The sequence below is a fragment of the Quercus robur genome, chromosome 1 (genome assembly GCF_932294415.1).
Source record: "Quercus robur chromosome 1, dhQueRobu3.1, whole genome shotgun sequence".
NCBI lineage: Eukaryota > Viridiplantae > Streptophyta > Magnoliopsida > Fagales > Fagaceae > Quercus > Quercus robur.
In genome coordinates this window covers 11759239-11903417 of record NC_065534.1, presented here as the reverse complement: position 1 = coordinate 11903417, position 144179 = coordinate 11759239, and the positions used below count along the sequence as shown (strand labels likewise).

The 144179-nt window shown below is 35.0% G+C and overlaps 15 protein-coding genes across 20 annotated transcripts; 6 read left to right on the top strand and 9 right to left on the bottom strand.

Moving 5' to 3' along the window:
* The first annotated feature begins 5372 nt into the window (after window positions 1-5372).
* LOC126717949 (uncharacterized) lies at window positions 5373-5828 on the top strand. The gene has a single exon (XM_050419989.1). It carries the CDS (start codon window positions 5373-5375, stop codon window positions 5826-5828), a length of 456 nt encoding a protein of 151 aa, XP_050275946.1.
* Window positions 5829-9897: 4069 nt separating this feature from the next.
* On the bottom strand, window positions 9898-14666 carry LOC126721013 (putative 1-phosphatidylinositol-3-phosphate 5-kinase FAB1C). Of its 3 annotated transcripts, none has more exons than XM_050423965.1 (7): window positions 14185-14666; window positions 13743-14074; window positions 13532-13658; window positions 13233-13397; window positions 11565-13100; window positions 11161-11427; window positions 9898-10359 (listed from the first exon to the last, which is right to left on the bottom strand). In XM_050423965.1, exons 1-7 carry the CDS (start codon window positions 14569-14571, stop codon window positions 10105-10107), a joined length of 3069 nt encoding a protein of 1022 aa, XP_050279922.1. In that variant the 5' UTR covers window positions 14572-14666; the 3' UTR covers window positions 9898-10104. The 3 variants fall into 3 exon arrangements, with proteins under 3 accessions (XP_050279922.1, XP_050279927.1, XP_050279934.1); XM_050423970.1 differs by having other exon boundaries at window positions 13743-14090; window positions 14185-14341; XM_050423977.1 differs by having other exon boundaries at window positions 13743-14049; window positions 14185-14328.
* A 12450-nt stretch (window positions 14667-27116) lies between these two features.
* On the top strand, window positions 27117-28226 carry LOC126721006 (probable CCR4-associated factor 1 homolog 11). Its single transcript, XM_050423961.1, has one exon. It carries the CDS (start codon window positions 27335-27337, stop codon window positions 28166-28168), a length of 834 nt encoding a protein of 277 aa, XP_050279918.1. The 5' UTR covers window positions 27117-27334; the 3' UTR covers window positions 28169-28226.
* Window positions 28227-38814: 10588 nt separating this feature from the next.
* Window positions 38815-42053, bottom strand: LOC126721002 (uncharacterized; the record flags this gene model as incomplete). Its single annotated transcript, XM_050423946.1, has 4 exons — window positions 38815-39133; window positions 39906-39975; window positions 40184-40222; window positions 41827-42053. Coding segments are annotated over 4 exons (387 nt in total), but the record flags the coding sequence as incomplete, so codon positions are not given.
* A 2918-nt stretch (window positions 42054-44971) lies between these two features.
* On the top strand, window positions 44972-46400 carry LOC126713651 (transcription repressor OFP13-like). Its single transcript, XM_050413475.1, has one exon. The coding sequence runs from the start codon at window positions 45058-45060 to the stop codon at window positions 45715-45717; it is 660 nt and encodes a 219-aa protein (XP_050269432.1). The 5' UTR covers window positions 44972-45057; the 3' UTR covers window positions 45718-46400.
* Window positions 46401-56671: 10271 nt separating this feature from the next.
* Window positions 56672-57974, bottom strand: LOC126720992 (uncharacterized). The gene is made up of 3 exons (XM_050423938.1): window positions 57875-57974; window positions 57397-57797; window positions 56672-57314 (listed from the first exon to the last, which is right to left on the bottom strand). Exons 2-3 carry the CDS (start codon window positions 57793-57795, stop codon window positions 56745-56747), a joined length of 969 nt encoding a protein of 322 aa, XP_050279895.1. The 5' UTR covers window positions 57796-57797; window positions 57875-57974; the 3' UTR covers window positions 56672-56744.
* Window positions 57975-61835: 3861 nt separating this feature from the next.
* LOC126720981 (transcription repressor OFP6-like) lies at window positions 61836-62891 on the bottom strand. The gene has a single exon (XM_050423929.1). It carries the CDS (start codon window positions 62683-62685, stop codon window positions 62164-62166), a length of 522 nt encoding a protein of 173 aa, XP_050279886.1. The 5' UTR covers window positions 62686-62891; the 3' UTR covers window positions 61836-62163.
* Window positions 62892-67852: 4961 nt separating this feature from the next.
* On the top strand, window positions 67853-69356 carry LOC126720973 (uncharacterized). The gene is made up of 3 exons (XM_050423918.1): window positions 67853-68219; window positions 68829-69020; window positions 69103-69356. The coding sequence occupies exons 1-3, from the start codon at window positions 67986-67988 to the stop codon at window positions 69259-69261; spliced, it is 585 nt and encodes a 194-aa protein (XP_050279875.1). The 5' UTR covers window positions 67853-67985; the 3' UTR covers window positions 69262-69356.
* Window positions 69357-70142: 786 nt separating this feature from the next.
* LOC126720964 (transcription factor E2FB) lies at window positions 70143-77803 on the bottom strand. The gene is made up of 14 exons (XM_050423905.1): window positions 77316-77803; window positions 73784-73976; window positions 73533-73592; window positions 73290-73375; window positions 73129-73217; window positions 72964-73018; window positions 72313-72365; window positions 72153-72203; window positions 71978-72026; window positions 71808-71873; window positions 71638-71714; window positions 71260-71476; window positions 70837-70903; window positions 70143-70711 (listed from the first exon to the last, which is right to left on the bottom strand). The coding sequence occupies exons 1-14, from the start codon at window positions 77517-77519 to the stop codon at window positions 70581-70583; spliced, it is 1398 nt and encodes a 465-aa protein (XP_050279862.1). The 5' UTR covers window positions 77520-77803; the 3' UTR covers window positions 70143-70580.
* Window positions 77804-84371: 6568 nt separating this feature from the next.
* LOC126720955 (probable aspartyl protease At4g16563) lies at window positions 84372-86163 on the top strand. The gene is made up of 2 exons (XM_050423900.1): window positions 84372-85440; window positions 85542-86163. Exons 1-2 carry the CDS (start codon window positions 84500-84502, stop codon window positions 86008-86010), a joined length of 1410 nt encoding a protein of 469 aa, XP_050279857.1. The 5' UTR covers window positions 84372-84499; the 3' UTR covers window positions 86011-86163.
* Window positions 86164-88594: 2431 nt separating this feature from the next.
* LOC126720943 (uncharacterized) lies at window positions 88595-92473 on the bottom strand. Of its 2 annotated transcripts, none has more exons than XM_050423891.1 (2): window positions 92232-92473; window positions 88595-89079 (listed from the first exon to the last, which is right to left on the bottom strand). In XM_050423891.1, exon 2 carries the CDS (start codon window positions 89069-89071, stop codon window positions 88835-88837), a length of 237 nt encoding a protein of 78 aa, XP_050279848.1. In that variant the 5' UTR covers window positions 89072-89079; window positions 92232-92473; the 3' UTR covers window positions 88595-88834. The 2 variants fall into 2 exon arrangements, with proteins under 2 accessions (XP_050279848.1, XP_050279838.1); XM_050423881.1 differs by having other exon boundaries at window positions 88595-89084; window positions 92232-92456.
* Window positions 92474-93254: 781 nt separating this feature from the next.
* On the top strand, window positions 93255-98149 carry LOC126720929 (pentatricopeptide repeat-containing protein At2g13600-like). 3 transcript variants are annotated; one of them, XM_050423859.1, is made up of 3 exons: window positions 93255-96451; window positions 96548-96644; window positions 97813-98149. In XM_050423859.1, exon 1 carries the CDS (start codon window positions 93370-93372, stop codon window positions 96100-96102), a length of 2733 nt encoding a protein of 910 aa, XP_050279816.1. In that variant the 5' UTR covers window positions 93255-93369; the 3' UTR covers window positions 96103-96451; window positions 96548-96644; window positions 97813-98149. The 3 variants fall into 3 exon arrangements, with proteins under 3 accessions (XP_050279816.1, XP_050279825.1, XP_050279814.1); XM_050423868.1 differs by adding an exon at window positions 97259-97351 and having other exon boundaries at window positions 93255-96644; XM_050423857.1 differs by having other exon boundaries at window positions 93255-96644.
* A 633-nt stretch (window positions 98150-98782) lies between these two features.
* On the bottom strand, window positions 98783-106715 carry LOC126720927 (5'-3' exoribonuclease 3-like). Its single transcript, XM_050423843.1, has 23 exons — window positions 106295-106715; window positions 106082-106187; window positions 105830-105906; window positions 105540-105731; window positions 105274-105393; window positions 104652-104714; window positions 103913-104062; window positions 103654-103824; window positions 103006-103083; window positions 102769-102918; window positions 102563-102679; window positions 102142-102237; window positions 101927-102022; window positions 101582-101652; window positions 101355-101483; window positions 101184-101260; window positions 101066-101106; window positions 100812-100886; window positions 100588-100718; window positions 100279-100371; window positions 100113-100188; window positions 99737-99807; window positions 98783-99651 (listed from the first exon to the last, which is right to left on the bottom strand). Exons 1-23 carry the CDS (start codon window positions 106487-106489, stop codon window positions 98976-98978), a joined length of 3051 nt encoding a protein of 1016 aa, XP_050279800.1. The 5' UTR covers window positions 106490-106715; the 3' UTR covers window positions 98783-98975.
* Window positions 106716-112652: 5937 nt separating this feature from the next.
* On the bottom strand, window positions 112653-113635 carry LOC126720926 (NDR1/HIN1-like protein 1). Its single transcript, XM_050423827.1, has one exon. The coding sequence runs from the start codon at window positions 113489-113491 to the stop codon at window positions 112853-112855; it is 639 nt and encodes a 212-aa protein (XP_050279784.1). The 5' UTR covers window positions 113492-113635; the 3' UTR covers window positions 112653-112852.
* Window positions 113636-125850: 12215 nt separating this feature from the next.
* On the bottom strand, window positions 125851-126866 carry LOC126720925 (uncharacterized protein At1g08160-like). Its single transcript, XM_050423811.1, has one exon. It carries the CDS (start codon window positions 126761-126763, stop codon window positions 126023-126025), a length of 741 nt encoding a protein of 246 aa, XP_050279768.1. The 5' UTR covers window positions 126764-126866; the 3' UTR covers window positions 125851-126022.
* Window positions 126867-144179: the final 17313 nt, after the last annotated feature.

Here is a 144179-nt window from a genome sequence, read left to right as displayed (position 1 = left end):
AGGGAAAATGATTTGAATGTCCACACGTCCACTTTGATTTGAAACAGACTTCTAAAGTCAGCCAGTGGCCAGTGGCGTAGCAATGAAGATGAAGATGAAGGTTGAATTTGATTGACAAGTGATGAACGGGGCTGTTTGGGTCATGGGTGAAGTGGGATCTTTCTGGGGTTGAAAACTCAGATTAGTTGAGTTGCAGCTTTCTACGTTTTTTTTAATTGATGTGGCAATTTTTAATTGGTCCAAATCTTCTATATTACATTAATTACATATTTAAGTGCGCTAACACTGTACACTATTTGTCATATAAGCATTTTCCGTTAGTAAGTTAACGGTAAGGACCAAATTGAGTGTAAATTGAAAATAATAGGGACCAACCAAATTGAGTGTAAATTGAAAATAATAGGGACCAAATTGACTGGCACCAAATGTAGGGACCAACTTGATTGTGACCCCAAAATGTAGGAACCAAAATGGTGTTTTTGCCTTTTAAATATTAATTAAATAAATTTACTTAATACTAATCAAACTAAGGTTAATTTGGTGAATTACTACTAACCAAACGAAAGTTAATTTCATACAGAGAATTAAATATCGTCTTCAAGTATAAAATTTAACAAAATAAATGAAAATTTATTATTTTTTTAAAGATTTCTGATGGTATACTCTATCTTGGATATAAGATAATGCATGGTTAATTCAAGTTGAAATCAAATTTCAATTTTATATTTGGTGTTAAGAGAGATATAGAGATTGTTTGATGTGTGACTATGTAGGAGATTAGGTGATTGATGTTGACAATCTACTGTGTAAAATATTAGTTTACAAAAATTAAAACCTCAAGTTATTAGGGGAGACATATCATCATTGACAAAAAGTTTAGGGTTTCAATTGGATTAGCTTTCTATTGGTTTAGCATTTTGGAGGGTTTGTGAGAGAAGACAGAAGGAAAATACTAAAACTATTACAAATTTTACTCCAAAATGTTTACAAACTGATGTTGTAAGGACCGAGTTTGGATCCTTGACCCAAAGGATGAACAGGCTCAGGCCCAAAAAACTCAAAACAATAAATTTGTAGAGAGTGGGTTGGAAAATTGGGCTAGAATAAGTTGGATGACAAACAAAGAGGATTCAAGTGACAAGAACAGAAAGATGAATGGATTTCAACTAAAGAAAGTTGTAAGGTTGAATTTATTCAACCATCTAATTGGTTTTATTCCGTGCCAAATTTGCTTGTATTTCAGCATTTAGTAACCCTGTATTTAGGTGGGTTTGTTGTAAGGGTAGTGAGTGACATAGAGTGAAGTTTGCTCAAGAGTGTGCAAGAAAACAGAGACTCGCGGCTTGGCCTCGCGGGTGACTCGCGGCTGCAAGCCGCCAAACGCAGCACACATGCCAAGCATGCCGGAAGGTGAACAGTCATGCTAGCTGGAGCACTACAGGACAAAACAGGACAACTGGCCATACGGTTATCTCGCGACTGGATCTCGCGACTTAGTCAAGTCGCGAGCCACCCCTGTTTTGTAAAACCTGACGTTTCACATTTCTCTCCCACTCCAGTATAAATACCCATTTTACCCACAAATGTAAGAGAGCTTCCAGAGAGAATTTTGATAAAGAAACCCTAAAGAAAAACAAGATTGATTCACCCACAATCTATACATTAGAGTCTCTTCAAATCCCTCAACTCTCTTCCTCTCCATTGTCAAATCCTTGAGAGGCATTTTACCAAACCTTGGTCTCACCATATTCATCACTGTGAGAGGGCTGTTTGGATTTCTGGGAAGCAGTTAGGAAGGAACCAATCTTCATTGGTTGATGCTACGGTCTAGTAGCAGAATCCGGGAAGTTAGAAAAGAAAAAGGTTCGGCGCAACCTCGTTGGAGCAAGAAGCTTGGAGGGCTTAGGTGCACTGGGTAAATTAGGCTTGAAGGGTCTATTGCTGTCCATGTATCCCAACTATATTTTCTAGTGGATTGTTTACCGCTTGGAGGGCGGCAGAGAGGTTTTACGTCGAGGGTTTCGGTTTCCTCTTCGATAACACATCGCGTGTTGTCTTTGTGTTTGCATCTTCCTTTCCTTTTATCTTTACCTTTTATTATCTGCTGTGGGTTGTGATTTTAATTTGGCTTAGATAGTTTAACCAATTCTATATTGTAGTTTATGTTCATTTTCCGCACACTAGTTGTTTGACATAATGCTTGAATTGGTTAAGTTGTAATTTGGGGGTCTAAACGTTCAAGGGTGTTTATACACATATTTGAATTTTCAAAAGTCGTCCTCGATGAGGTCCGAGGAGATCAGTTCTTATATCTTTATCTTAAGTATGATTACAAATTTATTTCCTAATTGTTGCAGTGTTTCTCTTTTGATTTTTCCTCCCCCTTTCCATGGAGGGTCTCTTACATTATATAGTCCCCTTTGAACAATCTTGGTCCTCCACTTATTGATCATCTAAGCCACTACTTGAGTGCTTGTCCCATCGGACACCCCTTTAGACCCTTTGTGAGTGGGGGTAGCCAAGGTAGCATTGTTAGTGGTCTTCTTCACATTAATGCAACCAGGAAGTTAGCTGCAAAACATTTAATGCGGTGGCAGCAGCCTTTCCCTAGACATTTCTGGGCTTCCATCCCTCTTGTATGTTTATATTGCACGTCCCTATTAGTGAAATTTCTTGGAATGTCACCTTGAATGATAGGATGTACATTTGACCTGTGCTTGACTTATCCAAGAGACAAACCTCGAACTACCTTTCCCAACCTTTTCACTTGCACGTTACTTATGGGACTCTGAACTTAACGCCCTCACTATTGCTTATTCGTCCTCGGACCTATCAACGTCCTCGGCCAAAGGCCAAGGCCCAATATACAATCCTGGGCCCTTATCCCTACAGATGTGTTAATAAATATGATTTGTGAACTTTATCAATTTAAGTAGTAAATGTTTAAATTACTTTTTTTTTAAGGAAATTTTAAATTACTTTTTTTTAATAATTGGTGACACATTAATTTGTAAATCTTATATAGTAAAATTTGTAAAAATCCTAGTATCACTCATGAGAAAAAATAGTGTATATCCAATTGAAAAAAAGAAAAGGAATTATTATCATAAAATTTTGGACATTTTTATAATGGAGGGTGAGGCCTTTTTATGAAGGGGTGAGACTTTCAAATGGAATAATACAACATATTCATTCTTTACAATTTACATGCACATTTAGTTTTTTTGTGGTAATATAATGTACCTAAAAAATGCGCCAAGAGAGGAGTGTTGCAATACTTTGGGATACATGGCAAAGTTTTAATAATATACATTAAACCAATGGTCATACGATCCAAAGGTTAGATTCAGAGTCAGATCCCCATATTTAAACTAAACCCCCCATTAAAAAAAACTGCACTCCGTACTATTATTATGCATCAAGGAAGGGAAGTTCAAAAATGTATGTTTCACTTTCAGATGCAAAAGGAAAATAACGTTATCTTTTCTTGCAAAATGGATTATTATCATTTTAAAGGCCATACCATGCATTTGAAGTTAACTTCCATCATGGTTCATGTTACCACGATGTGATGGCAACATGAGTCTCACGTGAGACCTAATCAATGTACATGTGCAGAGTATATATGAAGTTACAGTTGCAACACAATAGTCTCATCATGCCGACCGGGACCGACTTGACCAGATCGGATGGCCAAAATTTCAACCCGCCGCCGACTGAAGTGGCTGATCGGATTGGGCGGATCTCACCTTCAACGGATGGCAGTCGGTTCGGTTGGAGTTGTAGATCTCAAAATCGGCCAAAATCCGGCCAGTTAACGGTGATATGGGCAAAAAATCGGTGATATTTTCGCCGGATTTTCGTTGGGTTATCGCCGGACTTGGCGAAATCTCACCAGATTTGGCGAGATCTCACTAGATCTAGTGAGATCTCACCAAATCCGGTGGAGATTCCATGGATCTAGCTAAGATCTCACCGGATTTAAAAAATTTTTCCGGAAATTGTTCTTTTGATCGTTCGGTCGGGTTTCTTCGAGTTTTAGGGAGAAAACCTGCCAATCAACCTGCTGTTTTCGTATTCTGAAGGCGGAGACCCGCTGCCGACCGTCACCGGCAACGGGTCGGCCAGTTCTCGGGCCGGATCGAACGGGTTGGCCGGGTGGGTCGGGTATCGGTTGCTGTTGGACACCCCTCATGTGAGTACCACATTGTTTGGAACTGATCTACTTATTTATATAAAGTTATAAACCAAACCCGTGAGTTTAAATAATTTAACGTTGTACCTACCTTGGTTGCTAGATCAATTCAAGGATTATTAAAGCATTTAGATTAACTTTCTCATTGACTATTTGATAATAAACAGCAATTGGGACATCCACATTAATTTCAACACACTATCAACAACTCGATGCGAGGATGGAAAGCGAACATTTGGTTAGTTGCAGGAAATGGCATAGATAGTATGCATCAAACAGATAAGAGCAACCGCATCAGCATGTCTAAAAGATTTCGGCTATTTTACACAAAAAACCTACTTTTTCTATTTTACACCATCACTTTTACAAAACATCCACATCAGTTTATCTATTTTACAAGATATTTCAATAAAATATTCGTTCTTCATCAATTTTTTATTATTTTCCCTAATGGTCATTCTTTTTTAATTTAAACTTATATTTTAAGTAAACTACCAACACCGGTGGCTCGGCCAATGGAGCTACTTATGGTGGAGGTTTGATGGCCGAACTGCCAAAATAGTGGCTCCGACGAACGCCGCCGGATTCATCTCGCTGCCCACCATACCGCCGAATAGTGACCCACCGGTGGGTGGATTGTTAAAATAGTGGCTTCGACGAACGCTGTTGGAGCCCAAACTACCAAAATAGTGGCTTTGGTGACCGCCGGCAGATTGGTGTCTCCGACCATCGTACTGCCATCATCGGTGGGCCGACTGTTGTAATAGTAGCTCCGATGACCGCCGTTGAATTGATGTCTTCGACCACCATACTGCTAGAATCGGTGACCGAACCGCCGGAATAGTGGCTCCGACGACCGCCGTCTAATTGGTGTCAAGTAACCCAACGATCATATTTTTGTTTTTGACCCAACGGTTATAATTTTTAAATTTATATCCACCAGTCATAATTTTGAAATTCAAATGGTAAATTCAAACCTAACTGTCATTTTTTATTTTAATTTTGACCCAACGATTATAATTTTGAAATTTATATTCACCAGTCATAATTGAGAAATTCAAACCTAAAGGTCATATTTTTTAACTTTAAACCCAATGTTAAGTTCAAACCTAAAGGTCATATTGCCAAAGGGCGTGCTTCTCCGGTTAATTATTTGATAAATAGTAATGACTATTCGATGGGGTATTATCTTGTAGATGATATATATCCATCATGGGCAACATTTGTCAAAACAATTCCAACACCACAAGACCGTAAAAAACAACATTTTTCTTCCACACAAGAGGCGTCCAGGAAGGATGTCGAACATGCATTTGGAGTGGTTCAAGCGCAATTTGCAATTGTGCTCGGGCCTGCACGTTTTTTCCACCTTGAAAAGCTTAAGGACATTATGATGGCATGTATAATATGGCATAATATGATTGCTGAAGATGAGCGACATACTTACCTTGGAGCAAATGACTTTGATTATGATCAAATCGATGATAGTGGACCTGAACCGATGTCACATAATCCCACTTGTAACCTTATGCAATTCATTGAACGTCATAATTCTATTAGAGATAGAGTAATTCATTCTCAACTTCAAGTGGATCTCGTTGAGCATCTATGGCAACTACAAGGCCAGTCGTAGGAATTTGGAATTCTAAATTTCTAAGTATTACTACTTTTATTTAATGTGAACCTTCATTGGAATTTGAAATTTACTAAGTTTAATATTAGAATAAAAATTTCAAATTGCAGTCCTTTGATGTGCTATGAGATTATTAATCTGAATTAGCGAAATGAAGGAACGCTTCACAGCTTCAAAAGGCCTGTAATGTGTGTATTTGCTTTCTTGTAATGCCAAGAAAGATTGGAAGTTCATGAATTCTAAATAAGATTTTAATGATTTTCAAAGACATGAAAATGTTTGGGGGTCCATTATAGGATTTTCCAACACTAACCTTCAAGAGAAGGAGCATTATCAGCCTCAAGAACAATCTTGGTATTTCAAGAACGCAATTCTTACAGCAATGCAATTCTTACAACATAATCTACTCCAAATCCAATAGAATTAAGCTATATTTTTTTTACAAAAGCTCTCAGTAATTTCCACATTACTGACAAAGCATATTAGTTTATGAAAACAATCTAATATTTATATGAGCTAAAAAATGATTATGTAAAAATAAAATAAAACTACACCAAAGGCAACCTGATAAAACTACACAATTTTAAACAATTTATGCCAACAAATAAAACTACAATTAAAACTACCCAACAAAGAACTATTTATGCCAAGCTGATCATTGCAACAATCACCAAAGGCAATGCTCCTATCTTCAGCAGCATTGGTGGAGGCAGAAGTCAAGACCAGAGCTACTCTGGCCTTTGCCTAAGTTGCTGAGTGCAAAAGGGAACAACCTTTTCATCCCTTCCAATCAAAAAATCATTCACCAAGGCAAACCAGTACATCCCAAGCACCAAACTATCACATACCATTAAATTTACATTCAAATAGCATATAGAACCAATAAAATCAGCACATATTATTTCATAAGTAATCAAGTAAGAGACTAAAGGAGCTACAATAGTAAATCTAGTCTTCATCAATGGTTTCAATTGCCAGAATCCAACCAACATACAAGTACAGCCAGACATACACAAATCATAAACCATGGTAGCAAGTACAAACCACCTTCAACAGACAAAACAAGCAAAAAGAATGACAAATTATCCAAGTGCTATTATCCTTGCACAAATTATCTTGTATAGAATGACAAAAACAGAGACATTGCTTCACCCAAAACAGAACGACAAGAACATAATTACAAATTAAATTGAATAATCAAGTGCTATTGTCCGTGCACAATACAAAATTTACAACATTAATATTACTTTTATACATAGTTTTTGTATCATTAATCTACAAAAGTAAAAAATTGAAACTAATGAGAATCATAAAACTAAAGGTGCATTGATGTACAATACATATTAGATGTTGAGTCGAAATACCTTGTCATGCTCAGTTTTACCTAGGAGTGGCAAAATTGGACATAACTCGCGAACCTGACACAACACGACACAAAATTAGTAGGTTATGGGTTAAGGCTTAATGAGTTCGTGTCATATTTAGGTTGACATGATTGACCCGTTTAATAAACGGGTTGGGTTAGTGTTCAACACATAGAACCCGTTTGACTCATCTGACCCGTTTAATTAAATGATATTTTACCAATATACCCTTCAAAGTCTAGGTATATAAACTTATCTAGTTATTGTGGTTTATTTTCTTTAACATATTGTGATTGATTATTTATGATATTGGGATATGCTTTAATTTTGAATGATTATTTGTGATATAGTTACTCGTTAATTCTAAATTATATATTAAAAATATTTATTTGTTTGTTTTTTCATAATTTTTTTTTTCATTTTGATAAAATCTGAAAAACAGGTCGACATGATTGACCCATTTAATAAATGGGTCGTGTTAGGGTTGAAGAATCTTAACCCGTTTAATAAACAAGTTGGTTTAGTGTTGACTTATATAGTCAGATACTCATGAGTTGACACGACACGAACCCGACACGCGAACACGAATTGCCACCCCTAGTTTTACCACTTTCATTCCGGTTCTCAATTTGGGCCAAGTATCCACAAAACTTGTTGGTCTTCCTTTGAATTGTTGACCACCGACTATTTAAAGAATCTTTGGAGCGGTTGGAAGGTGGACCAAATTCTATCCCAAAATGTTGTGTGTTTTTGGTCCGTTGATGTCACAACATCTAAGCTAACATTGAGCCACACCGACATTAGTTTAATATCTTCACCTATGGTGAAGTTGTTTCCCCGTTGACTTCTCTTAATAGTTGATTTTTTTGCAATAGAGTGTGTAGATTGTCCCATTTCAACTTGGGGTGGAGATTGCTGGACATTCACATCTGAATACGAAATGGACATCAAAATAGTATTGTCAAAAGACTCAAAACCTTGTTTCTTATCTTGTAAAATGTCAAGGAAGAATGGATTTTGCAAGTCCATCACCAAACACCAAAGTAATTCAGAAGTAGCACTAATAAGCAACAAAATTGAAGTTGAAATTTATCTACTAGATAATGCAGGGGGAAAGAATTGACAGAGGTAGGTAAGTTACCAGTACTTCTAAACCAATCAGAACACACTCATCCGTGTGTGAACCATTGCTCCACAGGTAGAGACATACTAGGTAGTTCTTTCATGGCCAACAAACAGTATATGTTTCTCAAGTATATCCCAAAGAAACATCCAAAATCAATGTAAAACCTTTAACATCAGGTTGAAGTAGTTTATAACTAAGTAATATGAGACTCCACCAAATGTCAATGCTAGCCATACATTCAAGAACCATTCCTTCCTACGCTAATAGGACATGAAGAAGGAAAATGATTTTTTTTTAAATAAAATAAAAGAAAGCAATATGATAAGATTATCCACCTATTTCCATATTGGAAGAAACACCAATATTAGTGTATAAATAGCACTTGGATTAGCTTATTTCTGTTGGCTTATTTGCCTATGTACAGATTTTTAAAGCCTTTTTTTTTTTTTTTTTTTTTCAGGTACAATTGTACTTTTATGAACTTTCAAAAAATTAGCAAATAATCTTTTAACGCACTAATGTGCCTAAGATCTAGTATCATAGAATTGGAGACTTACAGTAGAAATTTATGCAAAAAGCTAGGTGCAGATAAATTTCCAACCTAAATAGTAAGACTCTCAAGCAGTCTCTAAAGAATCTGAACTGAGTTAAATTCTGAAACACAAGGTCCAAATGTGAATTGCCCACATCCCAATCTTCAACAAAGACTGGCCTAAGTGACAGGTAGTGTAAAGAGTACTCCATACACTACAGACCCAATAATTTATTTTGAATAAGAAGTTACCTTCAAATTTTTAACTACATTCTATTCAAGCTTTTTTAGACAAGCAAGATCAATATCCAACACAAGAATAGATTTTATATCACTCAATCTATTATAGCATAAGCAAACATGCCCCAATCCCCCGAGAGGCCCAATGAAAGAAACCTTGTTTCATGCCCTCACTTGAAACAAGAAACTCCCAAGAAACCCTAAAAAAAATTAGTTTAGAGAAACTCCCAAGAATCTTTCTTGAAACCATAAAACAAAAAAACCCTAAAATCTCAATGAGAAAAGCCCATACCCTTTTAGAGAAATTTGCCCAAAAGTCTGTCAATAGAGATACCTCCAAGTTGATCCATCCTCCTCACGGAGTTGCAAAACCCCCAAACCAATTGCATCATTTCTCGTGGTGATGAGAATGAGCAAGAGCTGCCGAGAAGCAAATGAAGAGAGAAGATGAGAGGAAGTGCTTAGGAATGAAACAGGGAGAGACTATTGAGAGGTGTTGGTGTTGCTCAGGTGAGAGGAGAGAGAAAAAAAGAGTGAAATAGGTCTTTTATAGTATATGAAAATAATATTAAAATAATAGATGGAAGAGCTACAGTAACCGTGCATACAATTGTGCATAAATGAACAATTTTACACCCATTGATATGAGTTTTTTTGGGGTCAAAATGTGTAAAATGAATAACTTTTTCTATTTTGCAAGACTTTACACATGCTGATGTGGTTGCTCTTAGGGGACAATTCACAATTATGTGTTAGTTTTCATAGGATATACAATTAATGGGAGAGCAATTTTGAGACACAAAAGCAGACCAACAATATAACCATCTCTTCTTGATCTCAGTGTAAAGCCTTTCATTTGGGCTAGTTCTGCCCGTATACAGTGTACAAAACAAGAAAAAAAAATCATAGAAGGAATCTTACTTTCCATTTATCTGCAATTACAATCCCCCCCTATTCTTTATTGACAAACAGATGCATTTTGAAGTGTAAACAAAAAAATTGCGACGAAGCAGTTCATGAAGACCATTGATCAGGTACAGTGAGAAAATAGGTAGTCATCGCCTTACGGAATCTTTTCTTGTATTGTTTGGGAGAAATAATGGTGGGGGAAGCATTTTTTGGACCACCAAGTATCCCAGATGCCTTCACCCATGTCTCCAAATGTTTGTCCCAGGTATACTGTCTCATGAAATCAATGATCCCTAAAACCAGCTCTTTGCGTACGTCGTCCACCCCAACCAGCAGGGAATAGTCCATAACATCCACAGACTAAAGAAACATGAGATGGGAAAAAAAATCATTATATATTAAATAATGCTTTAATGACAACAAAATCTAAAAGCCATTTTATGATTTTTTTTTGGGAATCCTATCCAATTCCAACCTTACACTTTATATTTAGGTAAAATATTGACAATAACCAGACACCATGGATTTCATATTGGCATTACCTCCCATGGACTTTACAAATGGGCAAAAGATCCTGTTGGCAGATTTAACTGTGTTGAACAATATTTTGGCATAGTTATCCATTTCAAGTTATTAAGCTCAAAACCAAATAAAATGTTCTACATATAACTAGCTACTTGATTCGAATTTAAATTGAACAGATGCATCATTAGAAATATGAAACCAAGGGGATGTTAATGATTTCTAAAACCTCAAAAGAGTGAGGCTCTATTTGGTACATGATCTTAAACACATGTTTTCAGTTTTTAAACAATATTACTCGTATTTTCACATAACTTTTTAACCCATACATATTTTCAAAAAAACTAAAAACTGTTATTTAAATATATGTACCAAATGGATCCTAAGTTTCAAAAACTTGGGGAATGGACTTAAAAAATAAAATAAAAAAACAAAAAAAAAACCTAGGGAATGTCAATGTGGACCATAGAGTAAGTTTCAAAATCCTAAGGAATGTCAATGTGGAGCATATCCACAATTATAAGACAAATTAAGCCATTAACTTTTGTTCTGATTTCAGTTGGGATCAAATTTGATGTTATTATAACAATTAGAAGATTAAAAATTAAATTAAAAAAAAATAAAAAATAAAAAGATTACCGCCAAAAACGATGTATCATTCCAGACAGCTCTTTCTAGAATTCTCTTTGCCTGGCTTCCAACAAATATAGGTTTTGTTCGTAATGTTTCCAACAAATTCATATCTAGCAGTACTTTGTTTGTCCCTGTTGTGTCTGAATTATAACGAGCTCGTGTAGAGCCCTTGAGATCATAAACCCTTGAGATATCTCTCTTGAAAAAAAGGTTCTCCATCACCATCAAATCCATTTTTGTTTTCTTACCACCTTTTAGATGTTTTACAGAGACCTGCTATCACATCACTAAGATGAGAATCACAAGAAGATAGATACTACTGTTGGTCTTTGCATCATATACCCCGATTAACCCACGCAAGTGCAGGCACACACACACACACGCCAAACAAGCAAAGAGTTAGGCCTAACCTGATAAATGCCAAGAATTTTTGCAAGGCAAGTTTGGCTTTTCGAGCTAATAGACTCTGTCAAATATTTAAAATATTGAGGTGCAAAATCCGCAAAGGAATCCAACTCTGTTTTTGTAACCTGTTTTATAATGAATCTTTCATCCAATGACTTGGCAAAATATACATTGCTTTTCCCCCCTTGTGCACTCCATGTCCTGCAGCGGCTCAAGGATCGCACAAAATCCACTTCACTAGGGCAGCATTTTTTTCTTAGAGAGTTAAATTGCTTGGCAAAATAACAAGTGACTGAAAACTTTACTTTGCCTCCGGCAGTTGAAAACTCATCCTCAAAAAATATTTTTAAATGTGGAGGTCTTTTGGGATCTTTAAAAAACGTACCCATTGATGATGAAGCAACTTCAGATCCATAACTACCATAATGAATATAATCAAACTCCAAAGACCTAAAAGATTGCCAGGCAGAAAAGGTGGAAACTGCAGAATCTTCTTTACTGCTCTCATGGGGACTCCAGCTTCCCTCATGCTCATTCAACTTATCAGCAACCCAATCATTATACTCCTTGGAACTAAGGGCATACGAGATTATACTAGTGGGTTCATTTTCATAAACGGCAATAACTAAATCACTGTGGCCAGTTTGCGTAAGCAGCAGCCGAGCTCCTTCAGCCATATGAGATGCGGAGGAGATAAGTGATGGTGTGGAACTGACATTTAAGTTTAACTTCCGTGTCTTCCATGGCAGCATTTGGGAGTAAGTCCTCATTATATTGGAAACAGGATCTCTCACCATACTCCTGTAATATCCAGAGGCATGGGAAGATCTAAGTATCGACAAACGCAAGGTAGAGGGAGGCAATCCCTTCCGGATTCTTTCTTGGACTCGTAATGCAGAATCAAAAGCACGAACTCTCATTCGCGACATTAACCTTCTAAAAGGGGGTTTACCATTTTGACTAATCTGCCTGACAGATCCAGCTTGGAGTTCATCTGCATGTGATGAATGAAGTTGAGCTTTCATTGCAGGTTGATTAGTACCAGTCCAAGCAGAATCTATTCTCTCAGATATAGTAGACTCATTGGGCGATAAGCTTTCACTTAGTGTCTTATTTACACTAACTTCCACATCTGAATGTTTTTCCTCCTCTCTGACATGATGATGACATGTGGTTAACATCGAGTCTACAGCAACAGAAGGTTCAAAGGCTGGTACATTAGGCTGCTCCTGCTCTGACTGCAAATTGTTGCCAAGAGACTCATGTAATTTTGAAGAGTCAGAATCTTCATGCCCAGTGCCAAGCATGCCATCCTTGTGTGATAACTCACTCTTCAGCTCTTTCAGCTGGGCATAAGATGCATCCCCTTGTGCAGCCTTTGAAATAGAACTCTTTTTAAGTAGAGAGTCCAATGAACAAAGCCGCTGATCCCAAACATGTGAACCAACTAAAAGAGAGCGTCTCAAGCGATTCAATTCCAGAATGTCTCCAGCCAGCCAGTCTGGCTGTGAAGTCTCCATAATAGCCGGTCGAAGCAAACCCTATTAAAGAGGAGACAATTATAAGCTGAGAATAATATTACTTGAAAATCAAAATAAGAAAACACAGGCACTCTACAAGGTTTTAGAACCAGGAATCCTGTAATGAGAATATCAAATATTGTCAGTACATACATTGTAATCATTTCTTTCCTTTTTAAGCAAGTCTTTCAGCTCCATGATGTGGCCCTGTAATTCCTTCGTGTCCGAACATTCATTTCCAAAAGCCTTACATTTTTCTTCCAAGCTATCAAGTACATCAGATATCTCGGCATACAAGGTCTCCATTTTACGGACAAGCTGTAGCAAAAGGTAGTAGGTTACTAAAATAGTGATCCCAAATACTCGCAAAAGCTACTATATTAGCTTTATGTTTACTTATTTAGCATCAGTTCAAAATAATTGGGTAAATAAAATTTCAGGTTCATAAACACCTCTGCAGCCTCTTTTCTTGTCCACTCATATTGAACATGGCCATTGAATTCAAGCACTGACGGTGGCAAATGAACAGAAAGAATATCGATAGGGGAATACCGGAAAAATGCAACCATGCTCCCAAACCTGTTGAATTTGATTGTCAACAACCACTAATGTGGCATTCAACAATTGAAATTCAAAAAGAGTTCCAAATCTGATAGAAGTTACCCATAGTAACGGAGACAGTCCCTTCGCAATGAATGACCACAGGGTGCAACAAGATTAGCAGTTGCATGGTTTGAAAAGCTAAGTTCCAAGAACTTTCCAAAAGAAAGTCCCCAGGCAGCATCTGACATAACCACTCTACGAGTAGCTGGTGGAACTCTATTCACATGGGCACACCTTAGGCATCGGTGCCACATCCAGATCTTACCATCCCGTTCCCCAGGTAGTCTTATATCCGGAAGGCATCTAACATTGATTGTTAACTTTCCCTGTCGATGGGTGTAACATAGGACATGGGCCTCAACCGGCACTTTACATGATCGACAGCAACATGCCTGGCAATTACAAGCTCTGTTAACCAACATAATTCCACTTTATAACTGAAATTTAGTAAAAGAGAATAAATAAAAGAAGTTTAAAGGAAAGGAAACCCAAAAATATTTACCTGGTCAAACAAGTCATCACGCAGATATCTTCCTAGAGGCTTATCAAAATAACCATAAAACTTTATGCGCAGGGGCCGAGAGCGTTCACATACAATTCCTTTCAGCACACAATGGCTTGAAAATGATACCAATATACTCTGGTGAGTTTCAGTGGCTGAAAAGTATTCACTAGAGACTTCATTTTCATCAGCCCTTTCAGATCTTATAGATCCATTCATCTCCCCAGCAAGCGTCTCATCTTGGGCTATTGATTCTTGTGGTTCTTTTTGGGAAAGATTTCTCATAACAGAAGGAAGCACTCTGGGCCCTTTAAAGTCCTCACACTGATTTAAAGTGCTCGACTCCAAACCCACACTAGATGCTGCATTTGCAACCCTACAGTTCATGGACCCAGTTGGATGAACAGGGTCAAGATGCCTACCCAATAATTCCAATCATTCAGGTGTGTTTGGTATTTATGTTTAAATCATTGTTTTTCGTTGAACATCACAACATATATTTATGTTTTTAACCCATGTATTTTCACAACAAACAAATATACTAGAAATTTCTTGGGAAAGAGGCCCTCAGTTTCCGTACTGAGACCCACAATTTCTTCATCTTGAAGTCATCGGTCACTTATGGGCAACTGGTTGAAGCAAAAGAATTAGGGACTACAGAAATAACTAGATCAGGCGTCGTTGTCCTTGTTGGGTGCAGCACCGTGTGGGTCCAACCCAAATGCATTGGTCAAAGCTCAATTAGTGACCTTGCTTCCCTCCCTCAAAGCTTCCCAAATCAGTTTTTGGTTTAATGAAAAGCTGGTCAGGGCGTGTTTGGATCAGTTTTATGCATATGTTTTGGCGTCCGTTCCGATTTGTTTATTAGAATAGAATATTTCGACACCGACTTATTTTAAATACCGTTTTGGGATTTACCGTTTTATAAATAAATATATATATAGTAATTAATAAAAAACAGATTTATTATTCATTTCTATTATTAAGCCAAATGTTATAAATTAATGAATTTAATATAGTTTTTTAAAAGAAAATCATAATATTAAAGTGATTTTTTTTTTTTGAGAAGATAAAAAGTAATTGGGTTAATTATTAAAAAAATCAAGTTTTTGGTTTTTTTGGTAAATAAACAAACATAGTGGGATACTTAAAAACCATGAAGCTTCCTAGAATCTTCCTTTCAACTTAAACTCCACCCACTATCTGCCAGGTGCATCATTGAGTTCTCTACTCCTATTCCTCATTTCAAAATCTTATCACTTATATTTCATTTCTCACTTTATGTCTTAGAAAGTTTAGAGACGCAACAGTAGTGCAGATTGCAAAACTGAGGAAGACCAATTTCAAAGTAGTGCAAACTGGTAGCAGATCTGAACTGGAGTTCACGTTTATGGTGAAGGAATTATAAAAAAAAAAAAAAAAGGCTATAACTTCATTCCGGCCGAAACTTCAATTTCGGCCGGAATTCACAAAAATATCCCGAAATGGCCGAAATTGACCAGAACGGCCCGAAATTTAATCCAAGATGGAACAGGGTGGTTTCTAATTCTAGTTTGCATACCAGAATGGTATTTTCTGGCCATTCTGGCCGGAATGGAACAGAATTAATAACAATGATTTGGACACACTGAGGAGAAAAGAAGGAAAAGAAAAGAAAGGTCTTTTGGCCATTGTGTGATGCAGCGTGAGATACATACACTCAGAGAGAGAGAGTTGAAGTATTGGAGAGAGCCATTCGACCCTTGTGAGAAAAATACAAGTGAGAGCTTTAGGAGGTGCAATCTGAAGAGATAGAGAGAAACATAGTGAGAGTGTGAGGGTGAAAAAGAAAAAAATAGAAATTTTTCTTTGCTAAGCTAGTTAGAGTGTTATTGTCTCTCAAAATGGAGGTTCGACTGATTATATTTTCCCCTTTAGACTAAGGGTTTTATAATGGAGTCGCCACTTATTTAATTATTGGAATAAATAAGAAAACCAAAATTGAAAAATTCCTCATTTTATTAATTTGAAATTGAATTTACATTGATCATAGGAAATTACATGACTTTGGTCCTAGATACAATCTAAGATAAAGTACATGACTTTGTTTCCTAGTTACAATCTATAAATCGAAAATTACATGGATAAGCATTTGCTTTACTAACCCTTGATCTAAGTTCGGAGGGTATGTTACAAGGTGGGAAGGTGTTAGGCACCCACCTTGCCTAGTGAAACTGGTCTTCTAGACTATGGTGGCCAACATTCATATCATATCATCCAACATGTTATCAATCAATTTGCATGTTGAATTTAAAATGTGTGCATGTGATAAACCCTAATTCAATTTATTAAGCATTTCATTTGAATTGAGAAATAAATTCTAGTGAATGTGTATAGATGGTAATATCCTAGATTCAAGAATTTAAAAGAATTATTAAACAAACATCTTTTTCATGTTTTTTATGTGGATTTAAGATCGAAACTAGTGTTATGCATGAACATGAGATGAATAACCAAGAACATGTGAAGAACACATAAGAACATTTAAGAACATTCAAACATATTCAAGAGAATTTAAATAGTTATTATCATGCTTTAATTCTAAATTCTTATCATGGCAACACAAAAACAAGTTAAAGAAAGGGATTATACTTTCATGCAAGATTCATATGGTGGAGGAGGAGACTCTTGGTAAAGGTCCTAAGGGTGGAGGAAAAGAAGAGTTAGAAGAAGAAGAGTGAATCTCACTCAATACCTTGAGTTTCAGGAAGATCAAGATATGACAAGACTACTTAATTTCACTAGAACTCAAGAGAAGAGAAGGGAGAGGGTTTTTTGTGTGCCTTGAAATGAAGGAGAGGGGAGTTTATATAGTAGTGGTGGAGGAAATATGAATGGAAGGTCATTTAATGAGGGTTGACAAAGAATCATGAACCTAGACCTCATTTTAGCCTTGGGGGAAATCTGGTGCATTAAATAGAAAGATTGGTGGGAGTGAGGAGCAAGCCACAATTCGGTTTTCCCGTAGTTAATGTAACAGCTTGTAGAGCCAATTTCGAATAATCATATCTGACTCAATTCTGATCGGAATTGTCTTGTTCTTGTGGTCAAATTGAAGCCTCGGATGTCTAGTTTATGAGAAAATTAACCTCATTTACAGATTCAAAATATTCTGAGAGATATCGATGAAATGGTGAGCAGAGGTCATTTGTTAGAAAATGATTTCAACACAATTAACATTAATAGGTCCAAAATTAGCTCCCAATTAACATTAAATGGCTCTAATCACTCCCATTTCAGACTTAATTGGTTCCAAATTTACCCTAATTAAAAGATAATTGCACAAATTACTCATTGAATAATTAATGTTTAACTATCTAATTAATTAGGTGTGTGCAACCCTACCATAAAATGTAATCCTAACCAATTAAATTATGACACATCATCATTCTCAAATTGATTATACTTATAATCAATTGAGATCAATTGTTCATAATCACATATGGTAGAACTCAATTTGTGATAGTGCATCTCGGACATTAGAACTTGATTTGATGATAACTTTCAATCTGATAGTCCGATTAGGGCTTATGACCGGTTGATTTGATCGTTACAACATCAAGATCATTTTGGTGAAATGAGATTAAGAATCTAGTGATCAGAATCAAGATGCATATTTCCAAAGTGAAATTACCCATTTACCCTCCATGTGAGGTTAAATGCAGGTTGCAAAATGGGGTGTCAACATCAAGGAAGATTTTGCTTCGAGCTCTGTGGTGAGATTGTATTTACTCCTTAGGATTTATTTGTTATATATTCAATTTATTATGGGCTCAAGTTTGGTATAAACTTGAGAGTTGTAATCTCTATTTCATAGTAGATATTTTTCAAAGCTATCTCATGGTTTTTTTTCTACATCGTAGGGTTTTTCACGTAAAATTTAGTGTTATTGTATGGTTGTGTTTTATTGGTACTTGCTGAAATTTGTGTTCCCATATATATTGCTATTTTTAGATAGTCATTAATTTTAATTCACACATAATCATTGAGGAGACTTAAGATTTTTCCCCAAGAAGAGCTATATATTTTCCAACTTGACCCTTTTAAAAAAAAAATCATGATCAGCACTTTAGTATGGAATTCGTCATGACCAGTACTTTAGTACTTTAGTATGACCCTAGATTCTCAATATTCAACCTTTAACGATTATAAACTATGATAACCAGAATAAACACAGAAGCTAATTAAGCCAAGCTCTAAGAACTACAGACACTTTATTTTTGGGTGTTATATATGTGTTGTAACGGTGTCTTATTTACTGTTTCATGTTTTAAGGCCTATTTGGTAATATTGTTCTAGTAATATTGTTTAAGTGTTGTGAAAATATGTGTTGTATTGTTTAAACAACGAAAATTGTTGATTAAAAAACACAACCAAATAGGTCCTTAATTTTTCAAAAATTGCCCGTATTAATATATCTTACCCGTAGCTGTGTCCATGCATCTTAAGCCAAGCTCTTAAAACTAAAGAAAAATAATAAATTTTACGAATGGATCTAAACAAACTAATACCTCAAGAAAAATGTCTTTTAGTGAAGTGCTTTTGACAGATCCAAAAAGCCCTCTAAAAAAAAAAAAACTATTTATGAGGGAAAAATAAAGTCTTCGCAAATACTTGGTAAAATGGGAAACCATTTGTGACCAACATGAAAAATACTGTCACAATTATATTTGTAGCCATCACAAATGCTAATATTTTGGAGGCAATTTTTCCTGGCATAATATTTGCTAAGGGATAGTTAAAAATCTTTTACAAAACTGTATTATTTGTGACTACAATATAATGTTTTGCACCCTATTAAATGGAAAATTCTTAGGTACTCTTGGAGTACGGAAAAATGGTGCTCCCTCCTAAATCTCACATTCATGGTGGATTCCACCATGAATTTAATGAGTGAACCCTATCATGAATATGAGAAGAGAGAGCATCATTCTCTGTACTCTCAGAGTACTTCAGAATTACTCCTATTAAACAACCCTCTAGTTTTTAGTTCCTCTTTGATGTAGACGTGAAGTCACAAAAAACTAACATAACTCTTTGATGAAGGCAAGAAGCTACAAAGAAACAGAATATGTCTTTCTCAACTAGGTGGCTACTACACCAGGAACAAGCCGTGTGTCGCGCATCGTATTGCTCACAATTCTAAAGTCTTGCGACTTAAATGCATGTCTCAAATGCCTGGTGGTTACCTATTTGTTTAAATAATCTAGTGCACGATGGGGACACGAACAAATTGAGGAGGCTCTTTGACTAAGCTTCTGTGAATCAAGGGCTGGACATTGGTTGCCCACTATGTGATTAGGAACAAGAGACATTGATTTACCTATGGGTCCATTGTCCCTTGGCTAAAGCCTTATGGTTTGGTAACGAGTAACAACTAAGGTTTGCGTACTGACAGAATCCAAGCCAACTAAACAAGCAATTCATATCCAACATTCGAAACATCACAAAGATTTCATTCTTTTCGCAACACTAGCCATCGATTTCATATAGAGAAAGAGAAATGATTTTCCAATTTTGAAGCGATTCAATTTCATTTTTTTGAATGAAGTACACAGCTTTTTATTATTTCTAATATTCATTATTAATTATAACATATAATATTAGTATTGGAATATTAGTACTAGTTTTTAAGATTTGCACAATGAATCTGTCAATTAAGAATTAGGAGATGCTCATAGATCACTAATTTGAAACATTTGAAACATCACAAAGATTTCATTCTCTTCGCAACACTAGCTATCGATTTCATATAGAGACAGAGAAATGGTTTCCCAATTTTGAAGCGATTCAATTTCATTTTTTTGAATGAAGTTACACAACACATTAGTATTGGTATTAGTACTAGTTTTAAAGATTTGCACAACGAATCTGTTAATTGGGAATTAGGGGATGCTCATATATCACATATGATGAATTGATTTCTTACCTATGTCACTCCAATTTTTTTAATACTGTTTAGAAGGGTTGATGAATCAAAAACTTTCAATTGAAAGAATAAGTGGAATTAGTCTTTTTGCTTACTCTTGTTTCAGTGGCGGTTCTAAGAATTTTTTTTAGAGTGGTCACTAAGAAACTTAAATTATACAAAATTTAATAAAGAAACAAATTAAATATATCAACATTGGCCCAAAAAAAAAAAACATAAAAATACATGAAATATTACAATTTTTCATACTAGCAAAGAGAAAAAAATAAACTATAATAATAATAAGAGATAAAGTGGAAAGTGAAAATGCTGATATGAGAATAATAAAATACCATAACAAATCTTATGCAACAAACTGTTATTGGTGGGTAAAACATGTCAATATTGAGCCCAAATTAGAATTAGTAACAGCTTACCAAATAAGATTTATTGCGAAAAATATTGCGAATTATTTTTGTTGAATTCAAATACTTGTGATTCTCAGGTCATGTTGTTTAACAGTTTTATTAGGGTAGTCAAAATAAGTTAATATAATATATAATATATGTACGGACTCAATTTGATTCATAGCCCAAAAGATTCAAACAATGATCCAATAGACTTGTACGGCACCGAGGTGTCCAGACCCAATTGGGCCCTGGATTCAGGCCCGGTAGCATGGCCCCATTTTTCAAATCTCTGCTTTATACTACCCTCATAAACTACAAGTCTGAATCTCGTCCCCTAACCGGTGCTCGGCATAAATTTCCCGAACAACTAAGAAAGGCTAAAATCCAGACGTACCATAGGGTGCTCGGCAGTTTCCAGGAAACATCACTACCAGGCATATTAGCTTGAGTTGGAACCAAGTTCCAAAGCTATAATCTCAACATTCCACTCTCACCTAAACATCCACTCACCTAAACACCCACTTACAACAGATAATATTGGACCTTTAATTGCACTAATAATGGCAGTAATCATGGCCTCCCCACTAACTTAGAGTTATAAATAGGAGAAGTTGGGGAAGAAAAATGGGTTCAGAAAAAGGGAGAAAAACAGGGGGGAAGGAAGAGAAAGAGAGAGAGAGAGGAGATATTACTTTGAGTCTCTGTGCCAAGAACGACCCAAAGTGGGAAATCCTAAAACCCACTACATAAATAAGTTGTGAGCCCAAGTGAGGTTAGGCCCAATAATTTCATTTCCGGCACACATAAGGCTCACAACAATAAATTTGTTAGAGAGTGGGTTTATTACTGAACATTCAATGAGATAAAAGTAACTCACAGTATGTTAATTAGTGTTGGAATGGCTAAGATGAACAAGTTGAAAAGAAAAAGACTCCTCGGCCATGCCCGAGGATGGTATGTTCTTATAGATATTTTCAGACTTATACAAATATTTCAAATTCTTGGTTACAAAGTGGTTTCTTTTCTAGTTTTCTGATGATTTTTTCTATAATGGAATCCTTCTCTTTTTATGCTCCCTTCCCTTCTTTCATCTTAGCCTTCCATGTGTAGATCAGATTGCTAATCTCCTTGATACTTATCCTATCAGCACCTTCTTGAAGTATTTGTGTGTAGCTGTTAGACTAGAGGTCACTGTTCAAGTATTACTTTCACATGAATGCGGCCAATTAGTTAGGTGTAGAGCATTCAATGCAGTGGTAGCAGCTTTCTTCCCAGATATTTCTCAATTCTTTGCTGACTCTCCTCTCTCCAAGGCTTATCCTCCTTCCAAGCATGGTTGTCCACTTCCTAGTGCTTGTTGGGTGGTCGGGCTTTAAGTTTCCACTCTACTTCCTGAGGAGTTTTATCTCTTCGGACAATATTGCCTGCTTGTCGTGACCAGCTCCCATCCTCAGCCCGATAATTAGCAAGTGAGGGTGGTCCTGTGACCATCCTCACATACAATTGGAGCCGCCACTATCTTGTCTTAAATGTAGGAACTTGCTTTATAAACATATGCATAAAAAGAACATATTTTATTTAGCCCCTTTATGATTACTATAACTAGTTATTTCAGTTTTCTAGTCCATGAGTGCAGGAAAAATTTATATGCAGACATCCATCAAGAGCTCTTCAGACTCTTCAAGGAACACAAAGCTATTAGAGAATAGAGAAGAAAGTTGAAGCCTCCACTAAGAGGAAATCAACAAAGGACCCATCCTAATGGGGACACAATCAAGATTAACTTTGCTGCAGAGGTAGGTAGACATGACTCCATCTTAACTTTCATTGCTAGAGATTGTAGAAGAACCTTGGTATTTGCATTTGCACAAAAAAAAATAAAAATAAAAATAAAAAAAGAGAGAGAGAGAGAGAGACAAACACCACAGACCTTGTCCAAGTAGAAGTATAAGCTATTAGATGGTCAATCCAACTTGCCATCCAATGAAGGCTAAGGAACATATGTGTAGAAAATGACTCTGACATCTATTTTGGCATCGCGCTATTCTTGTCCTCCTCCACGATCCTCTAGACGAGGAGAGGTGATATAGATTACAATAAGGGTGTGCATGGGTTGGGTTGAGGGGATTTTTCGACTCAACTCACCATGGTAGGTTAAAAAAAAATTCAACCCAACCTAACCCATCATAGGGGTTCAACCCAACCCAACCTACATGGATTAGGTTGGGTTAACCCATGTGTTGGACAGTTTTATTTCTTTATTACTACTATTATTAAATTAAGTAGAAAAAAATATATCCCACTCGCCACCTAAGTTGATAATCAAAATATATATGAACTAGTATTCCAACTCAGTTTTAAACAAAATATATCTAACTGAGTTGATAAAAAAAAATATACATGAACTAGTATCCTAGCTCAATTATAAACAAATAAAAGTGGAGTGAGAGAGTGGGAGTGGGAGGCGGTAGAGAAAGAAGTAAGATTGTTAGGGTTTGCGAGGTAATTGAGTTTTATATAGGAAGAGTCGAATAAGGGAAAAGTTTATTAATTATATAATATATTTTTAAATATATATAATTTAAAATTAAAATTAGGTGGGTTGGGTCGGGTTAGGTGGGTTTGAGATTGTTATGACCCAAACCTAACCCGACCTACTATTAAAAAAAAATTCATAACCCAACCCAGCCCACTAACCCCTAAAAACAACTCAGTCTGGCGGGTTGGGTTGGGTTAGGTTGGGTAAGTTTTAGCGGGTTGGTGGGTTGGCTGCACACCCCTTATTACAAAATCTTCTACTTTTCTACAACCATTCTTGGCAAGATTGACTCAATATAGTTTGAGGCCTAAGGTAATGAATTTAAGTGGGGCATTTTTTATTTAAATATTAATTAAATAAATTTACTTAATACTAATCAAACTAAGGTTAATTTGATGAATTACTACTAATCAAACTAAAGTTAATTTCATATAGAGAATTAAATAACGTCTTCAAGTATAAAATTTAAAAAAAGAAATGAAAATTTATTATTTTTTTAAAGATTTCTGGTGGTATACTTTATCTTGCACATAAGATGATGCATGGTTAATTAAAGTTGCAATCAAATTTCAATTTTATATTTGGTGTTAAGAGAGAGATATAGAGATTGTTTGATGTGTGGCAATGTAGGAGATTAGGTGATTGATATTCACAATCTACTATGTAGAATATTAGTTTACAAAAATTAAAACTTCAAGTTATTTAGGGAGACGTATCATCATTGAAAACAAGTTTAGGGTTTCAATTGAGCTAACTTTCTATTGGTTTAGTATTTTGGAGGGTTTGTGAGAGATGAGAGAAGGAAAAAACTAAAACTATTACAAATTTTACCACAAAATGTTTACAAATTAATGTGTCAATAAATGTGAGTGGTGAATTTTATCAATTTAAGTAGTGAATATTTAAATTACCTTTTTTAGGAAACTTTAAATTACTTCTTTTTCTTTTCTTTTTTATAATTGCTAACACATTAATTGGTAAACCTTATATAGTAAAATTTGTAAAAACCCTAGTGTGGGAGTCAGAAACACTCAAAAAGAAATATTGAATGATTAAGGACAGATTAATTCCTAGAAGACTGACTAGCACAATTTATTTACCAATAGAACAAGGTGAATACTCCACAATGGGAAGTTCAAACAACTAATTTAGGACTTATAAAGAAAAAAGGAATATCTCATTTCTTACTTTTTCTCTCTCTTCTCTAGGTTCTCCCTTGTTCTTTTTTTCAACCCCTCCTTTGTTGCTATATCCTCCCCTTTTATAGGCATTTTCCCTTCCCTTATCCCTCTAACCGACCTACCCCTAGCTGGATCTTTTTGGGATATTTCCCCTTCTTTTATTGGTTTCCCCACCATTCTTATCTTGAAATAAGACTTTTGGGGGAATTATGTACTGTTCAGGTTGTCCTATATGTATTTAATGTGGAAGAGGTTAGGTAAAGAACCTCTCATTAATGCGAAGGTGACGACTTTTGTGATCCTTATCCTTTCAAGAGGTTTCTCGAGGTGGTATTGGTAAGAGCACCATCTCAGCCAAGAATAGAATGGGTGGGGTCAATCTCCCATGATACTTCTTTCGTTTGCCAAGGGGTCACCCATGCTTATGATCTCGGAGAAGTGTTTTAAGGTTGGCCGGTATACTCGGAACTCCACAAGAATAGTCTTGAGAGGTTTCCCGTTATTACTCATTGAAATGGGCTTGGCCCATTCCTCAAGTATGATCCTCTGAGCATTTGGGCTTCGGCCTTGAATCAAGTTCATCCCCCTACACCTAATATCACTCATGAGAAAAATGGTGTACATCCATTTATTTAAAAAAAAAAAATTTATTATTATCATATAATTTTAGACATTTTTATAATAGGGGTGGGGCCTTTTTATAAAGGGGTGAGACTTTCAAATGGGATAATACAACATATTCATTCTTTACAATTTCACATGCACATTTAGTATTTTTGTGGCAATATATTGTACCTTAAAAAAATTATGGTCCATGAGACTTAGAATTTATTTCATTCTTTATGGTGATGAAATTATTATTGAAATATGGATTGTATCAACTTAAGAATTTATGTATTGTACTACTGCACATCATTGGCGTGTAATGGTCACTCCACAAGTATAAGTGCTTATAAGGTGTGGGAGAGGTAAGGGCCAAGGTTCAAGTCCCTAGAAGTGAACTTCACACACATACACTTAGATCATGTTATAATAGAATTCTATCTCAAATATTAAAAAAATGTATGTATTGTTTTTTTTTTTTTTCTCTATTATTTGTATTGGAAAAAGAGATACATTATTATTGTTGTTGTTATTATTATATATATTTTTTTGTATGTTAAAAAATACAGGCTAACCCATAACTTGATCAACCCAACTTATAACCCAATTGACCTAATTTGCTCAAAACTCTTTTTTGACCCAAACAAGATTAACTTGTCCTAACCTGATTTATCAAGACTCGTTTGCTTGGTCTAACCTTGGTTTTTAAGAAAGACAAATTCCAAATTCCATGAGCTTACTCATTGGGCTCTAAAGTCTAAACCAATTATTTTGTTGGCCTTTCATCTTTCATTTGCTCCTCATGCAGAAAAGCAAACTCTATATTATTATTACTTAACTTTTTGTTGTTGTTGTTGTTGTTGGGCTAAATAGCTTAGAGCACTAGCATCAGTTGCCAAATGCCAATTTAACATACAAAAACCTATTTTTTCTATTTTAACATAGTATTTAATATTACATCCTACACCACATCTTCTATCTTCCATTCAAAACATTAAAATAATATAAACAACTAATAAAAAAATTAATTTAATTTCTCCAAAAACACCTCTCTCTCTCTCTCTCTCTCTCTCTCTCTCTCTCTCTCTCCCCCCGGCACTGGACTAAAACCCATCCACCATCTCCCTTCTCTCTACTCTTTGAACCTAGCTCTCATCCACCATCATGACCACCACCCATAACCATCGGCCACCATAATTCTACAAAAATACATAAGAATAATAATAATAATAATAATAATAATCCAAATGCAAAAACCCACTCAACAACATCCAAACCCAGAAAACTTTACAAAAATCCAAACCCACCTCCAAATCGAAACCCACTACAACAACCGAAACCACTAAGACCACCAAAATCAACCACCGCCCCCCAATCAAAATCAACCCATAACCAAAAAAAAATCCACAAACAAACCCAGAATTAAAAGCCATTACTTGCCAATCAAGAGAGAGATTCGGCAGCATGGCATCATGGAGGTGTGGTGTGGCGGGGTGGCTGGCTTGGCGAGGCTAAAAGTGTGAGTGAAAGAGGAAGAGAGGAGAGGCAAAATGAAAGTGAGAGTGAGAGTGAGAGTGACAGTGAATGAGGAAGGAGGGGCTGAGTGAAAGTGAGGGGAAAATAGGGTGAAAGTGAGGGGAAGAGAGGTTGAGAGTGATGAAAGAAATAAGAAACAGGAGAGGAAGAGAAAAGTAGGAAAGAGAAAACTATAATAATAAAAAACAACAAAATTTATACAACTTTTGTCTTAAATTAGAATTGTACTATTTATGCATGCTAAAAATTTTGGCATTTACAACATTTGATGTGAGAGGTTTTTTTGGTATATGGTACGCTGAATGCTTAAAATTGAGCATTTTTTAGCATTTTGTACCTCTGATGCCAATGTTAAAAAAAAAAAAACAATAATTAAAGAAAACACCATATATGATACTCTGTAAGCACCATATATGATATAATAATAGTTAAAGAAACAAAGAATCAAATTAAAGAAGAAAACCAAAAGGTGCATCAGTATACATGAGTGGCAGCCGCATCAGTACTAGTTAATGATCGAAAGTATAACGTAAAAAAAACGTGCACCAAGTCTTCAAAAACTCTAAAAAAAATAATAATGATAATAATAAGATTGCCACTTATAATTGAGTAAAGGAAAATAGGAACCCAACATGGACCGAGTCTTTTCCATGAATCTGATCCGTTACCTGCCTTCAGTCAAAAGTAAGCAAACGCGTTGAACTTAGACACAGTCCCCTCACTCTCTCTCTCTCTTCCTCTCTCTTTCTCAGCACCATCTTCACTTCCCCATTTATATTCATCCCTCACTTCCTCAACTTCACACACCAATCTCACACTTTGCAAAAAAAACAAAAAAACAAAGACCACCTCGGTCTTCTCTCTAACAAGCAAAATTTTCAGCTTAGAATTTTCCAAGACTGTGACTTTAGAGTGATCAAGAAGACTGAAAACGATGATTTCAGAGAAGGAGAAACCGATTACGATCCGGGAAGTATGGGCTGGTAATTTGGAATCCGAGTTCGAACTCATTCGTGACGTGATCGATCGGTACCCTTATATTTCTATGGACACTGAGTTTCCTGGTCTTGTTTTTCGACCATCTGTGGACCCATCAAAGCCTTATTATTACCGTCCTCTTCAGCCCTCCGATCACTACCGAGTTCTGAAGTCGAACGTCGACGTTTTGAACCTCATCCAGGTCGGTCTGACTCTCTCCGACGCCGCCGGTAACCTTCCCGACCTCGGATCCGGCAACCGGTTCATCTGGGAGTTCAACTTCAAGGACTTCGACGTGGCGCGTGACCCTCACGCTCCTGACTCGATCGCGTTGCTGATGCGACAGGGGATCGACTTCGAGAAGAACAGGGAGGAAGGGGTTGACTCGTCCCGGTTCGCCGAGTTGATGATGTCGTCCGGGCTCGTCTGCAACGACTCGGTGAGCTGGGTCACGTTTCACAGCGCGTACGACTTCGGGTACCTGGTGAAGATCCTCACGCGCCGGAGCCTGCCGAGTGAGCTGGACGAGTTTTTGAAGATTCTGAGGGTGTTTTTCGGGAACAGGGTTTACGATGTGAAGCACATGATGAGGTTTTGTAACAGCTTGTATGGCGGTCTGGACCGGGTCGCTAGGACCCTTGAGGTGGACCGGGCCGTCGGGAAGTGCCACCAGGCCGGCTCCGATAGCCTGCTTACGTGGCACGCGTTTCAGAAGATGAGGGATGTGTATTTTGTAAATGATGGACCGGAAAAACATGCTGGTGTATTGTTTGGCTTGGAAGTGTATTAAGAAATTTAATTAATTTATTTTTAAAAATTAAATTGAATTAAATTTATTTGTCCTAAAACAGATTTGTGATTATCTTAGTATCTAGTATTTACGAGTAGTCTAGTACTAACTTTATTGGTAAATTTTTTATATTAATCTTGGCCCAACTTAATCAATAAAAGCTAAACTTGGTTGAAAGAGATCTTGGTTGTTATAGACAAATAGAGGGCATTGTGCTCAACTTGCACCCGACCTAATTTGATCAGGTGGAGGAAAACTCAACCCATTGTTGACTGAAAAGAAGAAGCAAATCAGGCGTTCCATAGGTGGCAAGTGATTTGGACAAAATCAGTAACGACGGCAATGGAGTAGAAAAGTGATAGAGAGAAGCGAAGATTAATTGGATCTCTTCATATTTGATCTAGATTTTGTTGGATCTAGTTAAAATCTCACCAAATTTATTCGAAATCAAGTCGAAATCTCACTAGATCTAGTTTGGATCTCGCCATTTCTAGTTGGATCTTGATGGATTTGAGACTAAAAGACAAAAAGAGTAACAAGGGTTTGGACTATTGGGTTCGTCAGATTTTGAGGGAGAGAACTCACCACTTAACTCGCCAACATCAAATTTTAGGGAAGAAGAGTCAACATTAATCGCTTTAGTCTCTAGATCAGTTCGTTTTCAATTTGGGTTTGGACAAATTAGGTTTGTCAAATTTTGTAGAAGGAAACCCGTCACTTAACTCGTCGGCGTCGAATTTTGGAGGAGAAAACCCATCATTGACCACCCTACTCACCAGATTGATCTGTTGTTAATTCAGGTCCAATTGGATTTGCCAGGTGGATTGGGTTGACTGGATCTATGGGCAGCCTTTTCTATGAGTAAGACCTTGAGTAAGCTTTTTGCATAGATCTAAATTTGGCTAACACATATTCAACATTCAGTCTAAGGGTCTGTTTGAGATTATCTTATTTTGCTAAAACTGAAAATTTTTTGCTGAAAGTACTGTTGATAAAAGTAAAAGTTAACTAAAATAGTACAGTGAGATCCATGAATAGTATCAAAAAGTGCAGTGAGGTCCATGAATAGTAAGGGTCTGTTTGAGATCATCTTATTTTGCTAGAACTGAAAATTTTTTGCTGAAAGTACTGTTGATAAAAGTAAAAATTAACTAAAATAGTACAGTGAGATCCATGAATAGTATCAAAAAGTGCAGTGAGGTCCATGAATAGTAACAAAAATAAGCTAAATAGTAAAATAAGCTGACTTTTTAATCTAGAGCCAAACACACACTAAACTGATTTTTTTTTTTTTTTTTTTAAGAAATAGTCTAAACCGATTTCTAAGCATATAATAGATTATGAATAATGATAGAAATACAAACTTATTCACAAAAAATTTTACAAACTTCTAATGTGATGAATGGTTTTTGGCAAATAAAAAAATGATGTTAATGGTGGGTCTAGATAAAAACCAATGAAAAATTGACCACATCAATAGTTTGTAAAAATATAATAAAATAGTTTGTGACTATAGTATTACTAATAGATTTTAGGCTTACCTACCAGTCCTAATAAATAATTAGGCAAGTCATAACGGCTGGTTACGGGTGTCTCTTGGTTTGTTTTTGTTTTTTTGAAGTCTAATTTTGTGAAAAACATAGTTTTCAGAACCGGACCGGACCGGAAGGTCGGACCGTAAAAACCGGGAACCGGGATGAAAACCGATTTTTAAGCCTAAAGAACCGGATTTTTTGTTAATTCCGTGAACCGCTAAAACTGGGGTTGGACCGCACAAACCGGTGAGAACTGTGCGGTCCAACCCCTTAGCAATTTTTTTTTTTTTTTACAATTTTATTCTACTTAATTAAATTATTCATCTCTTATAAGGAATAAAAAAAATTATAATTAAAATCCTTCAAAGATATTCAATTTTACTTAAAAAATTAATCATAAATTTTAATGTTTTCATGGTTATTATTTTATTTTATTAACTTTCTTATTTAATTATTAAATATATGCTTGAAAATCATTAAATTTCTCTCACATATATAGATATATTGTCAATTTTGCTAGTTTTATAAATTTAATATCTATATTTAGGCTTTAATTAATTATTAAATTAATTATGACGTCATCACGGTTCGACTCCGGTTCGATCTCAAAAACCTTGAACCTCTCCTTTTTATGGTTCAATAAACAGTCCGGGTCTGAAAACCTTAGTGGAAAAAGAGTTTCATAAAACGGATAGAATTATTTTCAATTGTCTAGCCATAAGTTCATTGAGCATTCAACGGAAGAAAAAAAAAAAATGGTTTACCAAATCTTGCAAATTCAGTTGGCTATTCATCTTCTCTTACTTGTCTTTTACTTTCTTTCTTTCGGATAGACACTTACGAATCATGACCTGTATTCCAAGATTAATAAAATTAACCGTCAAATTAAAATATCGATGGCGTTAGAAATTGACTTTCTTTGCCGGTAGGTTTAGGTTGCGCAGAGCATTTGACATCCTATTTTGTGCAGTCAAAAAGTTGAAAATGGACTAAGAAGCCACCTCTACATTGAGTTCATGTTATCTTCTTTCGAACCCACTCTTGCCAAAGACCAAGTCATGAATTCATCATTGCAAGTCAATTCGGTAATGTTAGCCGCCATTCATATGCTTTGACTGAGTATGAAACATATTTATCTAATTGGAACATAAACAGAACTTTTGAAAAGATTCAATTAGCATCATATACATGTGCTACCTAGATTAATTATAAAAATATATATATTATTTCAATAATATAAATAGATGGAAAAAAAAATAAAAATAACACAATTTGCTTTAAGGTATGCTGGAACACATGATTTTATGTCTGGTTTGAAAACGAATCCTACAAGACACCAAAAAAAAAAAAAAAAAAAAAAAAAAAGTCTAAAATACTGTAGTCTCAAATTATAAGTCAAAAGATCACAGTGCTCTTGGATTTGTTGGGGCTCTTGGATTGGTTGGGTAGTCTATGTATTCTTCTTGTGATTGCAGTGACTTGCCTACTTATATGGGCACTATGGCTGATTGATCGACCTGGTACAATTTACCCATTTTCCTTTCACAAAAATACTTTACAACTTCATTTTTTTATTTTTAACTTTTAGGGTCCATTTGGTTGAAGAAGTAGAAAAGCGAGAGAATAGAAAGTTGGGAGAGAATAAAAAAGTGGGAGGATAGAAGAGATTTAATTTTATCTCATTTGTGTTTGGTTGGGAGAATGGAAAAGTGGAGAAATTGAAAACTTATTTATTTGGTTGAGAAGAAAAATGAAGTTGATATAAATTTACAATTATGTCCTCATTAAATAAAACAAAAAAATAACACATTTTTTAGCAAAAAAAATTTTGTATGTGCAAGTGGACAGAAAAAAGAAACAACCGGTAAACAAAACAATTGGATGAAGAAAAAAAAAAAGGAAAAAGCTACTAACATGGACAAAGCCCATGTGCAAGTGCACATAGGCATTTTCGTCAATTAAGCAGTCTTATTTGCTTTAAGGTATGATGGAACACATGATTTTATATCTAGTTTGAAAACGAATCCTACAAGACAAAAAAAAAAAAAAAAAAGTCTAAAACACTGTAGTCTCAAATTATAAGTTAAAAGATCACGGTGCTCTTGGATTGGCTAGGTAGTCTGTGTATTCTTCTTGTGATTGCAATGACTTGCCTACTTTTATGGGCACTATGGGTGATCAATCGACCTGGTGCAATTTACCCATTTTCCTTTCACAAAAATACTTTACAACTTCACTTTTCTATTTTTTAACTTTTAGGGTCCATTTGGTTGGAGAAGTAAAAAACCGAAAGGATAGAAAGTTGGGAGAGAATAGAAAAGTGGGAGGATAGAAGAGATTTAATTTTATCTCATTTGTGTTTGGTTGGGAGGATGGAAAAATGGAGAAATTGAAAACTTATTTGTTTGGTTGAGAAAGAAAAATGAGATGATGGAAAATGAAGTTGATATAAATTTACAATTATGTCCTCATTAAATAAAACAAAAAAGTAACACATTTTTTAGCAAAAAAATTGTGTATGTGCAAGTGGACAAAGAAAAGAAACAACCGGTAAAAAAAAAATTGGATGAAAAAAAAAAAGGAAAAAGCTACTAACATGGACGAAGCCCATGTGCAAGTGCACATAGGCACATTTTGTCAATTAAGCAACCTCATTTGCTTTAAGGTATGATGGAACACATGATTTTATATTTAGTTTGAAAACGAATCCTACAAGACACAAAAAAAAAAAAAAAAAAAAGTCTAAAACACTGTAGTCTCAAATTATAAGTCAAAAGATCACGGTGCTCTTGGATTGGCTGGGTAGTCTGTGTATTCTTCTTGTGATTGCAGTGACTTGCCTACTTTTATGGGCACTATGGGTGATCGATCAACCTGGTGCAATTTACCCATTTTCCTTTCACAAAAATACTTTACAACTTCACTTTTTTATTTATTTTTAACTTTTAGGGTCCATTTGGTTGGAGGAATAGAAAGCAAGAGAATAGAAAAGTGGGAGGATAGAAGAGATTTAGTTTTATCTCATTTGTGTTTGTTGGGAGGATGGAAAAGTAGAGAAATGGAAAACTTATTTGTTTGGTTGAGAAGAAAAATGAGATGATGGAAAATGAAGTTAATATAAATTTACAATTATGTCTTTATTAAATAAAACAAAAAAATAACAATTTTTAGCAAAAAAATTGTGTATGTGCAAGTGGATAGAGAAAAGAAACAACCAGTAAACAAAACAATTGGATGAAGAAAAAAAAAAAAAAGGAAAAAGCTACTAACATGGACGAAGCCTATGTGCAAGTGCACATAGGCATTTTCGTCAATTAAGCAGCCTCATTTTCTCCCCATTTTATGGAGAAAACTTTTTGGTGAGCCTGAGAGAAAACATTCGGGTCCCACCACAAAATTTTCCATTCCCCCTCCCAACCAAACACCCTCCCAATTTTCTCTCTACTTTTTTCTCCTAAATCTTTCATCTTCCCTAAAATCCCTCCAAACAAACACATCCTTATGGTATGCTTGGTTGAGGTAAAATGATAGAGGGGGAGAGAGAATAGGAGAGAAAATGAGAGAGGAGGGTGTTTGGTTGGGGGAGGAGAAAATGGGTGTCGGGGAGAAAACTAGAAAGAAAAATGAGGAGAGAGTGGGTTTGATGGGAAATTACCCATCTGCCCTCCCCTAATTTAATGTTGCTTTTTTTTTTCTTTCTTTTTACTTCCTCTTTCTTCTTCTTTTTGGCTGGCATTGAACCTGACTTTGTTTTCTTTTTTCTTTTTTCTTTTTTGGGTGTTGTTTTCATGTTTCGTTCCTTCTTTTTTTTTTTTTTTTTTTTATATATATATATCAAATAGAAACTTATTATTATTATTAAATGAGTTCAAGTTACACCTAGTGTAACTTGACTAGAGTTACACCCATTTTAAACCATTGATTCTCATTAAATCTAACGGTTAGCAAAAGATTACCTCTCACATCATTAATATGTAATTATTATTTATCATGTCTAACTCATTTAAATCAAACTAGTAAGTTGCCCGTGTGATGCACGGATAATTTTATGATATTTTATATAAAATGGTTTTGGATAATATTGTACTTATATTATGAAGAAAAAGTAAATTAAAATAAAATAAAGAAACATATATATTTTAAGATATTAAAAATTAGTTTAGTAGCTTCACTTCATATTTGTAGCATTCTTAAGGTAAGATTAATTTTTGAAACCAAAAATAAGTGCAAAAGAGTAACGGAACCATGAAAATTAACTAATTTGTGTTGTGTTCACATATTTCATACCATGAAATGAAAGTATGCCCAACTCTCTGACTGTCTTCCACACTCATTAATAGTGCAACATTAAGATGTGGTGTGGGTAAGAGTGTATGTATGTGTTTTATAGATGATTTAAAATTAAATTATGGTAAAATATAGTTTTATATTGGCACCAAATATTTTCTCTACTTATGTACCCAAAACAAAAATTATCTAACCAAATAACCTAAGCCTAAATCATATTTAAGCCCCTAATTTAAAAAGAAAAAAGGAAAAAAAATTACCCATAGGGGTTTCGGCGTCTTGATAGTAGTGGGAGGCCAGTATAACGGAGATTGTGACCCCTCAGATTCCTATTTCTCTCTCTTTTAAATGTTTTGTTAGTCTCAGATATTTTATTTTGGTAATATATAGTGAAATAGTGCATTTTATTTAACAATCCACAACATTTTTGTGTTGCTTTATCTCTCTCCTGAGCCTTATCTAGTTAGTTATTACTATTAGTCCTTACTTTTTTTTTTTTTTTTTAAATACTAAAATAGTGGGTATGTTAAAAAACATGAAGAATAGAGAAATGTGTAATGTAAGTTTAGGCAATTAATGAGATAACAGTAAAGTAAGTTAATGTGATGAATTTTTAGGTAACAGTAAAAAAAACTTAATAAAAGAGGTAAAAACTTAATGAAAGAGGTAAGAAAAAATGATAAATGCAAAATTAGAGCGTCACTTGACAGAACCTCATGCACTCTCACATGAGGTCTCTGCTTTTATATATATATATATATATATATATATATATATGGTCTGTTTGGATTGAACTTATTTTTGCTGAAACTAAAAACTGAAAACACTATAGCAAAATAATTTTTAAATGTGTTAATAGTATCGTGGGACCCATGAACAGTGCATGAACAGTACATGAACAGTGTTTTTGTCCCTGCACAGTAAAACTTAATAAAAGAGGTAAAAACTTAATGAAAGAGGTAAAAAAAAAATGATAAATGCAAAATTAAAGCGTCACTTGACAAGACTTCATGCACTCTCACATGAGGTCTCTGCTTATATATATATATATATATATATAGGGTTTGTTTGGATTGAACTTATTTTTACTAAAATTGAAAACTGAAAACTAAAAACTGAAAACACTGTAGCAAAATAATTTTTAAATGTGTTAATAGTGTCGTGGGACCCATGAACAGTATGTGAACAGTATTTTTGTCCCTGCACAGTAAAATCACATGATTTTACTATTCACATGCAGAAGAAAAAAAAAAAAAAAAAAAAAAAAAAAAAAAAAAAAAAAAAAAAAAAAAAAAAACTGAAAACGTAAACGCATATATGAAATCGCCGGATTAAGTTGAATCCAAACAGGTACATAATAATATATATTGATTGATTCCCCACATTCACCGGCTCACTATTAATAATCATCTTCCTATCCATCAAGTAAATCACCTCGGCAAAGATTTAGGATTGGCATGCTATATTGATATCAGATGCAGCCGGTGGTTTCAAGAGGTTCATTTGAACAAGTAAATTCAAGCAAAACACCTCGGCAATGATCTCAAAATTATATACATTCGGGCAATATAATTTGATTCTATTGACCACCAATAGTCCAATACTCCAGTACAATGTGAATTTCAGTAATATATTCACCACCAATAGTCCACTATTAAATTTACACCAAAGAAGGAGGAAGCAAAAATAACTATTGATGAGATGTTTACAAACATTTTCTATTAATTTCAAGGTCCTATATTGTCTTCCAAATTGAATAGAATTAGAAATGGGCGGGGAGAATAAGCTTTTTTATATATATTTTTTAAATAAGTGGAAGATAATTATTAAGGAGAGAGAGGCGGTGAATGTGAGGGGATTTAATTAAAATGAGTTGACCTGTCAAATAATAATTACATATTAATGATGTGAGAAGTAGTCTTTTGGTGATTGCTAAATTTGTGTAACTTGAACCCATCTTTATGAGTAATTCTACGGTACCCCCAAAAAAAAAGGGGGGTACGGTACCCATTAATAGGTAACCTGCTACACTAGGTTACTTTTTTCTCACATTTGACGGTTCCATCCTCACATTGTGTAGTTCTAACATCACATGTGACAGTTCTTTTCTCACATTTGGTAGTTCCCTTACTTTTTTCTCACATTTGACGGTTTCATTCTCACATTGTGCAGTTCCAATATCACATATGACAGTTCTTTTGTCATATTGGGTGGTTCCCTTACTTTTTTCTCACACTTGACTGTTCCATCCTCACATTGTGTAGTTCCAATATCACATGTGATAGTTCTTTTCTCACATTTGGTGGTTCCCTTACTTTTTTTTTCACATTTGACAGTTCCATCCTCACATTGTGCGGTTCCAACATCACATATGACAGTTCTTTTGTCACATTGGGTGGTTCCCTTACTTTTTTCTCACACTTGACGGTTCCATCCTCACATTGTGTAATTCCAACATCACAAGTGACAGTTTTTTTATCACATTTGGTGGTTCCCTTACTTTTTTATCACATTTGACGGTTCCATCATCACATTGTGCAGTTCTAATATCACATGTGACAATTTTTTTCTCACATTTGGAGGTTCTCTTACTTTTTTTTCTCCCATTTGATTGTTCCATCCTCATATTGTGCGGTTCTAACATCACATATGACAGTTCTTTTGTTACATTGGGTGGTTCCCTTACTTTTTTCTCACACTTGACGATGTCATCCTCACATTGTGTAGTTCTAATATCACATGTGACAATTCTTTTTTCACATTTGGTGGTTCCCTTACTTTTTTCTCACATTTGACGGTTCATTCCTCACATTGTGCAGTTCCAATATAACATGTGACAATTCTTTTATCACATTTGATGGTTCCCTTATTTTTTTTTTTCACATTTGACGGTTTCATCCTCATACTATGCAGTTCCAACATCACATGTGACAATTCTTTTGTTACATTGGATGGTTCCTTTACCGTTTTCTCACACTTGACGAATCCATTTTCACCTTTTGTAGTTCCAGCATCACATGTGACAGTTCTTTTCTCACATTTAGTGGTTCTCTTACTTTTTTCTCACATTTGACGGTTCTATCCTCATATTATGCACATTTGACGGTTCTATCCTCATATGATAGTTCTTTTGTCACATTGGGTGGTTCCCTTATTTTTTTTTTCCACATTTGACGGTTTCATCCTCACATTGTGTGGTTCGAACATTATATGTGACAGTTCTTTTTTCACACTTAGTGGTTTCCTTACCTTTTTTTTTTACATTTGACGATTTAATCCTCTCATTTTGCAATTCCAACATCACATATGACAATTCTTTTGTCACATTGGATGGTTCCTTTACTTTTTTCTAACACATGATGGTTCCATTTTCACATTTTGCAGTTCTAACATTACATGTGACAATTTTTTTCTCACATTTGGTGGTTTCGTTACTTTTTTCTCACATTTGACGTTTCCATCCTCAAATTGTGCAATTCCAACATTACATGTGATAGTTCTTTTTTCACATTTGGTAGTTCCCTTACTTTTTTTTCTCATATTTGATGGATAACAGGGTGGAAAATGGCATTTTCCACCGTTTGGTTTCGGAGAGAAAAAAAAAGAGAGACAGAAAATGGGGAGGAAAATAATCCCTTCGAGCCCACACTTTTACCTCCCTATTTGGGAGGAAAAGATGTTGATGATGTAATTTACACAAATACCCTCACTTTGTTACCCTCACCTACTCCTCTCATTTTCCCACTATTATATTATACGGACATAATAGTCAATTTATATAAACTACATTTTTCATCCTCCCCTTTTTCTCTCCAACCAAACAAAAAAAATTTTCACCCTCCCACTTTTCCACCCCTCCAACCAAACACACATGAGGGAAAACCAAATCTTTTCTATCCTCCCACTTTTCCATTCAGCCTACTGATTTTCTATGCATCATCAATATATACTATAAAACCGAAGATGTATAACCTTATGTGCTCTCTAATTGTTCTTATGCAACATTTGCAACTTAATCATAGTTGTGTGTTTATTGTGGTGTCTAAGGTTGGAAATAAGGTGACTATACAATTAGCAAATTATGCAAAAAATCCAATACAAAGATTGTTGATAATTTTAAAATTTTCAATAAACACTTGAATTGAAACTACAGATTTAGTATGAAATAGTCATCAATCAAGGCTACTACACCAGGTTTTATGTTTTTTAGGCATTTTCATTAGATCCACGTGTGCAGAAGTGTCAAATGACTATGTCTGACATGAATATAATCACCCTAACTAAAGTGTCTATGCAATTTTGTTTCATAAAATTATTATTATATTTAGACCCATCTAAAACAAAATAAACATCCCAAAAATTTTCTACAATAACAAAAATTACCAATAGAAAAGGTAAAAACAATTAAGCATAATTGACTGATTTTACCAAAAACGAACAACCTAGTCTTTTTTTAAAAAATTATCAAAATAATTTTGTCATTGAGAGTTTAGTATATCGACCACAATGATAAGTGTGAGCCTCATTTGAGTCCGGAGAACCTCCACTAGCTAAGTCCAAAAGAGCCCTAATAGCAATGGAATGTTTTCATTGTTGAAGACTTATCGGTGCCACAAAGCATTTATCTCTCTCTCTCTCTCTCTCTGGATTTCGCAAAATTTATACAAACTCGTCATTCTAAAGCCATTTGGTATTTGTTCCTATAAAATATTGGAACGTGTAATTTGAACATAATTGGCTGTTAAAAGGAAGTGGGCCCTTAATGTGCATTAACATCTCCATTCCTTTCAAGCATTTGCAAACTTCCAAGAAACAAGCAGCAGCAAAAACAATTCAACATGTTATAGAATCATCACAAATACTAATGATTTTTCCAAGAATAATATTTCATTTATGAAGAGCTAACAATTTTATGACTTAAATCTAGGAGCAGCATAAATTCAACTTGCCGCCAATACTTTTTTTTAAAAAAACAAAATGGAACCACCTCATAAAGTTTGGTACAAACAAAAATCATTCCAGTATCAACCTTTGGCAACCAGCCAGGTAAACACGTAACTAATGTAGAGCAAATTTCAGAATAGCCTTAATTTCACATTTGGGGCCGACCTGAACCTAGCAGCTGGCCGATTAGATTAGTCACCTGGCAAAAACACAAAATAGCTTGCTTTTATTTCCATTACATGATGGTAATCGCACGCAAATCATAATTCATACGTGATGAAATACCAATTCCTTACACTAAATTACCACAAAACAAAATAGAACCAGCAAGCAACCCACACTATTCAAATACTGATGTCACAGAAAATCACATGTCTATAAGGTTAGGCCTTTCTAAAGCAACACCAAGGCTGCAAGACTTACACAGATATTTCTAAGCTAATGGCATGGTGCACAGAATTATCAGTATAACATACGCATTGATAAACTAAATAAAATAATGTGAAGGAAGCATGGAAGTAATGGATGATATAAAATTAAACTTAAGCCAGAAACATGATGGAGAGAATCCAATCAAACATCAAGACAACAAAATTCAAAGAAAGGCCAAGGGGAAAAATGAAACTTTTGGTGTGGAGGGGTCGAAGGTAGAAGAAACTGAAATATTGTATTTTTTTGTAACAAATCCAGTTCAAAAGAATATGACAATAGATGAGAGTCAGTCCACATTTAAAACATCTGCATTGCTCCTTATACAGGATATCTATGAGTAGCTTGAAAATATTTACAAACTTATCAAGCAAATTATAACATGGATATGACTTTATATCAATCAAATTATAACAAGAGACAAGAGAGTAATATAACAACGAGAAATTTAATCTACCCCCTCAAAAAAAAGTACATCAATCAAAAGTTTATACTGTGGGAAGTACTGTGTAAACCATATGTGAATATGATTGTCAACTTACATGCCAATATTTTGATACGCAACGATCAATGCAACTATTTTCACCCATATTTAGTTCAGACTCCTTGTACCTGAAATAATAAATGATAATATGACCAATTTGATACATTTTCTTTACATAAGGATGTCAAATGAGTACTTTCTGCAATTAATTAATATAGAGAAAGAATTACTGAACTTTGTAAAAAAAGTTAACTAGATTCTACAAAGGTGAATTCAAAATCAACTTAGAAAAGTTCATGCAAATTGCAGGAGAGAAATTAACACAAAGTTTTGTACCTTTTCTCAACGCACTTATTAAAACAAGTGTTTTTAAGCCTGATTCAGAAACAGAAAAAGGAAGCAAGTTAACCTCAATAAATATTTATCCTGAATGGAAAATCATAAACAATGCAATTTTATTCAAAATATATATCACTATGAGACATCCTCAACCATAGCAGTCCAATTCCCAATCTTAATCTAGCAAGTGAAAGCATTGATAAACGTGCTTACTATAGGGTAGTTTCTTTTTTGGTGGTAATTATGCACTTATCCTTTTTATAGGTGAGACCACACCTTAAAATGACATTGACCTAAATTCACAAAGTAATATTTCCAATCATGATGGTTAGTCGTTTATTCAGTATCATCTTGATTCAGAGTACCTCACCTCACCTAGGAAAAACCAAAGCTAAAATAAACTCTCAATGAGAAATAATGTTAACCTGATTTTTCACAGTAACTGGACTAAAAAAGAAAAAAGAAAAATAGTTAGCTAATCCTAATTTGAAAGTAATCACTAGGTTGAATCTGAAACTATCTGTGCAACGTCTGTTGTTGCTATTCAGAATTGGAGATGACCTTACCCTGTACTCTGTAATTGTTGCTGAGGTAAAGATGTCAGGGTTGCTATATCTTTGTCAAACAAACAAGTGGGTTTTGGTTTTTGTCTCTTGCTACATTCTCTTTCTCTAGGTGCAGTGCTGCTCTACAACTTCTGTGGTAATGTACAAATGCTTGGGGAGTCGGGGGCCAACTATTTGTTACTCAAGTTGAGAGATCGCTTTGTTACTGACTAATTCCCAGTTGAATCCTTGCCTTTGGCACCAACTGGCTCTATGCAGACCCACACTGCTAGAAAGTAGAAAGTAGAAACTAATGCTAAAAGAGGGACACAATTTTGATACAGGAGATGATCTAATTAGGAAGGCTATTTTTATTACAACTTCAATTTATGGTGAACATCATCCAGATAAAATATCTGCTCCTGAAAATTTGAGCAAACTCACCAGGCTTCTTTCAAATTCTAAATTTTAGAGAAACCAACTCTAAAATTGGAAACCAACTCTAAAATATAGCACAAACCAACACTAAAATTGGTGTTCTTACTGCCAAGGTGGTTGAAAAAAAAAATCTCCTAAGTCCATAGGTTCATAGTATCGTGTCCTCCCCACACTCCCAACCAAATCTAATCTTGTCGCAACTTATGGATAAGGGTTCCCACGTCTCACTCAAGTTTCATGTTTCGCATCCCAAACTCAAAAGTGTAAAGATTATTTGTTTTTGTTTTTTTTTTTTTTTTTTTTTGAGAAACCAGTTTGTGAGACAGACCGATTCTTTTATTAAAACATAAGAAAACTATGAACATCAACAAAGTAAGGGGGATAATGTCCCTAGGTAAGTCTTCAACCCAAACCTGAAGTTCTAGCCCAACCCAAGATTTCTTTGCCAAAGCATTGGCAACCTTATTACAATTTCGTTTCACATGACAGTAGTGATCCAGGCAATCAGTGGTGGACTATCAAGCCCTTCGGTGTAAATATTAATTTGTCAAATATATAAGAACCGAAACTCAAACAAAACAATAATAGCATAAACCCACAAAGTTTAGAGAAATAATATAAACCCATATCAGCGTTAATCATATGTGAAGAGAGAACCTGAAGATTGTGGGTGGTTCCACCGATTTAGAATGGCAGAAAAGAAGTGCCACCGAGTCGTACGGGAAGAGTTGAAGCGCCGCCGAGTTGGATTGGATATAAGTGAGCCGCCGATTTGAGGATGGATTGGAAGAGACGAAATTAGAGAGTGGCGCTGACGAGTTGGATTGGATGAGAAAAAGCGTTGCCGATTTGAGGTTGTGGGTATGCGGCTGTCTGGTTCTTGTATGATTTTAGCTATTTTGAGGGTTTTGTTTAGAGAGGCAAACTGAGACAAGCAGAGGAAGAAACAAACGTGAGAGGAGAAAAGTATGATTAATGTTATAATTTTTGGTTTATATATAAAACTTGTTTAGCCGGTAACCAAAACCCATTAAAATTTCATCAACGGACAAGATTAAAACAATATTAAATGAATGGTTCTGATTTAAGAGGGTACCGTGCCCCCCCTTTTTTTGGGGGGGTACGGTAGAATGACCCCATCTTTATTATTATTATTATTATTATTATTATTATTATTATTATTAGTTTGGACAAAATTCATTTCAAAATTGGTTGTAGTCTAATGCTACAACTTTACTTAATAAAATATAAATTATCTCATATTTTGAAAATCTAACTGTTGAATTGCATATTCTTTACATTCTTAATACATATGTTAAATTTTGTATCAATCAGATATTATTTACTATATAATCTATAAACTTATATTTTATGCATAATTTTAAACTACAAAAATTTGAAATTTAAACAATTTATTGATGACATAACTATTAATCTTTAATTTTCTAGAAATTTTGCAAGCATGGAGGATATAAGAAAAAGATGTAATCCAATGGTGAATTTGTCAAAATTTACCTCCAATAAAAAGATACTGAATAAGACTGTAGTATAAAGTAACAACCAATTTTGTAGTTAAACTTTGTCCTATTAGTTTTTCTTTTGCTAGATATTTTATTAGTTGTGTTAGTTTTTAGGTTTGTAGTAATTAAAAAAATCAATTTTTATAAACTATTAAAAAATAGTTTTTTATGTACTAAGGGCATGAGTAAATTTTTACAAACTATATTTTATCCTCTCACTTTTCTACTTAATCAAACAAAAGAATTTTTCATCTCTACACTTTTTCCACTCCCTTAAACAAAAATACAGAGGGAAAACTAAATATTTTATATCTACCCCATTTTCCACCCCTAATCATTTTTTATCCTCTCACTTTTCCATCATCCCAAACAAACGAATCCTTAAACTTTTTTTTAAATTTTTTTTACTGAATTGTTGAGATTAAAAGTTGCTTTTTCAGCTTTTAATCTCAACCATTAAAAGCAATTAAATATTACACATGATCTCAATCTCATTTATTTAGTTGCCCTTATTCCCAAGTCTAGCATGACAGGTGAAGGGAATGCTCGTTGTCTATGGATATTTTCATACTTCTACCCTTGAAAATGATTGCTTCGGGATTTGGGTTTACAATAGGACGATAATGTTGTATTTTGTGGCAACAGAATGCCATACGTGATTAAAAGACTAATGTTTCAAGAGAAATACAAACATATTGATGTCAAATATTGCATCATTTGCAAGATCATATCTCAGGGCACCATTATAACCATAAACGTTATTATAGTGATAATCCAGTAGATATGATAGCCAACTTTTGGACAAGTTCAAGCAATGCTTGAATCTAATTGGGGTTTACAATCTACGATACCCTTTGGCACAGGCACTATATGAGTTTCATTTGTAAGACTTGATTACTATAGTCACCAAAGACAAGTCCTGCCACTTGGTATTCAATCCTTGGTCTATCGACTAATAGCTAGTAGTCAAAATCAACTTAATTTGTTTCAATTAAAGTATTTACTACTCATTTTTTACTTTGGTTATAAAATCCTAGTTGACCCACTTTATTTAATCGGTTCACATATATTTAAACATATATTTAAGTTGTTTGCATGCGGAAAAAATATTAATTATATGTATCGGATATATGTAACATCCCTCTCATATGGGGTTGACCTCACAAGTGTGGGATCCATCTTTATGTGAGAAGGACGTTATATATACCTGATACACTAGATACCTTCTCCTATTTATGAGTTTCTTAAGTCATAGTCTTGGCAAATTGAGAGAATGCTCTTTATCACTATTGTATTTTTCTTATTTTATTGTTAAATCTTTTCTTGATGTCGCGCGCCCATGATATAGGTCTAAGACTGAACCTCAAAAAAAATTTGGTGCTCCTCGTGTGATTATGTTTTATGATTTTCTGTTATATTTCGCATAAATCTATTATAATTTATTACAAAAAATACCTACTTTATTTAATCTATTCACATATATTTAAGTTGTTTGCATGCGGAAAAAATATTAATTATATGTATCGGATATATGTAACATCTCTCTCATATAGAGGTTGACCTCACAAGTGTGGGATCCATCCTTATGTGAGAAGGACGTTATATATACCTGATATGCTAGATACCTTCTCCTATTTATGAGTTCCTTAAGTCATAGTCTTGGCAAACTGAGAGAATACTCTTTATCACTATTGTATTTTTCTTATTTTATTGTTAAATCTTTTCTTGATGTTGCCCGTGACATAGGTCTAAGGCTGAACCTCAAATAAATTTTGGTGCTCCTCGTGTGATTATGTTTTATGATTTTCTATTTATATTTCGCATAAATCTATTATAATTTATTACAAAAATATTGGAATCAAAACTTTTACAATCTCATTTTACAACCTCTCACAAGTTGGCTCCCGAGAGGCTAGATATTTTTTATGCCAATGACAATTGACAACACAAGGTGCTCTCTTTATAAGTGCCTAAAAGACTATCTATCTCTTTTGCTTAAGTAAAGAAAATGAGAGGAGTATATATAAATAATTCTATATGTGTAGGCCCAAGACTACATGCCTCTTTAACTTTAGACCCCTCTCCTCCTCTACCACGTTAAATATATCAAATAACATTAAACATGGTCGTTTCTCTTGACCAAACAAACATGAATAAAGAAAAACCAAAAACTGCAATGTAAATGCTCACCATGAATGACCCCAACAAACCATCTCATCTGCCTATTTCACCTAAGAAACCATTGATACAACATTTATTTGCACATATATACACATACAATCTATATGAAGGTGACTTCGCAAATTCACTCTCCTTGTAAAAGTAAAAGCTACTTCTTGACAAGCCATATGGGGATCCACTGCTGAAGATGATGAAGCTCCCTTCAATTTTCAAAAGCAGAAAAACCAAAACTTCATGGAAATGGTCACCTTTTAAGCGCATCAGAACCATATCATTCAAAGCCAAACAAATGTTTAAGACCGCCAACTCTTTCTTCTCCAACGCTGTCAAGATGGTGACAATGCTGGACCCATCCTGGTCACAATCGAGGTGTTTCTCAGCAGTGCTTGAGGATTCTGGTGGTGAGCTGATAGAGATGGCAGTTAAGGCATTGAGAACAAAGAGGTTGTCATTTGAGCCTGAGCCCGGGGACACAAGCTTCATAATGGGGGCAACCAATTTCCCTTTCCAGGACAGCGTGATGCAAGCTATTAAATCCAACAACCCATATACAGATTTCCGGAACTCCATGGAGGAAATGATTGAAGCTTATGGGTTGGAGGATTATGCAACAAAGGATTGGGAGTATCTCGAGGAGTTATTGGCATGGTACTTGAGGATGAATGGGAAGAAAAACCACCGGTATATAATCGAGGCCTTCATTGACATGTATACTGAGCTTCCTTCTTTATGTTCTTTTTCTTATCATGCGTCAGCTTCATCTTCAAAATCGAAAGATTGGTGGGAAATTGAGGTTGAAAGCATTCCTTCATGTGCAGAGAAGGGAAAATGTCCAAAATATTGTTGAATATGAATCACGGAATTATGGAAGAATATATAAGTATTGGTCAAGGATTATACTGACATTAGTCATTATATAAGAAAGCAAACTTCTATCACTTTTAATCCCATATTCTCGAAGTTTCAAAAATGCTATTTATATTTGATACACCAAATAAGTGAAAACCAAACCTTATGGAGTTGTGTTTGGTTGACAATCCTTGTTGCTGCTGGAATAAGATCATGCAGTGGCGTGTTATTATATAAGCAGGTTAAAGCGTGTAAGTTTCAAAGTTAAACTTTGTAAGCTAGCCTAATCAGCTGCCACATACTATATTGGACTCATCAAATCTGAGGAGGCTATCTTGAAGTTGATCAGATTGGAAATTAAAGCAAAGATTGAGTCTGCAAGGGAGTAGTGAAGAAGCTTATTCTTGACAAAGCGTTATGTTGCAAATGGGGAGCATCAAATGTTGTCTTCATGTTTCTGATAGTGTAAGCTAAAGTTAACATCTGTACGTAGCTGTTTGATGCATTGTTGCAATATTCTTGTTTCTTGTCTTTGTGTGTAATACAGTCCTGGATGCTGCTTGTGGTTTATTCCTTTAGTTAGGATTGTCTATAGTTACTGTTAAGGTGCTGGCTTTTTGTTTAGTTTGGGTGCTGCTACTTTGAAGCCTGCTTGTTTGTGTTTTTGTATCAGATTTTTTTTCCATAATAAAATTACTCATTCAAAATGTGTATTGTAAAGTTCAAAATCAACATCTTAATTCGAGAATAATTTGTGATATCCACCCACCTTCTAAATTAGTTGTGCATATTGTAAATACTGTTACAGTTTAGAGTGCATGATTGTAATCAACCCAAAAAACAAAAAAAAACAAAACAGAATCAGAAAACCAAAGCTTAAATTTATCTCATGCTAAAAGCGTATTGCATTCACCTAAATTTATTAATATATTTACCCCGTTTGTGTAAGGTGTCTTTTACACTTGCTTGCCCCCTAAACTGGACTTCTACACAGTGACACAGCACGAATTTAAAGGAGACTGAGTTTGAAAAAAAAAAAAAAAAAAATACACCAGTATAGTTTTAAGGCTTAAAACTTAAAAGTAATAAATTTAAGGGGGAGTTTTTATATCTAAATATCAATTAAATAAATAGTTTTAATACTAACCAAACCAAGGTTAATTTGATGAATTAAACACATATCTTGATGGTCTGATAGGCAATGAGCTATGACATTAATTTCCACCACCCTAGCTACCAACATAACCAAAAATTTTAATGGTCTTTACGGTTTATATATATAAATCCAAACTGTAAGTCTTTAAGTTTAATGAATTTTCTTGTTGGATATATGGTAGATAGCCATTAGGACGTCTCAGAAATATAAATAAGTTTTGGCTGGTCGGCATAATAGATGAAAGGAACATAGTTTGCAGTTGAATGCAATACTGAACTGAAAAGATATAAGTGGATATGAATCTTTGCCACAAAAGATAACTTTGGTTTGCTCTGTTTTTTTTTTTTTTTTTTTTCTGAGGACTTACTTTTCGTCGCAACATTATATGTTACGATGTAATATATAAAGTAGCTAAGCATGTCTCATCTTCTTATTTTTTATTTTTTAACATTATGCCTAATATAGCTGCTTTTGCAACATCAAAAGAAAATTGAACAATGGTGTAAAAGTAGTAAAATAACAAAACAACAAACTTGTTTGCTACAGTTTTTACACAATAAACAACCAATTCCTATTTCATGCAAATTCCTAATCTAACATGACCTAATATATTCCTAAATAATGAAAGAACATATATATTTGTGATACACGATAACACGACGCGAAAGATTAGAAATTAAGATGAACATGAACAGAAGAAATTTAACAAATCCGTACTAAAATTAATCTACAATTACCATTAGTAATCAATTATCAAAATCACAATTTAAATACAACTATAAAGCTAAAGAAAACAGTTACATATATAATTTTTCATTTCCACTTTTTTATGAACATCATTTTTATGATGGAAATCTAACGGAACAAACAATATTTAAAACAAAAGTAAATCAAACTAATCATGTGAAAGATACTGATCATTACTTGAATGCATGACTCTTATCATTAGTACTAGTGGTGAGCCATTATATTGTGCAAACTATTAAAAATCTGTGATAACAAATAATGAGTTGTTCATGTGGTTACATGTGTCTATATTATTTTCACATAAAACAATACCATATGGAGGTTTTGTGTTATATTCAAAACTCTAGGGATTAAGTGTTATACTTGTTTCTCAACAAACAAACAAAAAAGTGTTATACACAAGACCTCAAGAGTTAATTGTTGTAGAATTAATAGTCTACACATAAAATAATATTGTAAGGGGAGAGTTAAGTGTTACACTCAAAACTTCAAGAGGGACCCGTGTTTTAAGGGGAAAGTACTATATAGAGGTGTTCTTTATATTTTTTTTCAAAAGAAAATGTTATATTTATACCGTTACACCAAAATAAGTCTATTATTAATACAACATAATTACTATAGTTGTATTAAACACAACATCACTTCTACAAGTTAAAAATCATTACCATAGTAACTCAATAGTGATGAATTTATTGCATTAACAATAATTAGTTACAATAACTTATAATTTTCGGTTGTAATAGATGTTTTATTGCCTTATTGGCATTAGAAAAATATGTTACAATAACTTAAAATGAAAAAATCGTTGCAATAACTTAATAGAAATTATTTTTATAATCTATTGCATTGTTGCAATAACTTGAAAGAAATTATTTTACAATTTATTCCAATGACAAACATGAAGTTGCAATGAAGCTATTATAGAAAAAATCAAAAATCAATTATTTTATAATCTATTGTACCAACAAATATGAAATATTTAACTATTACAATGAAAATATCGTTTCAATAATTTGATTCGAATTATATTTGTCAATTATTTGCAATCCATTACAATAAGATTAGTGAAGTAAATTTGTTATTGTAATAACATATATATTATTGTATCAAAATTGTCATTAAAATATAAATAATGCTAATATCACAAGAAAACTCACAACTTGCTCACATGGTGAGTGGAAAATTATTGTATACTTCGGAAGTATGCTCCCTCCCTCTCACAAAGGGATAGTGGAATTCACCCCACTATGAGAGGGAGGGAACATACTCCCAGAGTATGCAATAACATACCATGATGAGCTGTGAGGGGTGCACTAAAAGTGGTGGGACCATGTAGATCTATAACTCCATCACTCATAATTCGTCATGTGTGTAAGTTATTGTGCCAAAAGTTGTGGATTTTGTTATGGTATTAGCATTATTCTTAAAATATTTGAAGTTTATTACAACGAAATTTTTTATTACACAAATCTATTATCTCATCAAATTTTATTGCAATATATACTTCATATCAACTATTGCAATAACTCTAATGTTATTATAATGATTTTTTTTTTTTTTGGTTACAATAAACAATTTTTCTTATATTACATTTATTTTCACGGAAAAAGTTCTTTAGAGAATATTTTTCGGTGTTTGGTAGCATTAGAAAATATGAATTAAAAGAAAACTGTCTTATCTAATGGTAGTGATGAACAAGGAGTCAGTAGGTGCTGAATAAGAACATAATTGTCAACAATTGGTTTATTCACATAGATCTCTCCACATGTTCATCTTTCGATGATTCAAAAAAGCTACCTACAGCAAAGCAAATCACTTAATGGGTTTTTGGTTTTACTTCTTCTTTTGATGTAATTTTCTTTTCTTTCTTTGAAAATAAAAATGAAGACGGTTAGAAATACGGTATACCTGACGGGCCCATCTGATGGTCCAGACGGACCCACCTGAACGGGCCTGACGGCCCTGCTTGACGGGCCCATCTGAACGGGCCTGACGGGTTGGGACTGTTGGGCCTGTGCAAGGGCTATCCCACGTGCTTTGAAGGCCCATCGCTGACAGGCTCAGTAAGGGCCCATGATCCGAAAACGGAAATCTTGACTCACTACGCTCAAGGGAATTTGTATGAGAATCCCACATTGAAAAGGTTTGGAAACCAAGGAGAAAAGTCAACCCTTTATCACTATAAAAGGCCTGCCACCCTCAGGGATCGAGGTACGCTTTAATTGACCCTCTCTAACGCTCTAAGTAAAAAGAACAATTCTAATTTGACCGTCGGAGAACCTTTGGCCGGCACCACACCGGTGCTCTCTGAAGGACTTCCGTCGATTGTTCTTGTCGTGCAGGTGCGATTCGAGTCGCGAGTACGGTGTGACCCATTGGTGACAAATTTCGACGTCATCAGTTGGCGCCGTCTGTGGGAAATCGAATTTTCCTAGACAAAAGAGTTACATGGTACTCACACGCTCAATGGCAACCACAAATGACGTCCAAGAAGAAGCCCCTACGACTGCCCTTGAGAGACAGGTCAAGACGCTCGCCGCAGCCGTGGAGCGCCTCACCAAACAAAACCACGACCTGACAGAGCAGCTGAATCAAAAGAGTGCAGCGGTGAATAGCCAAGGAGAAGATCAAGAAGGGAACAGTGAGGAAAGGAGAAATAATGACGGACCACAGGAGAGCAACGCCCCGAGCAAACAAGTGCGACGGGACGCTAGCATCCCTTCAGTGACGGATACAGCTCCACAACCCATCATCGCGGAGATGCAGGCGATGAAGGAACAGATGGAAGTCCTGATGAACGCTCTCAAGGGGCGAGTGTCCAGCGATCTTGACGACCTTGTCAACCGGACTGACTCGCCATTTACGGCGTCCGTCAACTCCTTTCCCCTGCCGAGTAAGTTCCGCATGCTAAGCATGGACAGTTATGACGGAATCAAGGACCCCCTCGATCACCTAGAGACCTTCAAGACCCTGATGCACCTTCAGGGAGTGGCGGACGCAATTATGTGTAGGGCATTCCCTACAACCCTGAAGGGCGCGGCAAGGATTTGGTTCAGCCAACTAACACCAAACTCCATCGGCACCTTCAAGGAGCTGAGCGCTCAGTTCACTACGCACTTCATCGGAGGACATCGGTATAAGAAGTCCACAGCTTGTTTAATGAATATCAAGCAGAGAGAGGAGGAGACGTTACGGGCCTACATATCACGCTTCAATAAAGAAGCGCTCTCGATCGACGAAGCCGACGACAAGATATTGGTGGCAGCGTTCACGAACGGGCTGAAGGGGGGTAAGTTTTTGTTCTCCCTATACAAAAACGACCCAAAGACCATGTCAGAGGTGCTTTACAGGGCCACCAAGTATATGAACGCTGAAGACGCACTGTTAGCCCGAGAAGACAGACCCAAGAAAAGGGACAGACAGGAGGACCCCCGACAGGACCAGGGGCGGAAGAGAGGACGGATGGGAGATCGGAGAGAGGAGAGACGCCCAAAACCAATGGGCGGAAGGTTCACAAGTTTCACTCCGTTGACCGCCCCGATAGACCAAGTCCTAATGCAGATTAAGGATGAAGGATCCCTGACATTTCCGGGAAAGCTGAAGAGTGATCCCAACAAAAGGTCCAGAGACAAATATTGCCTCTTCCACCGTGACCATGGTCACGACACGGCCGACTGCTATGATTTGAAGCAACAAATCGAAACCCTTATCCGACAAGGGAAATTGAAGAAGTTCGTCAGTAAGGAGAGAACGGATCAACCCCCACAAGAACAACACCCCCGTCGAGAGAACGAGCGACCAAGGCCCCCATTGGGGGACATAAGGATGATAATTGGAGGAACAGGTGCGGCCGGATCGTCAAAAAAGGCTCGCAAAACATATCTTCGGATGGTACAGAATGTCCAGTTGGCGGGTACAGTGCCAAAGATGGCAAGAAGGGAAGGCCCCATTATCGGGTTCTCGGAAGAGGATGCAAGGCGCCTACACCATCCACACGACGATGCCCTCGTCGTCACCTTGCGGGCAGGCGACTACAACATCCACCGAGTGTTGGTCGACAACGGTAGTTCGGCCGACATCTTGTATTATCCGGCGTTCCAACAAATGAGGATTGATAGGGAGCTGCTGATACCAACAAACGCCCCGCTCGTTGGTTTCGGAGGGAGTAGAATATTCCCTTTGGGCGCAGTCACGTTATCGGTGACGGTAGGAGATTACCCACAACAAATCACCAAGGACGTAACATTCTTGGTGGTCGATTGCTCGTCAGCCTACAATGCTATTATTGGGCGACCCACGCTCAACTCGTGGAAGGCGGCAACATCAACTTACCACCTGATGATCAAGTTCCCAACAGAGTATGGGGTAGGAGAGCTACGCGGAAGTCAAATTGCCGCACGAGAATGCTACGTAGCTATGATGGAGGTGGAAGACCAGATCCAGGCCTTGAACATAGAAGAACACCGAACGACGGCAGAACCAACAGAGAAGCTAGAGGAGATAACTCTCGACAGTTCCAATCCCGACCGAACCACCAGGATCGGAACGCTTGCCAGACCCGCAATCCGTCAAGAGCTCGTGGCTTTCTTGAGAAGCAATAAGGATGTGTTCGCCTGGAGCCATGACGATATGCCAGGAATCGATCCCTCGGTCATGGTACATAAGTTGAATGTGTTGCCCTCGTTTTCACCCGTCCGACAAAAGAAGAGAGTATTCGCCCCGGAACGAGACCAAGCAATAGCGGAAGAGGTCCGCAAACTCCAAGAGGCAAGCTTCATCAGGGAAGTTTACTACCCCGATTGGCTGGCGAATGTGGTAATGGTGAAGAAAACGAGTGGCAAATGGCGGATGTGCGTGGACTTCACCGATCTTAACAAAGCATGCCCCAAAGATAGCTATCCCCTTCCAAGGGTCGACATCCTAGTGGACTCGACGGCTCAACACCAATTGCTAAGCTTCATGGATGCTTTCTCGGGTTATAACCAGATCCGCATGCACGAGGACGACCAGGAGAAGACTTCGTTTGTAACCAGTCAAGGTCTCTTCTGTTACAAAGTAATGCCATTCGGTCTGAAGAATGCAGGGGCAACATACCAGAGACTAATGAACAAGATGTTCGCACAGCAAATCGGGAGGAATGTCCAAGTTTATGTCGACGACATGCTGGTGAAGAGCCGGAAGGAGGAAGACCACTTGGAAGATCTCAAGGAAACATTCGGCACACTTCGATCCTACAACATGAAACTCAATCCAGGAAAGTGCGCGTTCGGTGTAACGGCAGGCAAATTCCTAAGATTCATGGTATCTCAAAGGGGGATTGAAGCTAACCCGGACAAAATCCGAGCCATAATGGAGATGGCCCCCCCGAGAAACGTGAAGGAAGTACAGAGCCTTAACGGCAAGGTAGCGGCATTGAATAGGTTCGTGTCGAGAGCAACAGACAAATGTTTACCTTTCTTCCGAACATTGAAAAAGTCATTCGAGTGGACGGACGAGTGTCAACGAGCATTCAAGGAGTTAAAAACCTATCTATCTTCACCACCTCTACTGAGCCCCTCGCAACCAGGTGAAGAGCTCTTCCTCTATTTGGCCGTCTCCACTGTGGCCGTCAGCGCGGCCTTAATCAGAGAGGAGGACAGGGCACAGAAGCCCGTGTACTACGCCAGCCGGGCGCTCCGCGGTACCGAGGAAAGATACCAACCTATGGAGAAACTCGCTTTTGCGTTGGTCACGGCGGCTCGCAAGCTCAAGCCCTACTTTCAAGCCCATACCGTGAACGTAATGACCGACAAGCCCTTGCGAAGGGCACTAAGTAATCCTGAGGCCGCAGGTCGACTGACGCTGTGGGCAATAGAATTGAGTGAGTTTGACATCAAGTACCGTCCACGTGTGGCCATTAAAGGACAAGCTGTAGCCGACTTCATAGCAGAGTTTACGCATGACGCAGACAAGGGGGCAGAAGAACCCCCCCAGTGGAACATCTACACCGACGGATCATCCAATAGGCGAGTTGGGGGAGCCGGCATAGTATTGCTGTCACCTGAAGGAGACGAGATTGAATGTATGGTCCGTCTCGACTTCCCCATTACCAACAATGAAGCAGAATATGAAGCGGTAGCAGCAGGACTCGACCTAGCCAAAGCCGCCGGAGCTGAAAGTGTGGTCGTGCATTGCGACTCTCAAGTCGTGACCAATCAAGTAAACGGAGATTATGAATGCAAAGGGGAAAGGTTGAAGAGATATCTTGATCAAGTGAGGGCTAGAGTCGACGGGCTAAAAGCAATATTCGTCCAGATCCCCAGGGGAGACAATGAGCCCGCCGATCGGCTAGCCAAAGCCGCTTCAGCAGAACATATGATAACACCGGGTAATGTACTTTCCTTTGTTCAAATCTTTCCGCTAATAGACCCCGACAACATGCAGGAGATACGCTCCGAAAGAAACTGGACTACGCAGATAACTTCATACCTAAAGGACGGGATATTGCCTGAAGAGAAGGAGGCAGCGAGAAAGCTAAAAGTCCGAGCGGCAAGGTTCGTCTTGATAAAAGACGTTCTTTACAAGAGAGGTTTCTCCCGTCCTTACCTAAGATGTCTCGGGATTGAAGAGGCAGACTACGTGATGAGGGAAGTACACGAAGGAATATGCGGGAATCATTCTGGATCGCGGTCGTTGGTACACAAGCTGTTACGAGCTGGGTATTACTGGCCGACCATGCAAAAGGATGCTGAGTCCTACGTTAAAAGATGCGACAAATGCCAGAGGTTCAGCAATTTTATCGGACAGCCAGCAGAAGAGCTAACCCCCATAACGGCTCCATGGCCGTTCGCTCAGTGGGGACTGGACATCATGGGACCTTTCCCAACGGCGATAAGGCAGCTAAAGTTCTTGGTAGTGGGTATTGACTACTTCACAAAATGGGTAGAAGCGGAAGCCTTGGCCACCATTACAGAAAAGAACATTAGGAGTTTTGTCTGGCGGAGCATAGTATGTAGGTTTGGTATTCCTAGAGTCCTTGTCTCAGATAACGGGAGGCAGTTCGATAACGGCCCCTTCCGTGATTTCTGTACACAGCTAGGAATAAAAAACCACTACTCATCGCCTGCCCATCCTCAGGCTAACGGTCAGGTTGAGGTCACAAACCGATCCCTGCTAAAGATTATCAAGACTCGGCTCGAGGGGGCAAAGGGCATATGGCCGGAAGAATTGCCAAGCATATTGTGGGCGTATAGGACAACGGCGAGGACTCCGACAGGAGAGACACCGTTTCGACTGGCATACGGGAGCGAGGCAGTCATCCCAGCAGAAATTGGGCTCACAAGCTACAGGGTTCACAACCACGACGAGGGAAGGAATGACGAGTCCATGAGGCTACAGCTGGACCTTATAGATGAGGTCAGGTCGACAGCAGAACAGAGGATCGCTAGATACCAGGATCGCATGTCCAGACATTTCAACTCCCGGGTCCGACAAAGAAGCTTCCAAGTAGGAGACCTCGTACTCAGGAGGGTCATGGGTACAACTAGAGACCCTACACAGGGAAAACTCGGCCCCAACTAGGAAGGACCCTACAGAGTTATGTCGTGGAAAAGGAAAGGAACATACCACCTGGAAACGATAGACGGAGAAAAGCTACCGCATCCGTGGAATGCCGAGCACTTGAGGAAATACTACCAGTAATAGCGACCCGACGACCAGTTTCTCTTTTAAGACTTTTTGGCATTATTAACTTTTTTTTGGCACTGTTTAACTATTTTTGCTACAATATTGTCGTGCCTTTTTTAAGCCCAAGGGGGCAGGCACTTTTCCTTTACGCATTTCTATAATCAGATGCAATTTTGATCTTCTACTTGAATGTATGTATGTCATTGCAATGGTCCACAAAGTTAACGGAAACAATAGAAGTCCACAAGATGGACGGATACAATATGAAGTCCACAAGATGGACGGATCGTCCTACAGGGACGATCACCCTAAGTCCACAAAATGGACGGAGCATCCTACAGGGATAATAACCTTAAAGTCCACAAGATAGACGGATACAATATGAAGTCCACAATATGGACGGATCGTCCTACAAGGACGATCACCCTAAGTCCACAAAATGGACGGAGCATCCTACAGGGATGATAACCTTAAAGTCCATAAGATGGACGGATACAATATGAAGTCCACAATATGGACGGATCGTCCTTCAAGGACGATCACCCTAAGTCCACAAAATGGACGGAGCATCCTACAGGGATGATAACCTTAAAGTCCACAAGATGGACGGATACAATATGAAGTCCACAATATGGACGGATCGTCCTACAAGGACGATCACCCTAAGTCCACAAGGTGGACGGATCATCCTACAGGGATGACAACCTTAAGTCCACAAGGTGGACGGATCATCCTACACGGATGATAACCTTAAGTCCACAAGATGGACGGATGAAAAATATAAGCCCACTAGAAGGACGATCACCCTAAGTCCACAAGGTGGACGGATCATCCTACAGGGATGACAACCTTAAATCCACAAGGTGGACGGATCATCCTACACGGATGATAACCTTAAATTAAAAAGATGGACGGACGCAAAATATAAGTCCACGAGATGGACGGACCGTCCTGCAAGGACGATCGCTTTATGTCCACAAGATGGACAGATCATCCTGCATGGACGACCACTTCAAGTCCACTTTAAGTCCACAAGATGGACGGATCATCCTACAAGGACGATCACCATAAGGTGGACGGACTATACTAAATGGGGATAACTTAGTCCACAAAATGACCACTTAAAGTTCACAGGTTGGACGGATCGTCCACAACGTGGACGGAATTAAGATGAAGCAAAGAAGACGGACTAATCATCTTAGATAACAAAGTAGTATCAAAAAGATGGACGGAGCATTCCACAGGTCTTGCAAAGAATAAGTTTTTAAGATCAAAAACATACTTACACGCAAGCGGATGTAAACAGGTCAAGCAACGACAAAATTCAAAACATATAAAATGAAGTGCACGGATTCATTTAACAAAATAGGTCATTAAACGGCAATGTTTACACATCATCAACAACAGATGAGAATTGTTCCAAAAAGAAAAATAATAAAATAAAAATAAAAATCCTTCTACTGAGCCTTGTCCGCATTATCGACGGGCTGTGGAACTGTCTCCGTGTCAGCCTCAGCTTGGTCATCTTTTGCTGGTGCAGGCGCCCCGTCAACAACGGCGTCGTCGACATCAAAGAGGTCGTCTGTATCCTCAGAGGCAACAGGCACGACGGATGACTGGACCGGGTCTTCAACTTTGAACTTGGAAGGGTCCACGTCTGGATAAGCTTGCCTGACTTGACGGAGGGCATCCATGAAGCCCTGATGGAAAGAATCGCCCAGCTCAGTGATTAGGGCGTCGGAGTCACGGTATTCACGGACCGCCGCGTCCTTAGCCTGACGGACTTCGTTCTTCAGCTCGGCTATCTCTTTGTCCTTGCTCTCTAGAGCCTTCTTTGCCTCCTCCGTCGTCTGTTCAAGGCTCTTCCTTGCCTTCTCCGACAGCTCAAGCTTTTTCTCTATTTTAGGTCTCCAGTTTCGCAGTTGGAGGAGTTCTTCCTCCGTCTTCTCCGCCTTGGCCCGTACACGATCCAAGGCCGTCTCTTGGCTGAGGCACCGTCCCATCAGCCCCTTCATCATGACCATTGCCTAAAAAATAACAACACAGTTATAAAACAAACTTTCGACAGATGATTTAAGTTGCATTTGAGTAGTAGACGGACTATCTTACCTGTGTGATGGCAAACAGGCCCGTCTCCCCCATGGCCTCCGTCGAGTGGTTGCCTAAGTCTTCATAATCCTCCGCCGAGATGATGGAGGAAATCTGTTCTAAGGCATGCTTAGAATCCTCTCGAAGAAGGACGGGCGGCTTCTCGTCAACCTTCGACGGGCCTTTCATCAAACCCTTGCCAACCCCGTGCTTGGTTGGAGTGACCGTCTTCGGAGGCTCCGCCATGAGTCCCACGACGGGATCTAAAGACACTTTGGCCTTCTTGGCCTGACGGTCCGCTTTGGGCTGAGTCTTCCGCTTAGCAGACGGATTGCTTGGGCCCGTCGCAGGAGGAGTGTCGTCAGCAGTCTTCTTTGCAGCCTTTGACCGAATCAAGGCTCTTCTCTTGGCATCGTCCATCTCTGAAACGTGGACGGGGGAGTTAATTAACAAAAAAATAAGATGCACAATTTCTTTAACTAAAGGGTGACGAACTTACGTCTCCTTATCTGTGTTTCGTACTTTACGGCAGCCGCTGTAGGTTCCGGTCCGTCGCAATACCAGTGAATGGTATTTAGTGTTACCAGCTTCGCCCAAGTCCTTTCCTCCGGCTTGGTCTTTTTAAGGATTTTCTCAATGAAAGCAAACTCCTCAAGGTCAATTTGGGGCCGTCGTCTAACTGCAAAAGAAGAAAGAGGACGGTTAGATTATATTCAAAAAAAAAAAAAAAAAAAAAAAAAAAAAAAAAAAAAGAAACTTAGTAATGTTAGAGTTTGGAGGATAGTCCATACTAGACGGATCCAATATGCCCCAAGTAGTGTCGACGGGCATGAAATCTGTCTCCCCAGGACGACCCATCCAACCGTCGCCTTCTAGGAAGAAGAACCGACTCTTCCAATCCCTATTTGAGTCCGGCGTATCATAGATGACTTTCAGCAACGGACTCCTAGGGACGAAGCTATAAATCCCCCTGGATTTGTCAATCTCGTCCGGACGGTAGTAGTGGAAAAACTCCCTAACCGTCAGCCTCCTTTCTCCGTTGGACATGGCACCGTACAGTACCTCCATCGCTATAAAAACTCTCCAAGCGTTAGGGGAAATCTGGTTCACAGATAACCCCAGCTGACGGAGGAGCAAACGGTGAAGCGAACTCAATGGAAATCTAAGTCCGGCCTTCAACATTTGCTCATACACCCCGACTCCCTCTACCCCGTCATAGTAACACCTCTCTGATTTGTAGGGTAGACGGATCGTAACATTCTCTGGAAGTTGGTAGTTATCTCTAAATGTCTTAAAGTGCTTTTCCTTGATAACGGACGTGAAGAAATTCACCGTCCACTCTGGTAGCATGACGAACTTCCTAAGCCCATCAGCACCAATGACGGATCTGACAACTTGATCCTCACCAACACCATGTCCCTCGTCTGGATCAACCACCTCCAGATCCTCATATGTTGAGGACGAGGAGGATGTGGACGGACTACTATCATCTGGACTACCTTGTTCTCGTTGACTGGACGGATATACTTCCTCGTAATCCACCCCGTCACGAATAACTGACTGATTACTCGACGCACTAGACATTTCCTACACGAAACGACAAGAGCCTAAGACTCTGACGGTCTATGTGTCTATAACGGATGTGGATTGTAAGGAAAATTAAAACAAGTATAAGTTCTAAGAAGAGCACTTACCAGTTTTGCCAACGAAGTGACGAAGGACGGCGTTGACGTCTAAGGTAAATGAACGGATCAGCAAGTTATGACGGATTCGCTCTGACAAGGGTGACGGGTGTGCTCTGACAGCTTGATTTCTACTGAAACTGAAGAAATGAGAGGGATCACTCCATTATTTATAAGAGAGATGCACGGAAGTCGAAGCGTCGCTTCGATCCGAGACAAGGTCCAATCAGCTTGTAACACGTGTCATCGGCATTAATTACCTTCGTACAGCCTGTCTGTAATTGATGTGATCGACGGACTCCTCATTTGAACCGTCATCCTGTCTTGCGTTGATCCGTCAAACCCGTTATGACAACTTTAAATTCTCCATCACATGAGCCTTCTGCCGTCGTAAAAATACCCGTCATACCCTCACATTCGAATCGTCACCCCATTGATCCTTTATCCTAAAAACTGACGGACCATTGGGGTGAAGGGGGCAACTGAAGACGGTTAGAAATACGGTATACCTGACGGGCCCATCTGATGGTCCAGACGGACCCACCTGAACGGGCCTGACGGCCCTGCTTGACGGGCCCATCTGAACGGGCCTGACGGGTTGGGACTGTTGGGCCTGTGCAAGGGCTATCCCACGTGCTTTGAAGGCCCATCGCTGACAGGCTCAGTAAGGGCCCATGATCCGAAAACGGAAATCTTGACTCACTACGCTCAAGGGAATTTGTATGAGAATCCCACATTGAAAAGGTTTGGAAACCAAGGAGAAAAGTCAACCCTTTATCACTATAAAAGGCCTGCCACCCTCAGGGATCGAGGTACGCTTTAATTGACCCTCTCTAACGCTCTAAGTAAAAAGAACAATTCTAATTTGACCGTCGGAGAACCTTTGGCCGGCACCACACCGGTGCTCTCTGAAGGACTTCCGTCGATTGTTCTTGTCGTGCAGGTGCGATTCGAGTCGCGAGTACGGTGTGACCCATTGGTGACAAATTTCGACGTCATCAAAAAACAACAACAAAAAATCGAAAGAAGAGGGAAAATGATATAGAGGGGTTGAGAATTGATATGGGTGCGATGTCCAATGAAAGAATAGGAAGAGATGGGAGTGAAAGAGATAAGGAAGAATGGTGTCCATAATAACTGGATTGTATTTTATTATTATTATTTAGGTTATTGAAATTATTATATTTTATTTTCTTGGGGGCGGTATTATTGGATTTGAATCTAAAATTGTGAAATGGACATTGTGAAATTGTGAATGTTTAGCCTGTTGTGTTGGTTGCTGAATTACTAATCACATTATTTTGAATTATAAAGGCTATTTTGCATGTTGAAATATTTTCTAGGTGTAAATTTGTCTTTGTTTATTTGGCCTATGTGTCATCTTGAACCATTTGAAATGGAGCTTATGGAGTAATGGTTATTTTTAATTTTGAAAAGTATGTTTGATTATTTATATATACTCACGCGCACACACACACACACACATATATATATATATATATATGTTATCATCTATATATAAGAGTTAGATGAGTGGTAGAGTTCATCAATATTGGACAACTAATTTTTATTGTACATGCATTACCACCAATTTATTTTTTGAAAGAAACCAACGTGTATCAAAAAACAAAAAAACTACAGATATTTGGGCAGCCCACAACAATGGGCAAGAGAGAGAGAACTTGACATCAAATTCGGCAAATCGACTTCCATCTTTTAAGTAAATTTGGTACCCTAGGTACCAAAATTTACATCTCTCCCCTTTTAGTTAAAAAAAACTTGGCAGATAGCACATAAAGCTTATAAATTCAAATTTTACCAATATTTAGCTAAAAAATCCAAAGAATAGAAGAGATGGTGGCAGTGGCATTCCTCAGACGTTACAATCACAAGCCCAACTAGCTAAAAGAGTGAACGTGCACTAAGATATCCGTAATTAATGAACTCAATGCTTCGTTGGGAAATAAAGTATAAAAATATAAATCACTTTTACTATATCCTATTTTATTACTTTTCATATAAATTTTTTTATTAATTTGGTCATCAAATAGGTGTAGACTTTTTTTGCAATTCCATATATATATATATATATATATACTAAACTCATCACACGCTTTAGCTGCGAAATTAAGCTCTTTTTTATTTTTTATTTTGAATTTAGTGAAATAATGTTTAAAAGTGAAATAGAAATAATATCCTAATTTTTAGGATCTTTCTCTACTTGGAAGTTGATAAAAGTTTTTTTTTTTTTTTTTTTGAATAAAAAAATTGATAAAAGTTTGTAAGCCTAAACTTAGTAACTTTTTTAAAAATAATAAATTACTCTTTTAACAAATTTATGTTTTTAAATTTAAAATTATTTAAGTAAAAGATTTGAGTATTTTAAAGAGTTTAAGAATTTGTGTCGGAATATTTTAGTACGTAAAATGATAAAACTCAAACAAATAATTCTGTTATTAATAGTATATATATATATATATATATATTTTTTTTTTTTTTGAGAATGTGTATATATATATATATATATATTTTTTTTTTTTTTTTGAGAATGTGTGTGTATATATATATATATAATTTTTTTTTTGAGAATGTATATCCATAGTATTATAATTTTATAATCTAAACGGTTTGTGTCAACCACTTGTACAAATGTATTAATCTCTCTCTTGCTGGTGAAGGCAAAATCTAAATAAAAACAGAAAAACCTAGAAACAAATTTGAAAGTGACCCCAGAACCAAATTTGAAAAAGCAACAAATCTGCCCAACCACCGACTGACTCATTTAAAATTAGACAGTTCATTCATTTAGTAGTTAAAGCTCATGTTGGATTACAGTATGACATTAATTGACAATGGAGGAAAAAATTGGTACAAGGAAGAAAAAAAGTTCAAAATTTCCTAACCAGAGAAATAGAAAACTCTTCCCCCATCAATAATAATAACGAGCACCATGCCTCCACCACACAGCTCATATCTCTTCTGGCCTGCAGCTTTAAATTTCTAGATACCCCATTGTATTGATGACTCATGAAATTGCGTGACCTTCCTTTGCAGCTTCCTAATTCAATGTCCTCATGACATGGATCTCATCTCACACGTGGCATAGTTAGGATTCACGTGAGTTTGAGTTTCCTTGAACTGAGGGCTTCTGCAGAATTAGTCTATGTGACACAACCTCGTCCCAGATCTCCTTGAAAGCTCTAATGATAACATCATGGTGACAAGGTGAATTCAGCCGAAGAAAGCAATTGAGAAGCTCTTGAAGATCGTCTTTTGAGTATATCTCTTTCTCCAATATCATCTGAAGCATTGAATGCCGAAAATCTTGATAAGGGTTATCTGAATCCTTCTCCACCGCGATGCTGCTGCTGATTTTCTTTGAACTCCTGGGATTAATATCGGTTTCGGGTTCAGAGATTGTTGAGGAGGTCAAATCTTCTTCATCCACTGAAAGCCCACCATTTCTGGAACTAGAAGAAGAAGTGCGAGGCTTTTGGTTTTCATTATTGGTGGAAATTTTTGGCCTTCGAGTTGGTTCAAATACATCTGAGGGTTTTGGTCTGGCACAGCCACAGGCTACATTTGCTGTAAAGATGGTTTTAAGGATGTTTTTCTTGTTGGAAGACATGTGAGAGAGAGAGGATTGGAATCCCTTTTGCAGTGTACAGTAACGGCTAAGAAAGAGAGGTTAATTTGTGAAGGTACAAAGCTGGATTGGAAGGTGTTCTTGGTAGGAGTCGTTTTCAAATATAAATAACTTCTGGTTTTAGAGATATGCATAAGAAGGTGATTTTGGGTAGGAGTCGTTTTCTAGAGTTGTTGTGAGTAAAACTAGGGGGTTTTATGAGGCATTTGACTTAACGTAGGAGAGTAGAGAAAGAGAAATTGGGCATGTGATATGATCCCCTCATGATAAGATTCTTTATTATTTTTTTTTCAAATTATGTTTTATCTATTTTGAAAATGAATTAATAAGCATTTATTCCGATGATAATGCTTCAAAGTTCATTTAAAAAAAAAAAAAAAAACTTTTGAATTTGGGTTGGGTAAAAGATATCCACTCGCATGATTAGTGGATTGACTGCCATCTCCTTTATAATTTTAAATTATTTTATAGTATTAAGTACACTTGTGAATTTCTAATACCTAATGAGGAATGTGAATCTATATATATATATATATATATATATTAATAGCGAATGTTGAGAGAAAATTTAATTAAATTCTAATTTTTATATTTGTGTGTCAAGTGAATTATTAGGTATAAAAATTAAAGAGTCTAAATTCAATTAGATTTTAAATTGAATTTTAATTGAAATTCTATTTTGCGCCTTATGTCCCATCTAATTTTTTAATTTTTGTAGCAAGTGAATTATTAGGTGCTAAAACCAAAAAGTTTAGATCCAATTAGATTCTAAATCATATATATGGGCGTAATTATAATTATTTTTAAATATACCATGCATATACACGAGGTTACACACTAGTTATTATAAAATAAATCTCTTATTTCAAATAAAGATGACTATGGATATGACTTCCACGTTCAATATATAAAAAATAAACATTTTTTTTATTGTCTCACATGCACTCTCATTATATAATATAAAATATATAAACATGTATTTCAAATAAAAATGGTATGTTATTTTTATATATAAAAAATAGTGTGTTATGAATAGTATAGCTTGCATCATTTTTCTTTTTCTTTTTTAACTTTTGAGTGAAGTTTGATATACCATGTTTTTGCTTACATTTTCCATCAATTAGTGAACTCTAATATTAGTCAGTGTATATGACATGTTCATTAACTATTGCAGTTTGCCATTTTGGAATGCTACATGATTTTCTTTTATTTGTAGGGATGTACAACACTGTTGAAGTAAAGTACAGCGCAATTATTTTTTTATTTTTTATTTTTGGTTAACCCTGAAACACAGTCATGGGTAATATACTGCTGACCTTTACTAATCTACAATCTACATTGATGGAGATGAGAAAAGAACTAATCCACTTCGATCGGGACAAACATATATGTTGTGCACTATTTATGGAACCTACAAGTTATCTAATTCAACAAAATTTTCATTAAAATTGGGTTCCATGACATTATTCACACATTTAAAAATTATTTTGCTGCAATGTTTTCAGTATTCAGTTTTCAGTAATAAACAGTATCCAGACAAACCCTTAATATAAGTGTTTAGGATTATTAGAACATTTGAGTTTGACTAATCCCTTATTATATGCATATATTCCCCATTTCACACACCAGGGTGGTGTTTGCAAACTTATCTTTTAGCTCTCTTCACAAAATCTTGTTTGTTCCTTGTCTTGTTAGAGAAATGGTAGCTCATACTTTGATAACATTGGTCTCTAGTTAGTGGACCATGGTAAGGGTATATATATTCGATAATTTTTAATATACTAGATTAGGGCAGGAACGGAGGGGGACTTGGACAAGGGGGCAATGGCTCCCCTATTTTTTTAAAAAAAAATATTAATATATACATAGGTATCAATTTTAGCAATTTTGTTATATAAAATTACACTTTACCCCCTTAACGATATCATTGATTCTTTTAAAAGTACTATTATAACTACAAACTTTTCTACAAGAAATAAAAAACACAAATAAAAAAATAAAAAAACCATTAGCTATTAAGTAATAAAGTTGGAGGTTAGAGTCACTGCACGCAACCAATAACAATGCCGCTCCCTCTAACTTCAAGTTCTAGCTCCGTCCCTAAATTAGGGTTTCTTAGTTCGTCGATGTAAACACACTACCCAAATCACATAATTTCAGTGTTGATTTTACTCTATTTTCTCTTTATTTTTCACTATATTGCTAAGTAGCCAAAATTCACAACATTCCCTCAAAGAAAAAATATGAGCCACAGGCTACGCAATTGAAGATCTAATAGTCAGTGCAAACAAGATTTAACTGCAAAACCAAAATTTTTATTAAAATTAAAAAGATGAAATACATTAAAAGGCCTAGATGATAGCCGGACGGATCAATAAGATCGTCTCACACTAGCACTTTTGCAGGTAACTTGTTACCTAAAATCTAGCACTTCTGATAGATAGACAATGGCACCACAAAAAGTGTCACTATAACTTGACTATTACTTGAACCTCAAGCAACATTAATTCTTATGCATGCTGATCCAGATGATGAATAGCTCCCAACAGCCTATCAAACGCGGATGTTATTACCCTAATGACATGTCTGTTGATGAAGTTAAGACAAGTATGCACCGGAAGCTTGAACTCATCCCAAACAAGGTACAAAATGCACTTACTACCGGCCACGAAGCTTGAGACTGGTGGTGAAGGCTGCAAGTAAGCCCAGGCAGCCTTCTGAACAATGAAATTACTTATTGGAATCTCATGAGCAGATTGCATGCCAAAACGTCTTGATAACATACTTTTTCGCCTTCTGATCTCCGATGATGGAGGCAACAATTCTTTCAGCGAAGTATATGATGGCGAATTTGAAGAGTTTGCAAGCTCTGAATTGTTGGCAGCTGCAAAGGCTGTCTCCTCGCGGACTGTCCTTGGAAAGCTTTTGCTTTGAAACCGTTTTCTGGAAGTAAACTTTCCGGATTGAGTAGTGAGAGAATCCATGGCATTTTTGGTTTGATGTATGAGTGGGAAGAGACTAATGGGGTTGTTTTATTTTTATTGTTTTGAAATGGAAAATTTTGAAAGGGCTTTTGAAATCTGAAATGATTCGTTGTGGATAGAGTCTCAACTATCAAGGAGTTTAAATTTCGGTTACTTTAAAAGTTTTGCTCAAAAAGATAACCAAGAAGAATAGATAGATTAGGTTGGTTTACATTATTGAGGATGGAGTACGTGACCAATATTGTTTCACGCCATTTAGAATTTGATTGGATTAGGAACAACCTCTTTCACCTTTTTGGAATTCTAGATTGGGGAAAACTTGTTACACACTTGTGTGGACATTTGTGTGGACACTTGTGTAGAGTGTGTGCATCCACACAAATGTGTGATAAACATGGCACTTCTAAGTTTAATCTTCTAAATTTAACGTTAAAATTCCCAAGCTTGATTTATGTTGGCTTGATTATTAGAATTTCCCTATTTTCCCATTTATTTTACATTCCTAGTTCTGACCTATGTTGCCAAATTAATTGGTGATTATTAGATTCTTTTTCTTTGTTGGTGTATGAACCAAAATAAAAGGTTTAAACATTCATTTTGTCCTTAAAGTTGGCATGAATTTTGCTTTTTTGTGTTTAAATTTTAAAAAATTCATATTTCGTCCATAATCTTTTTGAAGAAAATTTTCTAATAGTTTAAGGATGAAAATATGGACAATAAAAAGAACTTGTTACTACAATTTGAGAATGAAAAATGAACTTACTAAATTGAAATATGATAACAGTAACACATTTTCTATAATTTAGGGACAAAAAACAAACCTTTTAAAGTTTAGAAATGAAAAATTAAATTTATGAAAGTTTAAGAACACAAAAAAAAGGGTAAAAAAAGGCATGGTTAAAAATATTTTCATCCCTAAATTTGAATGAAATTCTCAAAACTTAAAAAAAAAAAATTGTTCCTAAATTATTAAAAATGTTCACTTTATATACTCTATCTACTCCCATTAATTTTTATCCAATTTATGTAAAAGAATGCTTCAGTGATAATAATTTTAACTTTAAAAAAATTTAACATGAACCATTACATTAAAATTAAAAATTAAAAAAAATAGACATACAAAGTGGGACACATGGCAAAAAACTATTAATCACACAAAAAATTAGAAAGGGAAAAAAATTGACAAAAAAAATCCCCCAAATCAAGTGGTCAAGGGGATATCAAAAAATCCAATTCCCTTTAGTTATGGTTCTCATGCTCATCCCGTGACCTTTACCATCATCAAGGTAATCTATATCCAATGTAGGACTTAACACACATCTACACACTCCACTAATTCAGATTAATATTCAATCAATATGGCCATCACATTATATTTTCTAGAAAACTTAAAGTAGAGCTCTAAAGCCTTCAATATCCACTATTCTATCAAGATGATATCAAATAAGTGGATTTTATTTTCTACTATTAGGGTTGCTTTGAATGAAAAAAAAAAAATTTAATCTTAGTGGTGGTCTTGATAAAGAGAGTTGAGTGATCTATAAGTCAACAAATGTTAAGCAAGATTCCTAGACTAGAGGTATGAAAATGAGCCACAATGATGATAAAGAGAGATCAATCCTCGCTAGAATCAGACAAAGAAAAAACAAAATGAGAAGAGTGAAAGAAGTGAGAATCAAAGAAAGAGAATGGTTTTTTTTTTTTTTTTTTTTGAAGGTCGATTGGATAAGAAAATTGTGGAATTTAAACCACAGACATTAGATATAACATGTCAAGTCCGAGTTGTTCCATTTTTTCACTGCCCTAAAAATTCTTAATAAAAAAATAGTAATATTTAATTTAATCCTTCGGTTTTGAACAGGGTTAACGGATCCGGACCAGGCCCAGGCCCATTTTGGTAAGTATACTCATGTCCAAGCTGAGGCCCATGACCATAGCTTTCCTGAGGGTGTCGGAAGGCCTATAAAAAGACCAAAATACCCCTTTACTGCTCTTCAGGCCCACTTCAGTCACTATTTAGAATTGAATTGAAAATAGCTGAACATTGTGGGGGCAGTAAAGTAATAAAGAACTAATTTCTTTGTTGTCGTCTTATCCTAATGTCATCATCTTATTATATATGGACTATCGACCTTGTCTTTCATCGTTGCTTGGTTCTGACACGTATAAATTTCTCTCTCTCAGAAATTTTGTAAGATATTTATTCTTTCTTTCTGAATTTACGGGTATCAAAAAAGGAATGTTTGAATACCTTATAAATACAAAACCAAAAAAATAAAAACCTTTGGTTGGCTAACAATGGCAACAGCCATGCTATCCCTTTCTCTTACTCTACCCTCTGCTTCTTTCTTCAATAAGGGGCAGCTCAGAATCCGAAATTTTGCTTCAATTCCACTCTCCAAATCCAATTTCAAGCGCTTCAGAGTCAGAGCTCTTAAAGAAAAAACTGAGGAAATTAAAACCCCTTCTTCATCTTCAGGTTCAGCTGAAGAAATTACAAAGAAGTATGGCCTTGAAGCTGGTCTCTGGAAGGTACCCATTTCTTCTCTTCTCCATATATGTCTTTTCGTTTTTACTTGTTTCTACTTTGTGGAGCTCTAAAAATTCCCATTTTCATTCAATACTGGGCTTATATATGGCTACTCTACTCATATTCTCCATTGTAAATGGTAGAGTAGCACTCCTAAGTCCTAATACTAACATGCTGACTTGGGTCCTTGTGCGTTTATTTTCAGAGTTTACATGTTTATATATGTGTGTGTGTGTGTAAAAAATTTGATGGAAAAAGTTCCTCTACCAACCATTGGCACATCTGTCCCAGAAAAGATCACAAAAAAAGTTTGATAATCTTAGGATATTTGAAGCCAGGGAAACTCTAGTCTATAATCTATATGACTCGTTTCTGTTTTTGATAATGCAATCAAAGATGGCCTGTATATAGGAAGATAAGACACAAATTTAGAAATGAAATAGTAGGGGTGAATTCTTTTGTTGACAGTCTATTTGCTTATTTTACTGAAAGTTGGTTTAACTATATTGAAAAAGTGAAACTTTAAAAACTTGTAACATAAGCAAAAAAATTAGAAGAAAAAAGTTTTTGCCAAACCGACAGTGTCTTTAAAAATGTGGTGATGTCTGCAGATATTCAGCTCTAAAGAGGAAGAAAAGGAAGGTGATGAGAAAACAAAATCAAAGGGTGATCAAGCCAAAGAACTGCTAACAAAGTATGGAGGAGCCTACTTGGCCACCTCCATTGTTCTCTCTTTGATTTCTTTCGCACTCTGCTATTCACTAATCAACGCTGGCGTTGATGTCCAATCCTTGCTACAAAAGGTGAGTGCAGAATATATAGACTTCCACGAACTGCAAAATGACTTTACACGAAATATGGTTTTTGAATGTATTATACTTTCAGGTGGGGATCTCAGTTGATGCGACCGGGGAGAAAGTTGGTACCTTTGCCTTGGCATATGCCGCACACAAGGCCGCATCTCCAATAAGATTTCCTCCTACAGTTGCTCTGACTCCCATTGTTGCTAGGTGGATAGGAAAGAAAGTTGAAAAACAGAATTAGCCTCTTTTGGTGCTTCCCAGCTCACAAGCTATGTTTCACATGTAACTTACTGTAGCCAAGATTATAATGCAAATGAATTTTCACTAGTTTAAGTCCATTGCTGTTGAATAAGTTGTATGAATTTTTCTCTTCCTCCTTAAGAACCAAAGAGAGAGTCCAGCTCAGAACCTCATGATGAGATTATTCTTACTAACAACTCTTAATTGTTTTACTTGCCACTCCAATTCCAAAACAAAGCAAATTCCGAGAATTACCAAAGGTTTGAAACACGAGTTTATAACTTTAGAAAACAATTATGTGAAACAACCAATAGCCAATTTGTGGCATCTTAAGGATCACATGAACAAATTATCCCAAAAAATAAAAATTATCACATGAACAAGCTTACAAAGTACAATACCGAAGGCAGTAAACTGACCGTTATTATATGTTGGCACCACCAGAGCACGACTCTCAGAGGTTAGATCTTCATGGGATGCTACTCTTCAAAAATTTTACATGAAATGGCTGACTCTTGAAAATCAAATTCAGTCGCATTTATTATCATTTGCAAAAATCCCCTTTTAAATTTTTTGGCAGTCCTAATAAGCAGGTAATGACTATTGACTCATGCTCAAAATGCCTCCGAATATGAGCAGTTGAGGAATCATTATTCATTAACATGCCAAGTTCCATTACGAGGACAAGTAATATGTTATGCATAGAGAGCAGTAACAATCTTATCGGTCCCGCTCCAGCCCCCAAATGTTTCTTTCACTTCCAGATGTTCACTGCCACAGCCCACTGATGAAAAACTCCATGCACAAATCAGGCAGCATAATAGCATATATTATGGCCATTTCATTACCAAAAATGATTAGAAGTCATCATATACTTAAAAATGAAAGTAGCAAACCGGATGATTGATCCCTTTTTTCCTTTATTCTTCTTGACTTCTAATCATATGAAATACATCTCTTCATTACTTGCCAAGTCAACCTAGAGGTCAAGCTAGTCAATACAGTAAAGCCAAGAATTGTAATAATATACAAGGGTGTACCCAACAAGTAATGGTACTATCTTTTCTCTTCTTTTTTTTATTAACTACAAAATGACAGATCAAATATGTTACTTAACTGTACAATGAACCTGCTACCTCCATCTTCCATCCAATAGTTCCTTGCACTTTTTCTGGGAACCTCCTGCAGGCATCTCCTGGGGACCTTCATTCCAACCTCCAGGGTTTTAAACAAATGAGAATGGTTGGACATCATAGGTTCTCATCACATTAAAGTCCTTGTATCCACAATTTGATTCATCAACATACACTTTCCAAGGTCTCAACTTCTGGTAGAGTTAGCAGGAGGCCCTTCAGTTGCATTCGATGGTGGAGTCTGGGGCTGTGGTATGCCAATATTAGCCATGGCATAATCTTCATGAAGTGTACTCAAGTCGTTCCATTCTACCCCCGCTATCATCAAGAATCAAGGAATTCAGTACTTACTGTCAAGATATTAAGACAGGGCAAATGACAAAAATAAAAAACAAAAACAAAAACAAAAAAGGGGAGGGGTGAGCATCTGGTTGGGAGGATACGTTCTGTTCTCCACATATCTGTGATGCTAACATCAGCATCTGATAAAAGCCAGTAATCTGCATCACTCTGAAAAAAAAAAAATATTGTAAATATTCCTTTCTTTATCAGAGATAAAAACAAACTCAACATGACTTGAACAACAATTTGGTAGTGGAATCTGATTTTTGTGAATTATGAAGTTATTATTATAACATATTTCAGCAAGCAGAATCAACCAAAAAGAAGGCACTTAGTAATCAGAAACCAATCCATTCTTCAGTAATTTAATGTCATCTTATTCTAAATAGGTATTTGAGAAATCAGAACTTGTTGCTTCTGCTCAATCATTTTTTGGAGGTCCAGAGAACCAATAAAAAATGTTTATAGCAGATTGTATCTTCCAAAAAGCTATTATACCCATAGAAATCAAGAACCAGACTTACATCAACATCTGATGGAACAATCTTCATAATTCCACTCACAAAGTCCTGAGAGGCATTAAGATCTGAGCAGAGTGTCTCAGCATCTTGTCCCTGCATTTCAATCTCCTTTCCTCTGCTCTCCTCGGTGACCACTGCCGTTGATGAGTTCTCATTAAGCCCTGAACTAGGCAGGAAGTCTGAAGGTGCCTCAATCTCCTCAAATTTCTCTTCAAATTGACTAGAATGATGGATGGTAAGAAATGGAGAGAAAGAGTGTCAGATTATATGAATTCTCAAATATTTAATTATCACTACTTCCACTAGGATTGGGAGTGCAAGGAAGACAGTAATGACTAAAGAAAATGCAACGGCCTTGTAACCAAGTATAAGGAACAATACCTGACAAGGTAAACATCTATAGGACCCATTGTGCTTCTTAGGACTACCCTGTACCTCCTTTGGGGATAGTCAACAGCCTGGTACAAATTAGAAAAAAGTTGCATTGAGAATTTTGCAAGTAAAAACACAAAATGAACTTCTTGTGTCAATCTTCTCTGCTCTTCAATTACCTCATCAGGATCCGGGACTTCCAGAGTGGTGCCATGAGGAGCTTTAATTGCAATTAATGTTTCATTCTGGTAGAAGCAATTACTATATATATTTAGATAACAGCTTATTTTAGGAAAACACAAGGTGACCAAACAACAAGAATATACAATAACATTAGTAAAAAACATACCTGGAAGCAGGGTAAGCCCTTGATGTCTTCTTCAGTGACAAAAAGCCACCTAACACAGCACAAAGGTTAGATAAGCATGGCAGTTAAAATGATTGCCAATTAGGGACCCAAAAAACTGAAATTACATCACAAAAGTGAATGGATTTTTGGTGGAGGTAAAGGAGAAAAAAATTACTTTTGATTGTTCTCATTTTCACTCAGGTCCCTCAATTGTTCTTGCATTTCTCTGCAATAGATGAGAAGCCTCAGCACACCAATGGAAGCAAAAAAAATAATAGTAATAAGTTATTAATAAAATAAAACAGATCATAATTAAGAAAGCATAGCTACATAACCTTATTTGATCATCTAATCTGTGCTCTTGAATGGAAAGGTTTTCAACTTCTGCCTACAGATTAAAAGAAAGATAATAAGGCCTTTTTAAATATAAGTAAAGATATCTTCACCTTCAAAAATATGCAATCATTAGTTCATTATTTATGCACATGGTAGACAAACTGTATTTGATCATCATCTCAATGTTATTTACATGGTGATGCAGAGATACTAAACTCAAGTCAAAAGCCTTATTCAACACTGAAGGCCAACTTCACCTTTCCACTCATTTTCAGGATTCATACTAAAGTTGCCACAAGGACAATATTCTGGAAAGAATGTGGATTGAACTGGTGCATGCAAACACTGTGGCCAATGATTTTTTTTTTTTTTTTTTAATGGGTTATGGCACTAGATGTGGCGTGCCAATTCCAAATGATTGGCATACAAGGCATTTTTTAGTTTATATTTATATAGATCACAGTAGCTTCACTATATCAAATCAACCAAGAAGAGTTGGAAATTCATACTCGCAAAAGAAACAATAAAATCAAATAAAAAACAAGAAGATTAAGAACCCTCATGCACACACATACTCTTCAAAGAGTCATGCAGAGCCTGAGCAACTGTAATGCTTGCAAGGCAAGAAACAATTTCTCTATTTTGCATACCTGTAAACTGGAATAGTTTTCATCAACCTCTCCTGGCCTTGAGACATCAAGTCCCCTAATCAAACAATCAATCAAATTGAGTAACTCTTCATGTGCAGTAGAGAATACACTCAAAATTTAAAATAACAAATATAAAATTTTTAAAAGTTGGGAAATTTTCCATACTTCCACTGAATTCTGTTTTTGAGCTTCTTCTCTATGAGGCCAATTCCTTCCAGGACATTTGTTATATCATATATCCTCCTCTTTTGAACCTGTAGCAGAAATCTTCCACTAATAGAACTTTACAACAATTGATGTGTTGAACCAGAGAGAAAAATAGTCACCTCTAAAGTTTCGGCAGCCTTATTTAGATCAAGAATACCATCTTCAGCATGTTTGATCAAATTGATGAACTTCTTTGTCAAGAGACCTGAATGAGAATCATAGGACTTTGTTGTCACTCTTAAACATGCACTTGCTCTGTTCCACAAACAGAGCCTATAACAATGTTAACCATGCTTAGTTTAAAAATAATGTAAAATAAAATATAACATAATCAACAAAGGAATAAGTAGATATTCTGTTACCAAGAGAGCTATCATAACGACAAGGACCAGCTGGAGTGAGATTATTGCCAGAAGGAGAACCTGCCAAATTTTACAGAAAGTTATTCAGTGAATGTATCTAATGCTCTCTGCTAGGACCAATGGAGACAGAAAGAAACAGAATAGTTTATGCTAATTGAGAGAATTCTTACTAGCACCTTCTGGTCCTACTTAACATTCGATGTGCAGAAATATAAATATGGGAAGCATGCTCAATAAGTTTTAGTACTCACCAACATTTGAAACTGGAGTTTGAGGTCCAGACTTATTGCACTTCGTAAGCCTTGATGTTTTGTTTGCCTTTCCCCCTTTTACTGATACAGGTGTCTGTAGGGAACTATTAATTACTTCAGTGAATCCTGGAACAGTTGTTCTATCACTAGAGTCAGCTTCATAATCTGCTGTCTCACTCTTCCGCTTTAATTGCTGATAAAAAACCATTTGGTTTTTCCAAAACACAATTAGAAACATGGGCAAATATATTTCATCACAATTCAATTGAAAGCAAGAATTCTACGCTCCATTCAAGATAAAAGAATGCTCATAAAACATACATGCTGGGTGGCAAAAATCAACAAATTCACAACCAGCGTAATTTTCAAGAGGTTGGACTATACAACTAGAAAGAAATTAGCCATTTCTTAACCTATCAAATGAGGAGATTCACTAAAAACATCATTTAAAAGGGTAAGATATCTCAAAAATGAAACCCAAAACAAAAGTAGCAACAATGAAGATAGCCATGTTTGTCAACAGAAAGATCATTGCGTTGTAAGAATCTCATCATTCTAGATTATAAACATACATTAAAGATTAAAAATGTATTAAACTTCTAAGATTGGTCAATGGAAAACTCCTTAAATATCTTAATTTTCTAACTAGCAAACTCATAGTAAAATAATTATGTTGATAAGTAACTTATATAATAAAATAATGGAAACAAGGAAATGGGATAAACATTGCATGATTAGTTAACAGACACAAGTATAGTGTTTCCACATAGAATGACCTCTAATACTTCATGCAGAAAAGGGAACCCAACCAACCAAGCATCTTGAACTCTGTAAAAATAAATGTGTCATTCAACAATCAACTCTCACGCTTATCAGACAACACACTGGAATTATAGTGGGACCTCTTATTTGCTCATTCCAAACCCAAGAACTCCGGTGAGAATGAGAATCAACGCAATAGATTCTACCCTATGACATATAGCCCATGAGACCACAACCAAAACTGTAATACATCAGATTCCATAAGCGTCAATCCTTCAGGGCCTCAAACTGCATGATACATCCACCTAAGGTGTGGGGAAAGAACATTTAAAGTGAGGCAAGAAGCAACAGCATTTTGCATGCTAAATGCAAGAGTCAGGTGTGAGGAAAAAAACATGATATTAACCTCGCATAATTAGTTTATAGGCCAAAAACACAGATATGCCCTAAGAATAAACACTAAGGGTTTGCTTGGAATGAGCTCCAAGCAGAAAAACTTAGGAATCAGCACCAAGCAGAAAAACTAAAGAATCAGCACCAAGTAGAAAAACTTAGAAATCAGAACCCAACAATTGAAAATTTCCAACATAAAATTGTATTACTCAAAATTATGCCTTCTATGTTTATTAGAGCCTTTTAAATAGGCTTTCAAGGAATACATCAATAAGTTTTTTTTTAATAAAGAGGGTAATAACAGATTACATTGATGTCCTTTAGAAGATGTAAGATATATTTCTGTAATTTATTTGGTTGAGATCATTTTTACAATAAAATATGAGTTGCAATAAGATTGGGTCTTGAATGGGCTTTTAAATAATAGGGGTATTGATATTGAGGGAACTTTGGAGGTGTGTGGCCCACATACTTGAATATGTAAGACCCAATAAAAAGCCCTTTTATGTGAGAGCTCTGGCTGTAATTTTATCAACAGGCACCCATCTCTAAAATAAAGTATAAGATGTTTAAAGGATGATTCTCATGTATTGCAGGATGATTTCTCTAGGGGTGACAGAAAATTCTTCTTTCCTCTAATCAATGCTTTGCACTAACTTACAAACCCATCTCAGACACAACAATGTTGCAGACAAAAACTTCTTTGTTTGGCCTAGCTTTTGGTGTCACAACTAACAAGCCTATTGCAGTGAATTTGATTGGTATATGTCAATCAAACAAGTCTCAAAATTGGAAGCACCCATTACATCCATTTCCAGCACAACCAATGATATGTTTTCTAAACATTAAAATGGCTACAATGACAATCACACAATAATCAGCATTTAGCATCAGTACTTTGAATTTGTAAAAGTATCGATGTAAAATGATACAGTAGAAGATCTTTCAGTCCCTTCCAGAACCATGTAATTAACTCACATTATAGATTTGGACATCGAGAGGGACACCCCAAACATTTGTATCATCAATACAGATGTTCCCTACACCCATAGCAACCATGGTACAAGGATAAAAATTTTATGGCTACATAAAGATGTAAATCTAAAATATTTGTCAATGGGAAGGTATTCTAGCAAATGTGTTCAGCATTCAGACATTTCAAACTCCGTGCAATTAAAATTTCTATACTAAACTCAATGTGTCTACTCGTTAAAATTACTTTTGCAAATGGATATTCAATCTAATTTTATCAGCCATGATGCAAGGATGTGCATTGTGTGGCTACATTGAGAAGCCAAAGATACCTCTCTCAAAAGAAATTATAAGAAAAAAAAAAGTTGATAAATTTGGGTCAAGCCCAAGTACACTGGAAGTACACAGAAAGACACCCTAAAAGAGAGAACAGAATACAAATGAAATCAAACAAGATGCAAGCTGTCCAACACTCCAACAAGACTAAAAGATCTGAATCTAAAGCAGGTGAGGGCGAAGTAGCATGTTCCCACTCGAATTGAGTTCCCACAAGCTGGGACTTAAGTTGGATTACCAGCACTCTTTGACTTACACATACTAAACCAATCCCTAATAATGATTCCCCTTTTAATTCAAATTATCTGATGTTAAAATTTTACCCTTCACTATAGTCCACATATAAGAAAGCAACATAAGGAGATGCTCTAACACGCCATAGTCCATAGCTGAAATTCAACCAAAAACCTCAACTCATTGCTACCCCAACAAGCACCAAAGAAGACTATAATTTGAATGAGAAACTTGTTAGTAAAAAATAAAGCAGGCAGTCATGCATAAATAGCAACACAAACAGATCAGTAAATAAGTGTTAGTCAAAATAAATCCATTCTCTCATGCAAGACTCAAACATCTTCAAGACACAAAGAGCATTTGGCAACTAATGCGTCATTGATCACAATCAGAATCATAGTTTCATGTTGTACAAGTAACAAGAAAGTTTAAGAAACACGACAATGATGAAATACATGGTCAACCACACAATTAAACAAATGCCCACCTAACAAGATTCCATTTTTACTAATTCACCTAGTCCTTGAACTCTTAAAATAACACAAAAACTATCACCTCAAGCTGAAATTCATAAATGTAAAGAACAAAAGCCCATACTAGTAAGTCAAAGTACCAATTTTTGTTCCACAAATTCGACAATTCCCAACACCAATAACTAACTCAGAATTTTCAAATCACTAATTTCAACAAATCAGAACCTCAATAACTCATCTCATTCACAAAACAACCAGATCCTAACATAATTCTCTTCTCCATTCACAAACTACTAAAAAATACACTACAAATTTTTTTGTATAAAAATTCCATCTTTTTAATACAACCGGGAAAAACTCACGAGAGGCTTAACGACGATGGCCTCGGCCTCAACATCGTGATCGGCAGCACCACCGCGGCGAGGATCAGAGAAGCGGTGATAGTCAGCTGGAGCAGCGAACGGCGGCTTCAAAGACGAGAACGGAAGCTGCCTCCTCAGCGGCTGCTGCATGATCTGACCCATCTGTGGCTGCGACGACCGGTTCGGAGCTTGCAGACCCGACATCGAGAGCCCGGTTCAAGATCGATCGAGCCGAGTCGGGCTATGGGGTTTGAGGGTTTTGTAAGAAAGAGGAAAAAAAAGCAATTAGCTCGTGAGTTGTGGAGAGTTGGAGGGAATTGAGAGGGAAAGCGAAAATGAAAGGAATTGGAGGGAAAGGAGAGGAAGAGTGGGTAGGGATCTGAGAGAGAAGGTGTTTGGAATGAAAGAAAATAAAAAAGCGGGAGAGAGAAAAGAGAGCAGAAAACGAGGGAAACAAAGGACAGAAACAAGGAGGGAATTTAGTTCGGATATAGATGTGGAGGGAAGCACTTATAAAAATTTCACTCATTATAATACTATTTTTGTTTTTTTCCTTTCTTTTATTTTTTATTTTTATTACCGCATATTTCCATATTTAATTCAATATTAAAGAAAGGCAAAAAAAAAAAAACCATTTCATGTCTATGTCTTAACCGCTTCGGTGGGGCAATGTGTTCGTTTCTTATTTTGATTTTGGGCACCCCTACTTCTATAGGCAATAATTATGCCAAAAATAATTATTTAAACGGTTGAATTTATTGTATTTTTATACTCTTTTCTGCTTATAAATATCACCAACGATAAATATCACCTACGAAATTTGATAAGTATGATCATGCTAAAAATAATTATTTAAACGGTTGAATTTATTGTATTTTTGTACTCTTTTCTACTTATAAATATCATTTACGATATTTGATGCATATATTTTATTAAGAATAAAAATGGAATTCAATCATGATTTTTTAAGATATTAATTAAATAAAAAACTATTAAATGATATAATATTAACATTTAATTAGATTGGGTGTAACTTGATTGGTATAATTTATATTAAATTGTTAGTAAAGCCAACCATCAAATATTAATTTTGAATTAAATCAAGATTATTAATTCAATTTTATATATCAAACTTTTTTATTAAGATATAAAAATAAATAAATAAAAACTAATTGATCGTGCAACGTATGAAATTGTTTAATAGTAATATATTTTTATGTTTTTTTTTTTAGAGAATATATGTTTAAGTTGATAAATTAAAATAACTTGTATTCAGATACCAAACTAGCCTACAACAATAATCAAAATAAGGTATTTTATAAAATAATCATTAGTTTCTTCCAATATCCTAACAGGAGTACTCATTCAACACTTCTTTGCAAAGTCATTAATTTAATAATTGTGTGTGTGTTTTTTTTTTTTAACAATTCTAGTCTCTATAAAATTGGTTTCTTTATACTAATACTGATATGATCATGCCAAAATCATGAAATATTAACATTGATATTGGCATTTTAAATGTATTTCATGCAAAATATGGCCACATTGTTATGAAGTTTTTTTCATATGTGTAGAGTACCTTAAATATAAAATATAAAATTTTGAACAATAGTATATTCTAAATAGTGTCATTTCTATTAAATATCTCAATTCAACTTCAAATAGATTATTTTCAAACCTTTCTTGAATTCACAGTCCGCAAAAATATGACCTAGTCTAGGCCAACTTAATAGATTTTAGAGCTAGACACAAATGTAAAATGTATTATTAATATAATTCAACATTTTTATATAATTTAATACATTGATTGGACTATTTTCATATATTGATAAAAGCATATTTTTAAAATCTTAATTCTAAAGTATTGAAACAATCAGTATTATAATAAATATTATATTTTAGATGTTTAATGTCTCTCTTGGCAATGTTGAACTTCAATTATTGAATAATAAATTTCAGTAATGAATTTGCTAAAAAAAAAAAAACTATTATTCTAACTTTAATTTTGATAGAGAAAGAAAGGAAGAGTAAAATATGTGGGGGATTGAAAATTTGTACAATCTTAAACTACTGTAAATAAAATAAAATGTAATAATAAAATGATGAATATTTGAAAAGAGTATAATATTTTACAAATAATTTCAATTTTTCAAAATTTTGGGCTTAATTAAAAATTTTACATTGCAAGACAGATAAATAAAGCATTTTATAGGCCAATTGAAGATGTCTTATTTTATTATTATTTTTAATTCTAAGTAAGAGAATTAATTTTTGACTACAAATTATTTATTGTTATACTATAACTATAAGACAAATAGAATTAATATATTATATGTTAGGGGTCTCTTTTTTTTATATATGGCCTTAGATTCTTATGAAGAGCAATTGGTAATTTGATCTAATCATAAAAGGCAATCATTATGAAAACGTCATCAATTCAAATCATATCATGTTTATAAAAAAAAATGAAAAAAAAAATCTAAGTTTCATTAACTTATGAAATTGTTTAATAGTAATATAATTAATTTAAGTTTTTTTTTGAGAAAGAATATAAATTTAAGTTGATAAATTAAAAAAGCTTGTATTAAACTTATGTGTGTATATATATATGTATTCTTTTTAATAAACATTATATGATTTGAATTAATGGTGTCCACTTCATTCTTTATCATTGGATTAAAATACCAATTTATTTTGGTGTAAAAGAATTTCAAATCCAAATCATTTATTTAACAACTATAAAGTTTACTAAATAAACTCATTGGAATCAAAATCTAAGATTTAGATTTTAAAAAAAAATAAAAGAGAAAAAAAAAAAAAAAAAAGTCATGCCTGACCAAGCTAAAAATGACTAAAGACTAAAGACTAAAGAATATCAATCGCTGGCTTTGGCATTAGAAAAAAATACTAGTTTAGCCAAGTGATTAGGGTGCAGATAGGTATGAGTGCGAGTTATTTGAGCTCTCGAGGAGATGTGAAGAATAATAAGCACTTGGTTGACGACAAAAATAAAATTAGGTCCATCCAAAAAATAATAATAATAATAATAATAATAATAAATTAGGTGGATGTGATTCCAACTTCGTTCGAATCGGCGATGCCCGCCTATTGTTAAGGAAAATGAAGTGGCGAGTATTTGGCGCGTAATTGGAAATAACAATGGACAAAAGTACCGTCCCACCAACCAGAAAGCACTAGCCAGTAGTCAGCACTTTCCAACCTCACTACTACTAGGCGCCACTTTATTAGGGCGCCGTTGTATTTATCTCTCGTGGGCTGGACTTTCCTGCGGTCTGTATCCTGATTCCTGACCACGAATATGGGCTTCTACACACTTGTGAAACATATATATTGATTTAGAAAATGAATAAAATTATATAGAAATTTTTTTATTTATTTTTAAAGTGAAGCTAAAAACTGAAAGTTGATGCCTTTTTAAAGTTGATTTTTAAAGCTAACTTTAATCCTGATCTGTTTTTGTTCAAAGTTTTGTTTATCTTTTGTGCTATTATATATTGGTTATAATATAAAGGGTCATGTTAACAGGTGTTCTTAAAACAGTTATTAATAAACTATTTTAGAAAAGTTTTAACATTATTTTTATTGAAAATATAACAAATTTCAAAACAATTAACTATTTTTTTTTCCATTAAAATTTTTTTAAAATATTTACTAAATCAATGTTCTTAGAGTATTGATTAACTTTTCTTAACATAAAAGCAATGCTCCTCTATGTGTATTTCATATCCCATGGTTGCTTTTATTCTGTCATTTTTATTCTCACTAACCTATTTTTAATTCATTGTATTGCATATGGCTAGCTACTAAGTAGACTAAGCAATTCATAATCTAAACATGCATTGTTGCTTTCCCCTGAACTCGAGGGAGTAACAAGCAATACTCCTTTGAATAGGTGGAACAACAATCGTAATAAATTTATGCTAAGACAGTAAGACTTCGATGTTAGAACTTAGAAGTGTGGATCTGATACAAAGTTCATTCCTGTTTCTTTTATTGGTTTGGGACGCTTGCCCATCACTTAACCATTTAAAATATTAATTTTGAAAATATAATCATAAAGAAAAGAATGAAAGGTTTAAAGTAATAAAAGTTCAAGCTTATTCATTTTATTTTATTTGGTTCATTTTTTTTGTCGAGTAAGCATGAACATGCATGTTTACTAGCTACTTGATAAATTTATTATTTTTCTATATATAGTAAAATCATAACTTAAATGTTTTACTCCTTCACAGATCTTTGATTTTTTATTATGAAGTGACTATTTATATTATCAATAAATTACAAATAATAATTTAATATTGTTTGAAATTATTTATAAACTTATACAATTCAAATTCAAATCTATATAAATATATTTTTGGACAAGTATATGTATAAAAATATAATATTATATACAGTTAAGTTGAGCCCTCGCGAACTTGTTCACGAACAAATTATTATTTTTAAACTTGACTCGCTCAATAATCGAGCCTAAACTTGAGCTTAACTTTGACTTGCTTGCTAAATAAACAAATATAAACAAGTTTTTTCCCAAATAAAGCTCAAGTTGTTCATAAACAACTTGATTCATTTTCAAGTATATCATTGCACAAAACGCACTACAAAAATGCAACTAAACTTTTTTCCTCCTTTTTATGCATGTTATTTTGTTTTTAATTTGATCATGAAAATTGTACTGACGTAGAGTGATTTGGAATTTTGAGTGACATTAACAATGGGTTTGGATGAATAAATTGTTTTAAATCCACAAAAAATTATAAAATGTGGAACTAATTACTTCCCATTATTTAAAATCCTATAAAATATAACACAACCGCTAATGATGCACTCGTGCTCAATATGATTGATGACGATTTGATACTTCTTGTTATCGTAGGAGTGTGTACAATCTCATTATGGAGATGTTAGACTCGATGCACACTAGAGAATAAGACAATTTTCCTTGGGAAGGACAATAGATGGCGACTAAAGATGGCAAAGGTGAACCTAGCATGGGCCATGGCAATGTAAATGTGAAATCGCTGTAGATTGTTTGATTATGAGTTTGGAAAGTTGGGAGAGGATGGAGATGATTTGCAAGCTGAGTTGGATTGAAACATATCTGCTATGGTGGTTTGATAAGCTTAAGTTATTGGAGATTGGGTAGAGCATGAGACTAGATCCATTTTACTGATTTTGTTTCTGTTTTTGAAGATTGGGGGAGTTTTGGAAATAGTTCAATATGTAAAATTTGTAAAAGTATTTTAAGCTCTCAACTCATGTCTAAATTTCTTTATCGACCAAATAGATAATTTTAATTGATACAAATTTAAATTCTATTATGCACCAAACTTAGCTAAAATTCTCTATTCAAAACACACCATAAAGTGTTGACTACTCTATCCTAGTGTGGATATTTCAACTTGAGTGATAGTTTAAGTTCCTGTATGATAGGGGTACAATGGCTGGAGTTATAGTCTCCAGGAATGAATTTATTATATATATACACTTAATTTAGCTTAGAGTAAAATTTTTATTTTATATATATATATATATATATATAAAAAGATATTTGCAATCCATTCCTAATTTTTGTGATATTTTGTCTATTGGATTTTGTTAAACATGCAAGATTACTTAGATAAGTGGCTGTAACATTGCTCTTACTTTAACATTTTAAAAGATATATGACTGCCCTTTTAAGGGTTAGGTTTTTTTTTTTTTTTTTTTAGAGACTATATCATTGTTTCTGGACATCTTTTTTTGGGTAATCAGCCTATTTTATTTAACGAGCCAAGTCTTGAAAATTTTAACTTTAATCAAGAAGAAGATAGAATATTTATTAAAAAAAAAAAAACTTTGTAGCCTCCATTAAAAAGTGACATTTCATGAGTACAGGCTATCCATGTGCCCATTATCAAAAAAGAAAAAGAAAAAAAGGCTATCCATGTGCCTAATCTAAGATTCTAATTTCTAAGTACATCCTCCCTCTCTCTCTCTCTCTCTCTCTCTCTCTCACACCCACAAACAATTTATGGTCTGTGCCACTAAGTCGCACCAATAATAAATGAAGAAGAAAATTATAGGTGCTTTTTTTTTTCTTCTTTTTCAATAATGCTACGGATGCAATTTATTTTTTTATTATAATAAATTTTACAATTGTTGTAAAAAACGTCTCTAGTTTCTTCTTTTTTATTTTTAAATAAGATCTTTTAAATTTTGTAACATAATTTCATTATAAAACTCTTAATTTTTTACAATTTATTGAAAATTTAGTTGTTTGAAATTTAATGTGTCATTGTATTATAGGAGTATCTAATGATTTTTTTTCAAAATATTAATTAGCATCATTTTACTATCTATTTAAGTTATTGATAGTTTATGAGAATCTAATATACTCATTTAATGATGAATGATAATGATTCAAAAAAAGAAAATGTTAAAACTACTACAAATTTTACAATATAACTTGATAAATTGAGTAATGCTACTATGTTTAACACATTTTCATGATAATTTCACAATAAATCATAAATAGCAAGATATTACCAGTAATTAAAAAAATGATGTTAATGTTAGACGCATATTATAACCGGTAACAACTTGTCACTTAGAATTTAATATAAAATTGTTGTAAAAATTTATTAAGATCAATTGAAAAAGTGATGTTAAACAGTTAAAGCATTGAAGCTCAAAATTCCCTGAGAAATTAAAAAAAAAAAAAAAAAAATTTAGCTTGAAATTCACTCTAAATGGTTAAAAAACACCCTTTACTTATGAGGAACATAAATAAAAATGAATTAAACCTTACAAGTTACAACTGCTTGTGCTTGTTGTCAACTTACTTGGAACTTGGAAAAGTGAAAGTTGTAGCTTGTATAACTATCAGAAACCTTAAAATGTCTAAGCACTCGGGCCCTCCCCTTGTCAACATTGATTGACCCTATCTATATTGCACATGAAATCCAGATCTAGATTTAGACACATGCATTGCGAATTGTAAAGGGACAGTTGAATCACTTAAAAACCTCACAGCTACAAATTTATCACTCTAACCTAACCACTCACACTCCATAGGTGTAACTAATAACTCTACGTAGTACGTACCATTCCATTATAATCCCCAAACAAACAGCTTTAGAATTTCTCTCTCAAAAGCCAAAAAGCACATACCCAAAACAATCATGGCTGCTTCTTCTTCTTCTTCTTGTTCTCTGCTCTGCTTCCTCTCTCTACTCTCTCTCTTAACCTTAATCTCCTCCACCACCATACCAATCTCACATTTCCACAAATACCCACTTCCCCTTCCCTACCAAAACCTCAACTACTTAGCCTCATCTTCCTTAACCAGAGCCCACCACCTCAAAAATCCACAAACCACCAAAACCACAACAACCCCAATCTTCTCCCACAGCTATGGAGCCTATTCCATCTCTCTCAGCTTCGGCACTCCTTCTCAAACCCTCCCTTTCCTTCTTGACACTGGCAGCGACTTTACTTGGTTCCCTTGCACCCACCACTACCGCTGCGATAACTGCTCCTTCTCTAGCTCCACCAAAAACCCACACCAATCTCCAATACTACCATTCATTCCCAAGCTCTCCTCCTCCTCCAAGATCCTAGGCTGTCTAAACCCCAAATGCTCTTGGATTCACCGCTCTAATACTCAATGCAGTGATTGCAAACAAAGCTCCAATAACTGCACTCAGATCTGCCCTCCATATCTCATCCTCTACGGTTCAGGCTCCACAGGCGGCATTACTCTCTCCGAAACCCTCAACCTTCCTAACAATACCGTACATGACTTCCTTGTCGGTTGCTCTGTTTTCTCTTCTTTCCAACCCGCCGGTATTGTGGGATTTGGACGTGGCTTATTATCGTTGCCAAGCCAATTGGGCCTTAGTAAATTCTCTTTCTGCTTTCTCTCCCACCATTTGGACGAAACCACGGCAAACAGCTCGCTAGTTCTCGACAACAGCTCCAAAAAGAGTCAGGGATTGAGCTTAAGCTACACTGACTTTGTCAAGAATCCTAAACTCGCTGACAAACCTGCCTTCTCTGTTTACTACTACGTGGCTCTCCGTCATATCAGCGTCGGAGGGCAGCGCGTCAAGGTTCCCTACAGGTTGATAGTTGATAGATACTAAATTGTTAAATTAACTCAGGATCATTGTAACCATTAAAAACAGTAAATTTAATTATTCAACCATTATTCTTTTGATATAGGTATTTATCACCGCAACTTGATGGAAGCGGTGGGACCATCGTGGACTCCGGGACCACCTTCACGTTCATGTCACGTGAAGTGTTCGAGCTGGTAGCGGCGGAGTTTAGAAGGCAGGTGAAGAAGCAAGTGAGGGCGGTGGGAGTGGAAGCAATGACGGGGTTAAGGCCATGTTTCAACGTGTCAAAGGAGATGAAAACGGTGTCGTTTCCAGAGCTGAGGTTTCACTTCAAGGGAGGGGCGGAGATGGCATTGCCGTTGGAGAATATATTTGCAATGGCGTGGGAAGATGAGAAGCGAAGTGGCGGAGTGGTGTGCTTGACGGTGGTGACGGATGGGGTTGCCGGCGAGAGAGACTTGGTGGGTGGGCCATCCATAATATTGGGGAACTTTCAGATGCAGAATTTTCACGTGGAGTTTGATTTGAGGAATGACAGGTTTGGGTTTCGACGCCAACAGTCATGCAACTGATCCTTCAGTACTCCTCAGTGGCTAATCCATGCATGAAGATGAAGTAGTAGTATAATAGTATTAAGTACTATTAAGTTTCAGATTAATTTATTTTTAAGCTTTGATTATAAAATGAAAATAAGATGGCCGGATATGATAAGTAATTACTAATTAGAGGGTTTTTTTTTTTTTTTTTGTTTGGTGGCATTACTATATATATATATATATATATATATATAATTTGGTAATACGAATACCTCTAGATCCAGTAGATTTTTAGAATTACCAGGAACTCAGTCTTCTTCATCCCAATACTGAGCACTAGTAGCATAGGTGTGTTAAAGTTAAACGTTAAATTTTTAACTTTTAGTGAGAGAAGAAAACAACATTTGAGCCTGAATTTATTTAGGGAAAAAGATGAAAAAAGCAATAATTAAGTAAAGAAAAAATAAAATACTTCCTCCGTTTCAATTTTTTTGTCTTATTTCAAAAATCTAACTTTGTAGGAGAATATTATTTATTGTTTTGTCTACTATATAAAAATGTATAAGTTTTCAAAACTACTCTTAAATAAATTTATCAAAAATGGTTTTGAAAATAAAGTAGGGGCCTAATAGAAATATTAGTAAATTAATGGTTTTTAATTTTAGAAACATGATAATATTTTGGAACATCCCAAAATAAAATAGAGAACAAATAAATTGAGACGAAGGGAATAAAAACAATACCCTGAAATGTGAAAGAATTGTTGTGGGGCCTGAAATGTGGAACCCCGGCCCACTTCACATTAATGGCCCAAAACCCAAGCCGAGGAGCCCTACTGCCGAGGAGGTATGAGGAGAACCCCTTGATGGCCCAATAATATAGCCGAGGACAACCTCACGCTCAACGCCTCACAAAACGCCTGAAAAAAATGACAAACTCAGTACAAGAGCAATACAAGCTAGAAAGCTGCCAACACCATAACGTGGAGCCCAGCACTTGACAAACCCATATCCCATACCATGCTATCCAGTTTTTCCCAACCACTCTGACGTGAAGATTGATAGGACGAGTAACTGCCCCAAATAAGGAGAAACTGACACGTAGATGAAGAAGGGAAATCGAATACTAGTATAAAAGGGAAAAAAGGAGGAGAAAGAGTGGGGGGAGGGAAGGCGCCCCGGGAAAAGAAGGAAGAAAAATGAGGAATGGTGAGAATGTAATGCTCCTCGGACTAATTCCGAGGAGTCAAACCTTTCAAACTACATTGATGCAAGGCTCAGTTATGCAATCCGAACTCATCTTTGTATGATCGCTCACGAAATCGGGACCAGACCGAAACCCAGCGCCCAAAGGCAAGCCTTTCCAAACCCACTCTCTACAAATCATATTGTTCGGGCCCTTTACACACGAGCCCAACGTCATTCTTGGGTCGTTAAAAATCGTGTCCCTACAATTGTGTTATTCATATTTAGAATTGAAGTAAAGTACATTTTGCGTCCTTAATGGTGAGGGTGTTTCCATTTTGGCCTCTTAGGTTTTAAAATTTTTATTTTTACATTTCATGTTTGATTTTCTTTTATATTGGTCATATCGTTCATTTTTATTTGCAATATGATCGTTAAGTGCTAGATAAGTAACATTCATTAATTAATACACATTACTAAAATAACGTTAAGTGTCACAAGATTACTAATAGAAATAAACGGTAGGGTTAATACTTAATATATATATATATATATATATATATAATCAAACGGAAATTTTGAAAAGAAAATGAACAAATTGAAAATAACATCAAATTTCAAGGTTAAAAAATGTACTTTAAAACCGTATTATTTAATTGAAAATTTTGTTTATTCAACCTACACTTTTTGAATAAAGGATAATTTATAATAGGGTTCGGTTAATATGTGCCCTTAGGGCACACATTAAAATATTTATTTTTGGAAACATTTTTTCAGAAATTGAAAAAACTGTCAATATTTTTTCAATTTCCAAAAAAGTAAATTATTGTGTGTCCTTAAAACACACATCAGCAAAATCCTTTATAATATAGGTATGTATAATTATAAAGAAATGCGAAAGTGGCGGTGGCGGCGAGTAGGACACACATTAAAATATTTATTTTCGGAAACATTTTTTCTGAAATTGAAAAAATTGTCAATATTTTTTTAATTTTTTTAAAAAAAAATTATTATGTATCCTTAAAACACACATCAGCAAAATCCTTTATAATATAGGTATGTATAATTATAAAGAAAGGCCAAAGTGGCGGTAGCGGTGGCGGTGAGTAAAGGCTGACAATGAAGAATACTTTATAATGGTTTAGATGAAGTGACAATTGAGGTGCTCAAATTGTCCCCAACGTGATTCAATTTGTCTGAAAAAATAGGAAGAAAAGTCCGCTACTAGTACATTAAAACAACAGTTGTTTATTATTTAAAGAATGGGTCACTGTGGCATTAATTGATGTTGGAAAAAGTTTGACTCCGGACGTTGTGGTCCAAGTTAGACCATCATTAATTATAAAGCGATGTAAGAGCATTCTCATGGGTTTTACACATAATCAGACGAAAATGCTCTCTCACACACTGGTGTGTTCCAACCACACACATAAAAAGAAAAGAAAAAAGGGAGACATTTATTACATATTTTGCTGTACGAGTGAAATTCAAATTAGATACAATGAGATATGAATCATATGACATGCTGTTTAAAAGCTCATACCATCAGAAAACCTTCTTATAAGTTAAGGTCTATCTCAACCCCATTCAACAACATCCTAAACAACCAGTACTTACTATCCAACTATAGCTAGCATTGGTCATGTTTTTAGATTCTCAACTAAGTAGATAATCACCTACTTGAATAAATGGGCCAGATCAGGATCATCCAAGTTTACATCCAACCATCCATTCAAGCGCATGTATTCCATATAATGTTCTGGTGGCTTCACAGCAGAAGGGTTTTTTGGAGTAAAGCCATGAATTCTCTCGATGTCCCGAGCAAGCCATCTAACATATGCATGATCCAAAGGAGGCACAACTTTCAATAGTATCTCTTCCCTTTCTTGTTGCTTCACAGGTTTATTTCCCATACTAAGGCCTACCCTGAAAGATGAATAAATTAAATCAATCGACAAGAGGCATATTATATACATCAACACAACAAAACAAGAATTGAACCTTAGCTAACAATTCTTGTTAACAACTGTTTATGAGGGAGCCACCAGCATTGCATATTCATTACAACAATCCACAATATTCTCACAGACCAATGAATGAATGTAGCAACTTGTGCGGTCACATCTGATTACCCCATTAAAAACCAGTACCTTGACAAGATTCTTGGAGTCACAACTAAAAATTTTGGTTGAGAATCATGCAGTAGAGAGAGAGAGTGTGTATAGAATTGACAAGAGAGGATCCAGGACAAAGCTAAGGGTTTGAGGCAGCAGTACAGAGACAAGAAATGAGTTATGGCATTCCAAACTACTGAAATCCTTTGACTTTCTATTGGTCACTTTTCCTTTGCAATGAAGTAAATTCAGTCATTGTCACCCAAGATTTCAATTCTTAGGCATTGGAAATCTATGAAAGCAAAAAAATCTACAAAGTAAATTCTTTTTATTATTGGTAAGTTACAGTAGCACCCAATGGGTTTTGATCAACCCACAACTTCACCCTCCACCTTTTTTTATAGGTAATCAAAGATTTATTTCATAAAAAGGACATCATGTTCACAATGGTGAACACTCAGAACTTAAAACGAATACAAGTAACTCAAGAAGAGATACGAATAGAAATAAGAAATTTAGAAATGGAAATACAATGTGTAAAATCCATTCTATCCCACTGAAATAAGGTCCCAACTAATATAAGCCTCAAAAGATCTACTGATATCACAATATCTTCAAAAGTACAATTATTACGCTAACGCAAAATTAACCACGTCAAACAAGCTGGAAGCATATTCCAAATATTAGAGAAATTCACCCTCCACCTACATTGGCTACATAGTGGAAATCGCTTTCCAGGCCTACAAAATTCATAGAGGGTTGCATCAAAGTTTCAATTCCCAGAGATTTACTTTGATCATTTGTTGGATGTGAAGAAAGCAAATGAGATATAAGGCATTGACAGAATTACAGAACAACTCCTGTTAATGTCCAGCAATTGGCAACATGAGGCAAAATAACTAAGTTAATTCCAATCATCCAGCCTAAACTATAAGGGATATTTGCAATGTGCACCTTAAACTTTAAAATTTTGTAATCAATACCCTAATTCAATATTACTTTGCAATGTCCACCCAACATCTAACTTAGTGTCAAAATTAACAATTTCATGAGAGTAATTACAATGTACACCATAAACTATGAGAGCATTTGCAAAGCTAATCGTTAATTTGGACTATAATTCGGATGGTGGGTGGATATCACAAAATATTCTCAAATTTGAGTATTGATTGTAAAATTTTGAAGTTTAGGGTGCACTACTTCTATAGTTTAGAGTGGATAGATACAAATAAAAGAACTAAAAATATCACATTGACCATTCGATAACCTCAACAATATAAACAGTGTATGGCATGCATCTTAGCATTGTGTAGTCTGAAACAGGAAATTGTTGAGTTGTTGGCATATGGTACAATCTAAGCTATGAGTTCAGTGTCCCTAGGCCAACAAAACAGATCAAAGAAAATCATTCATGTGTAATGCATAAATGTTAACAATTTCTTGTTTTGATAAATGCATAAATGTTAACAATCCATCACACTTTTCCATTTTAATTTTTTATAAAAGAAAAAAATAATTGAATTTCTTAACTAGTAATGGTCACTAAGTATTGAGGGATACCTATCATGAAAAGGCAAAGAATTTCCTATTCAAATTTAATTTTCAGCAAGACACACCCTCATCATTTCATCAATAGGGGCTACTATTTATAAGAGTGACAATTTAAGATAATTTGCTTTTGAATTAGGATTTCAATCCTCCCTTTTGAAGGGCTTGAGTGAAAATTTAGGATACATTATGTCATTATATGGACAACTTTTTAACTTATGATGAAGTTTAATTCTTCACCTTTTTTTTTTTCTTTATTTATTAAATTTTCCATAGGACAACAAAGATAACAAACAGTTTTAAGCCCTAATTGTTTTTTGTTATTAAGGATTAAAATTGTTTAAGGTGTTTAATTTATTACATTAACTAAATAAAATTTTTGGTTTGTGATAATGATTTCACTGCTTTTTGGTTCGTCATCTCAGAGGAAGAGGAAGAAGAAAGTGAAATAAGCAAGTGCGGGTAGGCGTTGAACCTTACTACTAGTACTAGAACTGCAGAAGATTATCAAAGATACTAGAACTGCAGAAGAAGCACCAGCCAACAAAGCCACCCATAGGGCTAGGGGTGGCAAATGGGCAAAGTTTGGAGGGGTCATAAATGGTTCCAGTCTTCTCGAACAGGACTACAGTTACAATTAAAAAAAAAAAAAAAAAAAAATCTAGGGTGAGCACAGAAAATCTAAGGTTTGCATAGCACTAAGAAACAATATAGTTAGGTTAGATGTGGCACATCTTTACCTTTTTAAGTTGCATAGGCAGAATAGAAAGTGATGCATACTACTTGATTCATCACAAGCAAGTTAGAGTTTTGTAATATTGCTAACACTTTCATCAGTTCAAGTTCAAAAGTTCTTTCTAATCAGTTCTCAAAAAAAGTTCAAAAATTCGACACGAAATGGCATTATTAGCAAATTAGCAATTCAGAACAAAAAAGCATGAACCTTTAACAAACACTAAAATCCAACTACCAAAACAAATTCTGTAGTGAAACCAAACACACAAATATACAACAAAAAACAACATAGCCATCAAAATTAACAAAAAGAGTATATAGAAGTGGATTGAGTGAAAGTCAAGTACAATTCCAATCATAACCCATAAAACAAATCATTACCACAAATAAAAATTATGGTTTACACCAGCTATAAGAATTCAAGTAAATTGAAATGCAGATGAATAACCAATCCACACTATAAAACCAATACACAGCACCACGGATTCAATTCAAACAAAAAATAGAGACAAAAACCCATATACAATTTCAATCAGAGAACTCATCTAGATCGAAAGCCCACACCAAATTTAGAAAAGTTAAGGTGGAGGGCGAGGCTGTGGGGTTAAAACCCAACGGGTTCATGTGTAATAATAATTAAAAAATTAAAAATTTAATATGAAAGTAGAGCCAATACCTGGAAATATGCTGACAATCAATGTCAATCGTAGAGAGAGAGAGAGAGAGAGAGAGGGGTTGCGACAGTCTAGAGTAGACACTGAAAAATCAGATAATCGAATAGATTTGAGAGAAAGAGAGTACCATAGGGACACAGTTGGATAAGGTAATTTGCTTTATGGATATCCAATAGCATAGAGGACTCATAAATTTTGCACATTAGCTCCAAAAATCACTCATATCCATATATGTAAATTTGTGTAAATTTGGATTATTGTTACGCTAATTGTTAAATACATGGTTCGTAACAAAGAGAGGTGATTTAAAAGAATAATAAAAAATTGATAAAAAAATATTTTAATTAAATGTGTAGAGTAAAAAAGATAATATAATGTGTGTTTTTTTGAAAAGTAATGGGTAAAACAAAAAACAATATATATTCTTATGCTGAAATAGATATACGCGAATACTCTAACTAAATGGATAATCATTTTTATTCTAACTAAATATTGCATACGGTAAGTTATAAACGGCTTATATATATTCTAGCTGAAAACACGAAATAGAGTTTTGAAAACAAATTTTTTTTTTTTTTTAAGAAGATAATGTTTTGAAAACATGATTTTAGCTATTTTTAATTATTATCACTCTGTGCTATTTACTTTATGGGCAATATTTATTACACATTGCACACTATTACACACAACACAAGTTTTTTTTTCAAGTTCAAAAACACTTTATGTGAAACAAGGATAAGTGTAATTTGTGTGCAACATGTGTATGTCTACTTAAAAAAACTTAACTTGTTTTTTATTTATTTATGTTTTAAGGTCATATTAATAGGTGTTCTCAGGAAAATTATTAGTAAATCATATCAAAAAAAAAAAATTTAACACCACTTTGGTGAAAAATATTAAAAATTATCTAAAAACTTTTATAATTTTTTTATAAAATATTTTTAAAAATAGTTCCTATTCGGTAACATTTGCCTTTTATATTAACATTTATCTTTGTTATTATGAATGTATACCCGCGCGGCGGGTACTTCAAAAAGAAGAAGAAGAAATCTAAACAAACACCTTATGATTGTCTCAAGTCTCAAGTCTCAACTGACAATCAAATGAGATCTCAAAGCTACAACAGTCCTTCACTTCCAAATGTTCCTCACTCTAAACCACTGTCTTCCACAACTCTCACGCATACTCATACGCCATGTCTCAAACCAACAACAAAACCTCTCCACAAAACTCGTTCTCTTCCACGACCCCTTAGCACAATTGTCTTATATGGAACTATCCCAAAAGTTCTACGAGGCCATGAAAGCCTGTGCTTCCATCAAGTCCACACCCATTGCTCAAAAACTCCATGCACAGCTTATATCCACTGGCCTTGACTCTTCCGTTTTCCTTCAAAACCATCTCTTGCATTTGTACTCCAATTGCAATCTCATCGACGATGCTTGTTGGGTTTTCAACAACATTGAGTATCGTAATGTTTTTAGTTGGAACACGATGATTAGTGGGTTTGCTGATTTGGGTCGGATGAGTGAAGCAGAGAAGGTGTTTGATGAAATGCCTGAAAGAGACTCTGTTTCTTGGACTGTGATGATGTCGGGCTATTTCCGTAATGGTCAACCAGAAAAAACTTTAAATATGTTTGTTTCGATGGTACAGGATGGTAATTGTGTTAATGATCCGTTTTCTTTCACTTGTGCAATGAAGGCTGGTGGCAGTCTCGCATACATGAAGTTGGCTCTACAATTACATGGTCTTGTGGAGAAGTTTGATTTTGGAAGCAATGTGTATATGGCTATTCAGAATTCAATAATGGATATGTATATTAAGTCTGGAAAAGTGAGTTATGCTGAGAGAGTGTTTTTGAGGATCCCAAATCCAAGTTTGTTTTGTTGGAACAGTATGATCTATGGATATTCCAAATTGTATGGGGTTGGAAGGGCTTTCGACTTGTTCAACCAGATGCCTGAACGTGACTCCGTGTCTTGGAACACGATGATATCGATCTTCTCTCAACATGGCTTTGGGGTTCAGAGCCTTGGTACTTTTGTTGAGATGTGGAGTCAAGGTGTTAGACCGAATTCCATGACATATGCCAGTGTACTTAGCGCTTGCACAAGTATATATGATCTTGAATGGGGTACCCATTTGCATGCTCGGATTGTTCGAATGGAGCCGACTATTGATGTTCTAGTTGGTAGTGGTTTGGTTGATATGTATGCAAAATGTGGATGCTTAGAATTTGCTAGGCAGATCTTTGATAGCTTAACAGAACACAATGCAGTTTCTTGGACTTCTTTAATTAGTGGACTTGCACATTTTGGGTTAGAGGAAGAAGCTTTGGAACTGTTTAATCAAATGAGAGAGGCTCCTATTTCCTTGGATGAGTTTACTCTTGCAACGATTCTGGGGGTTTGTTCAGGTCAAAAGTATGTTTCAATTGGGGAGCAGCTACATGGATATACAATCAAGACTGGAATGGATTCCTCTGTTGCTATAGGAAATGCTTTAGTTACGATGTACACAAAGTGTGGAAATGTACAGGAAGCGAATCATGCATTTGAACTGATGCCAATAAGAGATATAATATCACGGACAGCAATGATCACTGCATTTTCTAAGATTGGTGATATTGAAAAAGCTCGACAATGTTTTGATCAAATGCCAGAGCAGAATGTCATAACTTGGAATTCAATGTTAGGCACATATACTCAACATGGTTTTTGGGAAGAAGGTCTCAAATTGTATACTTTGATGCAAAGGCAAGGAGTTAAGCCTGATTGGGTCACTTTTGCAACTTCAATTAGTGCCTGTGCTGATCTAGCAATACTAAAACTTGGTATCCAAATTGTATCTCAAGCTGAAAAATTAGGGTTTGGTTCTAATGTTTCAGTTGCAAATAGTGTTGTTACTATGTATTCAAGGTGTGGACGAATTGAAGAAGCACAAAAAGTCTTTGATTTGATACACGAGAAAAATGTGATTTCTTGGAATGCGATAATGGCGGGATATGCTCAAAATGGTCAAGGTAGGAAAGTTATAGAGATTTTTGAGAATATGTTGGAGATGAAATGCTCACCTGATCATATAAGCTATGTATCTGTTCTATCAGGTTGTAGCCATGCAGGGCTTGTAACAGAAGGGAAGCAATACTTTTATTCCATGACTGAGGATTTTGGTATCTCTCCAACATCTGAACATTTTTCTTGTATGGTGGATCTGCTTGGTCGGGCTGGGTTACTTGAGGAGGCCAAGAATTTGATTGATGGAATGCCTTTTAAGCCAAATGCTGCTATTTGGGGGGCTCTCCTTGGCGCTTGTCGGACCCATTGTGAATCTAAATTAGCAGAAGTTGCAGTGAGGAATTTACTTGAGTTTGATGTGGAAGAATCTGGAAGTTACATCCTTCTAGCAAATATATATTTAGATTCTGGCAAGTTAGAAAGTGTTGCAGATGTGAGAAAACTGATGAGAGAGAAAGGAATACGAAAGAATCCTGGTTGTAGCTGGATAGAGGTAGAAAACAGGGTACATGTATTCACTGTAGATGAGACTAATCACCCACAAATCAAGGATATTTACAGAAAGTTGGAGGAGATGATGAAGAAGATAGAAGATACAGGAAACTACAAAAATGCAATTAGGTCACTTCGTGGACAAGGCTACCACAGTGAGAAACTTGCAGTGGCATTTGGTTTGATTAATTTGCCTACTTGGATGCCTATCCATGTAATGAAGAATCTTCGAGTATGCAATGATTGTCACCTGACAATAAAGCTGATTTCCCTTGTTACCTCAAGGGAACTTATAGTGCGTGATGGATACCGATTTCATCATTTCAAGAATGGATTTTGCTCTTGTGGAGATTACTGGTAATCTGAAGGTATCGATTTTGCTCTTGTGAAACCTACTGGTAATGTACTAATTTATTTTATTTAGAGGAACCAGTACATTAATTTTTCCCCCTCTCAATTGTGTCCGTGTGCCACTATATTTTTGTTATTTCAATTGAAGAGGGAAAAGAAAGTGAATAGAATAGATAAGTCTTGCAGAACTTATACCAAAAAAAAGAGAAAAAGATAAGTCTTGCAGCTTGGTCAGAACCCAAGATGCAAGTGACAAGTTTTCAAGCCCTCAAGCCTTCCTCTTCATACTCTTTTTGTTTTTGATGGGGACATCAGTGAGAGATTGCTCTCTAGGCTAGGAAGACAAGGCTGGTAAAGATGTAAGTAAACCCTCAAGGAAAGCAGTCTTCTTTGTGTTAGATTTCCTTGTGATGTTTTTGGTTTGTTTATCCTGTATTTTCTGTTTCATGATTGAGGTACTTCATAAGAAAGCCCTGGAAGAGGATCCTGAGTTTATGATTATATGAAAGGGAAGCTCTTCATCCTTGATCACAAGATCATGAAGAGAGAAAGGTATCTTCATCTTTTTCTATTTTATATGTACCTAAAAGAAGCATATGAATTGATTCCTGAGTGAACTTAAGCACAAAATTTGGCTTATCAATCAAGTGGTTGATCTTAAAGCCATTGCTTCAATTAGAACTCTGAAGTTACTGATCAAGAGCGTAATGATTACAACTACAAATATATTGATGGTTTCTGACAAACATTAAATTTGCAAGCAAATGATCATAGTCGATGTTAATTTGATATATATGGGTTCTAGATCAATTGTACTTTACAAAATTAAAAACGATAGGTTGTCTGAGTTCTAATTGTGCAATGTGATTTCATGATTGATTACTTCATAGTGTAAGCAATACTTGAAGCTTTGGGCCATCAAATCATGATGTAGTATTAAATGGTTGTCATGTTTTCTGTGGATTCATGAAATGCTAAGTCTAAACAAGCATGGCAGTAATGAAAGTCATGTAAAATACAAGAATAATAAATTTTTCTTGAGACTTTAAGTCTACCTGCAAGTTCCTACCTGTCGAGCAGCTTTTTCTCCTTCTCCAATCATTTTTTCTTCTCTTTTTCTTCGTATTCCAGCAAAACAATAATTTTTTGATGCTTTTCTTCTTCAGATTTCAGCAAGAGTAGAACTTTCCCATCTCTTTAATGCCAGAGTTTCTCTCTTTGACAGAAGTATATGCTGAAGAGATTTCTGCAGAGTTTCAGTAATCTCTTTATTTATTTATTTATAAGTAGAGTTTTGGTAATCTCTTCCTTACAAAACTCTCTTTGACAGCAGAATATGCTAGAGAAAGATTTCATTGGAGTTTGGTACTCCTTGCACAGCAGGCCGATTTGATTTGATTTTTTTTAAATGACTCCAGTTTCTTAGGGAGTAGCTTTTTCAATTTAAAAATCTTTGTATAGCAGATTGGCAACTTTGCTGGTTGTCTCCAGTTCTGATAATCTCGAAGTAACTGGGGTGTCTTAGAAATATCTTTTTCTAACATGGTGCAAGTATATCAAACTGCATACCTTAAAAATATTAATACCTGTTTGAGAATTTTATTTTTAAAATTTTGTTCTTATAGAATTAATACCGTTTCTTATTCTTTATATTTATAATAGTTTTATATATTGAGCCTAATTTCTAAATCAAATATATGCCTGGTTTCTTGTTTTGAAGGTTACATCAGAGTAACTTGAGTATTCTTTTCCTTCAACCTTGGAAATAAAAATGCTGCTTCAGGTGTATGAGAGGCTGATCTGAGGACTAGGCTGATTTATTAAATCCAGAGCAGCATAAAGCGGCTGCTGATGTTAAGCATTAAGTGACTGCTGATGCTTCATATAGCGGAGTGTATGTATGCACACATACTAATTCAGTTAATTATCAATTTTTAATGGATTGTATCTAGTTCTTAAGAAGTACTTTGTCTGGATTTGTTCCAACTATTCTAGGTTTGATTTCCTTGATACAGGTTGTGACCTATCAGATGAATATGATTTCTTATTCTATTACACTATCTTCTATTTCCGATAATGCAACCAAACAAATTTAGAAGAAGACTAGAAAGGGCTTATCTTATTTTAATTTTCATTTAATAATCTGAATGTGTCCAGTGCTAGAAGTTTATGTATTTTCATGTTTAAGAGAACTTGAAGATTTGCACTTGGGAGAGAATGAAGTTTTCACATATCAAGTCTCCATTGAACTAATAAGTGAGTTTTAAAAGAGCACATTATGGCTATGATTCCATGTCAATGATGACATAATAAATATCAGCACTATTGTAAGAGATGCCAAGGGTGAAACAATTGGAATTTTTGTATGAGCTCAGGGGTTTATTTGCATTTTTTGTATTACTTCCATTAATCTTTATGGTGCTAATTGCACATACCTGCAACAAAAATTAATCAAGCATACTAACACATTTGTAACTGATAGTGATAGTCACTGAAGAATATGAGCCAATTTTCTAACCAATTGGAATTTAATATCTTTATTCAATAATTTGGCCTTCAAGCCTAAGCCATAAGCCACATTAAAGAATCCTAAATGAAGGTAGGTTGATCATGCATATAACAGTCATCTTAGGGGCAAGACAATTCCTAACGTAAGATTAGTTGAATTGTAGCAATCTTACCCATGTGAAAGCCAAAAAAGGCAAATAAACTTGAAATCAATAAGAGTAAAATTTGAAAACAATGAGAAGAAAAAAGAGTAAATGTTACAAAAGCACCAGGTTAGTACATGTAATTGATGATGCTGGCCTTGTCATTGAATAGCATTATTGCACAGACACAAAGAAAAAGAAGTTTGGTAATTGCCAGAAGTTTGGGATGTAACTACCAACGATTGCTACTTTCGGTAACATTTTGGCCTCTGCCACGTACTTGCATGTTATTAGGATTGGGCGTATAATCTGTAGAGCCCTGTCTCCCCCTCTGTTGGTCATTACTAGGAGTAGCACCGGCATTTATCTTCTGATGCCAGGCATTGTTTCTGTCATTTGTTGAATCTGTCCTAGACTGCCAGAAATTGTTGTTGTTCAGCAACTGAGTCCTTCCATATGGCCTGAACCCTTCGTTGGACCCTGAATTTTTCAAATCCTTGTCCGTGAAGCCTTCTTTTTTACTAATATCAATACCCACTGGCTTCCATTTCTGATTCAAAGCACAAGTACCATTGTAATTGGATGACCTGTTGTTTAAGTTACTACTTGAGCTAACAGGATGACTGTAACCCTTTTCAGCATTCCAACTTGATCTGGTACTATTCTGTTCGACAAAAGAAGAGCTAGGTAACACAATTCTTTCACCATCTTTGAGCTGAATTCTCCCAATGGTGCTCTCAATATGTTTACTAATATTGGAACTATCATTTTGTTTCCCTCTACCAGCGCCCCATCCATGATCAGCTTGTTTATGTACCACCTCAGTAGATGAGTCTGGCATAAATCTCCTGCAATAGCCTTCTTGAGTGCCATTATCTGCTTTTCTACACCCTTGGTGCTGCTGCGGTCTGTAATTCTCATCCTACTCACCAAATATAGGGGAAAAAATAGAAAGGGCGCAATAAAGAGAAAGCAAGAAATGAGATATCATACCTTGAGGGGGGTTTGTTACCCTGGTATTCATGCCAGAGTTCTGTTTCCAAAATATCATCTTCAGTAATAGTCTGTACCCATAAGAATATGGTTTTATAATAAATTCCTAGTCGCTTCCTTTTCCATGTTGATATAGTCAATAATAATAAATGGAAATGTGTATTAAACTAAAATTTAGTTTATCATTTAACTTAATTAAAAGGTTTTGATTTGGAACTATGCGGAAAGAGAAAAGAATTACTAAAACTTTATTGGGAGGTAAGAATAGCAAATGCTAACTACTGCCTCTTTCAACAGATATCATAAATAGAATTTTATGCGCGGGAAAATTTGGGTTGAAGTCAATACAAAGCTCCTTATTTTGAAACCGAAATACCTTCTCTGGAATGATTACACCATCAAGTAAACGAGGAAAATGTGCATTACCATCAGGCATCTCAAAAGATACACATCTGCAAGATAAATTCAAGTAATATCAGAGGAAGCCAACAGAAAAAGAATTAAGACTGAAAAAAAAAGTGCTATAAACTTTATTGCCTTACAAAACACAGTTCTCTTCAATGTTGCAATGGACTTCTCCCTGATCCCTTTCAGTATCCTGATTAAGGTGACGTATAGAACCACTGATACCATCACTGACAGGTAAAAAGAGAACATGTAAAAGATCTGCGGGGAGTACATTTGTGAACAAGAATATAATCCAAGCTAAATAAAACAGTATCTATCTTGACCGATTTATCACATATTTGCAATTCTTCTACCCAGGGTAATTACTATAGTAGCTGTATTAGATTTGCAACTCTACAGTCCAAGCTCAAGAAAATAGCAACCTAGCACAAGAATTCACCAACCTCAAACTGGTATCTATCTTGACCGATTCATTTTGCATTGGAGTGAGAGACAAAACTTGAGATGCCAACTTGCATGTGCTACTCACATATAACCGGTCAGCACTGTTTCTGTTCCTCATTGCTTCAACCTCCTATACAACATCAAGTTTGAAAATAATAAAAACATAATTGTCAATAGTTCCAAAATTCCCTTTTATTCAAGAGCCTATAATACAGTCTCATACTGATAGATCCTTCTCTAGATCTTTCGTTTCATCTAGAAGGCGTCCTTCCTCTATAAAAGGAAGCTTGCAGATTCCCTGCAATGAGAAAAAAGAAAAAGATAAGAACATAGCACATAACACTACTTCACTATTGAATATGTAAAACGAAGTACCTGCAGAGTTGATGTGCCCTTTTAGGACACATTATTGAATGAAATCATAAAATTTGAGGACAATAGGCAAGTGAAAAAGATAAGAAACATAAGCAAACAAACCTGCCACATAAATCGCTTTCCATCCGTATCGACGTCAAAATCTAAGAATAAAACAAAGAAAAAGGTTAACTTTAATATAAAATTCATTGGAACTAACCAACTCAAAAAAAGAGACTACCTGTAGGATAAAAATCAATGATGTTAGACTCTTCATTTGTCATAAGAGCGTGATAAACTTTAGGAAGTGCATGAGCACTACATAGGAGCACATTTGGTTAATTGTTTAACTATGCACCAAAAAAAAAAAAAAAAAATCTAAAATGAAGAAGAAACAGGAAATTGGAGTTACCTCGGTGGAGGTAGGACAGACAATAATTGATCAAATGGTTTGAAAGGGTAACCCTTTTTAAACTTTACTCTAACTTGAGCAAGGCCCTTCAAATCTGAAGCAGAGGGTCCATAGTGGTACGGATAAAACCTGTAGCATAATTCAGTTAAGATCATTGATTAGTAAATTTCCTTACATCATTAAGTACCATTGTTAATGGGGCACTTCATCTCATAGAATTGTCTTACCATGTCCATGATGGGACTCCTGAAAAATAATATAGTAGAACCCACAATAGTCCTTCAGTGTAGTTCTTAACCTTCAAGTATCAAGAAAGAAGTAAAAAATTTAGGAGTATATTAATTCATTCCAATAGAAGAGGATGATAGGAAGGAGTAAGTAAGGTCTTATTGAATTGGTTAATTTGAAGACCACAAAACTGAAAATTGAGGAGCTTTAGTCAAACATCAACTGATTTGAGCTTCATTCACTCTGCTTAAATCACCATTGCATGACACTTAATAAATTCAAGATGTAGCAAGTGTTGTAATTTCAGAAGAAACAAGAAAAAATTTACTATGGCTGATTCTTACTATCTCTTTCCTAAGGTTTTCAATTTCCCCAGAGCTTTCTGCAGAAAATTTCTCTTTGTAGTATCTGTCTTTCCAACCAGAGTCCCCCAATCTCACCTGTGCATGTGGAATGAATAAGAATAAACCCATCAAGCATCTAGAAAAACAGACATGCATGTGCCTTCTAAAGAGAACTTGAAGAACAAGCAACAAGTATCACTAAAAGTGATTATTACTTTGTCAGTCCCCAGACCGCCATTCTTAAATAAGTCAAACTTTTTGCGAAGGTTGGATTTCAACTTTTCTTTCAACTCTTTCGTATTTTTGATAACCTGCAACATCAGAAAAGAAAGAAAGAAACTAATCAAGACAGAGAAAGGTTATATAAAATCACAATAAATAATAACCAGAGATATTTTTTTCTTTCTCTTGGTATATAAATAAATGGAATATCTATTTATATAAAGAAGATATTTTAGTTTCTCTTAACCAACAACAGATTACAAATTTTATCATGCCAGTCTTAATTAAGAAATTGCAATTATTGAATTTAAAAGTGAAAGAAAAAATACAACCAATTCCTTAAGTGGTATTTTAAATATACCTCTGTATTCATAATAATGGAATTTTTATCTTTTGTGAAAAAAGATGACTTACCTCAAAAGATGATACATTTTGTACTGTCACGGTTGCTGAACCTATGAAACTTGATGCTTCTTCATGATCATTATCCCTAGGATGAAACTCCAGATTGCCACATTCATTATCTTCTTGCTAGAGAGGCATTCAGTTTAGCAAATTTTCCATTAGCTTTGAGCAGAATGCACAGTGCTATTCAAAATTAATTAAAAAAGTTTACTCACATCATCTAAATAATAGCAAAGCCGTTTAAGTTTGCGATTACGCAATTCCAATCTTTTCTTGAAGATTTTATCTTCATATGAGCCAACCAAAAGAATGAACTTCTCAACCCTGGATAATTTTATATAACCTGCTCTTTTATCTTCAGCAGGTTTTTAGTACAAGGAAATGTGAAAATAAATTAAACTCTACACAACAAGTATTGGAAAGAAACTACAATAAGAGAGTGTGTGTATTACCCGGCTCATGTCAACAAGATAGCCACCAAAGTTCTTGAACTCTTTCATGTAAACATAAATCAACAAATCTATGGCACCCTGAAAAAGGATGGTACAAATAAGTTATCTTTAATTCTAAAATTTTACCTATAAAAATCATTTATTGATTCATTATATGAATATAACAAGTAGGGGTGCATGTATCACTTGATCAGACCTTATTCACGTTTATTTTTTCTGCCTGAATTCCTTACTCATGAATTGCATCAATGTGTAATGACATTGAAAAATATTTTCATATTAATTTGATCTATTTGAAACAGCTATTTCAACAAACTCCAATAATAAATTTTTTTGAGAATGTAGAAATACAAATACAGAGATAAATATATTTCAACTCATTCTGTAATGGCACATAAATGGTCACGGGATATTATTTTATATAAATAAAAATCTCAAGAGATAAAATGTCATTCATCAACACAGAAAGGTGCTTCAAATATTTCTTTAATCCTCGATTGAGGATTAATTACCCTAAAATTGACACTTGTTGATTTAGAAAAGGCAAATACTTCCTGATTAACTAATCTATTTGTTTTCAATCAAAAGGCAGAAGTTCATGCATCTGATAGGGTGTTTGGCAATGAAAATTGAAAAAGGCAACACAACCTCATGAAGTTCTAAAGTAGGCATGTGGGGTAGGAAATCATTTCCTGCGAAAAAGCATATGAAGACAAAGTCATCAACAATCCGCTCAAGGTCAAACTTGAAATTCTCAGGAGGATCAGTTATTTTTATGTCTAGCTCCAAATATTCCCTTAAAATCCATACATGTAGAAACTGCAAATGTGACAGAAACAAAAGTGTAAGTGGATGGAATATCAAAGCTTTTGACTCAAGTAACTGAGGTCAAAGGAAATCATGATACCCCATAAGGCTTCTTGGCCAAAGATGCACTTTTCTTGACCACGTTAGAAGAATTAAACAATCCTCCTCCAATTTTCTCTAAGCCGGACTCGAATTTGAGGCTTGTTTCTGAAGCTGATTCACCAACTGGTTGCTGTGCTTGTAGCACATCCTATATTAATGATATCAACAAATGAAAATTAAGAATACATGTAAATGTAAAGATCCCACAAACATAATCCTTTGACTCAAAACTTTTTAGAGAAATTAAAAAAAAAAAAAAAAAAAAAAATCAATTGTTACAACAAGTAGGGAGGTGGGATTTAAATCAATTGACAAGGTTCTTGGTATATTCTTAAAATGAATGGTAAGCAGCATTCTTGGTTGTCTGTAATTAATCTGTCATTTTGCCCCAGCCCAATACAAGTTATCTGTTATCCTACTTCAAGTTTAGGTACTTACAAAATACATCAATAACATTTTATGCATTTTATTATCTCACAGTAGTAGAGGGTGACAAAAGGGGAGCAGAGTGAAGGGGATCAGGGTGGTTTAATTAATCACTTTGTTTGGATATTTCTAAATGAAGCGGGGAAAGGTCGCGGGACGAGATACCCCTCCAAACATCAAAACATCCATTAAGAGGCAAGCATACTAGGCCTTTGCTCCAAATTGTAACATCTCAATAGTCACCCTATGACTTATCATTAGAGGAATTATATCTAAAATGTAAAGTGTCTGTGACAACTAGTCAAATTCACCTCTCTCAAAATGGAAAAATGAACTTCATGTGTTGCTAAAGCGAGCATTATCAGATCAGCATCCTGCATGCCAATATCAAATGACAATATCATTCATTTAAACATAAAATTAACTGATGAATGGTAAATAGGTTCAAGGAGATGAAGGAGACATTATATATAAAATTGGGATTAAAGTTATATCCAAGTGTAACTCTATTTTTTTAAAACAATATCAAGTGTTAGTGTAACTCTATGTTAACATTATACCATTAGAAAACTATTTATATGATTAGTATATTAAAATTTTCACTGTTGGATTTACATAACATGAACAGCATATTTCATGCTAATCATCCATAAACTCTTATTTTATGTAAAAATTTAAATATTTTAGAAATGAGATAGCTATGATTTCTAATCAACTTAAAAAATTTTCAAGCATAGAGGATAACAAAAAAAAGAAAAAAGAAAATAAGCAATTTAATGGTAGATTTGTCAAAATACACATTCAATAAAAATTTATTAAATTGTATGACATTACAAAAAGTTTTATAAGGTGAAACCTCAATCCAACCCGTATGATTGCACATATATATACATGTGACAATACAAAACAAAGAAACTAGCAAAGTTCTCATACCAGACCATACAGGCAGTGCCTGGTATTTGGATCATAACCACTAACATTCCGCTGATAGCGTATAAAAGACATAACTTTGTGTTCTCCCTCACCAGGAACATTGGAATCAGAGAGGATAACCTATTTGAACAAATATGAATCAAATAAAGAAGTAAAGGATAAGTAGGCATAGGTTGCATGAAGGAACTCCAAAACAAAATGCCCTTGAGTGTAACAAATGCTGTTCTCTAATATGATTTAGTATTCAAAAATAATATGGACAAAACCTTGATGTTTCTCCATCCTGGATCATTGTTTATACGTGAACTAATATAGCTTCCAAGGGCCTTTGACAATTTGTACATAAATTCTGTTCCTGGAGTGATAATATTAGAATCTGAAACTTCAGATTCACGTTTTGGAAGAACCGGTTTTCCTTCCCTTTCAAATTGTCTTCTCAGCTTTTCTTCCTCGGCTGCCTGTATATATATTGTAGCCAACATGAAGATAAAAGAACATGGTGTATCAAATAGAAAAGCACAACTCTAGACACAAATTCAAAAGAAGGAAAACCTACAGCGATTTCATTGTCCTTAGCAGTCCGAAAACGTCTGCATCGTTGTTGATTCATTTTAGCCCGTGGAGCAACTCCATCTACATATGTATACATTGAAAATTTGTGTATGTCAAAGGCTACACTCATACTCTAAAATGCATTGTGTTTGTCAAACGCTGAAATGAAAATGCATTAGTAACACAATAGTTAACTAATTATTGTCAATTAGTTTAAGTCAGGAACATGTTGAAGTTGAAGGAAAATCAATCTCACCGATGGCCATATAAAGTAACTTTCTTGGTCTTACAATGCTGAAAAGGCGATCAATGTATTCAAAGATATTATTGAAGACTTCTTCAAAGGTTTCCGGTGGGCTAGGCTGATATGTACATAACAAGGAATAAAAAAACATAAATAGACTATAGATGTAAATACACTGTTATCAACGATGAAGTACAATGCAAAATAAGCTGAAGATGAACCAACATGATCATCGGGGTGGAAGCATGGGTGGATAATCCCATTCATATCAAGGTAGAGATTATCAAACTCAATGCCATTTGGGTTTGGCAAGGTGGTATCTATTTTCTCTGAGTCTTGTTCTTGTCTCTCTTCAATGGCTTTAACCACAACATTCGGGTACTTATTTATCAACCATCGATAAAACGACGGCACACCCATCTCTCAGTCCTCTCTCACTTTAGCTGAAATGGTTCTCTCTGGATAACTCTTGGGCTCTGACTACAAGAGCATAACAGAATGGCTGACCTATGTTACATGGACGTATATATAGAAGGGCCATGAAAAAACAATAAAGAAGAAAATCCAAGCATCAGATAGTGGCTACGATATACGAAGAGGCAGCCAAAATTCTCAGCTAGCTATGTAGCTATTCATTATTGATGTACCAGTGCTTTTGATTAATTTGTCGGACATTTATTCGTGAAGGGCCCCAAATGTACTAGAGATCTGTAAGTTCGAATAAAGAACATGAAGAATTTTGGCCAGATATTAAAGAAAAATTGCACGATATTTTCATATTCCTTTAACGTAAATTATAAGTGACAAATTGTTAATACTATTATTTTTGCTTTCTTTCTTTTGCTACAATACCAAAAATTACCAATGACTCCAAAGTAAAGACACCGGTTGGAACAGTTCATGACTTTTTTTTTTTTTTGAGCAAAAGTTCATGACTTCTTGTCTCCCGCAATTTATCTGTCCCTTCTGTTTCTTTTACTTTGCGTTTTTTTTTTTTTTTTAATTTTTGCTGAGAAGTTCTTTTACTCTGCGTTAGATTCGATATTTGAAAATTGAAATAAAGTTCTATCCCTTCCTTTTGAAGCAAGTGGTAGTACTAGTAAATGATATATTACAACTGTCCTTGCCTTTTGCTTTTGATTATTCAGAATTTTTATTGAAACCAAAACACATTTGTACAACAGCAGTCAAGATCAAGCCACTCTCTTTACAACAAATCCTATATGCAAAAACAGAATAGAGAAGACATCTGGGCCGTTTGGTAGGAGAGTTTGAATAATGTTGTTTTGAGTGTTTTTGATATATGTGTGGGTGAAAAATCCTATATGCAAAAACAGAATAGAAAAGACATCTGGGCCCGTTTGGTAGGAGAGTTTGAATAATATTGTTTGAATGTTTTTGATATATGTGTGGGTGAAAAAGTGTATTGAAATGTGTGTAAAGTTGTTTAAAATGTAAAAAAGTGGGTTAGAACTTGCTCCGAGCTAATGATTCTGAATTCTGATCTTCCTCTATCAGTTATATTGGCCCAAAACATTGTGTGGGCTTAGGGCCCATTAAACTAGTCTCTTTAGGTTAGCAATCCTAGTCCAAGTATTCCTAGGCCTAAGCCCTCTGCGCCAAATAATTTACTGAAGGATTCTACTCCTTGTTCCCAAATAAATAAATAAATAAAAAACCTCAAAATTGCACAAAAAGTCTCAAAAATTATAGGATGATAATTAATTTTATTAAAAGAGAAACTAAAAGTGGGTCTCTTATTTCTAAGAGTGTCCTTAAAATATTGGATTAATAGGAATCCAACCCAATTGAAACTTTTAAGATGTTTCATCAAAATCCTCTAAAAAAAAGTTGTTTCATCAAAAGAAAATTTTTATGAATGCGTTTGATATAAGCAGATTAACTATGATCAATAGTTAAAGAGATTTTAATAAAACCTAAATACATAACTTTTTCATCAACAAAAAAAATCCCTAAATACATAAAAATAATTAATAATTTTGCATCTTAAAAAGTAGTAAGAACTAAGAAGAATGTTTTTTTTTTTTTTTTTTTAATTATAATAATAAAAGTTAAATAGGTATATTTAATTGATATTTAAATATTAAAAAAAATATCACTTAAAATTATCACCATAGACCTTAGTTGTATTGACTATTGAGTAATCATATACATGTTTTTTAGCTGCCATCCATGCATTAACTTGTTTTGACAAACCTAGCATACAAGCAAGTTTCACTTGTAGCTAGTGCTTGTTTTACCTATTCCCCCTACAAAATATATACATGAAAAATTGGAAATTTCGAAATATAGTGGGAATGTGAGATGTAAAGCTAGCCAATTTTAATTTTCTCTCTGATAGTTTTTAGACCCCTTAAAACAATTGATTTAATCTAGGTAATTAGCCACGTTGTTACTTAGTCCAATTTAATAAATCTAGGTTATCACAATCACAAAGATCATATCATGCAAAGCAGCGGAAAGATAAATAACACAAGATATGATCACCCAGGAAACCAAACCGGTAAAAACCTGGGGAGAATTTGACTTAGTTATCCTCAAGGTAAACTTGAATCCACTATCTTGAAAGAATCGAAGTAAATACAATAAGACTTACAAGCCCCCATGCTCGACTTCTTATTGCTACCAACTAGTATAACTTACTAACACGACCACGTGCAAGCTCCGAATCCACGGACTCCTTCTTTCTTGGATTCACCACCAGATACAAGCACATCCGCTTGTGTTTTCTTTAAGTTTCAATGGCAGCAACCGAGTTGATCATCAAGGTGTAGATAAATCTTCTCCTTTAAAACCCTAAGTTTGTGTAAAGGAAAGCTCCTCTAGATCTCACAAGAGATTTACACAAACCGCAATATGAGTAACATTAAAACGTGGCTAGGATTTGCTTTTTATACTTAGGACAAATTAGAAAACCCTAAAACGTTTTAAAACAACTAGGGCTGAGTTGGAAAAATCTGCAGAAAAAACATTCTGCCCGAGCTTCGATCGATCGAGCTAGGCCGAAATGCATAATGCTTTCCTGCATTAGCTCGATTCCAACTTTACATAAATGCACAACTTTGAGCTAGACTAAAACACTTCTAAACACATTGTTTTGATCATGGTTTGCCAACAATACATATTATAGTTCTAAATACATAAATACCTAAGTTTTTAGAACCTAACACTCTCTGTAAACATTTGGAAAAGATTTGCGTCTTTAATATTTTGGAACTACATTGGGGTGTAAGAGGGTTAAAAGAGGTGCAAATTTAATAATAATTTTGATGAGTTTTGGTCAGACCACTGAAGAATTTTGAAGTTGAGGTTAAGGCCGTACGTAGCTTTCGCTCGGGGAGTACAATGGGCGGGGCTGTGTTGTGATGCAAAGTGCTTGTTATCATTAATTAGGCGGCGGAGATAAAAGGGGAGGAAGGAAGAGAGATCGGGGAGTGGAGCGCAGACATGTCACAGTAGTAGTATTTATTAGGAGCATATCTCAATGTGAATGGTGTTTGATATCTTGTCTCCCACAGTTGTTTATTTGGATTTTGGATATTCACTCATTGATGGCACATTTTCAATATCAATAAGTTTCTAGAGACAAAAATTTCACAACTATATCAAGATGGCAAATTATTATTATTAATAGATAGAAAACTGGTGTATATAGTATGCTCAGATGAAAATCGGTAAAAATTATGTTTGTAACATTGGAAGCAGTACTCGTGTCTATATTTATTTTAACCCACTACATGACGGTTGAAAAGATTATCTAAATATAGTTTTAATCACATGATATTATTAATGAGTCCTATAATTTATTTAAATAATATATGTAGATAGTTTATGAATAGTAAAGAATCATCCCTCTACAATGTTGTGAACAAAATCTCTTCACGCGTCCCCTAAGCAGGCTGCTAGGCCTACCCGTGATTTTGGGAGAAAGTTCCCTTCAACCCACCAATAGAAGCCTATAAACCACCGTTCTTAATCACAAATAGCAGCATCTACTATTTACAAGAAACTACTGTTATTATATTATATTTCCTTTTTGAAAGCCGTTACTAACTTACTCATCAGAGCTCCTTAAACCAACTAAACAAACTCAATGAGACAACAATCAAACACAATTCACATTAAAAAAGCCCATATTCAAGATCCCCAAATAAGGACAAACCCATTTTCATGTAACCACCAAAAGATGGAGGAGACCGATCCACAAGTTAAATTAAGCAAATGGAACCAAATGATTTTTGATTTTGTTGAAGATATATTTATGTGTGGGTTTATTATGTATTTGCCTAAGAGGCCCAATTACATTGTAAGTCCATATAAGGCTAATCTTAGCTATTATAGTCTCTATTAAACCTTGTTTAGAATTCTTTTTGTAACATACATAGAGGTGTAGCCATTAGGATTTTATAATGTGGATGTAAACCACCATGTTGAATCAAATAATTTCTTTGTTCTCTCTCTTTCTTTCATGCTTTCGCTCTCTATTTTAATTTCATCAGATTCAATTTAATTACCATTTATGGAATACCCTGAAACCTACTATCCTATATGCACTGCGAACTCATAGCATCCAATTTAGACTACCAAATTACTTTAAAACAAGTGGATTCAACTATCCTAAGGTAAGCTTAGACGTCTCAAACTCAGAATCAAAAGCGAGTACCAACAAAGCAAAATTTGTACTCGTGGTGATCTATATATATATATATATATATATATTGGTAAGCTTCAATACTTTTATTGATGTATATACACACACATGGGGCATCACTCGTAAAGATGTAGGTATATATGAGAGCCGCCGAGGTAGGAAAATACCTTGTCCAAGATGAGAGTAATAACTTTTATTTTTTATTTTTGGGGTTTTGATATATGGCTCATTTGTCAGAATGTGTTCAATGGGATATATGTTAGATGTCCCATCCATTACCAGAAGTAGGCAGAGCAGGTAATTATTGTGAAAGGGACTATCAGATGATAGAGAGGACTGAGGATAGTGGAAATTGGGAAAGACTCGTTCAACTGCATTGATCTGTAAACAATACTAATAATGTAGAATAGTAAGTAGTGTAGAGGTAGGTGGAGGAGTTAATCCTCCTCTTCTTTAGAATGTATGTAACCCAACTTTTATAAAGTGAAAAGTAAAGTTAGAATATGATATTCCCCTTACGTAAATTCTGAATTCATACTATTTTTTTTTTTTCTAAAGCTTTTTACGAGCATAACATAACCTTTGTTATGATTTCACTCATGTGGCCCACGATCTAATCTTACTTAACGTCACAAAAATTCAATCCTGATGGACCTGATCCCAGAATTTTTTGTTCAATTTTATCTGTTTTTTTCTTTTTTCCTTTAATTAATATTTGGGCTGGTATAGGAGTTTGAGGAACTCGACCAAAAAGTCAGTGATTCAACCTGAAAATTTGAGAAGATTCAAAAAGTTTAATTACAATTAGGTTGTCTACTAATTAACTACAAATTTCACGGAGAAAAACTCCGGAATAAGATAAAGTGATGGTTTTTACTTTTTAGTCTCTTAACAAATTTAATAAGGTGATTAAAATTTTAATTCTTAATGTGTCTAACATTAGAGTAATGTCAAGGAGAAAATATCTCGTGCGCTTGATGTATAAACCAATGTTTTATTGATATGTAGGTCTTACACACGTGAGACTCATATGTCAGTGAGACATTGGTCTCATACATCTGACTCCTTAAATGACAAGTTAGTTTGTAGTTTGTTCACATCATCAAAGAAACTAAAAAAATGATCGATTGTCCTTAATCATAATTCAAACACAAAGAATATTTAAAAAAAGGGGACTTTCATGCTTGTTCTTCTCGATGATAATATACTTAACTAAAAGCATTTCAAGCTCGCACGCAGTGCTTATAAATCTCACACTAGAGAACGTGATGACATAATTTGGTGTTGTATCTCCACAGAACACGATCCAAAATACATGCTACTAGGTAAACGCACCCTTCAGAAGTTTTGTGTTTTTGTATTACAGTTTAAATGAGTTAAAAAATGATCGACCATCGTCTCTCTCTGGAATCTGCACCAATAAATCAAAGCCAGATCTTACTGGGGTTGAATTTAAACAAGTTGTCTGCGGTCCCCAAACGATAGGGCCCCCACCTGGTCAACTATACTAATTAGTAATTACTAGGCTCATTCTCAAATCTCTAGAGATTTATGTTATTTCATTGTTAACTATATAAACTCGATCCATCCCATTATTCATTATTATTCACTGTTTTCAAATCTTGCTGCAATTTGTAAATAAAAATTGCAGTCTTATATGACACATTGATCATCTTTTTTTGGTTAGAGAAACTCATATTAAGATCTAAAGGACACCATTTATTTTTTGGCTAACTTTAAAGGACACCAATGAGTAACCTCTCGTTTTGTATCTCTTGGAATATGCATGTAACCGAGCATCAAACACATTGCTCTTCACACATACTTTATGTACATTAACAAATCATAATAAATCAAAGCATACTAATAAGTAATAACCCTCTTCTCATACAAAAAATAAAAACCCAATACTGATCATATAAAATGAGTGCCTCCTCTATTACCCCTTTAAATTTGTTTATAATAATCTTCTCTTACTTAACAAAAAAGTCATAGTATTATCCAACCGAAAAAAAGAAAAAAAAAAGAAAAAAAAAAAGGAAGAAGAAGAAAACTATAGGGGGCTAGACAAGAGAGCAATAATAACTAATCAAAGCAAATTAAGTACTGGTTTAAACGTCCACACTGCAACCTTGCACCACTGTTTCAAACTTCATGACCGGTCCAACTGTAATTCCACCATTAGGATTATAGCCACCAAACTTAATATACGCAGGACAATTCACATTCAAATCGTACTTCCCAGAGATCCAAGTTCCCACTTGCCACTTCACACACCCATTAAGCCTGATATTGAGCAACACAGCCCCAACGTTCAGGTCCTGTTCCAAAGCCATCATTAACCCAGGCGCCACAGGGATCGTATTCCCATACAAGAAAGGAGACCACACAGCTATCTCTTTGTGATCTTGGTACGTTGAGGGGAGCACAGTTGGCATCGTCACTTGTTGGCTTCGGTAGGTGGCGTAGACGTCAAGTTTCTGGTAGTAGATTCCAACTTTGCCCATGCGGTTTTTTGAGGCAACAGTGATCTGCATGCTGGTGGTGAGGGTGGAAGGGTCGGTGGTTGAAACGTTGAAGACATAAACGGTGGCTTCTTGGAGGACGAAGCGAGGCTTTGTGGGGAGGAGGATGACCCAGACAAGGAATATAACAAAGAGAAAAAGGGCAATGAAGACGGCTATGATGGTTAATATGAGGTGGAGCCTGGCTTTGTCATGGTCATGGTGGCCACAGTCTTTCGAACTCATGGCTGCCTTCACTGGTGGTGGTAGTGGAGGTTTAGGGATAGAGGGTACTTTTAGTGGGGGCACTGAAAACTCTAGCTGGTAACAAATTAAGAAGAGAGCAAAGTTAACTTTGAAAGGAATTTACCAGGAGAGAGTTTCTCTGAGAAAATGTGCATTATATAGACAAAGAAAGAGCATATGCTAAATAAATAAATAAATGAAAAGAAAATGAAAACTATTGGCTCATCATGTTTGAGTGTTTGACACATTTTAGTTTGGGTAGTTAGATAATCATTATAACCCTAATCGATTGTTTGATAGATCATGACGCATAAAAAATAATATGTTTATGTATTGCAAAACAGTGAATTAAAAAAAAAAAATTCATATAGTAGAAGTGTTGGACTTTACTCATAAAAAATATGGGTCACAGATATATAAGTTTTGTACCATAGCCTTATAAAAATAAGTTAATTTTTAAATACAAGATAATTTTTTATTATTATTAAAAACTCTATTTAGTATGCTATTGATGTGGTACCTTAACTTAATTAGTAATAACTTTAAATTTTCTATTGAGTATTGGAGAAAATTTTGCGCAGTTTCTTTCACAATTCTTGATATGATATATGAAAATAATGTTATCTTAAACACGACTTAAGTCTAAATAATTTTATAAAAAATACGAAGATTTTATGTTCTCTTTTACTAAAAATAAAATAAAATTAATGCAGATGTATATGCATTGGGTGTGGTGGAGAATGGGTTTCATTGGGTGTAGGGTGTCCTTTTCTTTGAGGTGAATTTAGTATGCGCCTACGAGAGGTTAACCACTGAACCCTCCATAAAAATAAAAAAGCCATACAGGTAGGTCCCATCAAAATTGAAGTTGAAGGGCAAGTGCTGCATCAGGGTCCTATGGGGAGTCCCGGAGTGGGGACGGACCGTTCTGGCTGTGGCTGTTTGGACTTTTGTAGAGGTAAAACTAAAAGCTTTTTTTTTTTTTTTTTTCCTCCTTCTATGTAAACTCATAGAGCCTACGATAAGTAATGGCAATAAATAAAAATAATACCATGTGCATCACTAGGGTCATGAACTAAGTATCATATAGTGATACAAAAATTCCTACTAACAGGTCACGCGGTAATCTTTTGCTGTTTTTGACCATAAGATTCTGGATCTGTATATGCAGTGTTACAAATATTACTCTCTTCTGAACAAGTTGGAGGGTAGTATCTTTCTAATTTATGACAAATTTATTGTTTGTCGTTTGTAGCACGTCCTTTACTAAAAACTATTAGGTGAAGGAGATCTTGAGTCACGACCCACCATCAATTTGTTTATTTAATTAATGATTTTATTACAATACAATTTGATAATAAAAAAAATCTAAGCATATGACAGTAATTTTTTTTTTCATTATAGAACTCTTATAAGCTTGATATTAAATTAAGGTTGAGACCGGAAATTTAGAGGCAAATATAGATTAAGTAAAGAGGGTTATGATTATTAGCTCCAATTATACAAACTGAAATATACTATTGAATTCTAATTGAAGAAAACTTTGGGATGGGTGTTTGGATTAGGGAACGGCCATCAATTTTGTAGGCCCTTCGGTATCATAGAAGAGTGAATAGAACATCTCGAACCGTTCATCATGAATTAATAGCACAAGTCTTACGTAGAAAAGTCAACCACAATTCGTTTTGTTTTCACATAAGATTTGTACGAATTCTTCTATTCTAAAATAAAATTATAGAAGAACTATTATAATATTATTTGTAGAAGTATTGACAGCAATGTGTTCAAATAAAAAAAAAAAGAAAAAAGAATTACTTGATCAACTCAAAACGTAATATTATTAGAATTGAACCCTAATAATTAAAGCATGAACTTACTAACACGATCTTTTATATTTATAAAGTCCGTTTTGAGAGCTTAAGAGAGTGTTTCTGTTTTGCAATTACGACTCTTTATGGCTTTTTTTACAAACACACCCATTATACTAAAGAGAGAAAGAGAGTACTAACCGGCTTGGGCAAGGGACCCTCTTGGAATAAATTCCTCATCTGCTCAAAAATCAGTTGATGCAAAAAGCACTCTTCTGAAGGAGACTAGACAGAGCACTGTGGGAGGAGAGACTATGCAAAAGCTGCGTAACCTAATTACTAAACCGCTAGTGAACAAAACAAAAAAAACAAAAAAACAAAAAAAACAAAGAACGTAATTGTTTAACCTAATGAAACCCCTGGTGGATACTTATATAGGAAATTTTGTTTTAACAAGAAAAGAGAATTAATACAACCCTAAAGGCTGTCGGTTCATGCGCTCATGTATTCTTTGAATTAATCTCTGATTATATATTATTATAATAATTTTAATTACTTGTGCACAAGGAAAACTGCTGACAAATAAAGGTACGTACTGATATTAAATCAGAACTTAGTTTGGTATTATTGAATGAATATGAAGTTAACTAGCTAATTAATTATAGTTTTGCAAGGGCGGTCTAACAACTTTTTTGTAAACCAGATTGGAAGATTTTTATAATATGCGGGGTTTTGTTTTAATAGAGTTTTATTTCCTTATTTAAAAGAGTTTTAAAAGTATTTTAGTCAAAATTGAGTTTTCATTTTTTTTTAATTTTTTAAAATTTGTTTTAACTGAAAAATAAATTATCTCAAACCTTTAAGTAAGTTTGCAATTTTATAAAATGAAAATAGAGAAATTTATTACTGATAAAACTATAATTAGTTTTTTTTTTTTTTTTTTTCAATAGGTGGATTCTAGAGGTTTTTTTTTCTTCAAAAAGCATATTAGGGATTAAAGAGTTTGCGTCTAATTTGAATGAGATCTATTATGTTTTTAAAAGAAGAGGTTATAAATTAGATCATTGATCTTGAAGATTATTTTTCTTATGAAAGGTCTATAAAGATTTTTTTATGAAACAAGTTTGTGAGCGATACAACAATTTGGTTGAATGAGATATAAAGTATTTTAGAATGAGAGACGTAAGCTCAAAATTTCTTCATGGAAGATAATAAAGAGGATGTAAACATTTTCTTTTCCTGATTTTGATGAAATAATATCATGCCAATTTTTAAAGAAAATATCAAAGGTGTCGATTGTGATGAAATCGTACAACTTCGAAGTTTGAGATAATGTTTTGCAAAAAGTTGTTAAAGAATAAAATTCAAAGTTGATTGAGGAAATGACAGATTTCCATATGAGGGAGATTTTTGGAAATATTATAAAAGATTTAATCGAAGTCAAATGTGACGGTAAGTCTATAACCCTCAAGTCCTCAAGATCCCATCATTTTATTATAATGTACTGAAATTTACTGACTTTATTGGATTTAAAAGATCTAACTTAGTGGTGATCAATTGAATATTGTCAATTGTGTAACAACCAAGGAAATTAAAGGAGATAACAATTAAGGTGTGTTATTAGTTAAACTAGAGGATTGCAAGTTCAAAAAGAAGACAAAATTGTTAAAGTATTTAATTGCAATACTTGTTGTTTTGGCTAATGGTGAGGACAAGTTATTTCTAATTAAGTAGGGATCTGAGGTAGGATATTTGGAAGATTTTTATTTGGATTTTTGTAATTTTCAGACTTTTCTTGATCAGTAGGGTTTTGTTTCCTTGTTTTAAAGAGTTTTTATGAGTACTTTAGTTACAATTATTGAGTCTTCAAATCATAGTACTTTAAGATGATTTTTACTTAGAATAAAAGTTTTCGTGATAAGCTTGTAATTTGTGAAATGAAAGTTGAAAAAACTATTATTATTATTTTATTTTATTTATCGCGTGTATTCTAAGTCTTCTTTAATTTTGCAGTTTCAATTATCCTCTTATATATAAAAACAATTAAGGGTTGTAATTTAACCAACCGCAAGTTTTTGTAAGGAATTGTTGGGAGAAAATTGTTATATAATAGTTGTATGATCAATTACTAGAAAGGGGTTCAATCTTAGAAAACAGGATAATATTACAAATAACTATCTCTGGCATAAGTGAGCATATTAATTTAATATTTTGTCACCAAATTTGTTTAATCAATAAGATGAAAATGTTGATTCAATATATACGACCTTTAATTTGCTAGACAGAGAGCAAAATTGTTGACAATCTTTTAATCATCTTTTCCATTATTGTTTTCTTTGTTTATATATTTCATATCTACTTAATACAATTCTCAGAAGAAAAAATATTTAATACATGATACATGTGAAGTTCAACAATTAGCACATGTATTTTTTTTTTATACAAAAATAAAAATTCGACTCCAACCTAATAAAACACACTTAAATACTCAACAGTTCAATTTATTCCAACACACAACCAAGGATATCACAATTGTAATTAAGAACATATTTAAAGCATGAAAAAATACAGGTCAATTTATTTAGTTAAGAATGGCAATGTTGTCAACATCCACTATAATTTGTGATATCCATGGAATAGAACGATGTGCCATTTTCTTATAACAACTTGAAAAGGCCCAATTGACGCTATACCAACCGTTTGTGGATGCACAAAAAATATGAATAATTGAGATTTTGTTTTGCTTAAGGATTGGATATAGAGGCCTAGCTTCCGACAATTCTTACATTTTGTCTCGGATGAACTTAGTTTTGGTTAATTAGAAAGAGTATTGAAGCAAATTGTGGGGTCCCAATAGCAGGTATGATTTATACAATGACGGTGGTTGTGAGTTGGTTGATTAGTTAAGCCTTTGAAAACAACTTGCAGATCACATTTTTTTTCCTTGGCTATGAAGGGAAACATGTAGTAGGTCGATCATATGGCTTTTTGAAAGTTGTAAATCGTCTTTGCAAAGCAAAGACCAGTTTTGAACTGTATTCCTTTTGATTCGCACACTCTCAAAGTTGTACTTACCTAATTTTGTGCCCATGTTACATGCATATTTGCCATCATACGTCTGTCTCTCTCTCTACCAAACTTTTTATTGTTTGCTAAACCCAACTTATTTTTATTTTTTGATAGACACAACTTAATAAACTATAGACTTTAAAGAGAGTTTCTGAAATTCGAGGGGTTGGCTTAGTAGTTCCTAATGCTTCATAATATCTATAAGATCTTGGGTTTGAAACCGCTTGTCCCTATCTTAAGACCACTCTTAAGAGATTCTTTACTATAATAACCCAATATGTGTGGGATAGAGAATTGAATATAAAAATAGTTAGATACGTATTTGAAGAGGTTTGGATACTTTATATTTAAAAAAAAAAAAAAAAATTCTTATATATAATTATATATATTTACTTAGACTTTGTTTGTACCGTTTACTATTATAGATAAGATGGGCATCTATGATGAAGTAGCAAAGTACAATCATAATTGATAATTGGTCAATTTTAAAATGTTTTAGGCTCTGTCTCAACCTCAAATAAGGCAAAGGAATTTACCCATTAAATTTACTCTAGCTTCTCGAAATTCGAAAAGCTTCAGTACATGACTGTGGTCTGTGGATGGTGGGAGTGGGAGTGGGAGTGGGAGTTGTAGTCCCTACCTACGCTGCAGCCATTTTGGATTCTTATTTCCATCACTTTCCAAGTGCTTCCCTTCTGTATCATCTTTGTGCTTCTTTCTTTTCGAAAGGAGAGTATCAGAATAAGGCTTTCTTAACCACACAAGCTAAGGATATACTGTACATTCACCACTTTGGCTTTTTTTATTTTTTGCATTTTTAACTGCAAAAGCCTAGGTTCTCTTTTTATCCAACTTTCTTTTTTTCTTTTTAGATTACATTCTCTGGTTCTACTCTTCTCAAAGAGAAGGTATCTCTTAGATTTGATACATGCATCAATTCTCTCTTTCTCACACAGCCATAGGATCCATACACCATGCATGAAAGTAATGATACATATTTGCCACGCATAAGCTAATTATTGCTGCTGGAAAAACTCAGCCCCCATGGGATTTTTCCCAACTTATCTTGCAATATATGGATGAGACTGTTGAACTGTACTCAGAGGAATAGTCTTACCTTTTTTTTTGAGGGGAAGGAATAGTCTTACCTTGTAGAGTGAGGATACATTAATTTCTGCCATAGAAAAATAAAATCTATATTTATTGAACTGAATCGATCGTGTAATTTTTGTATAGCTGAAAAATTAATCTATACATTAATTTTTGTATATTAAATTCAAATGGCATTTTCTCCTCTCACTCGCAACATCTTTCTCTTGTAGGGATAAAGTTGATGCATGTGTAACTTATCCATTAGGTGGGGAAAAAATCGAGACAAATAAAGGGTCATAAAGAGGAGGGAATACAGTACTGTATTAGAGAGGGAAAAAAAAAGGCCACAAAAAATTAAAAAAAATGATCACTTCATTGGTGGGAGATTCTAAAGGCAGTCGGGCAGAGATATCCAAATGCAAAGGAAAAACAGGAACTCACGAAAAGAAAGAAAGGAATCCTTTTAAATGCAATACATAAAAAGAACTAATTGTTATGAATGATTATTGACCAGTTCGAAAATTTATTTCACCCGTGGAACAAAGATTGAGTGAGAAATGTGAGGTCAACATATAATTCTTGAATAATGATAGAAATATAAACTATTTTACAAACTGCCGACGAATTTAATAAAAGTAGAAAAGTTTAGATATATATTTAATAAAAAGAGAAGTGTGAGTAATCAATGGTAGAGTTTGAGACAAACATTTCACATTTCAAATATGACGTTCTTTTTAGAGCCTTGATAAACAAAATTGTGAGTATTTCCCTTTATAGAACAATAATTGATTTTTTTTTTTAAGAAAACAAATATAAATGCGTTTTACATTCTTTCCCCCACCTCTAGGAAGACCCCCAAAATATTAAGCTAATAAAAACCCAATCCAATTGAAATCCTAGACCATTTCAACTCAAAAAATAAAAAAGTTGTAAGTGTGACAAATAAGGTCAATTAAGGTCAAAAAATGATTAAATAGATTAACTATTATCAATTATAAAAGATATATTAATAAACCCTAAATAAAAACTTAAATACTAGTAATTATGCAAATAAAAAAACAAGAACGATTTTTATATCCATAAAATAATGTAAAAAAGTTAAATAAATAACATCTAATTGATATTTAGATAATTAGAAAAGCCCACTCAAATTATTTGACCTTAAGTTTTAAAATGTAATGATTTGGCGTGGTTACAATATTAGAATACTCTTCATTTAAAATAAAAGTCATTTCTAAATCCTATTCAACGCCACATCTTTTAAAATTTTGGGACTTGGTTGGGGTTGCAATCCCATATGTACTCCCTTATTTTGTTTAATTTATATAACCCCTTTTTGTTTTTGTTTAATTTTAAATATGCACGTTTTAAAGAAGCAACTTAAGTTTTCACAAAATTCTCTCACAAAAGGAAAAAGAAAAAAGAAAAAAGAAAAAAAAAAAGAGATTTCACGAAATTATCCTCCCCATAATTTGTGATTATCAAAAGTAATTAAAAAAATTTGGCATCACAAAAAAAATGAACAACTTTTGTGACAACTCCATATTGTTGACTATGATTGGTGGAGAATAAATGATAAGTCTATGTTAACGTGATAGACAGCTAGTCACAATCTATCACTAATGCCACGTAAAAGAATTGTAGCAAAAATTATGAGTTTGCTCGGTAGAACTCAAAATTTAAGCTAGCTGGGAATTCCAAACTTCTAAAACTATTCAATACACTACTCCGGCTCTCAATAGATAATGGTCATCAGATGAAGTAACTGGTACAGGGGCCGAATGTTGTGTTTTTTTCTTAAATCCATTTGTCAAGCCTATGACAAAACCTCATTAGCAAGCTAAATCCATTCTTTATCTTCAAGCTCTATGTTTACTAGTTTGTTCGTTCACAAAATATTTGTTTGAGCTTGACTTATAATGAAGCAAGTCTTTAAATATTTCATAAAAAAAAAAATTAGAAAAAAAAAGAAAAAAAGAAAAAAAAAGAAAGAAGACTCAAACTTGACTTGTTTATACTTTATAATAAACAAACATAAACCCTAGGTAAGAAGTATGACTATCCAATGAACCGTGAACACTTTTTTTTTTTTGTTGCTGAAAATGAACATAATAGTGATATATTAGTAAATTGCTTCAAATTACTATTTCTTTCCTCCTATTTTTCTTCCATACTGTAAGGTTGAATTTTATCAACCATATTGTTGACTTTATTCTGAGTCAAATTTGATTGTATTTTAGCAATTAGTAATCCTATATTTAAGTGAGAATCATGTAAGGATAGTATGTGAGAGAGTGTTAAGAAATGCTCAAGATTGTACAAAGAAGCAGGGAGTCATGACTGGATCTCGCGGATAGCTCGCGGCTTAAAAGCCGCCAAAAGTTGCACATGTGTCAAGCATGCAGAGAAGCTGAACCGTCATGCCAGCTATAGCACTACAGGACAAAAAGTCCAGTCTGGTCATTCAGTTACCTCGCGGTTGGAACTCGCGGCTCAGTCAAGTCGCAAGGCCAAGCCGCCAGCCAGCTCTGTTTTGGAAAAACTGACTCTTCGCATTCCAAACACACACAAGTATATATACCCCTTATACCCACGAAGTGTAGAGAGTTTCTAGAGAGAATATTGAGAGAGAAACCCTAGAGAAAAACAAGATTGACTCATCCCTAATCTTCACATAGAGACTCTTCAAATTTCTCTACTCTCACCCTCTCCATTGTTACATCCTTAAGAGGTACATTACCAAAACTTTTTCTCACCATACCCACATCTGTGAGAAGACCATTTGGTGTTTGGGAAGCAGTTAGGAAGAGACCAATTTCATATTGGTTAATGCTATGGTTTATAGCGAAATCCAGTAAGCTAAAGAAGACAAAGGTTCGGCATAACCTCGTTGGAGTAGGAGCTTGGAGGGCTTAGGTACACTGGATAAATTAAGCTTAAAGGGTCTTCTGTTGTTCATGTATTCCAACTACATTCTTTAGTTGATTATTTACCACTTGGAGGACGGCGGTGAGGTTTTCCGCCGAGGGTTTCGGTTTCCTCTTCAATAACACATTGTTGTGTTGCCCTTGTGTTTGCATTTCTCTTCCCTTAATCTTTGCCATTTAATTTCTATTGTGGATATGATTTTATTTGGTTTAGATTGTTTATTAATTCTGTTATATACTTATGCACATTAATTGTTTGATAATAAGCTTGAATTGATATTTTGAAAATTGGAGGTCTAAACGTTCATAATGTTTATACGCTATTTGAACTTTCACATACCACATACCAAAGGAAAGATACACTAATTTTCCATCCTTACTTTGCTACCCTTCATACCAAACACATAAGATGAAAAATTTAGTATCTTCTCAAACTGTCCATTTTTCCATCCTTCGCTTTTTCATCCTCAGTTGGCAAAGTTTTTACTAGTTCACATCTAAATTCATCTCTGACCTCACTTTTTTAGCTACTAATAATAGCTTACCAAATTGGCAATTTTTTTTGTGCCTCAACACTTAATGAATTGCATATGGTGGGCCTCTATAAAAGTCCATTAATCAGGTTACCCACTGAAACCAAAAGCAGAGCTAAATGACACTGTTGCATTAAGAACCAGATTGGAAAAAGACATGTTTCTATTTATTACAGCTCTTGAGCTACAACTACCCTGGACAACACAACCTCTTGTGATGTCCTACTTTGAAGAAAAAATTTGCTAATGTTAAGCTTTCTGACTTGACCTTATCTTACACATGGATAATAAAGAGAAAAGCGACACCCCAAAACACACACGCACACAAACAGACAATGAAAAGATGCCCTTTAAACAACTAATTTTCATCAGGCACGTTTTACAGAGATGGAATTCTAACAGACCAAGAGTTTAGACCATAGACTGTAGATTAAAAAAAAAAAAAGAGGCAACCTCAGGAGGCAGACATTGCAATAACCCCAGGTTGTGCTTGATCAGGCATACCTTGTTCAGGCATACAGTTGCAGGACAAGGTTTAAAGAAGAAGATGATATTATTCATAACTCAAACCACCCATTGCTTGACCAAACTTTTGAACCCAAACCCAAACCCTTCCATTTTAGATCTCTGTGCGGTCCTGAACAATATGATGTTATTGGGAACAACATTGCCCAATTAGGATAAGTGATTGGAACTCCTTGTTTTATATGGTTCATCCCGGTGGGTCAAAGATGACAAGGTCCAAGAAAATCTGGGTCTGAAAGAGAAAAAACTTACAGCAAGTTGGCATGTGCTAAGTGAATATGTGAAAATGACAGGTCCATGTGTGTTATTTGTCCTTGATGATATGAGGAAGAAGTCTTTGAAGGACGGAAAGATCACAAGGTGAAGGGTTGGAGTGGGGCGTTTTGTTTGGGTTCGAGCAGCACAAACAAAGAGAATAAGAAAAAAATGATTAAATAAGGTTTAAAATGAGTTTTTTTTTTTATTAATTTTTCTTCAAAATTATTGTTTATATAGATATAATATAAGTTACCAATTAAAAAAAAACGTCCAAGACATGGTAGAAGATGGAATTATTATAACCCTTCCTACAGACTCAACTAAAACAACTTAGTAGAGGTAAAAAATTCAGAATAAAATACAGCCAAAAAGAACACATGTTTTATAAAAATGAATCGAACCTAACACATACCACCAATCAACCCACCAGGTTACCACTATAGAGCAAATAAATATGGTAACTTAGTACACAGTATAACAATACAACCCCCTAATAATTTCAATTCTTGCAGCATACATGAGATTCACTTACACATAAATAAGATTCACTAACTAAGCAAAACAATCTAGTGTAACAAATGGACACCATATATTGATGCTTCAATAGACCTATATGCTGCTAATTTAAGCCTCATAAGAGTACTTTAGCTAGGTTAAGAGATACAATTGGATCAGCTAAGTGATCCATAATGGCCTATAGATGGATAGTACACTCCCTTGACTCCATCTATTTTGGATTAAAATACTATCCAAGGAAAAACAACAGAAACCTTAGGGTCATCAGCTGATAGTACAGCAACATAGATAACACTTCTTAAAGCATAACAGGGTTTAAGATGAAAATACTAAATAACTGATTTTGATCTCTCTCTTCTTAAACAATTACATAACCAAACTGCTTTAGGTACCCAAGCATAAACCACCATCTTCCATCCTAAGATTATATATAAGGGCGGCAAATAACAAAGTGTGGCTAGAGTATAAAATGTCCTTAACCAATTGAGAGAAATTCTTCCCCCAATGATAATCAGCCACAAGTAAGTCCAACCTAATAGGCCAAGCAAGTAAAGAACGGTCTTAACAATTAAAATTGTCTCATATCGAAGTCAAGCCTAGTTCAACCTAACTGAATCAAGATTGTGTCTCACAGTTTCCAAATTTTGTACCAAAAAACTAGTGTAGAACATTTATACCTCCAAAATTTGGACATGAAAATCGAACAAGGTGGTACAAAAGCATAAGCAGCAATATTTATGCACATAAATATTCTCAACAAAACAGATCATTGATTTGCAAAGGGTCAATGAACTCCAAATCAAAAAACACTTACTCTGCCCACAAATATGGACAGAGCAGAACCTTGCAGGTTCAAAACACACTATTCCACTGGATGTGTGTAAGTTGTAATTAAAAATTAAAAATTAAATATTAACAAAGATTTTGTCCTATTCATTCCTACGATTTCAAAATGGGCATAACATACCTACAGTTTTTATTATTATTATTATTATTATTATTATTATTATTTTTTATTTACTAGATAGAAATTCTACTTTAGAATTATGTAAGTATATATATGTGTGAATCTCTCTCCTAGAAACTTGAACCCCGACCCTTGCCCCCCTCACCTCACAAGCACTTATACTTGTAGAGTGACCATCACACCAATAGTGTGCGGTGGTTAGACATACAGTTTTTTAGTTGCAGTAGGTTAGGTTCCGCAACTAAATTCAAACACACTGTTGCATGGAAAATTATTAGGTACTCCCAGACTACCATAAATGCATAGTAGGATCCATCATTCATGGGAGAGGAAGGAGTACGCATTTATGGTAGTGCAGGAGTTCACAATAATTTCCCCTGTTGCATTCACTAATAAAATACAAACTGTATTATCTTTTCCAGTTTCAATTAAAATTCAATTTAGCAATGTGTTTGAATTTAATTAGGGAAAACCCAAGATTTGCCTTTCAGAATTTCTCTCCTTCCCTCTCTTAGTTTGAATTCAACTATGCGTTTAAATTCAATTCAGCTATAAGTTTGAATTCAAAACTTACTTATGAACAACAATTAAAATTAAAATCATATTGGTTTATTTTTTTCAAAATAAAATCAAAATAACTTCAAAGATAACAAAAACGAAAACCTAAAAACCCAAATCAGAAAAACTGTACATCCATCATTCTCCAAAAGAAAAAACCCTAATTTCAATATACACGTAAACTACCATTGATTGCTCATATCATAAATTTATTTGAAATTAATCCGAGTGAGCCCAAATCAACTAAAGACTAAAACTTTTACAAAGCGAATTAGAGCTCACAGACCAACCTGGCAATCCTTTGGTGCCCCGAGCTTCCCTGACCCGGAGGCACTGGTATTTGAGGAAGAGATAGAAACAGGCAAAGATTGACACCAAACCCTAACAATCTTATTCCTCGCTCTCCAACCACCAGTTTTGAATTCAGCCCTAGCCAGAAGCTTCACGTTGAAATAGAGCGTGCCACGTGTCCTGTCCGCGTTGATGTTGCCGAGCGCCCTTCTTTCCACGTAGGCGTCTCTGGCAGCGAAGGAAGCGTCGACGAAGGTTTGGTTCCGCTTGGACTGTTTGAAGGGAGGGATTCGGGTCTCGGCGACGAACTCGGTCCTGCAGAAGAGCATGGAGTCAACGGCGTCGTAGTAGATGGAGAGCTTCTTGTTAGGGTTGTAGGCGGAGAACCGGGCGTTCCAGTTGCCGGAGACGGAGGTGTTGGAGGTGGAGAAGTTGGTGAGGGAGAGCGAGTCGATTCGGAACTCAGGGAGGCGAGGGCGGAGGACGAGCCAGAGGATGAAGATGATCACGCCCATGGATATGAAGACGACGATCATCGCTATGAGGAAGGTGCGCACGAAGGCGCGTGACGACGACGCGCGGTAGGGCTGGTTGTTGTACGGCGGCGCGTAGGGTTGGTTCGGGTAGTAAGGCGCGTTGTAAGGGTAAGCGGCGCCGGGTTGCAGCGGAGGGTAACCGTTTGCGGGTGGGTAGCCCACCGCCGGCGCTGGTCTCGAAGGGTTTTGCATAGTGGTGAGTGAGAGAGTGAAGCTTAGAATATTTTGGATTTTAAGCAGAGTATAATAAATAATAAAAGAGGTTTTTTATTTTTTTTTTATTTATTTTTTTTTTTTTTTGGATTTCGAAGTCGGGAGAAGAAGAAGTTTTGGAATTTGATGAGGTGTTGGGGTTCTTTTCCCGTGCGGTCAAGTATTGTTGACCGACTTTTCTGACTGTTGCCTATTTGTCCGTCTATTACGTCGTACATTCTATTTTGACAAATAACATTGACAACACTATTTACTTATTATTATTTTTGAATAATAAAATAAAATTTACTGAGGATCAAAATATAAAATTGCTGAGGGATGGTGGTTTTTTTTTTTTTTTTTTTTAATCTAAGGAGATAATGGATTTTAGATTTATTTTGTTTTTATTTTTTTATTTTAGAGTTAGATTTATCCATAGAGAGTTATATATCATCACTGATAAAATGTCATAAATCTTAAATTTTATCATGTGGGTTGAGATTTGCGATTTTGGGGGTGGGTGTGTGCTATAGTAATAGAAAAGTTCTATTTTGATAATGTTTTTATGACAAATTTTAATTTTCAAGTTTTAACATGTTTTTAATATGAATATATCACTGAAATTATTTATTTATCTATCAATAACAATGTGTAACAACTTGTCATTTAGGATTTATTGTGAAAGTGTTATAAAAATACTGTAGACACATCATTTCTCATATATTGTTATATAAAAATTAAGTTCGATAAGTAATGCTTATATCAAGTGGCTACTTTATTTTTGCGACAAATGGTTGATTACATTGTCATCCATAATCTAAAGTATACAATTTATATATGATGATGTGTGAAATCAGTAGACCATATACTCCAAACTTCAACGATGAGTCGATGACTTGAAAATGAAAAAAATGTGATTATTGAAGATGATTGGGTGAACCAGCCAAGGGCTCTCCGATAGTTAAGTTAGATTTCTCTCTAGGAGTCAAGTATAGTAAGTGGGTGAATAGAAATGCATACCTTTAGTTTGGCGAAGTTGGATCCTTTTTTATAGAGAGTTTGGAGTGGGTCTACTTGTTAGGAGTCACTAATATCATGAGAGATGTGTGGACTATGGGGAGAGTGGAGCGAATTTCAAGGAATTCACCCGACGTCTTAGAATAGTAGATTGTAGTGTAACTATTCTCACTTTGTAGAAAACACCTTAAAATCTATTAACAGTTTGTTGGTCGTCTACACACTCTTGTGGTGTAGACTGGTCTTCTTTAGACAACTTCATTTATTGGCGTGGAACACTGTTCTCCTCTTTTCCTTTTGAAGACCATCTTGAATGTGATATTTCTTGGATGATCCTTATGGGCGAATCATACTTTTATGAATTACCCATCAATATATATATATATACACAATATAAAACTGAAATAACGGAATCTTAATATAGTGCCAAATAAAGCTTTTAAGACCTCACAATTGTACATCTTATTATTTTAAGATTATAATTTTTATTCAATTAAAATTCTATGCTATATTCATACTCTCCATTAAAATATTATCAAGTCATATTTTCTTTAAATGGTAGAAGATTATAGTTTAAGATACAAATTCAATCATAATAAATAACTATGTCTTCTAAAAAAAAAAAAAAATGTGTAATGCTAAAATATATAGTTTCATACATAGTTGTCAGTATCATACAATATGTGATAAGTATCGTGTAAAAAAAGTTTGTATAGTAAAGGCATATTGAAAATGCTCATAAATTTGTATAAAAAAAAAAGGAAATACTCATAAATTATATGATACAAACATGCGTATTGTACAATACATACACACACATATATATGGGTTTAAAATGGGTTTTTTTTGTTAGGATTTGTGTTTTTATTAAAGTCCAACAAGTTGTTAGACTTGTTTCTAATAAAAAGTTATTAGGCTACTTGTTTGAGCCCAATAATTTTTTTTTCTCCTACAATTGGACTACATATTTAATAATTCACTTTCATATTAACAACTTTTTTTTTATAACATGAATAAGGTATTAAATGATAATATAATTATTTTTTATTTTTGTTTTTATTGTTAGAAGTCTAAGAAGTTAGAATGCCAAAAAAGAAATATAAATAAAAAAACTAGTAAAATAAAAGACAAAAAAGAGATATAAATGTTGATGAAGAAAACGTCAATGAAAAAATAATTTTGCAAGATAATAAATAATAAAATTGATTTAGATGGAGTTGATTGATAAATGTGATGAAAATAAACTATTTCGCATATATGTCAAGTATTATCACTTTGGGTTTAATAAATTTGAATATTTATGTCATAAACATACATTAATTTGATTTATTATTTTTGACCAGATAATTTGATTTATTTAGTTAGTTTTGTTAAATACTATTACATAAGTGATTATTGAATTTGTCATTATTTGGATATATTTCGATTTTATAATGAATATGTATGTGTATTTATAAATTTTATTATATATTCGTTTATCTTATGATATAGGATATGATATGATATATGATATAAAAAAATAAAAAAATTGATTTACAATATCGTTCACATTTTGACAACTATGATTCCATTTATAACTATGATTAGACTCTGCTATTATTATTATTATTTTAAAGATTAATAATTTTCAACCTGTAAAGTAATCACATATATACAAAAGTGAAGCAAATTTTACATATTTATTGTAATAAGTGAATAGGATATATATAAATATATTAATAAGTAATAAAAAAAAAGTGGACTAGTTTTGTAGGCAATGTTGTTTTGTAGGCAATATTTTAGTGAGAGTTAAATAAATATTTTTACCTGATTGTCCCTAAGTTTTGCCTAGAGTATAGGGGTATTTTTGAACCAACAAAATTTCATCTCAAATAGAGTAAGCCCTTTAAAATTTAAATAGTAGTATAGATAACTATTGAAAACTATCATTGTAGGGATAAAGGGCCCAAGAGTATATATTGGGTCGTGGGCCTTGTTCGAGGACGCTTAGTAGTCCAAGGACAGATAAACGATAGTGAAGACGTAAGAATCAGAACTCCACAGGCAAGATATGACTGAGAAGGTTGGGGAAGGTGGGCTGAGGAGAAATGCCTCCTCGGCTAAGCAGAGTAGAGGTCAAAAGGTGTGGTCTGTCATCTAGAGTAATGTTCTGGGATATCTATTGATAAGAATACACATCATTAAAGCACAGGATAAAGGGAAGTTATGAAATATCTAAGAGAAATCTGCCACTACCGCATTAAATGCTTTGCAACTAATTCTCTGGCCGTATTAATGTGGAAGTGATACTTGAAAAGTAATTTTCAGCCTTACAGCTACTCCCAAATACTTCAGGAAGGTGCTTATGGGACAATGATCAACATCAACGACCTAATCTACACGTGGAGGGTCAAAATAAAAGAAAGAAGATAGTATAAAATAGGAAGAAGACCATGAGGGAAAGGGATAGGAGAAGTAAGAGAAAAATATTGTAGGAACAAGAACTGGACTTGTAACCAAATTCAAAAGAGATATATACAAGAATTGATCTCTTCGGATTGTACCGATGACAATTTTCTTTGGATAAAACCAGTCTACCTTTACTTTTGTGTCATCTGGATTTACTATAATTGTTATCCAATTCATTAGAGCCTAGTTTTCTAACTCATTCTCTACAAATTCATTGTATTGGGTTCTTTGGGCCTAGATCCTATTACCTTTTGGACTTAGGAACCAAATTGTGACCTTACAATTATAATTATCAATTGACTCCTCATGTTTAGTAATGTAAGTTTTTTAGGCTCCACAATTTTACATTTCATTATTTTTAAGATTAATTTTTTTAATGAATATAAATTATATGCTATATTGAAACTCTCCATTAAAATCTTGATATGCCATATTTTTCTCCTAATGGTAGAAGGGCAAGACTTAGGTACTGTACTTAGGTACTGTACTTAGGTTTCCTTAAGTTCCCCTCTTAAAATTTTGCTATGTAAATTTTTTTCTTATGGGATAGAAGTATATTTTTTAGTTAAGTAGTCACATAGCTGAATCTTAAGAGAGGAACTTAAGGAACAGCACCTAAAGTACTATACCTATGTTTTGTCCATAGTAGAATATGTAGTTTTGAATACAAACACAATCATAATTGTAGGGTCACAGTTTGAGGCCTAAACCCAAAATGTATGGAATCTTGGTCTAATGAGCCAAATACAATGAATTTGTAGAGAATGAGTCAAAGAACTAGATACTAATGAATTGGACAATGGCTAGTATTGAATTGCATGGCGTTCAAACCCAAACTAAGGATGCTAATGCGAATTAAGGATGCTGATACCAATAAACTTCCAGTCCAAGGAGGTTAAGTCTGGATATAATGTTCACTCAGAATGATTTATATTGCTTTTCTCTTTTTTCTCTTTCCTTTGGATCCTTTTCTCATGGAGGGTCTTTCACATTATATAGCTGCTCTTGGATCATCTGAATCCCTACTTGAGTATCCGTCCCATCAGACACCCCTTTCAGCCTTCTGTGAGTTGTGGTAGCCAAGACAGCACTGTTCAGAGGTCTTCTCCACATAAATGCGGCTAGAAAAGTAGCTGCAATACATTTAATGCGGTGGTAGCAGCTTTTCCTTAGATATTTTGAGTTTCCTTCCTTCTCGTATGTTCACAGGGCACATTTAGTACATACTTGGACTAGATTTGTCGTATCTGAGGAGGTATTCCTCCTCGGATATCCTTTCATTCATCCCCCACTTATGAGATTTTAATTGGGAACCCCTTAGTAGTTATTCGTTCCTCCTCGGACTTGTCTATGTCGGACTTGTCTATGTCCTCGGACAAGGCCCAAGGCTCAATACACTATTTTGGGCCTTAGTCCCTACAATAATAAATAAAAATTCATATGAGATGAAAATATATTTTTTAGTTAAGTAGCCATATGGTTGAATCTTAAGAGGGAAACTTAAGGATGAATACCTAAGGTACTGTATCTAAGTTTTGTCCATGGTAGAATCTGTAATTTTAAATAAAAACACAATCATAATAAATAAATTAACGTGTGATGGTAGAATATATAGTTCTATATGCAAATATAATTATAATAAATAACTAATGATAAATTTTATTTTTAATTATAATAATAATAAATTTTAATTTTATTATAATAAACTTTCACTCTACTTACTATCCTTAAGTCAGGTAGCTTAATATATGATATAATATGTGATGATGCACGAAAATCAGTAGGCTGAAATACTTCGGATTATAATGATGGCTGTGAATCCTGAAAAGAAAGAAAGAACTATCAAAGGTGGCCGGTGTGACCCGGCCAAGGACCCTCTGATGATTAAGTCAGTTTTCTCTCTAGGACACAAGGATGAAAAATAATGAATGATTCTAACTTACCTTGGGAGAATGAAATTTATTCCTTTTATAGAGAGTTAGACATGGGTCTACTTGTTTGGACCCATCACCATCATGGGTAATGTTGACAGTTGACAAAGAAAATGGGTTACATGGAGTGTCATATGTGGAATTTCTTTCACGTATCATACAACGTGTCGTATTTTGCTCATGCGAGTCTAATAAAGGATTTTCTACAAAACTTACCAAGTATGATTCATTCGTCTATGTACATGTCGTCTGTAGATATACTCGTCTATGGAGAGTTCCCTTTATTGCATGACTTGGTCGTTCATGTACGTGTCTTATGTCTTCTCGTTCTTGGACAAGCTGATATAATTTTCTCTTGTGTTTTGGACGGCAACACAAGGATGAGTAACACTTATATTTATCCCCCATCAATATGTATTATGGTGGGTTTTTTTTTTTTAGAATGTGTGTATATATATATATATATGTTTTTTTTAATTCAAAACTTTTTTTTTTTTGGATGTGATTTAATTCAAAACTTACTTGTAAATAAAAAGGAAAATCTCCTTTTTAGTTTTTACTCACTACACCATTCAAAATATAATACCAATTAATTAAAATTAAAAGGCATTCAAAAAATAAAATCAAAACAACTTCAAAGATAACAAAAGCCGAAACGTCAAACCCAATTCCGAAAACTGTACACCCATTATTCTTGAAAAAAAAAAGAAAAATTCTAATTTCAACCTATACGTAAATTAACAGTAAACTAGCAAACCTTCTTCATCCTATTTAGTTAGGAAGAAACCTCGCAGTCCCTGGGTTTCACCAGCTTCCCTGACCCGGAGGCACTGCTATATGACGGAGACGGAGAGAGAGAAACAACCAAACCTTCGCACCAAACTGTGATATAGTCACTCCCTATATCTACAACTTGTACACTTCCAGTAGCCATGAATTTAAACCCAGTAACAAGCATCACATTGAAAGCGATTGAGCCAGGTGTGCCGTCCACGTTAATGTCACGGAGTGCCCCTCTGTCCACGTAATCGTCTTTGCTGGCGAACGCAGCATCGATAAACGTCCGGTTACGTGCGAACTGGTTGAAGCCTGGGATTCGGGTCTCGGAAGTGAACTCGGGTGCGTGGAAGAGGTGCGGGGTCTTGCGTTCGTACAAGAGCGAGGACTGAGCGACGTCGTAGGAGATGGAAAACTTCTTGTTGGGGTTATAGACAGAGAAACGGACGTTCCAGTTGCCGGTGACGGAGGCGTTGGAGTTGAAGTAGGAGAAGTTAGAGACGGAGACTGAGTCGACTCGGAACTCGGGTAAGTTAGGGACGCTGACGTACCAGACGACTCCCCAGGTGACGCAGCAGGCTACGACCATGAACATGAGAAAATAGGCGAACCATCTGCAACGGGTTGACATTGCTTGGAATTAGATTATATTTTGGATTTTCAAGCCGAGTATTAAAATTATTATCAGAGTTAAGAGGGTTTTGGTTTTGGGGCTTTATATAGAGTGCCACCGACTTTCGAATTCTTGTTACTCTTGTTGATTTTCCGCGTATTTCAACTGTCTTCTATTTCTTTGTAAATTCTGTATTCACAATCACAACACGTTCCTTATCTTATTAATTAATTATTACTATATTATTATTTATTAGGATTATTTAGTTTAGCTAAAAGTCTATTACTTTAGCCTCAAGAAATTAAAAATTCTACTCAAACTAAAGTTTTATTTATCTTATATTATATTAATTGTTACCGTAACTTGATTTAGGTAAAAGTAAAACTCTATTTTCTATGTTTTTAAAACTCTATTAACAAAGAGTTCAAAGGATTTGAAACAAAATCTTTTATTTTTATTACTTTACTTACTATTCCCTACCCCCAAGTGTTTTAATATATGCATTTATTAATTATAGTAATTAATTTAGATATTCACACTAATTATTATGATAGTTTTTTTTTTTTTTTTTTGAGAAGAAAATCCGCACAAACTTTTAATAAAGAAAGCTCTTAAGAAATTACATCAATATGAACTAAAAAAGAAATATCTGGTGTGACAACTTCCATCCACACCAAGAGAGGGTAAGAATTCTTCACTTGTCTAGTTAAAGCATGAGCAACCCCATTTACCTACCGCCTAACATGAGAGAAAGAACATGTTTGTAGCAAAACCATTATAGACTTACAATCTTTTATTATGTGACCAAAACTAGAGCGATCAGAAGCATCTTCAGTTAAAGCCTTGAACACAATTTCTGAATCACCTTCAATGATGCATTGCTGGAATCCCAACTCCACTACCAACATAATTGCCCTCCTTGCTGCCATGGCCTTAATCACTTCCACCCCTCCCAATGGCATACCAATCTTTTCTACTAGGGATGCCATTACCTCCCCCTTTTCATTTCGAACCACAACTCCTAACCCGACTTCATCTAACTCAGTAAAGACTACGCCATCATAATTTATTTTATAAGTATCTGTCGGTGGTGAATGCCATTTCTGGATTGCTGGTTTCTGTTTTTGTAAACTTTCAGCCTTCTTCACCTGGAATTTTGCTAATGATTTTGATGTAGCTTCAAACAACTTATCAGGTGATAGACAAGGTTCTTTGAAATGGCTTTTGTTCCTCCTGCACCAAATGAACCATGCCAAAACCGAGAATTGCTCCACACTTTTTCCTTCGTGTCTAACTCTGTAGATCAGGTCTATGACAGAGCAAGGACGGTGGTAGAGGTTTCGCAACCCATTAAACTTAGAACCCCAACTGATATGTATTTTCTCACACACCCATAAAGCGTGGATCGTTGTCTCTTCTGACTTACCACAGGCGGTGCATAATGGAGAGGCCACAACTTTCCTATGATACAAAATTTTCATCATTGGTAGTGAATCAGTGCATGCTCACCAACAGAAGATCCATATTTTGTTTGGAATATTTAACTTCCAAAAACTTCTCTGAGTTGCCTGATCTAAACCCGATGCTGCCTCTCTTCTTTCTATTTCTTCAAGTACCTGATACCCTGTTTTCATTGAGTAGTTTCCATCCTTGCTTCGTGGCCAGACTATGCAGCCTTCTTGCAATGTCTGACATAGTGGTATGGCTTTTATACGTTGGGCCAGCCAAGGGGAAATTAACTGATCTATTAGCTGCCCATTGCACTCCCCTGTCTCCACATCAATGAGGCTAGACATTGTGCTATCATCTACAAACTCCTGGTTTTGAGCTGTTGCCTTCAAAGGAAACACTCCCGAAATCCATTTGTCATGAAATACACAGACTCTGCTTCCATTCCCAATCCTCCAAAGCATCCCTTCTTGCACCACCGGTCTTGCTTTGAGAATACTTCGCCACGCATAGGATCCTTTAGAACTGTTTGCGTCAAAAACAGAACCTGATGGGAAATATTTTGTGCTAAACACCTTATAGAACAATGATGCCACGCATAGGATCCTTTAGAACTGTTTGCGTCAAAAACAGAACCTGATGGGAAATATTTTGTGCTAAACACCTTATAGAACAATGATGTCTTGTCGGTTAGCAACCTCCATACTTGTTTTGCCAACATAGCTTTGTTAAACTTAGCCAAATCTTTGAAACCCATACCTCCATCAGATTTTGGCTTCCATAATGTTTCCTAATTTTTCCAATGGATTCTCCTTTGACCACCACGCTCTCCCCACCAAAACTTTTGTATTAGCATCTCAATATCATTACAAAGTCCCACCGGTAACATGAAACAACTCATTGCAAAATTTGGGATAGCTTGGACCACACCTCTCTACCTCTTGTGACAAAAGCTTTTCCTTCCAACCTTGTAATTTTGTCCACACTCTTTCTTTGATGTAATTTAGGCTTGTCTTTTTTTTCCTCCCCACAACTGCTGGCAAACCAAGGTATTTTTCATATTCCTTGATCTTCGGTACTCCAAGGAAATTTAAAATCTCCATTTTCTTCTCTTCGACTATAGCTTTGCTGAAAAATAATGTAGTCTTGGTTCGGTTGATTTGTTGCCCCGATGCTTGCTCATACTTGTATAGGATGTGTTGAATGACCTGTAAATCCTCCATTCTTGCCTGGCAAAATAGCAAACTGTCATCTGCAAAGAATAAGTGAGTAATCCGAGCTCCATTCTTGCATAATGAGTAGCCTCTTATTAAGTTTTCCCTTGCTGCTTGTTGAAGCATTCTATTCAATCCTTTAGAACACAAAAAAAGAAAAAAAGAAAAAAAAAAAAGAGATATGGGGAGAGTGGATCTCCTTGTCTAATTCCCCATGTAATTATGATAGTTTTGATAATAGTTATAAAAAAATTTTGCATAAAATTTTTATTTAATTCATGCACTGCACGAGACGAGCATACTACTAGTCACAAATTAAAAGAACAAAAAATAAGTATAATAAAAGTTACAAATGGCCCGATGGCCTTGATCCATCTCTATTCCCCAAAGTCTCGACTCTCAACTATAAACCAATGAGTCTAGTTGAACAATACTTCAAATTATAAACCCAACAAAAGGAATTGAAGAGACAAATATAATCCCATTTGTGTTATAGATTTTTGGGCTCGATCGTTTTAGGTGAGTAGTCATGTGCCGCATCCACCCAATTAGATTTGTTTAAATGAATCAAGCTTGAAACCCAAATAGACTAAGAATGGTTATTGGTTGAGTAACGTTGTACTTCTAGGTCTATAAAACAAAACCCGAAACCCGAGAGAAATACAGATTATAAAAGGAACCTTAATTTTAGTGATTTAAAATCATTAAAAGTTCAAAATAAAGTCGTAAATTAACATGAGATAAGTGGTAAGACTTCAGGTAATGAGAATAAAATTAGGTGAGATATTGAGATAAGAGTATGATAAATTGATAACTGGGCAAAGGAATGTTAAGTTTAGTCTTTGTCTTCAGGATTTTCGAAAGAGCCTTTGTAAAGTGAAGTTTCAAAAGAAGACAAATCAGGTTTTCACATGACCATTTGAGACATGATATGCTCATGCACGTGACAATTCCATGAACCTAATGAAGAGATGTTGAATCATAATTTTCCCTCCAAAGCCCAATCTACTGGATCCAAGCTTACCCAATGAAAATACGTAAACTTAGTTTATGAATTTAAAGTTTCAAGGGGGCAAATTATGTCTACTTTCCATAGGTGATCATACTTCTTAATTAAAGAATCAACTTGAATTAGGTGTCGCGATCATGGCGTTCATTGAGCTGAATGTAAGACCAAAAAAAAAAAAAAAAAAAAGCCAATGAATTATCTTGCTCTTTCAAAGAGCATGTAGTGTTACCAAGGTTATTAAACCCGGACCGGACCGTACGGTCCGACCGGAAAACCCGGGAACCGTTCAGATTCACGGTCCATTTAAGGTAAGGAACCGTTCCATGCGAAAAAAGCATGGAACCGTCCGGACCGCGGTCCGACCGTCCGGGTCTGTGAACCGTGACCGGTTCACACGGTTCGGACGGTTCCCTAATTTCAGCCTTTTTTTTTTTTTTTTTTTTTTTTTTTAACCCTGTCTCAATCACTCTCAATCCTCACTCTCTCAAGTCTCAATCACTCTCTCGTCTCTGCCTCTCCCTCGTCACCGTCGCACTGTCGCAGCTCAGCCCAGATTTCTTCCTCAATCCTCACTCTCTCAATCACTCTCTCCCTCGTCGCCGTCGCACTGTTGCAGCTCAGCCCAGATCTCTTCCTCACTCTCTCAAAGTCTCAATCACTCTCTCGTCTCTACCTCTCTCCCTCGTTGCCGTCGCAGCTCAACCCAGATCGCAGCTCACTCTCTCACGCTCATCTCTGCCTCTCTCCCTCGTCCCTGTCGCAGCTCACTCTGTGCCTCGTCGCCGTTGCCGTCGTTGGTACTTTAATCTGTTTTTTCTTTCTTAATATTTGCAAGTTGATTGTGGATGATGATATAGATTTGAAGTGTTGGTGTGTAAATTGATTTGGGTCAATTGAAAATTGATTGTGGATGATGATATAGATCTGAAGTGTTGGTGTATGTGAAGACAAGGCTTGTGATATTATTGTAATTGTGAAAATTGATTTGGGTCAATTGGTGTTTCTGTCTGCCAAAATTACTTTGTTGTGTCTGCAACTTCTTGCTGCATGTTTTTTTTTTTTTTTTTTTTTGTTTTGTATTTTTTATTGCTGTTGGTTTCAATAATATTTACATTATTCTCAAATCATTTGCCCCATTACTAAAAGCAATCTCAACATAATTGAAATCCCATAATTAACATAGCATCTGAATATGCTAGATTTCAAATTTACTTAACTACAGCTATCAGACCACATATTAATAAAAAAATAAAAAGAGAAGAAGAAAAATGACCCTCAAGAATAGAACAGGTGGACCATGGACCTGTTTCAAAATGAGTTCAGTGATAGAACAGGCAGACGCCTTGTAGTATCTTAACTAGCTTTTTCTTATGATGGTGTCCTGAAAACAATTGGCCCTAATGTCTCACATACTTGACAAGCACAATGAAGAAGAAATGACTAATCAAAATGTGAAACAAAAGTAAGCTAATAGCTAGTCAAAGTGAGAAGAAGCAAAAACAGTGTGAAACAAAAGTAAGCTAATAGCTAGTCAAAGTGAGAAGAAGCAAAAACAGTAATACAAGTACCAATGACTTGCAGAAATCCTGTGCTTTCCCAGATAAGAAGACATTATTCTCAGAAACCCTATGCTTTCCCAGCAATACAAGTTAATTATTTAGTTTTTTTTTTTTTTTTTTTTTTTTTTGGGTCTGTTGCATAATGAGTAGGTTCTGTGGAAAGTTGAAAAGGAAAAGTGAATGTGGGATTAGGATGTTTTAGGGATCAGTTTTTGTATTATGGTTCAATTAACTTGTGGAAAGGATGTTACATTTGAAAAGTTTTTTTGTCTAGTGACTTGTTTCTTTCATGCATTTTTGATGGGAAGGAGTTTTTTTTGTCTAGTGTGTAACAATGTGTAATTGTGTATTGTATTTTTGTAAGTTTTATGTATTTTTTAGAAATAAGCTTTTCTAAATGAATTAGGCTATTTTAGTTAATTTTTCTATTTTTTTTTATTAATTTAATGTTTTTATATATATTTAAAATAATTATTAAATTAATTATGACGTCATCACGGTTCGACCCCGGTTCGACCTCGGTCCAACCTCAAAACCCTTGAACCTCTCCCTTTTACGGTTCAATGAACGGTCCGGGTCTGAAAACCTTGAGTGTTACTGTGTTAGGATCAATTAATAAATGTGTTATGTTTGTGTGAGTTATATAATCAAATACTCATGAGTTGACATAACATACGTATACGAATTGCCAATGTAAATTTTGGCCTCATCTTAGATGAAATTTGGTGAATTTATTTTTTTAATTTTTCTATTACGTCTCTTGTATGTGTAGTGTAGTGTAGTGTAGTGTAGTGAGCCTTAATTAGGGGTTTCATTCTCCAACTAAACCCATTTAGCCTGCATGGAGCATGTGGCTTACTCATTGGTCCATTATGCATTGATGAAATTAGGTTTGAACCTTGCCTTCAAAGATGACCCATTAACTTCTTTATCTTGCAAAAATTGTGGGTTTGGGTATTTTCCACAAAATAACCTATTTTGTGTAAATAAAGGCTCTTGATTATGTGACCCAACCTTAAGGAGGGAATGAGGTTGGGCTATGACCCAACCGATAAAGATTAAAACATAGCCATATAGGTCATGAGCCCATTAGGTGTAGTGGGAATTTATGGGCATGTTGATAAGAAAAACATATATGAATTACAAAGCCCGACATGGGAAATTAGTAAATGTGCTCAATGAGAATCCTATCAAATGTAGAGATACATGGCTTAAAGCCCATACCCTGTAGCAATGAGGTTGGAGTTCATGACTTGGGTTTTGCACATATTTTTAGTCCAATTTTTTGCATTGTGATGATATGGCCTCCAATGGATATAAAAAAAACGAAGGAAGAGCCGCCAGGTGGTTCTAGTCTTTGCTAGGAAAGTAAGGTTTCTTTTCTTTTTCTTTTTCTTTTTTTCTTTTTTTTGATGGAAAAGAAGATTTTATTGAACTGAGAAACAAAAAGCAAACAAAGGCTAGCTTAGTCTTTCCCTCCTAATTACAGAAGCAAAACAAAGAGGACAGCTACCCAATCAAAAGAACCAAAAAAATTACAAGTTAAAGACCACTTAGCTAAGGAGTGAGCTGCCATATTAGCTAGCCTAGGAACCCAAAAGATAGACACATTAGAATAAGTTACAAGAAGAGACTGCATGTCCACTAAGATTGAAGCAATTCTCCAAGGCGAGGGCAAAATCAACTCATGAATAGCATCATGACAAATCTTAGAATCTGTCTCAATAATAACATTCTCAGCCTCCAACTTTGTAGCCAAAGAGAGAACCCATCTCACAGCTTTAGCCTCTACTTGGAGAGGGAAGATTGTTTTCGCTTTTTGAGAGCAAGCAAAAACCAAATCCCCTCTCCAGTCTCTAGCCATCAAGGCTAAGGATGAATAATTTGGACCAACAGTTTCATCAACATTAATCTTAATAGATAGACGCCTTGGAGGGGACCAAGTTTGCAAAGGATGAATGATATTTACCGATGAAGTAGCAACCGGTCTAGAGATTTTAAATTCCATAAATAACTTCCAAACTTTAGCTATTAGTTCATCACATCTCAAGGGAAGGTCTTCATATATCACTTGGTTTCTCAGCTTCCAAATTCCATCACAAAGAATGGCTCCAAATAACAAGAGATTATTCTTCTGACTAAGCTAGTTGGTAAATGGGGGTGAACACAAAAATTGAATGAAATCCACTTCTGAAGAGAATCCAAAAGAATCCATTCTCAGCCCTCATTTACTACTAAACCACACTGCCTTAGCTACTGGACAAAGAGCAAAAAGATGAAGGGAGGTTTTAGTTTCCAACCTACAGAGAGGACAATAAACATTACCAATATCAATAAACCAGCTTAGCTTATCTTTGCTGGGCAAGCAACTTGCAACAATCCTCCAAAGCATCATTTTGTGCCTCTCATGAAGTTTAGCTTTTCAAATACAATTCCAAAAGGGGTCAATATTATGTTGCATACATTCCCTGTAGCTCCAATAAGCTTACTTAACTAACAATTCCCCAGAGCTTGTGTAAGTCCATGCCCACTGATCTTTGTTACTGGTTAGAAAAATAGGACTTTTCAAAATAAGATCAACTGTGGAGTTTTCAAACCACCAATTTAATTTATGAACATCCAAACCAAAAAAATCAGAATTAAAAAGCTGAGAAACTAAAAGAATACCATTCGGGTCAACTCCATTCTTTGGAGTAGGAATGAACCCTTAAAGATCTGATACCCAAGGATCCTCCCAAATCCTTATGGAATTACCATCCCCCACCAACATGCAAGCTGCCTTAGAGGGCCATTCTTCATCTGTATTCTCAGCCTAGCAATCTACAGCTCTCAGCTATCCCAATTTTGAAAATCTGGTTCAGGATCCGGATGCTAAAGAGGTGGCCAAGTTATTTACATTAATAGCCTTTATCAAGTTTGGGAGAAAAGAAAACCCTCTTCTTTTGTTGCTACTATTGCTTGTGTCATGCCCCAAACAAAACCAAATTAAAAGGGCTAAGCACACGACTATAGCCACGCACTTACAAGGTTTCTCACCTAACAAGCATGCAAGGCCTTCAAAAAGCAATAACAAGCCCCAAAAATTATCATATTAAATCAAATCCAATTAAGCACAAAAGTCCAAAATATAATAATAATCTCCAACATCACTAAAAAGAGCCTATATCTCATATGACTAAGAGTCTAAACAAAAGATAGATTTTAAACATAAAAATCCAAATCTTATTCCAACAATTCCTAAACTTCACTCATACGCACATCCTAACGAAAGCCTATACACATGCTACTCTTCAGGATCATAATCTGAAAGGGAAAGAGAGGGAGTGAGTTGACAACTCATCAATAAGTAACCAAATCCTAACTAATTGAAAACAAGCATATAGATTGACAAAATAATACATTGTACATAAGATCAAATATTTCACATATATATCAAAAGTTATAATACACAATGGGTTTCAAAAACATAAGAATGGACTTAAAATAGTTTAAATACTCAAACATATTTATATTCTTAACAATCTTTTATGACTATGGTCATGCTATATTCCTATGACTAGGCATCAAATTTTGAAGAAACTAGTTTCATGCTAATGTATATCCCCCGTTAACTGGGTTCAACAACACGATAGGCTTATGATGCCCTAGATGAAATTAGTTTCTGTTCCAATGAATAACTCTAATTGGTTGGATATTAGATATTAAAGCACAATCAAATTGTCCAAAATCATATATATTAAATCATAATTCAAATAAATATACATCTCATTCAAATACACATATAAAATCATATATATAGTAATCAAATATATTTATGATGATTCTTTATTTATTTTTAACTTTAAATCAATGTAGCTAAAACAATTAAAATAAAATTATAACAATTGTAAATATAGTAGTAAAAGCAAAAATATAACTAATTAGAATAAATGTTACTTATAACCTCAACTAGCACACCATAATATGCACTTCCCCCTAACCATTCCTCTAAAATATTTAGATATCACCTAAAACAATTTTCAGATACTATTTACTCAACAATAAGATAATTAAGGAAAATCTTGTAACAGTACCTAACCTAGAAAAGAAGCTTTTAAATATCCATATTTAGTAAAACCCATTTATAAATATTTTTCCTTTACTGTTTTGTCACATTTAGTTCCTAAATTTAAAGCATATGAATAAATATAAGGTCAGACAAAATCCTTAGTCCTATACAATATAAGACTCATGCTAGACAAGACAAGGCATCACTTGTAAAAAAGAGATTTGGACCCATTTCATGTATTTTAAAACAACACCATTCCCTTATTTTTATTTTTATTTTTTTTCCTTCAGGTATTACAGCTTGGCTCAGTTTGTGTTTCAACTCTCTTGATCTTGACCATGGTTTTAAAAACCAAATCGGGGACAAAATTGAATTTGCCTCCAGTTCCTGGTTTAACCCGGTTTTGATCAGTTATTGGGGTTTTTTTTTTACCGAACTAGTGGTTAGTCCCCGGTTCAACCGTCCAGTCTGGTTTTTAAAACCATGGTCTTGAAACTTTGAGATCCTTTTTAATGTGTTTTCAAAATGATGTGATAGAGTAGCTAATGCACTAGCGATAGAAGCCTATAACTGATATGAATAGAAGTTTCGTTAGAGGAAAAGCCTCATTTTATTATAAAAGATACTCCCAAGAAGATTTTTCTCACAATCAGCAAGGACATAATACTATCTCTTTTGTTTTTTAAAAAAACTTTTATCCTATATATGTAAACTACAAGATGTTTAATTACATGAATTTTTTATAGTTTATTTGAATAGAGGAAGAGAAGAGGAGAATATATAGAGCGAATGAGAGGGGTATAATTCCTTATTTGATTTTCCTATTCATTTTAACCCAATACTTGCTAACATGCCCTATTAGCAAACAAACAAAAAAGCTAACACAAGTAGGGATGGCAATTTTATCCCGCCCCACTTAACCCACCCCTCCCTGCTTCGCCCTATGCGGATTTTCCCTGCCTCGCAAAGGTGGTGGGGCAAAATTTTAGCCCTACACCATGGGGCAAGGCGGAGATAGATTTAGATTTTTTAGACCCACCTCGCCCCGCCCTTCCTCGTCCCCACCCCACCTCGCGTTGCTAAGGGTTATAATTGTAAATTTTTCATATCTTAAAACCCTACTATTTAAACAAACATATCATTATTAGCTTATTTTATTCTATCCAATGTGGTTTTTTACCTTTATTTTGTTATGTGTTATACTATGAGTTTTCTTTTGGTGATTTGTTAAACGCTTGGATATATTATTCAATTTTTTTTCTAAAAAATGAATTTATTTGATGGGATAAATTTAGTTGTAATTTTAAGTATATTTTTATTAATGAAATAGGTTTCATTAAAAAAAATTGTA

Bases quoted from the DNA above. Each gene is read 5' to 3' on its own strand.
- LOC126720943 (XM_050423891.1), bottom strand. From the start codon at position 89,071: ATGGGAAATAAACCTGTGAAGCAACAAGAAAGGGAAGAGATACTATTG.
- LOC126721006 (XM_050423961.1), top strand. From the start codon at position 27,335: ATGATTTCAGAGAAGGAGAAACCGATTACGATCCGGGAAGTATGGGCT.
- LOC126720973 (XM_050423918.1), top strand. From the start codon at position 67,986: ATGGCAACAGCCATGCTATCCCTTTCTCTTACTCTACCCTCTGCTTCT. The intron at 68,220-68,828 runs GTACCCATTTCT...TGATGTCTGCAG, and splicing joins TTGAAGCTGGTCTCTGGAAG to ATATTCAGCTCTAAAGAGGA. The intron at 69,021-69,102 runs GTGAGTGCAGAA...TTATACTTTCAG, and splicing joins TCCAATCCTTGCTACAAAAG to GTGGGGATCTCAGTTGATGC.
- LOC126720992 (XM_050423938.1), bottom strand. From the start codon at position 57,795: ATGGACGATGCCAAGAGAAGAGCCTTGATTCGGTCAAAGGCTGCAAAG. The intron at 57,315-57,396 runs GTAAGATAGTCC...GTTATTTTTTAG, and splicing joins GCCTGTTTGCCATCACACAG to GCAATGGTCATGATGAAGGG.
- LOC126720981 (XM_050423929.1), bottom strand. From the start codon at position 62,685: ATGTCTTCCAACAAGAAAAACATCCTTAAAACCATCTTTACAGCAAAT.
- LOC126720929 (XM_050423859.1), top strand. From the start codon at position 93,370: ATGTTCCTCACTCTAAACCACTGTCTTCCACAACTCTCACGCATACTC.
- LOC126717949 (XM_050419989.1), top strand. From the start codon at position 5,373: ATGGGGTATTATCTTGTAGATGATATATATCCATCATGGGCAACATTT.
- LOC126720925 (XM_050423811.1), bottom strand. From the start codon at position 126,763: ATGCAAAACCCTTCGAGACCAGCGCCGGCGGTGGGCTACCCACCCGCA.
- LOC126720926 (XM_050423827.1), bottom strand. From the start codon at position 113,491: ATGAGTTCGAAAGACTGTGGCCACCATGACCATGACAAAGCCAGGCTC.
- LOC126720955 (XM_050423900.1), top strand. From the start codon at position 84,500: ATGGCTGCTTCTTCTTCTTCTTCTTGTTCTCTGCTCTGCTTCCTCTCT. The intron at 85,441-85,541 runs GTTGATAGTTGA...CTTTTGATATAG, and splicing joins CGCGTCAAGGTTCCCTACAG to GTATTTATCACCGCAACTTG.
- LOC126720964 (XM_050423905.1), bottom strand. From the start codon at position 77,519: ATGTCGGGTCTGCAAGCTCCGAACCGGTCGTCGCAGCCACAGATGGGT. The intron at 73,593-73,783 runs GTGAGTACTAAA...AAAATTTGGCAG, and splicing joins AACTCCAGTTTCAAATGTTG to GTTCTCCTTCTGGCAATAAT. The intron at 70,712-70,836 runs GTATCCTCCCAA...TCTTGATGATAG, and splicing joins AGATATGTGGAGAACAGAAC to CGGGGGTAGAATGGAACGAC.
- LOC126721013 (XM_050423965.1), bottom strand. From the start codon at position 14,571: ATGAACTGTAGGGTTGCAAATGCAGCATCTAGTGTGGGTTTGGAGTCG. The intron at 13,659-13,742 runs GTAACTTCTATC...CAAATTCAACAG, and splicing joins GACTGTCTCCGTTACTATGG to GTTTGGGAGCATGGTTGCAT. The intron at 13,398-13,531 runs GTGTTTATGAAC...CTTTTGCTACAG, and splicing joins CAAGAAAAGAGGCTGCAGAG to CTTGTCCGTAAAATGGAGAC.
- LOC126713651 (XM_050413475.1), top strand. From the start codon at position 45,058: ATGATGAAGCTCCCTTCAATTTTCAAAAGCAGAAAAACCAAAACTTCA.
- LOC126720927 (XM_050423843.1), bottom strand. From the start codon at position 106,489: ATGGGTGTGCCGTCGTTTTATCGATGGTTGATAAATAAGTACCCGAAT. The intron at 105,732-105,829 runs GTAGGTTTTCCT...ATATATATACAG, and splicing joins CTAAGGACAATGAAATCGCT to GCAGCCGAGGAAGAAAAGCT. The intron at 100,189-100,278 runs GTAAGGCAATAA...TTTATCTTGCAG, and splicing joins ATTGAAGAGAACTGTGTTTT to ATGTGTATCTTTTGAGATGC.